Source organism: Solanum lycopersicum, chromosome 1 (genome assembly GCF_036512215.1).
Source record: "Solanum lycopersicum chromosome 1, SLM_r2.1".
In the NCBI taxonomy this organism is placed as follows: domain Eukaryota; kingdom Viridiplantae; phylum Streptophyta; class Magnoliopsida; order Solanales; family Solanaceae; genus Solanum; species Solanum lycopersicum.
The window spans coordinates 90548662-90668982 of record NC_090800.1 but is presented as its reverse complement, the minus strand read 5'-3'; the positions used below and the strand labels follow the sequence as shown (position 1 = coordinate 90668982).

The 120321-nt window shown below is 33.0% G+C and overlaps 11 protein-coding genes and 1 pseudogene across 16 annotated transcripts; 3 read left to right on the top strand and 9 right to left on the bottom strand.

The window, feature by feature from the left end:
- Positions 1-1145: 1145 nt before the first annotated feature.
- Positions 1146-9527, bottom strand: LOC101261964 (magnesium transporter MRS2-3). Its single transcript, XM_004230636.5, has 6 exons — positions 8920-9527; positions 7648-7884; positions 7371-7499; positions 6612-6772; positions 5444-5690; positions 1146-1632 (listed from the first exon to the last, which is right to left on the bottom strand). Exons 1-6 carry the CDS (start codon positions 9352-9354, stop codon positions 1345-1347), a joined length of 1497 nt encoding a protein of 498 aa, XP_004230684.1. The 5' UTR covers positions 9355-9527; the 3' UTR covers positions 1146-1344.
- Positions 9528-16998: 7471 nt separating this feature from the next.
- On the bottom strand, positions 16999-17564 carry LOC101261663 (uncharacterized). The gene has a single exon (XM_004230635.5). It carries the CDS (start codon positions 17458-17460, stop codon positions 17260-17262), a length of 201 nt encoding a protein of 66 aa, XP_004230683.1. The 5' UTR covers positions 17461-17564; the 3' UTR covers positions 16999-17259.
- Positions 17565-18685: 1121 nt separating this feature from the next.
- LOC101260770 (uncharacterized) lies at positions 18686-23017 on the bottom strand. 4 transcript variants are annotated; one of them, XR_011213614.1, is made up of 10 exons: positions 22816-23010; positions 22050-22123; positions 21425-21567; positions 21292-21338; positions 21095-21203; positions 20936-20997; positions 20668-20782; positions 19943-20049; positions 19568-19730; positions 18686-19086 (listed from the first exon to the last, which is right to left on the bottom strand). XR_011213614.1 is itself a non-coding variant. In XM_004230632.5 (9 exons), the coding sequence occupies exons 1-8, from the start codon at positions 22969-22971 to the stop codon at positions 19579-19581; spliced, it is 858 nt and encodes a 285-aa protein (XP_004230680.1). In that variant the 5' UTR covers positions 22972-23017; the 3' UTR covers positions 18686-19086; positions 19568-19578. The 4 variants fall into 4 exon arrangements, 3 of the variants coding, with proteins under 3 accessions (XP_004230680.1, XP_069149042.1, XP_010315172.1); XM_004230632.5 differs by lacking the exon at positions 19943-20049 and having other exon boundaries at positions 22816-23017; XM_069292941.1 differs by lacking the exon at positions 19943-20049 and having other exon boundaries at positions 18686-19082; positions 19564-19730.
- Positions 23018-25301: 2284 nt separating this feature from the next.
- Positions 25302-28709, bottom strand: LOC101261072 (probable serine/threonine-protein kinase PBL15). Its single transcript, XM_004230633.5, has 6 exons — positions 28273-28709; positions 27777-28060; positions 27556-27700; positions 27189-27310; positions 26945-27074; positions 25302-25864 (listed from the first exon to the last, which is right to left on the bottom strand). The coding sequence occupies exons 1-6, from the start codon at positions 28292-28294 to the stop codon at positions 25563-25565; spliced, it is 1005 nt and encodes a 334-aa protein (XP_004230681.1). The 5' UTR covers positions 28295-28709; the 3' UTR covers positions 25302-25562.
- Positions 28710-29803: 1094 nt separating this feature from the next.
- LOC101253735 (serine/threonine-protein kinase TOR-like) lies at positions 29804-41067 on the bottom strand (annotated as a pseudogene).
- Positions 30608-33709, top strand: LOC104645402 (uncharacterized). Of its 2 annotated transcripts, XR_011213613.1 has the most exons (3): positions 30608-31611; positions 31728-32535; positions 33381-33709. XR_011213613.1 is itself a non-coding variant. In XM_010316869.4 (2 exons), exons 1-2 carry the CDS (start codon positions 30998-31000, stop codon positions 31735-31737), a joined length of 624 nt encoding a protein of 207 aa, XP_010315171.1. In that variant the 5' UTR covers positions 30648-30997; the 3' UTR covers positions 31738-33709. The 2 variants fall into 2 exon arrangements, 1 of the variants encoding a protein (XP_010315171.1); XM_010316869.4 differs by having other exon boundaries at positions 30648-31611; positions 31728-33709.
- Positions 41068-43703: 2636 nt separating the features above from the next.
- Positions 43704-47460, bottom strand: LOC101260481 (probable zinc metallopeptidase EGY3, chloroplastic). The gene is made up of 6 exons (XM_004230631.5): positions 46534-47460; positions 45875-46072; positions 45184-45408; positions 44501-44739; positions 44220-44374; positions 43704-44121 (listed from the first exon to the last, which is right to left on the bottom strand). Exons 1-6 carry the CDS (start codon positions 47122-47124, stop codon positions 43766-43768), a joined length of 1764 nt encoding a protein of 587 aa, XP_004230679.1. The 5' UTR covers positions 47125-47460; the 3' UTR covers positions 43704-43765.
- A 797-nt stretch (positions 47461-48257) lies between these two features.
- LOC101260181 (protein SHORT HYPOCOTYL IN WHITE LIGHT 1) lies at positions 48258-52277 on the top strand. Its single transcript, XM_010316868.4, has 5 exons — positions 48258-48491; positions 48580-48807; positions 50438-50503; positions 51380-51573; positions 51952-52277. The coding sequence occupies exons 1-4, from the start codon at positions 48333-48335 to the stop codon at positions 51527-51529; spliced, it is 603 nt and encodes a 200-aa protein (XP_010315170.1). The 5' UTR covers positions 48258-48332; the 3' UTR covers positions 51530-51573; positions 51952-52277.
- A 3350-nt stretch (positions 52278-55627) lies between these two features.
- Positions 55628-59623, top strand: AAP1 (amino acid transporter). Its single transcript, NM_001247054.2, has 7 exons — positions 55628-55763; positions 56250-56474; positions 57502-57595; positions 57676-57890; positions 58032-58177; positions 58270-58497; positions 58984-59623. Exons 1-7 carry the CDS (start codon positions 55676-55678, stop codon positions 59407-59409), a joined length of 1422 nt encoding a protein of 473 aa, NP_001233983.2. The 5' UTR covers positions 55628-55675; the 3' UTR covers positions 59410-59623.
- Positions 59624-60289: 666 nt separating this feature from the next.
- LOC101259889 (uncharacterized) lies at positions 60290-63781 on the bottom strand. The gene is made up of 4 exons (XM_004230629.5): positions 63442-63781; positions 62373-62599; positions 61779-61886; positions 60290-60670 (listed from the first exon to the last, which is right to left on the bottom strand). Exons 1-4 carry the CDS (start codon positions 63632-63634, stop codon positions 60548-60550), a joined length of 651 nt encoding a protein of 216 aa, XP_004230677.1. The 5' UTR covers positions 63635-63781; the 3' UTR covers positions 60290-60547.
- A 989-nt stretch (positions 63782-64770) lies between these two features.
- LOC101259587 (pyruvate kinase isozyme A, chloroplastic) lies at positions 64771-68729 on the bottom strand. The gene is made up of 7 exons (XM_004230628.5): positions 67613-68729; positions 66909-66996; positions 66632-66822; positions 66118-66236; positions 65675-65918; positions 65292-65526; positions 64771-65209 (listed from the first exon to the last, which is right to left on the bottom strand). Exons 1-7 carry the CDS (start codon positions 68132-68134, stop codon positions 64881-64883), a joined length of 1728 nt encoding a protein of 575 aa, XP_004230676.1. The 5' UTR covers positions 68135-68729; the 3' UTR covers positions 64771-64880.
- A 1104-nt stretch (positions 68730-69833) lies between these two features.
- On the bottom strand, positions 69834-105188 carry LOC101259295 (serine/threonine-protein kinase TOR). Of its 2 annotated transcripts, none has more exons than XM_004230627.5 (57): positions 104823-105188; positions 103114-103452; positions 102968-103042; positions 101942-102114; positions 101749-101847; positions 100039-100198; positions 99767-99910; positions 96766-96935; positions 96475-96679; positions 96205-96399; positions 94623-94775; positions 92750-92871; positions 92560-92659; positions 92391-92486; positions 90650-90780; positions 90255-90357; positions 89990-90172; positions 89830-89922; positions 89636-89671; positions 89088-89186; positions 88897-88995; positions 88616-88778; positions 88406-88530; positions 88249-88301; positions 87548-87671; positions 87254-87439; positions 86170-86322; positions 85826-85978; positions 84554-84625; positions 84326-84460; positions 84175-84236; positions 83925-84022; positions 83393-83502; positions 83139-83312; positions 82978-83043; positions 82807-82875; positions 82602-82715; positions 82176-82316; positions 81933-82061; positions 81674-81833; positions 81332-81546; positions 80659-80865; positions 79494-79607; positions 79212-79415; positions 77712-77792; positions 76201-76275; positions 73836-73902; positions 73558-73718; positions 73230-73403; positions 73018-73146; positions 72821-72904; positions 71681-71742; positions 71535-71607; positions 71307-71441; positions 70720-70893; positions 70383-70645; positions 69834-70113 (listed from the first exon to the last, which is right to left on the bottom strand). In XM_004230627.5, the coding sequence occupies exons 1-57, from the start codon at positions 104931-104933 to the stop codon at positions 70095-70097; spliced, it is 7410 nt and encodes a 2469-aa protein (XP_004230675.1). In that variant the 5' UTR covers positions 104934-105188; the 3' UTR covers positions 69834-70094. The 2 variants fall into 2 exon arrangements, with proteins under 2 accessions (XP_004230675.1, XP_010315169.1); XM_010316867.4 differs by having other exon boundaries at positions 92560-92662; positions 104823-105164.
- Between the last annotated feature and the right edge of the window lie 15133 nt (positions 105189-120321).

The following is a 120321-nucleotide window of genomic DNA, read 5'->3' as shown; positions in this document are numbered from 1 at the left end:
TTAACTTTGATATATGGTCCTGAATTTAATTTTTTACCTTGTACTGTTCCCAATCCTCATGACAACACAATACTCTTCACCTTCCATTATTCACTTTTATTTAAAGGCCCACAGGAGGCATGTATATGGACTGTGTTTATTATATAAACATGCACAAAACTGTACTTACATCACAACCCGTACCACAAAAATACAAAAGGCTGGTAACTTAACTTGGATGTAACAGGGCATGGATCTATCTCCCTGCAAATACTTTACTGTTTTTCTCAAAGTTGCCCATACAGTTTTCCTCCAAAATGGAACTTTCATTTCCATTTTTCTTTCTGTAAAATTCACTAATACGTACCACTCACTGTCTTCCTCCTTTATACAGATTTGGGACCAGTGATCTGTCGACAAAGTAAGATCTTCACCAAAAAAGTCTAGAGGATTCAACACCAAAAATACACTCACTAAAAACATCTAACAAGGCAAAACCACACTCTAGCTGAAATCTATGGGCAAGCAAAACAACAAGTTGCCAGTCAGACAGGGAGCAATGAACTCACCCTAGAAAATATAGTGGACATCATAATATAATCTTGTGAATATCTACGACAAGCAACAACATATTCAGTGAAATCCCACAAGTGAAGCGTGGGGAGGGTAGAAAATTTAAAGAGAAGAAATAAATGGTTCAAGATACTTTTTCGTTTTCATTTTGCATGTATTATTAAGACAGAAAATGTATGACAGAGGAGGAAGGGTGTTAGTACAAAGAAATATCTTAGAAACAGCTGGCATAAGGATCATAAATTGGAAGGCAGTTACGAGGTCATGACATAAGTTAAAAGAGGACCACCAGAAACGAAAGATCAGATCTGATTACTACTATCAGATCGTTTCAGGTTTCTAAACTATAGTGGACTTGGCCTTTAAACTCTCACTGCCAACACTGCAACCTTTCATGTACATACAGCATTGAGCATCACCACACAATGTATCCACAACTCAATATAATGATGATCATTATGAACTTTATCAAAGGTGACCACCATTCAATAGAAAGGGCTTGGCCTCAGATATGGTGCTCATCTTTTCACCTTTTCAGGCTGTCACAAACTTACAAAATGTTGAATCTTGTCAAACTGTATCAGTATAACAGCTAAAATGAATTCCATCACTTGAAACCATTCATCAAAACATGGTTGAGCTAAAATATACATTTTCAAGTTCAATAATTATTTCGGAGAATCGGATACACTTGTTATATAGCACACTATAGGTCATGGTAAAATTCACTTTATCTTGTTTTTTTATCTGTCAAATTGAATTACATGTCAATATATTCACAAATCTCTCTGTTCACTCGAGCAATTGCTTGTGCTTACCCCAGGCAATTGCAACTACATATAAGAAGAGACTGCCAGTGGCACCACCACCGATTGTCCATAAGAATTCTGGCATCCCAGCTTTTTTCTCGTCGAACAGTTCAATGTTAATGTTCATACCGAAAATTCCAGCCACAACAACAAAGGCGCTAACCACAAGAGTTGCCGTTGTTAACATGACTCCCATTTGCAACAGATGGTTCTGCTTGTCATCCAGCATGATGTTGATGTAGTCTTCTGTGTCATCCACATATTCACGTAGCTGAAGAAAATTAAAACAGATTCAAAAGAGAGAGATCACAACAGTGGAACAAACTAAAGTTCAGCATCCATGTATACAAAGTAGTTAACATTGAATCTGGTTTAGGTGAAAACAAAAGACATTTATATAGCAAGTAGGTAATAGAACAACAGTTCATGTCCAAATTTGACTTGTGTGATTGAACTTCATCTCTGATAATGCTATTCCAAAATCAATGTCATTATTTGCAATTACAACCCACATGCAGTGGTTTTTATCCAACATTACTTTTCATCTATTATCTGAGCTTTGAAAAGTCAGATAAAATTAACTGAGAAAGGGAATAGCTAGAGAAAGTCAAACTAGGATGCAAAATAGAGATGACAAATAGAAGAATGCAGTGCATCATCACCTAGGTTGTATCATTAATAATGCACATGTGAAATGGTGATGCAAAATTATTCTGAAATGGTGTACTGGATGCTACAGTCATAAACCTAAATCTTTAAGGTATCTGCATAACCGAGGTCTTCTTCTTCCTCTAAATACAACAAAATTCTTTCTTGATAAACTTAATTATAACTAGGCCATGATGCAGCTTTTAGTTTATAGTTTCTTTAAATGTTAATTGATAAAGATTCACCTTTTACTTTCTGTTCCATGTGAAAACTTAGCATTGTTGCTCACACAAAGAAATTAGAATGCATAATCTTACTGATGTGATTTCTTCTTCTGGTAAATGTATCAGAATCAAATGCCATTTGATTGCTAAGGTAATTGTCTAAATTCTGAAGCTTGGTTGGTCGTCAGGTTCTTAGTTTCTCTGCAAGCTACACTTCATTAAAGATTCCATTCGAGAACATACTTCTGGCTCTATATTTAACCATTATATACTCTCTTGCGATAAGAGAGCTAGCCATACAACTGATACATATATTTTAATGTATCAACAGAAATTGATAATACTGTCCAAATCCTTCCAGAAGCAAATTTCAAGAGGTGCACAACTATGGGGACATAATTTCAAAATTAACTGTTGGTCAGCGGAGGACAAAAATATTATTAAGAACAGAACTTCACTTAATTAAAAAGTTTGGATTGGACAGACTTCAAAAAATCAACCTATCTAAAGATCTGTTCCCTGTTTTTATCAGGGCTTCACAATCACAGCCTGTATCTGTTCCTTTTTCTTAAATCCTCTTTGAAGAATTATAGCACATTTTCTTGAACATCCTTCTCTATAAATGAATAGTAGATTTGCAGCGGAGTCTCATCCTTCTAAAGCTAGGGTGACCCCATTGTGCTCCCTCTCATTCCTCACTACACCATTAAGTTTGGGAACCACTACCTTCATTTGCTCTAATACCATACCTCAACTACTTCATTTTGGAGCTAATTACAAATAACCCAAGTTGAATATGAGATGTCTGGTGGACATCATTAATTTATTTATATGATCAGAAAATTATTTTTGGATAGTGCAGATAAAGCTGTGTATCTATACATTTGCATAGATGTCTAGATGGTTTGTAGGAGATTTCTTCAACTTTGAAGCTTTCGTTTTCTCCTCTCATTCTATCCTCCAACCTCTTTCACTTTTTCTCTCTCTGGAAAACGGCCACTCTGGTGGCATGCAAATCAACTATTGCCATGAGCATCCTAGTTTAACATGAGGCTCCCTCTAATTACAAATGCCCCTCAATGGACAGGACCCAAAATTACATTAATCTCCCTACTCCTAAGTTTGGTGCGATAAAGCTAGTCTTTTTAGATGATCAGACCTATAAAGTTGGTGGAGAACAGAGACAAAAAGGACCTCAGAATTGTACAAATTTCCGCTCCACCACTACCTAACACTAAGAAAAATGTTGTATGCTTCATACACCGGGCTGCCTGGTATCAGAACCCAAATCATAGTTCTCCCAGCTCAAGAAATCAAAATAAGAGTCTCAAACCATTTGTTCTAAAATTCAAGTTCATAATAACTCTGTGAGTGTGATAATAGAGTATCTTATCCTGTTTTAAAGAAGTTGGGACATAAGAATATTCTCAATCTAACTGTTTTTCAGTTTCTTTTTCAACTTTTCATACTCTCATTATCAGGTAATATTGGATTTAAAAAGTAAGAAAATAGTGAATCCACATTCTGCCCCATGGATGAAATCACTATTATTTGGTATAAAAAAGATTAATGTTACCAATTGTACGCTTAAATGGTCATTACAATAACACAAATAAAAGAAGGGAAGGAAAATAAAAAAGCAAAAAATAATGAATAGGAGTAAAGACAAAAAACATGGATACAAATAGGAGAAGAGGAAGGTATCCCACGGAATTAGTCGAGGTGCGCACAAGTTGGCCTCGGACACCACACACCACAGTTATTAAAAGCAAAAGAAAAGGAGATGATTAGGTTTTTTGGTTCTTTAAATAAATTTTATGGTTAGATAGGAATCAAGAAAGTATGGGGAAAATCATTGTTGTCCTACCAACTACCATCAATATAAAGCCTTAAAATTCAATTCCTCTAAAAGGCACACCACACGTACAACAAAACACTCCTCATCCCAAGAGAACCATAAATGGCACTTTAGGCCCCTTATCTTTCTGCCATTTTCCTCTTTTAGTTAAGGCCCACAGGCATGTGGTTATATATCAGTGAGAGTGGACATGCACAAAAGTGTGCTTAGATCACAACCCTTATGAATCCTACACACAAAAATACAAAAGCTGGTAACTTAAGTTGGATGTAACAGGGCATGGATCTATCTCTCTGCAAAACTTTACCGTATTCTCTCAAAATGCCCATCAAATTTCCACAGTTGATCCAAAATTGCGTTAGCCGCCCTAATCCTATGTTTTGTGCGACAAAGCTAGTCGTTTTAGATGATCAGACCTATTTTCAGTCAAGCAATCATGAGTTACGCAAATAAAATTGGAATAGCAATTGTACTTTCGATTTCTGTCTACATCAATTAGTCCTAATCATTAAGTAAAATAAAACTGGGGCTTGGGGAGTAGTCCCTTCAACACTCATTTAAATTTGAATGGAAATGTAACCCGAGAGTCTTCGAATGGAAGAAAAACTCTTTTGCATAAATTTTGGAAGATTCTTGCTTTATTTTTCGTTTTATTATTTTGCTAATTTTCAGTCTAACCATGAAATTCCAATCGGCATAGGTGATTGCTGAGATGGTAGAGAGCCAAATATTTATCAAAATTCTCTACTTTTTGATAGACAAGGATTTTCCCTAGTGTGGTTATAGAGAAAATGGAATATCAATAAGTGGAAACTCAGCTAAATAAAATTTCTATAAAATCAACAGTTCAAGTAACACTTGTAGGCTTTTGATGGAAGTAGTCGAATTTTATCCTATATCCTTTCAACCTCAAAAAATGGAAGTAGTCGCATTGACATATATGCACATAATAGTACAAATACACGTCCAATAACATGATAGTTGAAGTTTTACGAACTCTTTGTCAAAAAAATTAAATAGTCTACGGGAGTTTTACCTTAGTAAATCAGCCCCTTAATTGATGCAATGATATTGGCAAGGCAATTCATGCAACTATTTAAAATGGGTCAAGCATCTAGATGAGTATTTAATGCATCAATTGTGCACCCACTAATCATTGTTAGCTACAAACAGCAAGGTTCCATCCCAAAATATGAAATAATATTAGACAACTTTTACAAGTCTAGTCCAAATTATTTTGTGTAAAGCATTCTTTTCATAGATTGCAAAATGAGTCTTATAAATGTCTTGAAGCTAAACTAACAATCTATATACTTGTCAGAGTAATTCAATTATCTAGAAAGATCACTCACAGTGTTCAGTTTATTCAATGTACCGTCAATTTGAACAAAGTATGCTTCTAGGAGCATTTCAAGCTCCTCTACATCAAGATGCTTGCTTATGGCACTCCGAGTCGTGCTAGTATGTGTCCCACGACTACCTCGGCTAAGAGCATTAGGGCCACCATACAAACGTTCCTGGTGTTGGTCAATATGTGGAGTGTCTGCATCATAACTTGTGGAACCTGCATTTGCGTCCATTGAGATTTCCACAGGAACCCTGACATATCAAATAGCTTGAATTTTAGGAATAACATAGAAACACTGATCGACATCACCGACACCTCTCAGGATTGCGCAAAAGCATTTTTAAATAGCATTTGATCAGTAGTTGTCTCAGTATCCAAGACCAGATTTGAAGAAAAGTTCATCATACTAGCATTGTTTTAACAGTCAAGAAAATCCTCCACACTAGTCACATTTTCCCAGACTCTGGGATCCATTCGGCTTGATAGAGAAGAGTTATAAGGCAGTAATATCTGCAGGGACGCTCATTCAGGGCGAGGCATGACACATTAATTCACAAGCTCAATGTGGTCAGATGTAGATGATGAAACAACATAACAAAGACAAAGACAAACACACTATAGAACCGATAGTGTATCTCTTTTTATTCTTCAGAAAATAAAGGACCAATAGCATCTCAGCAGATGGAAGTAGCATTAACAAATGTGTGCATACTTTACTCTGCTGGCACATCAGATCAACTATAAATAGTAATGAGAATAAAGGTATTGACTCTATTGGTGCTCAAAAGATTTTCTTTTTTAGCTATTCATACAATTGTGCAAAAACTCTAAAAGTAAAATGAAGCAGGGAAAGAGACTGCAGACTGGAGATCCAGATAGTGGTGAATAATTGAGATTCAGCTTCTCCAAAGATTTTTTATCATCTGTTTGAAGGGCAGAGAAGATGTGGATAAAGTAGCACTAATGGATAATATATTGTCATGACAGGCCATCCTGGCTTCTCCCAAATGCAAGTTATCTATAAATGCAACCATTTTCCAAGAAAATTTTTGAAATTAAACTGCTTAGGCTCAACATGTTGATGACAGACTAAGGGAGATCCTTCTAGTTTACAAATATAGAGGTCCTGAAACACAAGGGGGAGGATAAGACATCAGAAATATATGACATACCTATCATCCATGTTCGACTGAATAACTTCCTCATCGATGCCATCTTGTCCGCTTATAGAGGAAACAGAAGAATTTTCAAGTTGTTCCATCAGCTTGTCAGTTAAATACATCTCCGCCATATCTTCATCATCATCGAGTAGATGCTCCAGTTCATCTCTCACCTAACAATGAAGAAATGCAGATTTGAGTACCAAAAAATTTGTGGATAGCACATTTCAGAGCAATCACTCAAAAAGAAAAGGAACATAGTAGTTCATTTTGTAACCCTTTGTCTATCAAGTATTCTCTTAAGAGTAATGCTAGAGATCAATTTTGAGGCTTAGATCTACAAGCAATTTGCAGACTATAACAGCAGTGCCTCAAAACTAAACCATCTAATAGATGGTACGTGTGAAACACTTGCTAGAAAACTATATTAGTACATGTTGACCTTCTAACAGGGAAAAGTTATTTTTCTGAGTATCAGCCTTTCTAAAGATATATACACATACATAAACTTCAATGGAATCGCATTCCATAAATGAATGTCATTAATGTTGTCATTTACCATCCTAATTTTCATGCCTTGAGATTTGTGTGGAATTGTAGAAAAAGATTAAGACTGAGTAGACCGTTTCAGTGTCAAAAGCATAAAATATACCGACAAAGTTAGCATCTCAAATATTTGATCCACTGCTAGGTTTCTCATGAATTATTTAGGAAAAGTTAACCAAGACCGCTAGCGTACTGAGAGATAAAGAAACTTTATCTAATGTATACCTTCTGAACACGTCCTGTAATAGCAACCAAGCGACTTTTGATTTGACGAACACGTTCCAAGTTGAGAGTACTAATCTTTGAAGTCAGCTTATCTAAAGCAGGATGAGCTTCTTGCTCCAGTGTCCTTGCCTGCTTGAGAAAGAACCACAAAAACAAAGACCAGAAAGACGGCAAAAATGAGCAACAATACAGTGATAATTAACCAACTCAAACAGCCCAATTAAGCCCTGTAACAGTGTTTGGCACATTTGATTAAAGCAATAGAATTATGCTCCACCTCATTATCCAAGCAACTGCAAGCAGCCTCCAGACATGCCTCCAAAGCAACAAACTCAAAAGGGAGAAGCTTCGGCCCATCTCGATTCTCACCCGTTAGCTGCTTCCCATCAGACTTGTTCTCATCCATTGATTGGAAGTTTGCAGAGACGTTCGGAGGTGAAACTTCTTCAGACTGAGGCTCTTCCAGATCATACAGATTTGTCCAGTCTGCATTATTGCCACCCCCTCCAGCTTCCTTTTCACAATTACAACAGTTTTATCAGATCAATTATCACAACCCCTAGTAGTCCTCCCCCCTCCTCCCATATTAAAGCAGATATAAGTACAAAGTTAAGTTTGAAGCACAACAAGTTATCCAAATTGAGATAGGTCATACAACAATAACATACCCAGTATAGTCCCACAGGCCACAAGTGACTATACATTGACATAGGTCGTCATAAAATCTAAAATTTTAGGCATTAAACTGAAGATGCAAAAAAGAAGTCTATTTTAAACCAAAATGAGAAGGCAAAAATCGTTAAACTTGAAGCTTCTGCTAGATGGTATAAATACAAATTTCTTATTTTTTTTTTCTAAATCTAAAATAAAACAAAAAAGGGACTTTGACTCTTGGCCTGTAGTGGGTAACTGGTTTGCGGCATTAGGTATCAACACTATGGCTTTCAACATGGATCCCCCGAAATGATAGAGCAGTTGAGGCACACGTGTAACAACCTAGATCCAAAGAATCCAACTCAGGTCTAACCTTTGTAAGCAGTAGCAGACTCCGGTTGATTAGATAAAGTGTGTTTAAGTGGGCCGAAACACCACCATCATTAAGAAAAAGGTATACATATGGAGTGGAGTATAATGCAACTTTTAACAGCAGTAGCATAATCATGAAAATAGAAAACCAGTAATTTTGAACAGAGAATTTCAAACATGACAATATCCAAGAGCCTACAGAAGGTTAAACTAGCAATGTACAAACTACAAGTATAAAAGTTAAGATTCGACATTTTACAATTTCATCAACTAAATACTAAGAAGAGAAACACACATAATCGATTAAATACCCCCAAAGCATCAAAATGTGAAAAGAAGTCATTTTGAGTTGGATTGGTTATATGAATCTTCTATATCCACTCCCTCTGTTGGGTACGAAATCATTTGGATAAAATTCAGATAACTATTATCCATACATTTTATTGGGGTTGTTTACATGATCTATACCTACTAAAGCATCAGAAATTGATCATTCATCAGCATATAAAATTAAGAAAATAACCTGGGACTTGGTAGCTTGGTGATGACGCAAAATTCTCCGTTGAACCTCTTCAACAAAAGGAGCAACAGAGGGATCCCTAGCGTTGAGCAAGAGGACTTCCTGGGCGGTAATAATAGCCTTGATATGCTCCAAATTGATGACGATAGCCCGTTCACGACCCAACACAGTAGATGGATACGAGAGAAGTGGGTCCAATATGCGAAGATCACGAGCCGGAAGTCCAGTCCGCCGCATAATTGCATGTTTCCCGGCTTCCACAACTTGGGTCTGTCCAGTTGAATCCAACAGAAGCCATGAACGTACCCCGGTGGCCTTCTTTCGCATAGCAGCGCCCACGGTTACGCCGCCGGGGATGACGGTGTTGGGTCGGATTATATCGGCGTCATCGTCCGGCGACGGAACGGAAAACTTCTGCGGCGGAGTAACGCCCCTCATAATTTAATAGAATCTCCGGGATAAGCTAAATCGGTGAACAAATGGCTCAGAGAGTATCTAATTATGCTCCCAACCCGCCCAAAATTTCATGGGTTGGGCATATTTTTAGTTTGATATTAATTTTAATTTGAGTTTATTGCAGGAATTATTTTTTTAAAAAAAATTATGCGTTCAATTTTTTTTATATGTATTATGCAGTTTATAAAATTATTGTTAGGTCATTCTCATTCCATTAAAATAAATAAATTTAACATATTAATCAAACGTAAAATAATTATAATTATAATTAGTTTTTTTATACTTTCTAAATTCTAAACGAAATATAATGAAAAATATTTCAAATTAAAATAAAAGTATATACGTTAATATTATTGTAATATTTTGATTGAGTTGATAGCTCCTTACTAATTTCATGAAGAAGTTATATTTTATTTTTTTGAATTGTGGTAGATATTGTCTTAAAAATTATTTAAAATATTTTCTTAAGAAAAATTAAACAAACCTACCTCCACTAGAGAGAATACATAAGCAACAAAATTTTAATAACAAGACCAACAAATTATAAAAGAGGACAGGTATGATAGACTTATGGTTGGGATTAACTCCTTTTAATTTATAATTAAATAATATAGATTATAATAAAGTATTTGAAGAAGTATTATGAATGCATCTACTATATGTGTTTCGGGTTGCAAAATTTTAAATATTCATAATAGAACTTAGCCTAATTTGCTTTTCATATTTTTAGGTTCTGAGGAGTCGATACATTGAAATGATTAGAAGCTTTAATTTATGTTTTGGTAGAGATGAAGATGGATGTATTTATAAGTGTTTGAGGATCGATCGGTGAGTTTAATGTTATAACTAGCTAGCTAGTCACTCTAATTAATTACCCCTTTCATTATTTTTGCATCGTAATCTATTTTTTTTCTATCATATTGATATATGATATATTGTAATTGATATTTTTTGTGAGCACTTAGATTTTTTTGTTCAAACTATTACTTCCTCCGTTCGGTATTGTTTGTCATATTGTATTTTTTGAAAGTCAATTACACTAATTTTCAAAGTTAAATTAGATCACAATAATTCGATATTTTAAACAAAAAATTAGATGTTTTAAAACTATATGTATAGTACTATAAATTGCAACTTTTTACATATTAATATGATGAAAAAATACATCTTAAAATATTAATTAAAATTTTTATAACTTGACTCTAAAAATATAAATCATGACAATGAGTACATGACAAAAAGAATAAATTAATATAATTTAATTTAACTTTAAAAATTAGCGGAATTGACTTCTAAAAAAAGACAATCTGATCATTACAAGGGAATGGAAAGAGTAATTAATTAAGTTGACAACATAAAAATTCATTATACCAATAATATAATAGGATTGGTAAATATTGTTTTATAATGTCTATCAATAAAGCTCAATACTTCAAAGTTAATTTTACATATATATACTAGTATATTAATGCAATAAATATATAGTTGATCGATTATAGCTAGTAGGTTTAGTTATACTTTTGTAATTGTCAACAAAATACTTCCTATCATAATTGTCTCATGGTAATATTATAACTTAATTCTTAAAAGTGTAGTAGTTGCAAGCATAATGATGATCGCACTGTATCAAACAGTTTGGAAATGAGTTGGTATAAATCTTTTCAAAACAAACCGACTTATATTCGCTTGATATTTACATCAAATTAATAAATAAAATATCAATACTAATATATGTTTTTTTTATTAATTTTGTTGATTCTTAGGATGAATCATTTACCAAGAGAATATAGCCCCTCCCCATGTTTCTTTTCTGTTTTCATTATTCTTCTTGTTTTATAGAACTGTTCTGAAAAAACAATTTTTTTTTTACTATATCTAGCTAGTGATACGAAGATGTAGACGGACAATATATTCTATTTTCAGAACTAGTTGAAGTCGGAAGGAATACATAAAAATCACTTGTATGTCATCGGATTTTATGGAATATTGTTATTTTTCAGATTTAAAACAAGTACACATATTTAACGTATCTGTTATTGAATTGAAATTCTTGTTATATATCACAATTTTTAAAAATATTCTATTTCTAATAAAGATGTCGCATTCCCTTTTTTTTTTTTTGGAGAATTGTATATAATAGCAAACTAATAACCTAAAATAAATGGAGTAGCTACGGTTTGATTTAATTGTGCTCCATAGCAAATGTTTGTTAAAGTTTGTCAATCGCCTCTTTCCCAAAAATCTCGCTCTCCACTCTCTCATTCCGCTGTCACTCTCCCTCTGCTCGCCTCTCTCGCAATATATACAGAAGTGTATAATTGTGTTTCTGTTTTGTATAAAGCGAGAGAAAATTGTATATACACATGCAAAAAACATATATCTTCGTGCTATACACTTAATTGTACAATTTACAAATATTTTACTTCGATTCAATTGTAGACAAATGCAAATTTTATACAAATATTGCAGCGAAAAAGGCCAACGAATTATACAATTGCGAATTATACAATTGCAGTGAAATACAATTTTCTCTCGCTTTATACAACAGAAGTGTATAAATTGTGTTTCTGTTTTTGTATAAAGAGAGAGAAAAACATATATTTTCTTCCTATACACTTATAATTATACAATATACAAACACTTTACTTCAATTCAATTGTATGCAAAGCAAAAAATTTACAAATATTGCAGCGAAATAGGCAGCGAATTATACAATTGCGTGTTATACAATCGCAGTGAAATAGGCCAGTGAATTATACAATTGCAGCAAAATAGGCCAACGAATTATACAATTTAGGCCAACAAATCATACAATTGTATATGTATAGCGATGCCAACAAATTATATAATTTAGGCCAGTGAATCATACAATTTTATATGTATAGCGAATTATATAGTTACATGTTTGCTTTGGAGCATAATTATATAAACTTCAATATAGCTTACAAATATAAAAAAATTTATTTGCTGTACGTGAAAGTTACCTTTTTTTTTTAGGGCATGCATGTGGCTTAGCTCAGCCCATTACACATTATTACCCATTGGGCTCAGAACGGGACCATTACAATTATATAAGGCCGTAAAAATATTCCTGTGAGAAATACTAGAAATTATGATGAATTTCTCATTTTAAATTGTAAAAATTAAAGAAATTCCATTGTGAAGATAAGAATTATATCTTATCTCAACTAATTTATATATTTCACATGGATAACTCTGACTTATAACAGTATTTTCGAAAATGTTTTTGGGCGAGTCTCAGGGCGGGGCATATAAAAAACGCTCTAAAGCGTAAATTAAAGACGTAGATTCATAAGACGTAAGTTCTAAAATTTGAGGCGTAAGTCTTGAGTATAAAAACGTAAGTCTTGAACATAAAAACGTATGCTCGGACGTTTATAATTTATTTTTTTCACCTTTTTTGTTTTCAATCATATTTTTTATTACTAGTGTAATGATATTTCTCAAATAATAATTATAATATTTTTTTCTTCATAATTGATTATTATACTTATCTCATATAAAAATTATAAATTATTAAAAGCTTTACTTTTGCTTATTTCATTAATAGTAAAATTATAAATTTAAATATATATGAGACTATGCTCCATAGATCCATGGGACTCACGCCTTGTATCTCGGGGCTTACACTTTGCCCTGTACGTTAAAAAACGCATCGCCTCATGCCCCTACCTTTTAAAACACAAGCCTATACCCATTATAATGTCCTCAATTTCATCTATAAAATTTGAAATTCTGTAGTAGTAATTATGTTAAATAAAAAGTCCCAATCAAATTTGAGTAGATTAAAATAGATCGACTTCCTATAAATTGAGAAATAAATTGTGTAAAAACTAGTTCAATTCAAAAGTGATTTATTTTAGTTGGTAATCTCAGGTTGCGTTGTATAATTGAATTGCTAGAATTTTGATTCATTACTTCACAATTCACAATCACATTAATATATACATATTTCCAACTTTTAAAGAACTTATTTGTCTTTTATTTTATTTTAACAAAATTATTAATGAATTTTAGTTTTGTGTTAACGTTATATTTAATTTATTGACCCAATCAATGGCGTATTAAATCAAGCACTATATATATTGAGTAATTTAGATTGTTGACGACTCAATGGACAAAGTGGTGCCATAATTATTTAATGAGATATTGGAAATTGAACATGGAAAGTCAGAATTAGAAATTAATGCTACACTGAATTTTGTAGTAATATACATACATACCTATTTATGACATTGTCTATTCATCTTCACGTTGAAACGTCAATATAATCCATACCAGGCCACATTAATAATTACTATATTTTTTTGTTTATTTTTATTTATTCATTTTATTATTTGTGTGTTTTCTAAAAAATTACTATTAACACAAAATGCTTTGTATACTAAGACGATAACTTAATAATGTACTAAACTGAGTTAAGAGATGCTGTAAAAAGAGCCTCAGTTTTCCTTCTCTAACCATTTGAAGTACTCCCTTCGTCCACTTTTAATTAACTAATATATTAAGATATATTATTTTATTATATTTATATGTAAAAGAAAGATATAATTTATAATACTTTTTATATGTTTTTGAATATTTAAATTTTTATTTTAAAATATTAAATTAATATAATTTAATTTAACTTTATAAATTAATTAAATTGTTTTTAAAATGACGCAACATAACAATTAAAAATGAAAGGAAGTAATTCACAACACATGTTGTAATTCACAGCGAAAACCAAAAGTTTGGAAAGCGCCGTCTTCAAAAGTCGTAACTTTTCACTTTCATAGAAAATTTGCACAAATAAATTAATGTTTTCATAAATTCAATTGTGAAATTTTGTCAAACTAAATTACTTAAATAAATTGTATAACAATTAAAAATGAAAGGAAGTAATTCACAGCACATGTTGTAATTCACAACAAAATCAAAAGTTTGGAAAGCGCCGTTTTCAAAAGTCGTAACTTTTCACTTTCGTAGAGAATTTGCACAAATAAATTAATGTTTTCATAAAATCAATTGTGAAATTTTGTCAACTAAATTACTTAAATAAATTGTTTAAGAGAAGTGCTAAATGACCAGAAAAAGGTGGTTAAAATTTGATCAGAATAATGAAAAAGATTATTATAGCTTTTCCATTAAAAAAAAATAATTTTTTGATATTTTCAAAATAATATGAGCATTTATTATTTTAATAAGATGAATTTTCTGGATCCATGCCTTATCCTTCTTCAATTCTTTTTTTTTGGGTCATTTCACTTCTCCTTTCTCGAACGAAATAATAAAAGTATTTATTTTATGTATCTATTAAAACTTCATCAATGTAAAAAAAAATTAAAAGCACAAAGAAAATCATAGTTCCCTAAAAAAAATTCATAATTTATTTGCTTTTTAATGTCAAATTATGTATGTATATATAATTAATACATTAATTATTTTTTTGTAATATGACTCAGTTTCAAATACAGTCTCTATATTTCAAATTTAAACATTTAGACTTTATGTACTATAATAAATATACACTTACACCTCCAACTAAGTTTATCTATAACTAATTATATTAAATTATAATTATTGAATAATAAACTAAAAATATAAAAAAAAATTCTTGTGACTCTATTCTTACAAAATTAATTAGGGTCGATACTTATAAGTATAAATTTTTTATGATTTTTGTAATGTATTAATGTTTATCATATATAAAGTGTTTTGAGGTTTGCCTGATTTTATTGAAATATTTTCAAATTATACTTACAAAATTATTTAAATATGTATTTTAAATTTATTTGAACACAACTTCATAAACTTATTTAGTTATAACTCATATTAATAATAATAAATAAGTAATAGTTCACATATTATCAAGTCAACATAACATAAGGGTGCAAAACTATCACATATTCAATATGATTGTTGTTAAATAGGATCGACAGATGAAATATATGATTTTTGTAATATTGTGATATTTGCCATCTCTGAAGTGTTTCGAGTTTTGATTGTCGTTATTAATATAGTTTTATGTTACATGTTAAAATATTCAAATAAATAGCCTAAATTTATTTAAACATAGTAGTTTATAAAATTATATATTTAGACGTCATATTAATAACAAATATAAATAATGATCTATAAATTATCAAATTGACGTAATATAGAATGGATACAAGACTATAATTAAAATTAACACGTTACTCTTTGGGATTCTCAACAACATGCAATATTAGTAAAATAAATGTGGATTCTGAAATTTACAATTGAATGGTAATGATTAATATGATTCTTCACTTATTAATTAACTGTCTATACATCGTGTGCGTATTTCTTTTAAAAAATAATAATATAATTTGGGACTTAGATATTTTAAATAACTATTAATAATAATGCAATTTTCGTAGTGATGTCTTGAATTAAGAAAGTTATTTTTTATTATATAATTGTCTTAATATCAAGGTTGACTGCTCTCTTTTTAATATAATACTAACATTGATATATATAAAATAATCAAATAAGACACAGAATATTTTTTACATTTCATTACTATACCACATTGTTTGTTTATCTTTATAATAATAATATTGTGCAGATTATGTTGAATTATTATTAGGAGAAAAAAAGATTTGATATACTCCTTAATCCATGGCATGTAGCTTGGTTATGCAATGACAGACTATCACTTGCTGAAATAATACAAAATTTGATTAATTAAATTTACGTTAAATAATTAAAGACTATCTCTTAATTCCTTTTTAGGTGAAAAAACAACACTATTATTAGTCACGCAAGAGTGAATAATGAATTCCGTACGAAATTCTCTATAAACGTTTTCCGAATGATGTATGTCACGTATAGCTACTTAAATAGGCTTTAAGTATTTATACTTATATCACATTCTCAAATTACTCATTAATAACTAACATTATAATTAAATATTTAAAAGTATTTAATATTTTTTTCTATACAGAGGGTATAATCAAAACTTATTGAATTTTTGCAAATCCGTACCTAACATATTGGATTGGGATTATGAGTCCGTTTGAATAAGTAGATGATAAATTATAAGGGTTGAAATTAATCATAAGTTACAAATAAACAATTATTTAGTTGTGTTTGAATAGAAGTATTAAAACTATACTAATTAATTTATTTGATAGAAAAATAGTGATTAATAAGTTGTTCTTTTTATTTAAATGATTAAATTTTCCTTACTTTCAAAATGTAATGGTTTAAAAATAAGAAGAAAAGGAAAAACAACAAGATAAAGTCAAGAGTAAGTTAGGTGTTTTGGAATTTAAAAAATTAATAAGAAAATGTCAAATAAAAAAAAAGTAATACTAAATATAAGCTGAAAAAACTCATAAAAAAAGGATTGAGATTTTAATTCATGAACACTTAGGCATTTATTACATGAAATAGATAAATTAAAATTTGTTTATAAAACTAGTTCTTTTAAGACAATTCAAATGATGTGATTCCAATTATTCGTCGCACTCAATATATTAATTTACACGAGTTGATTAATATAAATCGCACTAGCAAAATATTCAAATTAGAAGTAATAATAAAAATTAATTGAGATTAAAAAAAAATAATAACGTAATTCCACTAAACAAAGAGATATGAACTTTAATTAGCATCCAAATTACTTATTGATCGGATAAACGTTACGAAGGAAAAAACAACCCAGTTTTTTCTCATTAAAATAAAGTAAGAAATTGAAGACCGAAACGGTTGCCATCGGAAAATGGATATCATCGCCGTCGAGGAACACAGAAACGGCCATTTTTAAAAACCTAATTTATATATATATATATATATACACACAACTTGAAACAAAGAGAAAAATTCATTTCTTTTTCAAATCTCAACTGTGGAGAAGAACTAAGTAAGACTAGTCTTGCCGGGTTTATCAGCAGCTTGAAGAGTTTTGTCGATGAGCTTACGAGCCTTTTTGCTACGGATCTCCACTCTGACGCTGGAGCTTTTGTCCATTTTGACGTAGGGTTTCTTCGATTTCTTCAACTTCCTCACCTTCGATTTTATCGATTGAACCAAACTCTCCAATTGAATCGCCATCGCCATTGTTGGAGAAGAAATGGAGGAGATAGAAAAATATTGAATGATTCACCAAATCAATCTCTCCTATTTATGGATTTTTCTGGTTCTCTATTTTGACTGGACTACCCACCCTTCTTATAAATGAATAAATAAAATTAAATGCCCCTTTGTCCTCCAATTATTACTCTCTTTTGCCACCGTGTTTCGTCAATTCTAAACTAAACAGGCTTTGATTTATTTAGGCTAAGGATAAAATTTGGGAATACATTTCAAATTAATGTATGATTAATTTTCATATATATATATATATATATGTGTTAAAATAAATAAATAAAAGTGAAAATTATTCTAGAAATAATACATAATAATCAAGAAGGAATTGATTGTTCAAAATACTTGTTTTTTTTTCCCTTGTAAGAATTAATGATGGAAATGTAAAAAGCGTTTGAAGTATAATTACAACAACTTCAAATAGTAAGTAAATGTGTTCGTATTTGATGAAGATTTTAGGTGTTATTTCTTGATATAATTGTCATCCAATTGATGGGGAAATGGGAATGCAATATGGTCAATTTTGGGTTACAAAATAAAATTCCAAATCTCGATATATGTCAGCATGTACTGAGATATGACATATCTCTTCAAAGTTAATTCAATAACAGTTAAACTCAATAATCCAATCCACTTAATACAAACTTCATTACTTGGTGGCTAGCAAATGCAATCTGATTCCTGTCACGCATTAGACAAAATACAATCAAACGAATAAAGTTGCACATGCTTATGTTGTCTGTCTACATATTTAACAAAAACATCCAAAAAGGTTCACACCTAGGAACCTTCATTCAGACATAATTGCTGACCACTCTTAAAAAAGTGAATGTCTCTAAAACACAAAATAATGAAATGACACCAATCATCACATGGCATTTACTAAATACTACTACTATAATTGCAAGTCAAAACACATGCAGAACACATTCCATCCATGGCATAGTTTTTTTAAAACTTTAAAGTTGAACCACCAAATAATTATACCATTCAGAATAAACCTCCCTCCCCTAGTTATAGTCATTCTTACAACACAACTGCAGAAAAGTCTATACTATATAGCAGACAGAACCTGATGTACACAAGAAAAAAACTATAGACAGACAACACTTTATATGTAAAACTACTACATTGACATGAGATAGAAAAATATGTATAAAGAAAAAATAATTAATAACTGCATTTTGAGGCTAAGAGATCAGGTCAATTAATTATATTATATAATACAGAAGAAAAGTTTAGACAGCAAACTGCAGAAAAGTAAGCAACAAAGACAAACTTAAAGATAAGGACTTGAATGTCATCACTCACCACTCATGTAGCAATTTGACTTTCCAAAACCGTCCAAGAGTTGGACAAAAATAATTCGTGGAATTCAATACCACCAGATTCTCACTTGAGATTAAAAAGAAAAGTCAGCTGGGCAACTTCAGAAGTATTTTGTAAAGGATGATACACTGGCCTTTCCCAAATGGAGTGAGGGTGAGGCCAGACACAAAAAAGCGAATGATTCATCATTATCCTTATCCTTCCACTTCTGAATTCCTTTAATAATGCTCTTGCCGCTTTCTTGGGGACCCCTCAGCATATGAACACTACCTAAAACAAAGTATTCATCTACATAAGTATCTATATTGGTGAGAGCATGTAAATCTGTTAATACAACTCAGCATCTTCAGCTAATGATCAACTGTTAATTCCAGAGTAAAGGGACGGGAAGAAACTTAATTGTCAGTAACCAAAGCACTAAATCAGAAATCCTGTAACTGCAATTTCGTTTTTTTTTTATGTAGCAAAGACGAGAAAGATTCACCATAGTTAGCATACTGCTCTTCCCTTTTTTATGTTTCTCTCTAAAATTTTTGGTGCCATAGGTATATACAATCATGCGGATTTAAAAAAAAAGAACCATAACCATATACTGATAGAAATCTTGAGAGATCAATTAAACCTTTATCAGTGTAAGTTGAAGATGATGGATCCACAAAAAAATGAAAGAAATCCTAACTGAAAACTTTATTGAACCCTTTCAAACAAGACCATCAAACTGAATTTGACTGAATCAATAAACATTACTTGCCTGCAAGCTTGCTAAACCTTCAATAACTCTTGGTTGTCAGACCACAACATTAATGCTGACAAAAGAGCCACTGTAGCAGTTTCAACTCGTAGACGATGTGGTCCAAGACCAACAGAAGTTGCCCCAGCCTCAAGAATCATGTTTAACTCTCTCTCCGTGAAGTCTACAATGGAGTGCGTTCACAATAATTACATACAAACGAAAAGAAAATTATAAATTAAAATAAATATCTGAATGTTGTATGTAAGATTGTCTAGTATCCGCAACCTATTCTTTGGTTTTGGTCCAAATTCTTTTATCATAATTGTTTTTCACCACTATTGAAGGACTCTTACTTCTGGATAATGAGGACAAAACAAGAGAGTCTAAACTCACTTCAGCTTGCAAAATTGGACTGGTGCACCCATAAGCGATTGTAAAAGCACCACAAAATGTGAAGCCAAATCATCACAAAACAAACTCTGCATTGTACAAAGAAATTCCTGCAGTGCGAGAAAGATAAATAGGGTTTGTGGTTAGAGTTCGGGTGGTGTATGGATGGAGAGTGTTGTTCTAGCCTAGCAAAGTGGATATTGGAGAATGGAGCAGGAGGTTGCATGGCCTGTTGAAGCAAAAGGGCTAGCATTGGCAATCTATGTTTTTCATTCAATTATTGTCTGTCTTCTTCTTTCCTTTATACTAGATTTTTCCTTTCCCCCTCCTAAGAATTTATATAGAATCAACATTATGGGTACTCTGCCAGTTTTTGGATAAAGATGAGTATTATACTAGCTTCAAAGGATTCTCCTATTACTTGAAATAGAAAAGCCTCTTTAGAAGTTAAAAGGCCAAATGAGCTTCAACACAAAAATTATCCAAAACTGGAGCTTCACATTAAAACACAGCCTAGTTTTATAAGTCATCTACCCAAAAGATGATTACTTTTACTAAAAATGTTCGGGCATATATGTTCCTTACACTTGTCATCAGGATTCTGGACAATGGACTTCTTCAGATAATCAAATAATTGACTTATGACCAACAAAAATAACATCAGCATAAAGGCACAAAATCTTGGGCATAGACCGGAAGATGAGGAAAAGCTGCAGAAAGATACTAACCTCCTTCCGGTCCAATTATCATCAGTCCAGTTGATTCTTTTTTGATGGAACTTAGAGCACTAAATACTGGTTTAGCTTCTGCCGTGGCAATAAACGAAAGCTTTGAATTTTTAACCTTGAGCATAAGTGGCACCACAAAACAAAGAAAAGAAAAATGAGTAAGTTCTGCAAAGAGAATGACCCACAAATAGTCTTAAGGATCTCCTATATGCTGTTCGCTTTGAAAAAGATTTCACTTTGTGGGAGGAAATTAGAAAAACCAACTTACAAGGGGTAAAAGTCCACCAATTTTTATAGGAGGATTTAGAACCATTTCATGCAACCGTTGGCCTAAAACAAAATGCTGTTAATGTCAAAACATAACACAAGCACCCACAAAGAAAATTAGTGCACAAAATAAATTTTGTATCAGAGTGGAAAAGCTTACATTGTTTAGCTGCAGCAAGATTGACACGTTGTAATCTATCTACACGATTTTCTGATATTGAAGGAGACCGGTCCGTCAATAAGGGAGTCACACTACAGGCTCCTAGCTCCTGTGTCCATCGAACAAAGAGAGTGAACAAAAAAGTTGCTGAAAGCTTCAGGAGAGACACAATATTCACATGGGCAATTCATACATACTGTACATTTCTCCACAAGCCAATCGGCCCGGCCTCCCTTCAGAGTACCTAAATTGCAGGAATTTACTGCACATTATGCAAGGCAGAGAAATGATCTATAGACAACACCAGTAACCATGCTCATAATCACTCACCGAATGCAGCATAGACATGCCACTGTGTGTTATGTGGAGATACTGACTTTGGATTCTCGAGAGCCACAATATCCAATCCATTCTGATCAATGTTCTGTATACAGCCTTCAACTAATCCTCCTTTTCCATCAAATAGTTCTACCCTTGCAAATTGGGCATCATGAATAGGTAAAATTAACTCAGTACCATTGTTAAAGGATTATATAGAACCCCAGGCACCAACTATGTTTCTTATTCTAGGACAACCCTTTTGGCTTATGTTAAGACGGAAATCAACAACTACTTGTTGAAAATCATATCCTTCATAGAATTGACAGATCTAAAATCTATATTACGAAAATCCAAAGTGGACAACCAGATTGAGAACAGGGGAAGCCGGAAAGGGAATACAAAACGCTTCTAAAAGATAATAGGAAGTTGGCGAATTGAAGGTCATTCACATTCCTTATTCAAAATAAAGCAGCAATTGTAATGACACTTTTAAACAAGCCATTCTCATAGTTTGCAACTTGCATACTTAAACTATGCACATAATTGCAACTTGCATACTTTTAAACAAGCCATTCTCTAGGACACATAATTGTATATCACTGTTAAACATCCAAGATATGTTGTGAGGCAATACCTATCATGAATTCTCAACCTCAAGACCCTAGTCATGTGCCAAAATTCATCACCTTTGACACGAACAACGCCATCCTGCATTCTCAAAAGCCATAAAGACACCATAGCTTAGCCTCTTAAATCATCTGGTCCGAATACAATAAAAATAATGCTACAGAAAAAAAAAAGAGGATACAACTACCCTCAAGTCTAAACTAGTTGGGGTCGGGTATAAGATCCTCATTATCCACTCCGCTCTATCTTAGACTCATTTGATTTCAAATTACCTATGTTAACTTCAGATAGCCGGCATTCATTATGATAAAGACAGTTATAACATCAAGAATCCTACACTAGAAGAATTTCAGTTTATCGTTTGACAACCGGCAACTGAAGCGCATGAAAGTTCGAATGTTTCTTGCAGAAGCAATTGGTAGTACATAATACAAACCTAACCCTGTTGTTTTCTCAATAAAATCAAGACCCCATTATTTAAAAACGGACAATCCTTGGAAGGATACAGACATGGCTTAGACGATAAATCAAGAACCCCATTCTTTTTTCAATAACCGGCTTTCAGTAATGATAAAGACAGTTGTAACATCAAGAACCCTTCCCTAGCAAGAATTTCAGTTAATCGGTTGACAACAGTCAAATTACAAGCAAGAAAGTTGGAAATGTTTGTTGCAGAATCAATTAACAAACCCTGTTCTTTTCTCAATAAAATCTAAGACCCCATTCTTGAGAAAAGAAAAACAGTAGGAGTGAGAGAAGAAAATGGACATTGCCTTGGAAGGAGGAAGCTTATCGGAGTAGAATCGGGGAAGACCACCACGAGACTGGTTAGAAGAAGAAGATGATGAGAATGCCCGCAAACTGTTTGTTGTTTGACGTGAACGAGACAACAGATTGACTAGCCAAGGACTTGAAACAGAGGCTTGCATTTTAGTCGAGCGCAATAAAATCTCTGCGCGGGTGGCTGCCTACCTTTATATTCGTTTTGTCCTGATTATAACACAATAACTTAAAACGGAGGATTATTTTTCTTTTTTTACAATAATTTATTAATTTTAATTTTTTCAACATGACATGTTTAAAATTAAAGAGCAACTTTTATATATAGCAAATAAAAAATTCATATTTGTATGTTATAGCAAAGTTTGCATAATTGCGCTTTGTAGCAAACATAGAAACTGTACAATTCGTTATACATACATATACATAAAACGAATTGTATTATTATAAGTGTATAGAACGATTATATACAATTTGAATTTGTATAAAATGAGAAAGAGAGAAAGACAAAAGAGACTTGACAATGAATATACATTTGAATCGAATTGTATAAAACGAGGAAGAGAGAAATTAGATACAATTTGAAAATTGTATAAAATGAGAAAAAGAGAAAGACAAAAGAAACTAGGCAGTGGAGTATTTTTATTGTATAATTATAAGTGCATAGGACGAAAACATATGTACTTGCATAAGTATATACAATTTTCTCACGCATTATACAAACAGAAACACAATTTATACATTTCGCTTCTGTTTGTATAAGTGAGAAAGGCGAGGGTGCGAGTGGGATTTGAGAGAGTGGCGAGCGAGATCTGGAAGAGGGGAGAGAGGGGAACAAAAATATATGTATTTATACAATTTTCTTTGTTTTATACAATTAGAAACACTTTTTATACACTTGTGTTTGTATAAAAAGTGAGGAAGCGAGCGAGAGATTGGAGGAGAGTGGCGAGCGAGATATTTGGGAGAGAGGCGCTTGACAATTTTTTGCAAACGTTTGCTATGGGCACAATTAAATCAAACCCTAGCTACTCCATTTATTTATTTATTTATTTATTTATTTTTTTTTTAAGGTTTGAACCCAAGTTGATGAGGTGGTAGACCTTCTTTTTGTCAATTGGGCTATTTATTTTAGGTTATTAGTTTGCTATTATATACAATTTTCCCAAAATTAAAGGTGTAAAATAGGCGGGTTGGGTTGAAATTGAAAATACTATAATGGATCGAGTAGGAATCGGATTGAGTCTTGACCCGCCCAAGTTTACTTTGGGCTCAAATGGGTTGGGCTCAAATGCGCTAAAAAACGGGTTGGATCTTGAACCCATAATTTGACCCGATTAATTTCAATAATTTAACATATTGATAATTAACTTTTATAATCACAATTTGAATTTCCCTAAAAAAATTGTTAAAAAAGTAACAAATTGATAGATAAACCCCAAAAGATGTTAAATATATAATAATTTATACTTTTAAATATAGAAACATACCTAAATAAAAAATTTAAAAAAGGGGTGAAATTGGAGATTGAATTGGGCCCAATTGAGAATTCTCCTCAAGTGGATTAAGCTTGAATGAGTTGAGATTGAACCCAATTCAAAATTATCTTGAGCCCAACCCTTAAAATGTTGGACGGATTGAGCTGGTTATATATGTTTCGGTTCATTTTGACACCTCTATTTAAAATCAAGTATCTTAGTACATTTTAACATAACATTAATTTAAAATCATGCATTTTAATATATTTAACATAACAACTACAAAATTAAAAATTTTTCTTTTATCTTGTTAAATTTCATGCAAAGGACTAGAATATTTCTGTGAATGGAATCATTTGAGTTTTTAAATCTCAAGTGCTAAAACCATTATACGTGGTTTTAACAAGCTTACAAAGAAGTTTTACAATGAGGTTATTATTGCATTTAAAACTCAAAGTATGTATCATATAATAAATGATGATTTGAGCATATTATCTGTTGATAGTTCTGAACCTTTTTTTTTATATATATATATTCATGCCATTTTTAATAACGACTTAGATAGTCATTTAAAAAGAAGAAAGAATATATTATTTTGCCATTCTTATTCTCCATAAATAATACAAGTGTTTCACCACTAATTAATACTACTGAATATTGTATGTAAGAAAGATTGTCTAGTATCCGCAAAGCTTTTCTTTAGTTTAGGTTTCAAATTAATCCTTGTTATAATAATCGTTATTCACAACTCTTGAAGGACACTTTCATGGACAAAATAAGAGGGTCTAAACCCAATGTTTTTGTTGGACACCATGAGTTTGAGAACAAAATATAAAGGTTAAAACTAGTCAAGCGATATATCTGACAAGGTTAATATGATCCAAGAAAAAAAGAGAGTAAGTTGTCATGCCATCAAAGTATAATAATATATCTTTCCTCTTTCTCCTACACTTTCAAGATACCCTTGGTTAATGCATCTCGAATGTTAAATGAAACGAATACAATTGAACTTTTCTCTTTATTGTCAAGCCATCACATATCGACAAAACAATATACTATAGTACTATACTACACCCCATTTCTCCAAAATCTTTCACTTGATTAAATGATAAGTAATTTTTATATTTAAATATATACTAAAATAATCTTTTCTTCCTATACTCACGTATGTTTTTCCACAAACTGTGACAACAAAATCCACTAAACTCAACGGAAATAAAACCCAACTATCAAGTATGCACATTAATTTCTTCACCATGGTCCTACACAACATGTAAATTCTCTAGACAAGCAACAACTTCTTTCATATTTGGTCGTTTCTTTGGTCGATCTTCTACACAACGTTTAGCAAGTTCTGTTATTGCAACTGCATCAAGATGACCAAAACCTGGATCACCCACAAAACTTTGGTGGACAAGTGAACATCCGGGCTTGAACTCCTTCAAGGCCCATAAATCAAGTACCTCATTATCTACGGGGTTTCCTTTCTCAACAACTTTTTTGCTTATAAAGTTTAAGAGCAAAACACCAAACGCAAAAACATCAGACTTGACACTGAATGTATCTGCAAAGTATTTGACAAAGTACAAACATGGTTATCGGGTAACGAAAAGAAGCTTAAGCAGGACAGATAAAATTAATAACAATCTTAGAGTCTTGACTTCTCAAGTTAAGTGGCACATGATTTTTTATTTTATTTTTGGAAATGCAAAAGAATGAAACACATCAAAAATTACAAGAATAAAATGAAACCACAAATGAAAAGGGAACATAAAAAAATAGAAATCAACAAAAAAATCTATATAAATATATAAACAATACTTTAATAAGCTCTCCCCATCTACACATCTGCAAATTATATCACACCAGACCAACCATAACTATTATTGTTTTGTGAAACCCAAAGGGTATATTTATTTACAGTGGAGAGGAAAGGAATGGAAGAAAAGAGAGTGGGAAGGATGATTCATTTGAAACACAACAATAACAATATACCCGGTTTAATCCCACAAGTGAGGTCGTCTACGGAAGGTAGGATATATGTTGACTATACCCCCTCCTCCCCATACCTTTGTGGGGTAAAGAGGTTTCCAATAAACACACTACACATGAACACATTACCAAAAAGGCTAGAACGAAAAAAAAAAAATAACGGCAACAAACTAGCAAGGTAGACGACCAATGAAGCATTCATTTCAAACACAAAACTACACAAATCATTAGCCTCTTTTCCTTCTATTTTTTTCTACATCCCCTCATTTCAAACATAACGTCAGCTTCTATTAAAACGAACACAAGGAAATTGAGGAGAACAACTCAAAGAAAACTACTGAGAAATGTCTCAAAAAAAAAAAACTCTCAAGGACATAAAATTGTGAGCACCTCTAAAGAAAATATTACTTTCAGTATCATGTGACAATGAAATAACACTATTTTTTTCTTTCTTTTATGGAAGTGTTCTCAGCACCAACTTATGCTTTCCTCCACTGATCCATCGGATACTTCTCTACCCGCAATCCCGCGCATAGATACCGAATAGCGGGTAGCACTCTGTCCACCATATCATTTGATGCAACAATAAAAGTAACACTAATTCGCTAGAGTTCTATTTAACGGAAACAAAAGAAGAGAACTCGAGTCGTACCAGTACCACATTGAAATATGTATGAATCGATGTAGCCATATGGAGCACATCTCATATCTGATTCATTGATTGTATTACCGAGAACTCCTCCAACAATCAAACCCAACTCAAACATAATTGGCGTGAAATCCTAGAGAGATGAAACGCAAAACATCTTCAGGCACTCAAATTACTGAAATACAAACATAATAGAATCTTGACAACCAAGAATATTGAACAACAAAATGAAATTGCAATATTGTACCTGGTCAAGCACAATGTGATATGGAGCAAAGTTGCGAATGAGGTATTTCCTATCATGCAGATAATTAAGCAAGCGAGCTAATGTAAGGGCTGTCCTAACTCTCAGCATCCAATTGAAGTCAGCTGAAAAGTAATAGGAATGTCAACTGTGTCTCCTATGAATTCTTGGATAAGGAGATTCACTGCATGTCATGTCTCCTCCCCACATTTGTATTCTGGTAATAATATAGCTACTTTGCCCTATTAATGACTAGAGTTTCTTTGCTCAAAAGACTCACTATTGCCTTGGTTTGAGCCCAAATATAGCTATAGCAAACGTACTTAACAGCAGCAAAATAGATAAAAGATGAGTAAAGATAGAAGCACACCTCGAGTAATTAAGTTCTCCAAAATATCATGTGGATTTAGATCATAAACAATACCCAAGGTCTCTTCCTCTTCACAATATCCAATCACTTTCACTAAATTGGGATTGCCCTTAATCCTTGGAGCTTGCAAAAATTTCAATTCATACTACGGAAGCATAAACGAAGAAAAGAGTCAGATAAGGTAAGGAAGGAAGACTATGAGCTTGCACGTACACACAAACCTCGAATCTTTCCAGTCTGTCGTCGCCTGTATATCGAAATATCCATTTATCAATACCTATAATCTTGACAGCGACATCCTTGCTAATATCATCAATGACCATCTTCCCACGATAGAGCTTTCCTAAGTTGGTGACTCCAACAAGATTTTCCGGAGAAAATTGGGCTGTAAATCGACTTAGGTCCTGGGATGTGAGTTTATGAAGTTCATCTTTCACGGGAAAATCCTCCTCCTCCTCCTCATCAACTGGGCCTTTCTTTCGTATGCAAGGCAGATTGATGCATCCTGGAAAAAACAAGTGAGAAAGAAGAAACAAATACACTATGTATTCAGTATCAAAAAATCCCATTTTTGAATTTCTGCCTCCATACACAATCAAAATAAAAATAAAATTGCAAACAATCAAAATAAATAGAAATGTAATTCTATATACAGGAAAACCCTAGAAAAGCAAATAGATAATTTGAGATAACTACATAGAGATGGAAGATACCCACCAGCAAAACACCGGCGAAACATGATTCTTGAAACAATGGCAATCACGGGAGAGACGGACTTCACCGACAATGGATGGGAATCAAATTCTTTTTCTTTTTTTTTTTTATTTAGAAAAGATATTAGGAAATATATTGGGCTTGTTTTACGCCGGATCGTTATTTATTTTGTATATAGAGATTTAATTTGATAAGAATGGAGTATTTGGTTTGGTGAGTATCGTGTTTCGATCGAGAAAAGAAATTGGATAATGTTAATTAAAAGCAGATTATTTTTGTCGATTTGGTTTTTCATTCAATAGGTGATTAGTTTGTAGGCATTGACCATTCAAATAATTTCATTTTAACAAAATAAATTAAAGTATATAATATATTTGACACTATTCTTAAAAAACAAAATTAACAAAAATCTCTTCTCGAATACATCATTACTCTCTCTCAAATACGTCATATCACTCTTGTTCATCAAATAATGTATCATTCACAATAGAAATTAGATAAGTTTTACATAATTTTGCCACCCCTAGTTGATCCTAACATGTCCAGTTGAAGCAAGAAGAGAATATATTGGGCAAGTACTAAGCCCAAGGAGGCAGAAATGGGCCTAAATTAATTATTTAACCAAGCTTGTTGTGCCTTTCAGTACTACTGAATAGCATAAGGGAGTTGATGTTACCAAGTTATTTTCACTATCAAAAAATTCTTCTATTGCGATATGTACAATACAAAACAATTTTTTCATATTATTAATCCAATCTTATCAGTAGACATCTTATATCACAGATCTCTTTTGCCTTGTTTAGTAGTCTAACTGTAACAACAATACTTTGAACACCAATAATGCTTGACATCTTTAAAGCTTGTGCAGCCTATAGTACTAATTTTAGATTAACAGGAAAAAAATGAGCCGCAATTAAAAAAGGACAACAGAATGCAACACTCAACGGTACCATGACTCCTTCAACTGAACCCCCAAGCGTTGCTGAGCATATGTTAATATTCCAACAGCTGCCTGAAGATGTCAAGCATGATTAAGTTTAATCACCAGAAAGTCAGTATGAAACATAAGTAAGCAGCAACAAACAACTAAGAAATCAAGACCTCATGTTGATGTAATTGATTATTTATATGGATTAGAGCTTCAACTACAGCAACAGGATTCGCATACCTCCTATTTGAAAGTGCGCCTTCAGATTCCGTTTCCTTGTAGTGTAGGGCCTTTGCAAATGCTCGACACTGAGAGGAAGAGATCATTATGGATACTACTTAAGCAGAAGGTATATATCCATCAACTGCACAATGTTAGAATAAACCCACCTTCTCCACTAGGACACCCAGCAGACGGATATCTATAGGAAGGGGCATCTCTCATCATGTTCCATAAACTCCGCCTGGAAAATACAATTAGCCAAATTGAAATAAAAATTATAGTGCTGCGGCTTACAGAGGAGAGGACAGATTACTGTAATGGAATCATCATCTGGAAACTTAATCATGCTTGACATCTTTAAAGCTAGTGAGTGCAGCCTATAGTACTAATTTTAGATTAACAAGAAAAAACAAGCTGCAATTGAAACAGTAAAACAGAATGCAACAATTAGCAGTAATGTGACTCCTTTAACTGAACCCCCAAGCTGATGAGCATATGTTGATATTCCAATAGCTGCCTGAAGATGCCAAGCATAGATTAGTTAATCACCAGAAAGTCAGAAACATAAGTAAGCTGCAACAAACAACTAAGAAATCAAGACCTCATGTTGATGTAATTGATTATTTATTTGGATTAGAGCTTCAACTACAGCAACAGGATTTGCATCCCTCCTATTTGAAACTGTAAGCATGAAGCATGCATCCCCAGAATACTTCGCAAGCATAGTTGATTGAAACCTGAAGCAGTTCTCTCTCCCTTGCACCCCTTTGTGGTTGAAGAAGCTCTCTATATGAAGAGGAATCCTCACTATTCACAACAGGAGGCACATGTGCACTGGCAAGTGTGGACATTTGCGGAACTCCATTGAAATTGAAAAGACGCCAATTTACAAGTGGGTCATGAACAAAGGCCTGATAAGAAAAAAAAGAAGACAGAAGAATGAAATAAGCTGATAAATTAATTCAGTAACTAAAACATTTACATCATTACAAGACAAATGACAAACTCCTCATTCAGAGCAACCTAAACATATATTCAAGGAATGAAACCAAGCATCTCAATCTGATGAAAGGCGTTCCTCTTTTCACTGTGAGTTCAATTTGCTGTAACAGTTACTTACTAGCCTTATAAGGTTTTCAATTGTTCAACATGGCAATTTAAGGACCAATAGATTCTAATTTTTCAATCATACAAGTCATTCCAACTCCAGTTGGATCCAAATCTACTCATTAGATAGATAGCATAGTCGTTATGAATCAACCTCGGCCCGACAGGAACTTTGACGTCACCAAATCAGTTATTGGGTTAAAAAGGTTGATTTGGGATCCAGGCCCAATTAGCAACTAATTTAAAAGGAAGAGAAGTTAGAAAGAGAGGTTAAGCATATTACGAAGAAACCGTGTGTTCCTCTATCTCTTTCTAGAATCTAACTTTCCATCTCCATTCTTATCTTTATCTTTAGTTACTTGTTATTTCGGTATTTCACTTTGTAATTTGATTATCAATGAATATGATTTTTATGTATTTGTATTGAGAATTCGAGTTCGTTTCATTGGTGCTTTCATCCAGAGGTCTTCAATGGAGGACCAAATATCTCGAACAATTGAAGATTCAATTAATGTCATGAAGGATACTTGGTCGAAGGATCTCGCCGAAATTCGTTCACTATTACAAGAGTTCGTTGGAATCCTTCCAACGAGTAAACCAAGTCCGGTGGAATTTCAACGATTCTGTGGCCAGAATCCAGAGTTATGGATTTCTCAGGCTGAACGCTATTTTGAGTTCCATGAGATTACAGAAAACCACAAGTTACATCTCGCATCGTGCTATCTCGACGGGGCAGCTTTACAGTGGTATCAGTGGCTTTTCGAGAACAAACAATTGGTAGATTGGAAACATTTTGTTGAGAAAGTGTTGATTCGCTTTCGTAAATGTCATCTCAAATTGCACGCATATAGTTTATCCAATCTCCAACAGTGGAGAAATATAACCAATTCAGCGTTGCTTAAAAGCTGTGAAGAGAAATCTGAACAAAAAAGTAAAATTGGTGCGCACAAGGTGTTTGACAAAAGATTAACTAGCAACTGTCCCACAGACACTCCAATTGAAAGGGCTGGTGAAGAATCTCCAAGTATGGATAGTATCTCAGTCGAATTGTTCAATGGACATCCCCAAGGAGAATCTTCAGGGAGGTACGTTAATGCAACTCATATTGACCGCGACTCTAATGAATCACAAATTCATAAAATTAATGTAACACCCCGTAGCCAAAACAGACTAAAAATCAGTTTTTCATAAAAATTTGCAGGTGCAACTGACGTGACCATCGACGGACCGTAGCCTGACCCACGGTCCGTCCTGCACAACCGTCGATGGAATCAGAAACTCCCAAACATCTCAGCCCAGGAAAATTGGTTAAGTGTTGGTCGACGGACGGACTTACAGTCTGTTGGTCAGACTACGGTCCGTAGTCCATGACCGTCGATCAAGACCCCCTTCACCCACTCTCTGACAAGAGCCACGGATGTCCAACATGGTCCGTAGATGGACCCACGGTCCGTAGGTCTGACCGTAAGATGGAATTAGCAGACAGTTATGGGAGAAGTGCAGTTGGGTCAACTTCAAGTGGTCATAACTCTTAGCACAAAATAAATTAGGTGTCCCATGACCTACCCACAGATAAATAATTGAATTATCTTTCCATAGCCACCGACCTTACTAAAACCAAACCTCTGATTAAAAAGTTATGCCCGTTTTAGTAAAGGCTTGTCGAACAGGCCCAACTGACGGACCAACCGATGGGGCGTGGATCCACCTACGGACCGTCTGTCCTAGCTGTAGGTTGGTCCGACAACAACTTTCTCAGGGGTCTTTTGAACCTTTTCCACTTCGTTTAAACCCTAATATACGTCGTTTTGACCCTAAATTATCAGATTTTAGTCAGTTTAAGCCTAGAAACATAATTAAAACATATCTAAGTCAAATCATTAAATCAAAACATAGAAAATTAGAAGCAAGAGAGGAAAAAAACCCAAGAATCCTAGTTCAAGAACGCCACAAGCTCCAGCAGTTCCAGCCCCGAAACTTAAGTATTTTTCCATGGATTTCATCACCAGGTATGTGGGATTTCATTAGTGGGTTCCTTTCACCCATTGGGTCCCTAGTTTTCAGTCAGTTTTTGATTCTCTTATCATGATTAAACCTAGGGTTTTAGAACTTTGATAGAACTTCATGATTTAGTTAAATATATGTTCCGAATCAGATTATCATGTTATTACTCAGATTATCGCATGAATTTCAGAACCCTAGCTTTGTATTTCTTTAGTTCTTGAATTACACATGCTAGGTCAGATATTTCAGTTATGCAGATATACATGCTTCAATTTTTAATGCATCATTATCAAATTAAATGTTGCATTCTCAGTTTGCATGTTTAGTTTTGAGCTATCCAGTATTTATAGAAACTCAAACATAATCAGTTAATTTACATAATTCATTGGGAGTAGCATAATACCGAGTTGGACTATGGTTTAGCGTACCCCAATAGTCCCAGAACTACTAGCCAAGTAGGTTGTAAGTCCCCTATGTGGGCAATCAGTTTAGTGATCACGCTAGCATGCCTTTATACCTTTGGCAGGGTATATTGCGTCCTCTCGATGGGGCGTATACATCGGACTCCACATTTAGCTCATGTGATTTTATTATCGGTTATTAGTAGCTCCCACAGATCAGTCAGACTCTCTGCATTGACCATCTATCAATATATTCAGTATTCAGTTTCAGCATGTTATGAATTGGTCATTGCATTCAGTTAGCACAAAAATTCAATATATTATGTTCAGTTTATTATACTTGTTTTAGTGCTTGTTCAGTTATGTTTTATTTCAGCTTTACTCTATCCTACATGCTCAGTACCTTCAAGTACTGACGCATACGTACGCTACATCTTCTCGTGATGTAGGTTCAGGTTCTTAGCATCCAGATCTCGCATAGATCGATTTCCGATCTCCAGTTCAGCAGATTCAGTGGTGATCAATCCTCATTCTCCGAGGACAACAGTAATGAGTGTCATTTCAGTCATTAGTTATTTAGATTCAGTTTTTGCTAGATTTAGCTGGGGCTTGTCCCAGTATTTCTAGTCCAGTTTAAAGACGCTTATTTAAGACAGTTAGTTTCAGCTTAGTATTGAGTTAGTAACTTCATTGTATTAAACTCATCAGTCTTCATATTATATCAGTTTTAACATATGGATATTCCCCATCTTTTCATAATAAATAATGATTTAGCTTCCGCATCAGTTTATTATATTTAGTATGCTCATGATCATGCCAACAAGGTTAGCTTGGAATCACTTGTGGTCCTAGGTTCCGTATTCGCGTCTCGGGGTAGCTCGGGGCGTGACAATTAAAACCTTGGAAGGTGTAATTCATGCGGATGAAGCGATGCTAGATATGGAGTTGAAAAATCTTACGGCAAGAAGAAAGTGATGAAAGTGCTCTACTGGTGGTGAGTGTAAGACATATTGCTTTTTCAATGAAATTTTACAGTCTTTGCAAGGGACGTCCACCATAGTTGTGGACGAGTTCAGAGAAATCCTTAAGACATCGACTTGTCAAATTGCTAATACTTTCATTGATCAATGTCTTTTAACTCAATTTCAAATCAACCTTGGTGTGACTACCTTCATTGTCCATGTTCATTGAATTTCATCAGACTTTGGTGTATGGGATCCCGGAATTAGTTACGAGTACCTGGTTCTAACACGTTTTAATAAGAACATAGAGACACATGCATTGTTTGAAGAAATTAGAAAAGCGAGAAGTTGTTTACTTGTGAATTTGTATGTTAGTAAAACAGTTGAAACGAAAAGTGATGTTGTGGATATTAGCAACATATTACTGCAGGCAAATAAAAGTCACACTAATGATTCATCAGTTGAAGGATCAAATTGTATGTGGTTTTGCTTGCATCCAACAACGCATGACTTGACAGAACGTTTGAGTTGTTATTTCACTATTACAAGTGAACAAAAATTGTCCATTGGGTTCTCTGTTGGTTATAGATATGATGAATCCAAAAGTCTTTCAATTGCAGAGATTGTAGACTTGTTAGTCCTAGATACAAGTTTTGATTTTAAACATAAAGATTATGTGGTCTACTTCAAGAAGACATTTGTTTGGCCAGATGTATTCTGTAATGTTCTTGGCTTGGTTGAGCAAATGATTGTTCCTAGGATTGGTTTTAGAAATTTTAAATCTTTCTCTCAGTCGGTTCATTTTAACAATGATCCAATTCGAGTCGATATGGAAGTGCTTGTTATTCCAGGTTCTTCATCACTTCTACGAATTTGTTACATGCCTCCGGAAAGTATCATCGAGAACCTGCAGATGCCACTGCCTTCTATACTTTATCACATGGCCAGGAGTTGACACAAAACATGTGTTTTGGTGTTGAGCTATTTTGAGAAATTGTTTTATGAGAATGCTCTATTTCCATCGTTAGTTTATCTCTATTCAAACCTTGAGGACAAGGTTCTAATTGAGGACGGGAGTATTGTTATGAATCAACCTCGGCCAGACCGGAACTTTGACGTCACCAAATCAGTTATTGGGTTAAAAAGGTTGATTTGGGATCCAGGCCCAATTAGCAACTAATTTAAAAGGAAGAGAAGTTAGAAAGAGAGGTTAAGCATATTATGAAGAAACTGTATGTTCCTCTATCTCTTTCTAGAATCTAACTTCCCATCACCATTCTTATCTTTATCTTTATTTACTTGTTATTTCGGTATTTCACTTTGTAATTGGATTATCAATGAATATGATGTTTATGTATTTGTATTGAGAATTCGAGTTCGTTTCATTGATGCTCTTCAGAAGATAGCATTGTCGAGATTCAAGATCATTTTGGATTTGAAAACAGTCCATTAGTGTACACAACAAAAGAGTTCGATACAGACCGATCAATATTCACGCCATTATGACCCCATACTGTAGCTAGAGAAAAGTATTTTAAATGGTAGACAGTAATGCCAAAATTTACCTCCATCATAGCCATAACACTATCTTTATGCAGTCGAAGAACTTGCATTACATTCTCACATGTTGACCGGAAATTTCCCTCTATACCACTGACCTCCATTACTTTTACAAGCATCCTAGTGAGACGAAACAGAACCTATACAAAAAAGTTTGTTAAACTAGCTATTAGTTTCTTTGAAGGAAAAACATAAAATTTCTGGTAAACCATTTTTTAACGTAATAATTTACCTTCTCTGGAAACTTCTCCCTGCTTCAAAACAATCTCCAAAATCAATATGCAGAATCTTCCCACTGCATGACAAATATAAATATATCATAACTTTTGTCATCAGCAAGAAAATGCAATCACAGAGTACACTGGTACCTATATCGGTGAAGCATGAGGTTACTAGGATGTCGATCGCCCAAACCAAGTAAGTATCCAACCTGGAGAAAGTCAACCCAAAATCAACAGATGTACGCAAGAGAAGCAGCTAAAAAAGAAAGTATCTCCTTTTTCTGAGTTTTACTATTCTCTCTTCCCGATTTGTAAGACACCAGTTCCATTTTAAGACGCTGGAAAAATGTATTGAAAGCCATTCCATCATTAATACTATTATTAAGGCTTCACATGCCAATAATATGAACTCTGATACTATGTGTTCCTTTATTGAACTAACTCAACGCCACCTATTTAAATTTCTCTGTCACCATTACTAACATAATAAAGAAGTCAGGTGACATTTTAAGTTTTTGACCTACTGAATGACATCACATAAAATAGGCTGAATGCTCTTATTGCTAAAACAGTATCTCCTCGGGTCAAACTAAGTCAAGAAATTAGTGAGCCTGACTAAGTACAGAAGCAACTTTTTGTGCCAAACATTGGTCAGAAAGCTAACTATTGCTCCTCTGAATTAAGCATTTTAAGATACAGAAATACAACACATATTAGTCATGCCCTAGCTGCAAAAAGTTCAGGTTCTAAGCTTCTGACATGCCTAATTCAAATGGCTGTAAAAATTATGATCATGCACAGGAAGATCATATCATCAAAGAGAGTTGCACCATATAAATGAGCTTATATAAAAGCAAAACTTGTGTGATTACTCTGGGTACTCCTTGTCATGTATAGTTTCCGTCAAATCCAAATACTTACAAGCGGAATTTCATAACACTAAGTGGGTTTCTCATATATATACTTATATATATATAGAGAGAGAGGGGTAGTTTCTGATATATGACTAGAAGCCTCCAAAGACATTCTTCTCTCAAATGAGAAAGGGAAAAGAAGAAAAAGAAAGGTTGTGCACTGTTAGTTTACTTGATAGTATTATATAAAGCCTGTAAACACAACCCAACAGACTTACTTTTCCTATATCAAACTCTCTTTTTTTTTTTTAATTTAGAAAAGATATTAGGAAATATATTGGGTTTGTTTTACGCAGGAACGTTATTTATTTTGTATATGGATTTATTTGGTTTGGTGAGTATCGTGTTTCGGTTAAGAAAAGAAATTAGATAATTTAATCAAAAGTAGATTATTTTTGTCGATTTGAGTTTTTCATTCAATGGGCAATTGATTTGTAGGTACTGACCGTTCAAAGAATTTCATTTTAACGAAATAAATTAAATTATATGATATATTTGACACTTCATTCTTAATTTTTTTTAATAAAAATCTGTTCTCGAATACATCACTATTCTCTCTCACATATATCATATCACTCTTATTTATTAAATAGTGTATCATTTACAATAGAATTTAGGTAAGTTTTACATAATTTTGCCACCCCTGAGTTGATCCTAACATGTCCGGTGGTCGCCATTTCCAGTTGAAGTCCGAGTGTACTCAGCCCAAGGAGGCAGAAATGGCCTAATTAACCAAAGATGGCATAAGGGAGTTGATTTTACCAAGTTATTTCCACTATCAAAAACTTCTTCCATTGCATAACAATTTTTTCATATTTTTAAGGGTACCTATAACAATGCAATTGGAACTAGAGCATTTTCGAAATAAGCATTTAAACTGTCATTTGGTTGGAGAACTAGAGTTCATTTTCAAGATAGCAAAATCATTCTCAACAATTGTTATAGTTTTCTTAGGGATAACTGAAGAGACTTGCGGCACAAAATTGAGAAGAAACAGAAAAGTAGGGTCAAACAAGGCAATATAACTGAGGTATGGTTTAATGTAAAGCAATCCCATGAGAAACTTGATTTAATTGGCATAAGGTTCTCAATTTCCTGTGCTTAATGCCAGATTCTACCGTTGGAATTCTGCCCCCCAAATTCATCTTAAAAACAGATTTATTCTATATATTTCTTTTCAGAATTATAGCAGTTACGTTTGGTGAAGCAAATAAAATAATGACACAATATTTTATCTCGGAAAATCCCAACTCACAAGGATAAAAACCACGACCTACACCTCTGTAGGATTTAACACCACTTTATTAAACTTCAAGTCTCAACAAAAGATTACAGAGCTATGTAACATAAGGAATTATAAACTCTAATTCCTAGAGAAATTATAAACTCTAATTTCTAGCTAAGAAATTATAAACTTTAATTTCTAGCTACCCAAAGACATAAAATTCCCCGGTTTTATATCTTTTAATGTTCTTCGAGTTCTACAACTTGTCAAACAAATTCTACTAACAAAACTCAGATAATAAACAAGATTCTTAAAAATAATCTTACAATTTATCCTCACAAATTGGCAACACTCTCAATAAGTCTCAAAACTCTCTCAAACCTCTTGATTGTGTTTTGACCTTCTATGTGCGCAATTTTTTCTGATGAAAATAGCTCACTATTTATAAATCAGAACTTCAACTAAGCCTTGTAGAATTCAATTTGTATTTCCCATCTCCAAATCCTTGTTGACTTCTACTTGATATTGTTTCAACGAAATACTACATATCAATTTCAACAAATCTTCGATGAACTCAACTTTACAACTTCTGCTTAAATAAGTAATAAGCAGACTTTCCTTGTTTAATAAGAAAACATAATGTCCTCAAATAAATAAGAAAGCACACTTACCTTATTTAAATAAGAAAACATATTTCCTTAAATAGATTTCTGCGTTGTTGAATTTGTACTAAGCCGCCAATTCAAACTTTTGTCTTCGCCACAACCGTTTCTTCGTTCTTGCTAAACTATGTCACCTCAAGCTATTTCCTTAAACAAGTTTGCTGAAAACCTGTTGACAACAGAATTGTTGAATCGTTGGACCACATTTTTACTACCTGTTCTTCTTATTTGTTACCAAAGTCAAAACAATGAGATTTAAAGTGTGTTTGGTACGAAGGAAAACATTTTCTGAAAATTGTTTTCTAATTTTTTCATATTTGGTTGGAACAAAAGTTTTGGAAAATATTTTCCGAATCAACTTATTTTCCTCAAAATTAAAGAAAATGACTTCCCTTCAAAAATTAAAGAAAATATTTTTCAAAATTCTCCTCCAATTTCAAATTACATTTTCTTTTTGGGAAAAACATCAATTTATTTTTAAAAAAAATCAATTTCAAAATTTTATTTTTACATATATGTAATTTTTTTATAAAGGTTGACACCCTCAACCTAGTGTAGCTACGTCCATGTATATGATCACTTTTAGATCATTATTAAAAGAATAATTAATTTGTAATTTTTTTAAAGTTGAACCGATTCAGAATCAACTTCAACCATGCAAATTTGAGTTGAAATTGCAACTTTGCATCTCATAATTTAAACATATTTGAACTTGAACTTTGAGCGAACGATAACAAATATTACCATGCAGATCTAAGTTTGAAATTGCAATTTCAAATTTCATAATTTAAACTTGTTTGAACTTGGACTTTAATAGACATGACGGAGCTAAAAATTTTAGTATGCAGATCAGAGTTGAAATTGCAACTTTGAATTTCATATCTATTAGTATTTATAGCAAGTATATAAGTTAACTTGATAGTTCAGACTTATTAATTATAAGGTAACTTCCTTGATGTGCTAATTGAGAAAAAAAACCATTTGTAGTTTGTTAGGTCCTTTTAACCCAACCAACATGTTACAAGTGTCTTTTACGTTTTCAGACTCAATTTAAGCTTAATAATATATTTTCTCCGTTTCAAAAAGATTAGTTTAGTTTGACTCGGAACGGAGTTTAAGAAAAGAGAATTTTTTTTTTTAATCTTGTGGTTCTAATTTAAAGGTATGTCAAATGTATCAATATACTCTTAATCTTGTGGTTTTAAACATGTTATGTAGAAAGTTAAAGTTAAAGTGTTACCAAAAAAAGTTATTTTTTTTAAACAGACTAAAAAAGAAATAAGGATCATTTTTTAAAGGGAAGAAATATCAAAACTAACATACGTTGCTCTTTCTAGATTATCCATCAAACGTTTTAATTTTATATTTATATGCATGTGTAATCAACAAGTTATTGAATCAAACCTAAATGGACTATTAACTATATATAATATATCTAGAGTATACTAAAGTAATGAATTAAACAACCAGTAATATAGAATACCAAATAGGCCTTTATACTGTTTAAGACATGATGAAGTAGTAGACATCACGAGACAACATAATAATTAACACTACTTCCATTTTGGTTTAAGATTCTGAGTCCCTTAATACAAAAGTCTATTTTATACTGGTTAAAAATATATATACTTTATCTCATCTTGACTAACAACACTTATTCTACCTCTTATATATCGTGATATCTTCACAACTCGTCACATCTTAATCCATCCATAAGAAAAAACTCATTACTAATAACTTACTAGGTGCATGACTATAATAACATAATCTGCCCCATCACTATTTCCCTTTCATAATTCTCTATACCTTTGAATACTTTCTCTAACTTAGGGCACTGTCACTACTACAACTCATGATCTCTAATTCATATTATCTTTTTGGGTAAAAATAAAGATACTTTCTCATAAGAATCTCAGGTGAAACGACGAGTATTACTCACTTTTTGCTCAAATGCATAATTCATATGAATACAATCGAATTTTAATATATGACTGTGAATATTGAATGGAAAAAATACCTTTTCTGATTTAAAAAAAACGAAAACTTCTTGAAGACACAAATTAAATAAGCGCGCACATATATATATATATATATATACACTATAAGAATTAATAACATATATATAACTAAATTTTGGGACGGAACTAGTAATTTTAATGAATTGATAAATCTAGATAGATCAAATTTTTTAAAAAAAAGGAAGAATAAAACTATATATTGAAGAGATGAAATTAAAAAAATAATAATAATTAAGGTTGCTTATGTCTCTGGGTATATATATAATCAAGATGAGCCTCTAATGTTCTTCTCATCAAACATTCTTCTTCTCCACCAGGGCCTTCACATCTATCCTCCACATCTTCTTTCATTGCTGCCTTATCCTGTAATCACATAATTAACATTTAAAATCAATGGCGAAGCCAGAAATTTTTAATTAAAATAGGAAGAAAATTAATAAATAAATAAATATACCTTAGTATGCTCCATCGGAGTAACATCGCGATAAGGCGCACGCACTGGACGGGAAGAAGCGCAAGTTAGCGCGAGAAAGAGGAGGAATGCTATCATACAAAAGGTGTTAAGTTTAGCCATATTGCTTAGTTGAGTTTTTTGGGGACGATGATGGATATATAGAGTGAGGGAACCAAGAAAGTGAAGGGACAAATGTTCTGTATTTAAAGAGAGAGATCTAGATACTGTAAATTTAGAAATTTCTAAATATAATAATCCTATAATTATCTTTTTTGAAAAAAAAAGAGAAAATTACGGAGGAATGAGCGAAATTCTAAGAAAAAGGATAACCAAATACAAAATTGTATTTGTTAGAAAATATTTTAATGTGTGACGATCTTAGTAAATACATATATAAATTTAATTAAATTTTAAAATAAATATTAAAAATCGAATAAAAAATAAAATAAAATAAAAAGAACTAGTGGATGTGGATGTTTGATGAAAACTTGTATCGAGAAGTAAATAGACGTGTGGTCAATGAAGAATGAAGCACGGAGTTGACCTTTTCCACAACCCGACATTTAGTGTACGTCAATTTCTATTTTTTGGTCATCCGACTAGTAACGATTAATTTATGTGATATATTTTTTTAAAAAAAATTTACTTATTTAAGTAGACACGGAGTAAAATCAAGGTGCGTACTTTGATTACTATTGGATTAAATTCATATAATAAAAGTAAGAATCATATATGTTAGAACCAAATATACACATAATTATTTAAGCTAAAATGATTAGAATATATATTACGAGATTTTTTTATTTGTTCTTTTGTTTTTTTATGTACGTTATGGCGTTTCATTTAATATAAATTCAGTATATATCCACTTTTGAAAAAATATTTTATTGGAATTTTTATATAATCAGAATTTTAATTTAAGATGGAACAATAGTATATGTCATCACAACGTATAGGGAAAGGCGAGTAGATAGGAAATGGTGAATTGAAGAGAGAGTGATGGAGAAAAAAAGATAATAATCAATATGGGTGGTGAAAAGGAAAGTATACATATAAATTTTAGATGTTATGTCGTGGATAGAATTTTTTTTCTCTTAATCAAAATTTTTAAATTAAAACAGATCAGCGCACAAAGTGATTTATCATGCTTAAACATATTTTTATATAAAAATTCTTAACGAATTATATGAGATAATTCTAAAATAATTAAATTTCAATATAAATATTAAAAATTAAAAATAAAATAAAATAATTTATTTTTGATGGACTATATATGGCAGGACTGCATGAGTAGTAATAATTAAAGTTTAAAATTTAGGCACGCTCCACAATGCACACATAATTATATCATCACTTACGATTAATTCTACCAGTTGACCAAGGACCACAGGACGTAGCTTACGTACATAAAAAAAAAATATCTACTACAATTAAAACTAAAACTATATATATATATATATATATATATATATATATTTATTTATTTATTTATTTTTCCGTGTTGCACCAAGAAAATGGTACCGTTCATTTTAGTTTGGCCTTATCTCCATCGGTGACTTCCTAAATTGACATTAATTTTTATTGTAATATCTTAACTAAATTTTATTTATTTTAAATATTTCATGTCATGTCTTGTTATATGATTTTAACACTTATTACTAATATGACATTAGGAGCTGCTGCGCTCTTTCTTGAATTGATTCATCTAAAATAACAATTTGTTAGGCATGTGAAATCTTTGTTAAGAAAATGAATATTAAACTAGCTTAACCATAAAAGCTAACTTCACGTATTTGTTCAATATCAGTTAGTTAAAACTATATAAAGCATTAATAATTTTTCCCCTCAACCAACATATATAGGACACTTGACAAAGGTTTAGTACAAAATGATGAAATTGCATAATTATATGTGGACCAAATTAGTGAGTGTAATGCGCTCAATATCAGCGCGTCGTGAAAGAAGGGGGTTGCAAAGTCACGATTCGTGTTGTTGCAAAGAAAGAAGGACAGTGAAAAAACTTGAAAAAGACGATGGATGGAGAGGGGTGGAGACGACGATGTGGGTTGGGAGGGGGTTGGGGTAGGATGGGCAAAGGTGTAGAAAACGTTGGTGTCTAATATTATTTGATTTGACATACACCTTGTATATTAAAATGACACAATGCAGTATAACATTAAGCGTCTAAAATAAACAAAACTTAGTTATAATATTTAAGTAAAAATATAATGTTAATTTTAGGATGCCACTGATATGTTGAGCCTTTTAGTTTTCTCTACAGCATCATTATAAGCAGGCCAGTAGGTTACATCCTTTTTCAACATTACATCAATGAAGCATCTTTTTGTATTTCTTTTTCATGTTTGGATTTAAACTTTAAAACAGAAAAGTAAGAACAAAAACAAACAACAAAACAGGAAAATAGTAAAAACAAATTATTTTGTTTTTTTATTAATTATCATTGCCTAGGTTAATAGGATAATTTTTAGCTTTGGCATTTATTAGATGCCGTTAATATGCCAATATATCATGTATGTTATAGCATTAATGCTAAGAACGTTGTCCCAATCATTCTACATGTATGCTAGCTGGATTAGCATTCACCATAATCATCATAATTCATAATGATCCATCAATCAACCATCTTCATTGCTTTTTTTTTCTACATGACTTTTATTATGGTTTATATTAAGAAAAAAAAAGAAGAAAAAATGCAGCTATACATTCAATATATAGTAAAGAGAAAACACCTGATCTTAACAAACAAAAAAACAGGACTTTATCATACATTTGGTATAAGTAAACAGTAATTCATAAATTACAGAGTACCGCGGAAGTATGGATCACCAAAAAATGAAGTGGAGAATGTACCACCAAGGTTAGGGAAAAGTGTTAGGAAACACATCAAGAAGAGTACACAACCCCAAGCAAACCTCTGATTTCCAAGTGGGGTGATCTCGTCTTGTGCTGGTACTTCCTCTCCCCCGCGGAAGAAGGTTGCAAACAGTCCCCAGGCCAGACATAGCACGCTTCCACTTAACCCACCTATACCAAGCAACAGGGAAGTCGCGAAAGATAATAATGTAGCTGTGCTTCTGCCAAACATAGCTTGTGCAATGCGCCCACCTTCTAGTCTTCCACATGGTAACAGGTTTAAAGATGTAACAACCATACCTGCAAAAGAAGCGATGACCAAAATGTTATGGTGCCAATTCATTCTCAACATTCATGCTTTTGAGCTCAAACAATAAATTACTGAAAGAGAAACTCACCTAAAAGTCCAGCAAAAGCAAGGGGATCAACAGGAACTCCCACACCTTCAACAGCATAAGGCAGCACATTCCCAAGATCATCAGTATATGGTCCAACAACGTATTGGATGAAGGAGAACAACGGATTGTTATAAAAGAACTGAGGTCTTATGTACCTGAAAAAAGAAGAGAGGACAATAAGCAGAAGTATCATAGAAAAGACTGCAGAAGAAACAGGACAATCAAATTAATAAAAGAGACAAGTATCGATATCTTGAAAATTTCTCATATTAATGACTTACATTGCGTTGTCGCCTCCATTAAAGCTTCCATCAGCCACGAAAGCAGCAACTGCAAGTATTAGTGATGTCAAGTATGCACTTGCTGTACGAGCAACCGGAATATCGAATAGAGCCTTTTTATTTGGCAGCAAGGACTCATAGTTATTCATAACACCCAGGCACCCAGTCCAATTGGACGGAACAAGAAAAGATGGACTAAGTTTAACACCATAGCGTGCAGCAGTTACTCTTGTGGTTACCTGCCATGCATCAAGAAACATAGCAATAATTAAGCAAGACACAGACATCAAGTGGTAAGTTGCATCGATTTCAGATCTGTGTAATTAGCCATTTTTGTAATAAACCAGTTTTTCATATTCAGCACATAAATCTCTATAATATCAAAATTCTGAACTTACTCGCAACACATCATGGCTATCCAATAGTACGAAACACAGCACATAACTTACACTTTATGCTTGAGTGTTATCTAAAGGTCAAAAGTATGTTGATCCTTAGTTGTACCAATAGCTGAAATGGGACTTCAGTAGAAAAAATCATTTACATGGCAAAAAGAGTTTCTAAGAAACCAAATATTACAAACCTCTGACATAAACAAAAAAGCAAACTTGAGATTTGATCTAAAGTTTTCATGAGATTTAGCAATCAACTCACACAATTTAATGGAGAAATACAATGCATACCTCTGAAACTCCCAAAATGGTCAAGAAGCCTCCAAAAAGAGGTACAACGTTAGCCAAGTAATCATCAATCGTAGCATCAGGCTTAAGGAAGAAACCACTGGTCAAAGCTATAGTGCCAAAAGTTGTTACGGCCAAAGATATAGCACTGATGTAGCCCCACGGAGTACTTAATTTGGTTGATTCAAATTCAAGATCCATCTCTGACTTGGGTTGTACCACACAAGCCTGAAGACGAAGAAAAGCACATCAACGATATTTGTCATTTACACAGTAATCAAATGGAATATTTACTAAAAACATCTGAAGTGACACAAGTTAGTCTTTTGCCCCACACAAATAAATGAATCTCATGTGGCTATCAAAGATCATATACTGTGAATAAATGGAATTAATTAGGAGATTCATTACAAAGGCTTATTCTTCTTACACATCAACTACACCTTTTCTTTTTCATTTTTCTGGACTCCATTAGGTTGAGTTCTTTTCTAGATCACTGTACTTCCTGCTAAAGTGAATTTTAGAGTTACATATACTAAAATAGTTGCAAATTCCGGCTGATAGATTCACAGCTTCCTTAAACCAAGTAACAAACATCCTCAACTAACCATAATGTAGTCCATTCACAGAAGACTTAAGCTAATAGTGCATGATGAAACAGTCATAATTATCTTTTTAAACATCTAAAGCATACCTGCTTTACAATATCATTTGTCTTTTCCTCCATAAACCACAAGACCACCTCCCGTCCAGCAGCCTCTGATAACTTCTTCTCCAATTTGGGTATTACTTCATCAATAGGCCTCCTCAAGTTCCCTATAAAAATTCCCCCGTCTCCAAATCTCCTCACATCAGTCGCGAAGAATGTATCAAAGCCAAAGCAATTCCTTAGCTGCCAAAGAAGATTTATACAAACATGAAGATACACATAGAATAAATCTCCAAGACAATCATGTAGCTATTGACAAGTACAAACATTACGGCAGAGTAGACTAACCATGTATACAAGCACAATTAGTTCTCACTGAATAAGCAGCTCTTAAGTTCATTGAATTATATTGGAACCGAGGCTATCGAAAACAACTTTTCTATCTCAAGGGTAAGGTTTGCCAACATCATACCCCACCCAAGCCTCACTTGGGACCTCACTTATGACTTATGGGATTACAGAGTATGTTGTTATAGTTATTATACTGATTCTATACAACTGCTTAACATGAATACATATGCAAAAAGTGTTTCAAAAATTAGGCGCCGCACCAACTCTGAAATAACTGACTTTAAAATTTGGATTTGCCTCTAGTATAAGGTCCGAAGAAAAGAATAGACTACACCATTTAAACAGAAAATTACCTTATTAAGATCAAGAGCTACAAAAGCTTCCTCTGCTTTTTCCAACCTCTCTTTCTCTTTGGACAAACTGACACGAACCAAATTTTTAAAGAAGCCCACAAGTGGGTTGCTAGTGGTTTCACTATCAAGCTCTTTCAGCTTTCTATCAGCTCTCTTTTTCTCAAGTTTAATAGCAGCCTCAATTGAGGGATTCCCCATAAACTTCTTGAATTCCTCATCTGTCTTCCAATCCATTTCTTGTTGTTTCTCCCTCTCTATCCTCTCAGACTCAGTCTCATGCTGAGGACCACTCTCACTCTCTTGAATATGGGCATCATTCTTTGGAGAATCATTTTCTTCTGAAGCTACAGCCACAGAAGAAGAAGATGAGGGTTCATCTTCTTCGGCAGCTTTAACATAAAAATTCAATCTTTTTTTGTAAGGAACATAAAGATTCAATCTTTTTGGGTTGTACGAGGAAAACGGGAAGAGGGTATTTCGGCAAATTGGGTTCTTGGAAATTGAAGAAATAGGAGGTAAGTAATGGGGCCTCCTGTTTTTGAGGGACCAAGAAGAAGAAGATGAAGATGAAGTAGCAGAAAGAGTTGCCATGTGGATGCGATGAAAAATACTCTAAACTGAAATTGGTTTCTTGGAAATTGAAAAACATTATGGAATCCATTTAAGGAAGAGAAGATTTCGAGTGGAATGTGAAAGAGAGACGTCTAGAAAGTTGGAGAACAAGTACAGGTGCACTGTGTTCTACAGAAAGTGACAATGAAATTGAAATATTGAAACCCCACAGTTATATTTTTGGATAATCAGAAAATTTGTGGTGTAGTGAGATTGGATTACATATTGTTCTTGATATAATATAAGTCCAAACAAATTTGAGCTCAGTCACATCAACATTCGGATAAGAGGACAAGTGTTTTACAAATCGAAAATAACTTTTCTACTTTTTCCCAAAACATATAATAAGGTTTGCATATCTTCTTTTGTAACGTCTTATGGATGACTTGGTTCAGCTTATTCAGGTTTAGGTTAGTTATTGACTCGATTTTTTATTAGCTCAATTTTGTTTTAATTTATTAATCTAGTTAATGTTTAATTCACATTGATTTTTGAAAATTTTTATTAAAATATTATTACAATATTTTTTTATTATTTTATATATTATATATAGTTATAATAAAAAAAATAAATAGTTCTATTAGGTATTAAAAATTTATAAAATAACAAATATAGAACTATTAAAACTTAGTAAAAATTAGATCGGTTGGATTTGAATTTATGACTTGTTTCTAACCCATTATGATCCGGCCATTTTAGCACAAACAAATTTAGATTGAATTTGGTTTTGATTCATTTATTATCTCGATCCATTTTAATCCGTGCATATTTGACCCAACCCCAATTGCACCCCTGTACATTGTAAACACATATTCCTTTTTGTAAGTGTATACTCCTCTGTCCACTTTTATTTGTCATGTTGAGGTTTTGAAAAGTCAATTTGACTAATTTTCAAAGTTAAATTAGATTATATTGATTTGATATTTTACGCAAAAAATTTAAACATTCAAAAACTATATAAAAATTACTATAAATAACAAATATAATATATATTAATATGATGAAAAAATATATTTCAAAATTACTTCTATAAATAGAAAATATGACAAATAATACCATCTTTTACTGTATCTGGTAATGCGACCATTAAAAATGAAAATAGATTTTATTTTTTTAAAAAAAAGGGTGGCAGCAGAGTGATCTTGTGTTTTTTTAGATGCTCAAGCATTGAGCTGCTACGCATTTTGATGGAGTCCACCACTAAATCTCTTCACTTTTCCCTATACAAATTTTACCACTCCAACTCCACAAGCCCTCTTCCCCAATTCAACCATCTTCATTTCAAATTCCCTCCCATTTCCACTTTTCGCCTTCAAGCTTCGAGACGCATTTCCAATTTTTCTCAGGTAAAAATATTCCTTCCTTGCTATAAGTTTTTAAAATTTAAATTGATGTTATTAGTGCTTATTTCGGACTTGGATTTGATTTTCTTAGGATGGTGATGATTTGATCGGCGATTCTCGAAATTGGAGCCGTCATCGAGGCTCAGGCAACATAGTAACCGGAGATCCTGATGAAGATGAAGACGATGAAGACGAAGAAGAGGAAGATCGAAGTTTGGATCTACTCGTTAAATTTATACAGAACGTTTTCAAGAAGCTCTCTCGAAAAGCTAGAAAAGCTGTTCGCTCCGTGTTGCCTGATTCAATTTCTAGTCAATTGGTATTCTTCTGTTTAAATCTCATTATATAACGGTTTAGTTTAACAAAATCAAGTGTTTTTTTTTATTAATAGAATGATAACTCTGATATTGAAATTGACCTCACTCATATATATAAATCAACCAACTATGTTTCTGGCTTAAAATTATTCATGGTCGACTATAGACATTTAAGTTCGTATTGTTGAGATATATCATATTTCTTTTAGCATATCCAAACGGAATGAACCTTGTTTTGTTGCAAAGAAGGAAAACTAATGGATTACATGTGCTTGCTTGGACCTGTGACGTTGGGAGGGGGAAATAATGAAGGAAAACAAAGACATAGCAGCAAGATGATTACCTACTTCACTAATCATGTATGGTGTTTAAAGTATCTGTGAGCCTTTCTTTCCCCCCGGTGAAGGATGATTTGATTCGGTAACTTGTAATCAAAGTTACTTTCTTTTTAGTCCACCTACACTGAAATTATAGGTTTTCTATTATTTGCTTTCTTGGATGTAATGATTTCCATTCTCCACTATGGATAGGACTTCTTTTCCTTTCATTATAAATCTTGATAACATCAAGGATAAAACAACCTATACCCAAGGAAGTTTAGCCTGTGAAGACCGATGCATCTTTAAAGGCATATCATTAAAAATGGCAGCAAAAGGGTACTACATGTTCTATGGATCTCAATGACTCAAAAGATGTAAGATCTCAGGGATTCTGCTTGGAATTTACATCACATAGAGTGCCGTTATGAATCCATTTGGAATAAAACCCAAGATTCGTATGACCAACTGTAACTAACATGAAAAGGCCTCCTTTTACTACGTCAGAATTACAATGTTAACTCTTCTTTTTAGCCTGATCAATGCTCAAAGTGTGAATGCTTGCTCTTTTTAGGAAATTCAGATAATATAATTGTAGTTTTGATAATATAAGGAAGTTGTCTTGATTATTCTTGGAGACCGGTACCATTATTCTTTTGTTTTTTTAAACATCTCTCTGTTGTACTTTTGGTTCTCGTTTATTTGGATCCCAGTTTCTATATGTTATATAAGTATAACTCAATACGAAGTAGACCACCTGTTTTTGTACCGTGTATCAGCCATATCCCTCTCCATTGAAGACAAGATGATTAGCTCTCAGTAGATTAGAATTGACGAGCAAGAAAATGAGGGAACATTGCTTCAGAATTAAAAAAAAAGACTATAATAGAGAACTTTAAACTTCTCTTGATGAAAATGGATGAAGTGGAATGAGCACCCCTGCATGTTTAGCTAACATATCCTGCAACACTGACTCCCCCAGTCAGACAGTCTCTATGCGAGGAGTTTTATATTCCTTATTTAATAATTCGTTATGCAAGCTCACAATGCAATTTTTTCATTTTAAATTTTCATTCTCAGCTCAAGGGTTTATTAGTCTCTCAATTTGAACTGAAGAATTTATTAGCTTCTTATTCATGGATTTTTGTTTTTATATTCCCATTTTGCAATGTTTGAGAGAGTTAACCCCAAGCTTCATTCTCTATTCTGATTTCCCGATGAGTATTTCGACCTTTGTATGACTATCTAGAGTTGCACATGTGGTTCCCACATTGGCTGGTTTTTAAGTTAGTAACATGAGTTTTACTGGATGTAGGTGTCATTTTCTGTAAACGGAGTTATAATTTTGACATTTTTGTGGCTATCAAAGGCAGTTCTTGAGGTAAGTCTTTCACTTATTTTCTGTGATAAGGTGATATGTGGTACTTTACTACTTAACGTACTTACTATTCTAATCTGTCCGTTTACGAAACACGTTTAGGGGACATGTCAGGCTCAATTAATGCATTGAGCTCTTCTAAATTTTGAATGATTCAGCTTTTTTACTCTTTCAAGTTGAATGAATCTTGTGCTCGCTGCATTATACATACTTCCTCCGTCCCAATTTATGTGATACTCTTTCCTTTTCTTAAGTCCCAAAAAGAATGACATCTTTCTATTTTTAGTAACAATTTGATTTTAAACTTCACCTTTTATCCTTAATGAAATAATTTACGGCCAAAGAAAGTTCTCAAAAATTGTTTTAAACCACAAATTTCAAAAGTCATTTTTCCTTAAACTTCATGCCCATGCCCAGTCAAGCATGTTTTGCATAAATTGGGATGGAGGGAGTATATGGTTTTGTACCAGAAGCAGACAGATTATGAGAAAAGATTTAACTTATATGTACTGCCAATAGCATCATAATACGGTTTAGAAGACTCAAGTTGTATTGCTTATTATAACATAAAATCTTGGGCTCATTATTGTGTCTATCGTCCGAGGAATGCTTTAAACCCAAAATTTGTGTTACTTCATCTTATCCTCGGCAGCATGAGAAAATTTTTAATTGTTAGACCTATTTATCGTTACTACTCAGTTTTCACTTCAACATTTTCTGCAGTGTAGATCCCTGTCTTTGTTGATTGATCAATTATACAGTTCTCTCTGTTAGTTGATTCTGTTTAGCAATTAGTATGAAATGAGTGTGCCCCATCTCATCCTGGATTACTCCTCTTAGCAGTTAACAATCCCTTACTATGGTCTTTATCGTTTCCAGGTATTTTGCACCCTTGGGAGTGTACTTTTTGCTAGTATCTTACTTATTCGAGGAGTATGGACAGGCATATCATACTTACAAAATAATGGCAACCTTAGAACAGATGATGATGATGGTCGTGCATGGAGTGGAATGCAACCTACAAGTTAACTGGCTGGACAATGAGATCCCATAGTATTATTCCTGCATAACTGGTAAGTAGCTCATGGAGATAACAAGAAGTTGAGGAACTACAATGTCCAATAATGGCTACTCTGATTTTATTCGAAAAGAAATTTCCTAATACAATAATTGGGTTAAGGCCATTTGAATGAAATCCCACAAGGTCAAAGCTGGATAATTTGTCCTGTTTTAGGTCTATACGGACTGTGTTTGTAACTAGGACGTCAACTTCACTTGACAAAATTTAAACATGGAGCACCAAACCAGAGAAATGTAGCATACTTGTTTACTTGGTCACCATACATATTTATTTTGCTTATGATGTGCCCATAAGGACTTTGATCACGTCCAGTAAACACTAGCACTGCTTGCCATGTTATGTTTTAGATATATTTTTGGTCAACTTGCAGAAAGCAGAGGAACATCGAGGCTGTAATCACAATTGACAATGAGATGGCCTTGCTGGTTCCGACTCCATCAGTGTGATTGATTCTACAGAAAACATTTGACATCAATCGACACTGATGGAGTACCATTTATAGCAATTACTATGTAAATCTGCAATATGTAAAAAAAAAAAAAAAGGAAAAATGTCTTTTACTCTTAAATAATTAATGATTTTAGCGATACTTTTTATTTAGTACCATTTATAGCAATTACTATGTTAAATCTGCAATATGTATTAAAACTGAATTATGTATGCAATATATATGTATTACAACTGTTTTTAAAAATATATTACGCTTGTTTGGTAAGAAATTGACACATTGTATTATAAGTGTATTAAAATGTGTGATAAATGTATTAATATAACTTGTATTATATTATATGTGAATAATAAATTATTTTTTGAAATATGAAATAAAATTATATTATAAATGTATTAAAAGTGAAAAAAAAATGTTATTGTTATAATGGTAAATATTTTTTATTTGTAGTATATATATACATGTAAGTTTCCCAAAAAAGAAAGAATTTTCCCAATTTGTAAGTTGTAAGAATTGGATCAATATTGGTCCAAGGCCCATAGCCCATTTGATCTGCCCTAACTCGAGCTATAAGGCCGAAGGTTTCATCCTTTTTTGATGGGCTTAAATAGAAAGTTATTAGGACCAAAAGATAATGGAGGTTGTTAAATCAGAAAAAAGAGAGGATTTTTTTTTTTGTAAAATAAAGACAAAACTATACAATTACTAATATAACTTACAACAACACTAATTAATATAATAATAAGATTTTAATTAAGGGTTCGTTTGGATGTGCGATAGACGATGAGAATATGTATAATATTCTTTAATGGAAATTATGTATAAATATTTCTCATGATATTTAGGGGAACTCGTTTAATGCAATTAACATAAGATAAAACATTATATTAATTTGATTATAGGAAACTTGCCTTCCGAAATGAGATTTAAGTTTTAAAACCAAAAGCAATTTCCAATATTACCCTAAATTTAAGCTTCATTTGAGAGAGTGTTGTACAAGTTAAGTTAAAAGCACTTTTCAACATTACAATTAAAATAAGTAACTGTTTATGCCGAAAGCAGTTAATAACAAATACACAGCGCTATCTAAGGGACATGTCCTTGATCAACTCTAAATAAATAATACTGTTATAAAGAGATTTGACAGCGAAAAAAAAGAGGGAGGGTGGAATACACGATCTTTAAAGTGCATGGCAGGATTTTATGCTGTTTCTTATCCTTTAATTTTTCTTTCAGGTCATATTATTACCTTTTTAAATGAATTTATAAGTTATAACTACATAAGAATATCTTTTCTAATTGGAAATATTCTAAATTAAAACTACATGCGCAAGTCACTTTTATATTTTAAAAAAATAAAGAACATGTATAAGAAAAGATAATTACAAAAAATAAATTAAACTGAGCTTCTTTGTTGTTTCTCCTTCACTTGTGCTGTAATTTAAAATAAAGTTTAAATTTAGAGATGCACATTTGTCGGTGGATATGATTCTAATTAAGACACATTGCTTGTGTTTTAAGGTATGTATGCTTTAGACTTAATTTCTCTTATTTGCACCATTTAAGGAGACATCCCTAACATGAAGGAAATATTGGATAAAAAAGAAAAATTCGATAGATATTGATTGTTTCATACTATTATAATCATAATAAATTAATATTTGTCATTTTCTCCGTTTATTTTGGCTTGTATATATTGAATTTTATATGTTCATTAAAAAGTAATAATTGATATGAGTATTTTATTATAATACTTATATCAATTGGTGTTTAGTTTTACTGAAAAATGATTTGGGAAATAAGAAATTAATGGTAAGACTAAAACACGAAAGAATAGTAATTATTTTTGTTGATATGTTAAAAATGACAATTAAAGTAAAAATCTATTTTTTGAAATAGTATATAAGTAAAAAGTGAACGGAGGGACTATTAGGTCTTTGAACTATGATTTGAGAATAAGTTTTTGATGATACAAATAAAATATAAAAAAGATAATTATCTTTTTTTAAAAAAAATTGAACTAAGCAAAAGTGAACAGAAAGATTGCTTCATTTTTGCCTTTGCGCATGTAGTACAGTTACTTTAAATAAATTAACACAATCTAGTTATAAAAGTAATTATAGATTCTAATTATCAATAAGTTTTATAACAATAAATTATAGAGTAGCATCCATGAATAATATATTCTTGAATTTGTTAATTAAAACAGTGGCAAAGCATCTTAATTAAGAACAAGAACTTTGGTTAGTGCTTAATCCGCATTTTGGATGGTTCTTAATAATCTTTAAATTTTGACCGTTGTCCTTGTATATCAGGATAAATAGTCAAATAATATATAAATAAATACTATATATTATTTTGATTTTTGAAGAGTAATATCTTAAGGGCTATATTTACACTACTTCTAAAAATAGCTGAATATGTCAATGATTTCTTAAAAATTTATTTATAGTTTATTTGATCAAATATGTAAAATCAATTTATTTTGAAAAGTATTTTTCAAAAATATATTTGTTTGACTAACCAAATTTTTTTTAAAAACTTTTGGAGACCAAAAATCTGATCAAACACCTCAGTTTTTTGAAATAAACCTTTTGTAGAAAAAAAATAAAAACTTTTAGTCTCCGAAAAAGTTTTTTAGATACTCGAACTCTTTTAATTAGATAATCAAACGTATGATAAAATGGTTTACTAGACATTTCCAAACTAATTTATGATTTTCTTATACGTATTCAAAATCATTTATTAGGTAGATAAAACAAATAAAGTATATCTCCTCATTTAATTATACACGTCAGTCACCGTTAATCAGCCCCTATTCAATTATCTTTAGACTATTTCACAAATAATTTTTTTTTTTTTGAAAAAGGCCTAAAATATTCATAAATATGTGAATTGATATAAAATTATTTTTATTCTATTTTTGGAATCTAAAATACCTTTACATATACCTTTTGACTCTATTATGCCCTCATCTTTATCTCATTAAATCATAAAACTTTTATTAGCTTTTTAAGATGTATTTTTTCATCATATTAATATGCAAAAAATTATAATTTATAGTATTTTTTTTATAATTTTAAAATATATATTTTTTTGGTTTAAAATATCGAATTAAGATGATCCAATTTACCTTTAAAAATTTATCAAATTAACTTTCGATAAGCACAAAATGACAAATAATTCTGAACGGAGGAAGTATCAATTTTATGACTTAAAATACTTCAAAATTTTATAGGAAAGCTTGAAGGGAAAAAAATAATACTCACGTCATAATTCCAATTTATTACATCTCTACAAAATATAATCATTTATTACTTCATCGGTGGTAACTTAAAATTTCAATAAGTTTATCTTTGACTATAAATTTTAATATATATCTTTTCATTTATTAATTCTATAACTTAAAATACTTCAGAGTTTGTGAAGATTTAATATCTAAATTAACAATCAAAGATAAAATGTTTGACTTTTAAAAAAATTTAATTTATATCACATAAATTAAGACAGATCAAACCGGATAGAATCTTTTTAGTGTATGAGTTGTCAGTTCAATACTCTCTCTCTATAAATATATAGCTATTGTCTTTGTCCACTTATCAAATTTTCTACTACTTAGCGTTAAAAGAAAAAAAGAGAGTAGAAAATGGAGGGGAGTTTTAATGTCTCTATGGGTAGTGGAGCCATTGATGATTCTTCCAAGTTTGATGATGATGGAAGACCCAAAAGAACTGGTTTGTATATATATATACACAATTTTATTTTTATTTTTTTACAAATTTTTTTTTTTTTTATAACTAATCTCTATTCTTGGAATTTCTAAAGTCAGTTTTTTTTTTTTGTACATGCATTCATGAAAAATTCCCTTATAAGGGGAATCTTCAATCACATAAAAGAAGAAAAAAGGATTAGGAATTTTTTTTTTTGAAAAAAAAAGTAACTAAAAGGGTGTTTGAATTCTTTCTCATCTGTCTAAACCTTGTTGATTAGTAGCGTTAAATCGATTTGCATATATACAAGTTGATTCAGTTATCACATGATTATGTTTTTCTAAAAATAGAAAAGAATTTGACTATGTTAATTCTAAATTCTCATCTGATACAACAATTATTGGATACTTATGGTTAGTGGTTATAACATATAGTGGATTATAGTGCATGTATAGGAGTTGATCTGGACATCATCGTTATTGTTATGATTTTAATTTTTGAAATTTGTAGGAACGGTGTTGACTACAAGTGCTCATATAATAACAGCAGTGATAGGTTCAGGAGTGTTATCTTTGGCATGGGCTACAGCCCAATTGGGATGGATAGCAGGACCAGTTGCACTCATTGCTTTCTCAGCCATAACATGGTTTGCTTCTATCCTCCTTGCCGATTGCTATCGCGCCCCCGATGGCTCTCGTAGCTACACCTATATGGATGCTGTTCGAGCCCATCTAGGTACACATACATATATATATATTGACAGTATAAATTAATTAGGATGGTTGGTATTGTTTTCATTTCCAACACATCATAAATCTTATGTTTGAACGTATTTAATTTTTGTGTGTTGATGTGTTACATTTAAGTTTGAGATGCACATTTATCGAGGTAAAAAGTTTTTAATTCATACGTGGATATACATTTTCGAGTTGAACTATTCGTGATTCATGTAAAATATTCATTGATTATTATTTGTTTGAGTTTAAACATCAATGGTTTGATCTTATTTAAGTTAGATTTGTAACGGTTTGACAATATATTTGTAGGTCAAGTTGAATTGATTGTAGTCAATGGTACAATGTCACGTGGTCATATTTGCACAAAATCTAATAATTTGAAGTGTTAAATAAATAAGAGGATTTATAAAGACTTCATAAGCAAGATATGATAAAATAAGTGGTGTGTTCTTTAGATGAAGTGGATTTATAAAGTCACATCATTAGAGTGAAAGTAGGCATCGTAGTTTTATCAAAAATAGTTTTTTATCACATAAAAATTAAGATAACATTAATATATAAGTATTTTATTCTTTTTATATTCCACTAGTTGAACCACACTGAATATATTGTTGCGGTTAAACTGATTCGTGTGAAAACATGTAATTCAGTTCACACCTTGGAGGGTAATTTAAGAATGGAACATATAGCTGTGTACCATTGTCAATTTCCCAGGAGGAGAAGGGGGTTGTTGGTTGTGAATCATTAATGACTATTCAATATTCTTTATATAAAAGCCAAACCTTTTTTTTGTTTTTGTTGGAACATTTCATTAATGATTTACTTACCTTCTTTCATTATCTTTCCCTCTTTATTTTGCCACCTCAACTCTCTTGAGTTTTGACGGTTTCAATTTACGTGATAAAATTTTGAATTAACATGAAAAAATAAGCGTGGATGGGGAAATAAATTTTTTGAAATTTATATTTTTAAACGTGTCATAATATTTACGCGGTAAAATTTTAATATATTTTGTATGAATGCAGGAGGAAGGAAAGTCCAGCTTTGTGGATTAGCTCAATATAGTAACCTTTTTGGTGTTACCATTGGATATGCAATCACCACATCCATAAGCATGGTGTAAGATATTTGATTTGTGTATTACATTTTTTTGTTTAATCCTAATTCCTAATGATTAATTCTGTATGTTTATTTATCAGGGCAATTAAAAGATCTAACTGCTTTCATAGGAAAGGTCATGATGCTGGTTGTCATGAGTCAAACAATCCCTTCATAATTATCTTTGGGGTTATGCAAATCCTTCTATCCCAAATCCCAAATTTTCACAAGCTTTCATTCCTTTCCATCATTGCTGCTGCCATGTCCTTTGCTTATTCTTTCATTGGACTTGGTCTATCCATTGCCAAGATTGCAAGTTAGTTTACTTTTTCCACATACCTTTTACTTACCTTTTTAGTGTGTTTGTTATGAAATCGAAAATGTTTTCGATTATACCATACACACATGTTTTTTTTTTCTTCTTTACCTAATGGTTTTGTAATTTGATGTGTTAAAGAGGATGGAGTAAGTGCAAATACAAGCTTAACAGGGACAATAGTTGGAAAAGATGTATCAAGCAGAGACAAGATGTGGAACACCTTCTCTGCTCTTGGAGATATTGCCTTTGCCTATGCTTTCTCTATTGTTCTTATTGAAATTCAGGCAAAACAACCTTTCTTTTACTAACTTCAGTTTGTTAAACTTTTCAACTACACTTAAATCTTAACATGTTTTTGGCAACTCAACTTCAACAGGACACTTTGAAATCCCATCCACCAGAAAATAAGTCCATGAAGAAAGCTACATTCACTGGTATCTCTGTGTCAACAATATTTTACTTACTCTGTGGACTTCTAGGGTATGCTGCATTTGGAAACAAAGCGCCTGGAAACTTTCTAACAGGATTTGGATTCTATGAACCTTTCTGGCTTATTGATTTCGCTAATGTATGCATCGTGATTCATCTCGTTGGAGCTTACCAGGTAACATCGAACATCACAAACACGTTCCCTAGTAGGTTTTTATTTTTTGAAGACCGTAGTGTCCAGACCAGCTTTTGCTGGCCTCGACTAATTCCACAGTGATACCTATCACTTCCTACTAGAAACACACATAGTGTTTCTGTCTCCACTGGAATTTAAACCGAGACCTCATGGCTCTCAATCAGTTAACTGACTACTAGGCCACACTCCTTTGGATGCCTGTTCATAGTAGTTTCTTGTCCAATAATGGCGGGTATCTGGAGTAGCTTATCAACACAACGACTATTCCACGGGCACCTTTCACCTCAAAGTACAACCACCAAGTAATTCTATCTACTATGGCTTAGGCTAATGTTCTGTCATAGTCTTCATCCAACTTCATTGGCTACCAGGTCATAACCTTGGGTGCACACATCTAGTGTTTCACATAACAGATCAATTTTATAAATCTCAATGGCAAAGTTCAGTTTGATAATATGTTTGCAGGTGTTCTGTCAACCTATATTTGGATTTGTAGAGGGTTGGAGCAGACAGAAATGGCCAGAAAGTAAATTCATAACAAAAGAATACATGATTAACCTTTCACACTTGGGGTTGTTCAATTTCAATTTTTACAGGCTGGTGTGGAGAACTTTATATGTGGTATTCACAACCATATTAGCCATGTTATTCCCATTCTTCAACGATTTCGTCGGTTTTATTGGAGCAGCCTCATTTTGGCCACTCACTGTCTATTTCCCTATTCAGATGTACATAGCACAAGCCAAGATACCTAAATATTCATTTACCTGGATTTGGTTGAATATATTGAGTTTTGTGTGCCTGATCATCTCACTTCTTGCTGCTGCTGGATCTGTTAGAGGCCTTATAAAATCTCTCCAGGAATTCGAGCCCTTCCAATCTCGGTCTTGAGGTTCCTGTGGCTAATGTGTAGAGAATAAGAAAGGAAGACAAGCACCTCTCCTAAAGCCCCCTTCCCCCTCCAACTTTCCTTTTCTTTTAGTGATGACATACAGAATGGTTTGCCTTCACTAACCTAAGGCATACATATTTCATTATCATGTATTGTAAGACTAATTTCCTAGATTTGGTGTTGCAAAATTGCTATAGGCATAAACCTTTACAATCTTTAAGACTCATTTCCTAGATTTCGTGTTGCAGAATTTCTGTGGTTTTCATACAATTACTACTTATCAAAAAAAAGTTGCTATAGGTTTCACTTAAATCTAATGATATGAAGTTCATGCTTTATTGCACAGGTACAATTATGTATGTATAGGTATGATAATGATATATTAAACTACTTTACTCTTGGTCCTATTTGAGAGAAGTATCATTAAAGGATTCATATGAACACCTTGAGTTGACTTAAGATTTTCTAAACTAAAATATCATTTGGATGCTCATTTGAAGTACTTCTCTATCATTTGCTAGAAGGATTTGAAATCTATTAAACAGTAAAGTTGACATTAATACTACAATTGTGACATTACGAGTTCAAGTTCCATCTAGTACATAGAATCACTAACATCATTGAAGCATATTGGATGAAAAAGGCAACATAAGCAGCTGGACCACTGGTTGTGCAAACAATCCAGAGCTCAAAGTTGCTAGAGAAGTATCACAATTCACAAGTTGTAATATCACTCCTTTTTCTAAAATGGATCAGCTTGAAACTAACAATATTTAATGTCACATTCTGATGAGACCTATTTCAAGATCTAACTCTGGGAGGGGGGAGAAAAATACCAACTGAGTCTCTCACATAATAAGATGCTTGACTTCTAAAGAATTTCTGGGTACTTCCCATCGAAGGGATTAGGATCAATATAAAGAATATACAGTATAGGTTACAGAATGGGAAATCTTATCTCTTGCACATTTTTACAAATTTTACAGTCATAGAAATAAGATTTCTCAGTCAACATAAGTATCTTCTAGCTATCATGGCAATGTCAAACTAGAAAATAATAAGGAAAATATATTCAGGATAAGCAATGGAAACCTTCAAGACATTTGAACAGTATAACTTCATGAAATAAGCAGCAACTCAATTTAGACGTGGAGCTGTCTGTGATATCCTCTCTTCTTCGAGTAGCACATAAGGGTCAACATATGGTGGTGGATCTGTCGATCTGTTGGTCGCGTAATGCACAAAAGAAGGTCCAAAATACTGCCGAGAGAGAAGAAAACAATCAATGGTGAATTAAGAACATAAATTAACTAGCGACTAGTATCATACATCCAAAAAAACATATGAAACACGTGAATTACTGGGCTAATACTACCACCAAAACAAATAACACCTGAGGTATATTTAACTCGTCACATGTTTCATTGGAAATGTTTTACTCATCTTTAGCTTTTTCTCTACTTTCCTGGAGGTCCATATTATGATCATTTGTCAGCCAAATTCAATAAACAGAGACTCTTATAAGCTTAACATTGCATTCAATGAGAACAATTTGTTAAAATTGGTTTTGCCACATTTTGCTGGATCTTTAATTGTTATACTAAGAACAATCAAAATAACTCAATGCAGTTATGGTCTCTTTCACACACCATTAGATAAGTCATGATAGTTGCAATCTTTTTATTTTCTTATCTGATGTGGTAACCCTGTCCGCTGGACTCCCCTTACTCAGGCGCCCAACCATAGCCATTTCCCACTTATCTCTGTAGTGACTCAACCCTCCAAACATAAGGTTGCAGATCAAAGAATATTTGTTTTATGAAGTAAATATTGATGGCATCAAGTAGATGCAGAAGTTACAAAAGAAAGTACAACAGAAAGAAAACTGAGTTAACTCTAATACATGAGAGGATTTTCTAGGATCAGGGAGCTAACAAAGTTCAAAAAATTGTCATGAGAATCTAAGGAGACATATTGTGCCAGTTAAACAGATACATTAGGGTGCTAAGGAAGTTCAAAAAATTGTCATGAAAAACCAAGGACAAAGGGTCTTTACCAGTTACCACTAGGCTAGCTATCCCTCGTAACATGATGGCTACAGCAAGAAGCAGATAACACCAGTAATTTCCTAATTTCAACATTTAATTCAACATAAGCTGCAAGTTCGTAAAAGAGGGATACACCCTTTTCCTCCAAAAATCTAGGAAGCTCAATATCATGTGAACTATACATGGCTGTGCTTAAAGAAAGGTTCTTTTTCCTTTGTTGGGTTATGGAGAAGTCATTCCAGAACAAGACAAGAAGTTCAACAAACTTACTTAAGCAAGAAGGTAAAATGAACAAATTAACTAATTAGAAAATCACTTACCAGGTATAAACCCAAGAAAGCTGCAATAGTTACAAGGATCAACGGCCAAAAAGCCAAAAAGAATGTTCCACCAAGAGTAAGCAAAATTTTTGCCCGTGGAATCAAACCCTGCAAATATATCACATAAAGACGTATGCTTATTAGTTACAGACCCATATAGTGTCGATATAAATTATGTGAAACCAAAAAATATGTAAAATAATATAGCCAATGACTCTTTGAAAATCTTTCATAAGATTTCTGTTTGAACAGTTATTTACACAACTGGACTCCTGTCCTAAAATAGAAGTCATACTTTACCTTCAGTAAGTAATACTTCTCAGTCCTTCCTACTCCATTAAAGAGCAAGTTATACTTCTCAATATACCTTTTTCTCTATTTTATTATACAAAACACAAAGTCAAGAAATGGTAACAACTAATATAATTATTTGTTTCTTTTAAAAACCGTGCAAAGTCAAAATGGAAGATAAATTTAAGGTGGACGGAGAGACTCATAACGTATCAGGTCAAGAACCAATTGCACGACTCTATTCTTGTACCTGGACATTTAGAACCAAAATCCAAATAATGTATAAGGAGGAAACCTGCCCACCTCAAGGCCTTCACTATTCAGTGCCATAGACTGTTCCCTTTGATTAGTCAAATTTCTTTCAGAATCTGTTGACAGTGCATTTCTGCGGTAGAAGCCTCCATCTTCTTCCCTAGATTTTGTCTCCTCGTCTTCTTTGATGTTTGTGTTTGTCTCCTCAAGCAATGAAGTTGGATTCATGCCACGTCTTCTCAACTCTTTCATAAACAATGACTCTGGTGGTTCTTCACCTGTGAGAACCAACATTGGGTTTGAGCTCTTTACAAAAAGAAGAATATATTCAAGTAAAATCCACAAGAACTCTAAGACGGTGTGAAATTGAAAGCTTCCAGATAGTTCGAGCAATTGGCCTATGGTCATGACGCAAGTCAATCCAGTCATTCAACCGTCACCAGTCACATTCAGAAGTATTGTGTAATGAAAAGCCAGAGTTGCTGGAACTTCAAAGATACATTTTTCAAGGGATTGAAGCTTCATCTATAAATGTACTTGGCAGCAGAAGCTAAATTTCTCAATCACTAAGGAATTTACTAATGAAGGATAGCCCACCAGATAGCCAGTCCAGTACCTGAAATACTTCAAATACTAATCCTTTTTCTTGATTGTCACAGACTGTACGTGCAATCGATTGAATCTTGTCCAGGGTCACCTCTCCTTCCTCAATCAAGTAACTGATATTCATTTTTAACTAATCAGAACTTGTTACCAATAATTCAACCTTTCTCATTCTCAAAGCCTGGTGCTTAACTATCACTTAAAGAAATTAATAAGTTTTCCCTCTAGCATGCTGACAGAGCTAGTTTGATGGAAAAACACACTGTTTATACTTGGTTAAAATCATCTTTTTTAATGTTTATATGGTAGAATCCCTTCACTTTCGTATGTTTTACTTTTTTATATTCTCATTCACATATTGAAAATCTTGACTGCCACAGAGTGATGCAACAGGTAACTAACATACATTATCTCCAAGAATGAACCAAGAAAATTGAAATTCAAACAGCAAAAACGATGAAATCAAATATAACTAAAAAAAGACCAACTTTTTGAAAAAAGTATAATAAAAGATTACCATTACTCTGATTTTCGTTGTCTTGAATTCTACAACTAACCCTAAACTTTGTATCAACAAATGTCTTCAAGATTGGATTTTTCCTTTGATATCTCACACCCAAAATCCTTCTTTGTACTATAGTGGAAAAACGACTAGAATTAGATTGAGAAAATGATGAGAATGGAGACTTCAATAACTGTAAAGATGCCATTTTTCAATGATCAAATTTGCTAAAATTCAAGAAGCTTCATTTAGTTAAACGGCGGCAGTATTACTGTTTCTCACTCCACCGGTGTACCTTACAATTTTTTGACAATGATTTGGCAAATTTGTAGCCATAAATATTCAGCCGAGCATCGATCATGTGTGTCGCCGTCCAACATATTTACTTACGCTAGCACCTAGCCAACCAATCACTTTTTTATTTTTCCTAAAAAAATAATATTTGGCCTATTTTCTCATATTCATTTTTGTCCATTTTAGTTGATTCAAGAATGTTTTTTTTCCTTAATTGATATTTAAAAAAATTATATTTAAAATTAATAAGTAAAGTGAAACTATATCTATTAAAATAGTGAACGAGTAAAAGTGAACAAAGGCTTAGATTTCAAATGAATCAAATGATTTGCTTTTAGTAGCTGCAAATAGGCATAATAATTAAAAGAGTTTAACAATCACAATCATAATTCATATATTTATTTTCCTAAAAAGATTGAATATACAAATCTATTTTTAGAGAAGAATATTCTAAAGTGGCTTTTGGGTTTGTCTAGAAGATTAATTAGAGCCGTCAATAATCAACAATAGCAATTCGATTGATTCTTGCACGATTAAAATATAATTGAATGTTCGAACTTATTATCCATATTCAAAAGTTTTGAGCTAAGGCTGGTTGAAAATAGTTTCTCTATTCGATAAAAATAAAACTTTTATACATGTACTTTTTTTTAAATACCTCATCTCTGTGGTTTGTTGCTGTATATACTTGTCAACACTGAAATATTTTATCTATATTATGATAATTATTCGACACGAATTAAAATAAATTCAAATTAATCAATGAATAACAAAAAGGAAGAGATAAAGTTTATCCCTTAGGCTTGTTATTCCATGACTGTACTAAACAAACAAAATGAATCAATGGATTGGAGAAGGAAGAATCCATATTCTTTTTGCACAAATTGACACGTGAAGTATATAAATGGCCAGTACATGTGACCTCACAAGTTGGATTGTCTTGACTTTTTGGTCTCTTCCACAATAAACCTAATCAAATTCAATTAAAAATTGGCTCATCTTCATATGGAATGTTTATAAAGAAAAATCTTTAAAGTAAAAACCAAAAACTAAACAGAAAAGAATATGGCATACAACAAAAGTAGGTGTTCTCAAAATAGTAAAAGGAGTTTCTGTTCCAAACATACAAGAAACCGTAATGCAACAATATCTAAGATATCCTATGTTATGGTCATAACCTGAATGGACTGGAAAATTGTTCTGGCAGTAGAAATTGGAATGATATCTGATACCACCAAAATAGCATCATCCTTCTTTATCATCCCCTTTGCTTTTATAAGTTCGACTGTTTTCTTAACGTTTCCTTCCATGTCGTCTGAAAGGTCAGTGAGAAGGGGAGTAACTCCCCATTGCAAATTGAGAGCCATCTGTGTGCTGTTGTCGTTTGTGAAGGCAAATATTGGAGGGTTTGGACGATTGCGTGAGAGAAGAGATGCCATCTTCCCATGCCTTGTGTACACAAATATAGCATCCACCCCTAGGTTGTCAGCTGGAGTATGTAACAGGAAATTGGTTAAGATCGAAGACAAACAGGTCGTTGTATACATTAAGTACATAAAAAGGGGAAGTACCCATTTCCACTGCACAATGGCAGATTTGCTCAGCAATTTGATCTGGTAAAGATGCTCCAAGTTTGCGCTGATGCAATAAAGTTTGCCTGCTCTCTTCGCGACATGATTGTTCCATTCGGGTGCTAGTTGTACGCAAGACAGAAAGAGCCTTCATTCCATATGATCCAATGGCTGACTCACCAGATAACATTAATGCATCAGCATACTGTCGTACCACTTCAGAAACATCTGCAACCTATCACATAAAAAGTCTTATGATTATTGAAGGCTAGATTAGCTAGTACTTGTCAAACTAGAATCTACCCAAAAGAGATATGGTCTAGTAAAATTTTGTCAAAAGACAGAAAATGAAAAAGGAATCACGAGGAAAGAAAGATTAGTACCTCTGCTCTAGTTGGAGTGGGGTATTCGACCATTGACTCTAGAAGTTGAGAGGCCACGATAACGGGCTTGTTGAGCTGCCTGCAAACATAAGTAATATCTTTCTGAACAGATGGAATCTGTTCAAGTGGAATCTCAACTCCTAGATCTCCCCTTGCTATCATAATCCCATCGGAAGCCTCAACAATCTCTTCCAACCTTCGGAGAGACTCTAGGCTCTCTATCTTTGCCAACACTTTTATTGCCCTGCGATCAAATTCAGAAGGATTTATGCAAAATACACTTCGAACCTACGTGAAAAGTCAGAGTAACGAGCCGGAGCAATGTTAACCAATGATAAGGAATGCAGCTATTAGTGGACCAAAATTATGCATTTTAGGGAAGGACTGAAATGGATATAATTGTTGAAGTTAAAAAATAATCTTTGCTCACAAACTTTACTTACTTGGAGGATGTAGTTGAGAGGTAGTCCCTCAGATGTGTTATTGGCTCCGCGTCTTTTACAAATGAAACTGCAATGAAATCGATATCTTCAGATATTCCAAATACAATGTCTGACCAATCCTGTGGATCATGAAGTGCGCATCAGCAAGATTAGAAATTCATATTGCAGATATAATTCTTGATAGGGAAGTTACAACATTATGGTTCCACTGGGTTAGATCATAACAAGTGCATCAGAAAGGTAAGAGATTCATTTTATCAACAAAAAGAAAAGGATAAAAGGTTCGAGATTCAGTTTCTTTACAACATTCACACCATAGATATAAACCTCAATAGTTCAACAAAAATGTAAAAATTGTGATAACTGGCCATTTATGCCTATCAGTTATTGGATCATTTATGTCATTTCAAACACTCAGTCAGAGTATGTTGAAGATAGACTGCCCCGTTTAAGCTAAATTCGAGCATATTTTTTTCTTTTCGATGAGTAAAACTCAAGCAACAAATTTACTGACCTTTGTTGATAAAGTCGGGAGATCATAATCTCTTCCTAAAAGCTTTCCATCTCTCCAAAAACTCAACTTAGCTCTAGGCAGAAGTAGACCGGGGTCTGTGCACTTGCAGCGCAAACCATTACCAACTTTCTCTATAACTTCAAAAGTTGCCATTCCTCCGTCAATGACAATTTCATCACCAGAATTGACACCTAAATAGGAGAAAGAGAATTCAACCTCAATCTAACCTTTTACAACCAAAACAGGTGACAATTTTTTTTTTAATCAATGAGATTACCTTCAGAAAAACCTTCATAATTTGCTTGAATTGTAAATGGACGAGAACCTTCAAACTTCTCTGTAGTAAAGTACCAGATTGAATCCTCCTAATGAACCACATGGACAGAATTCAAGTTAGACTATAAAGTTCAACTTTTCAACAACATTGGGTTAATTTCACGTACACAATATAACAATAAAGTCACAGATAAATATTTTTAGTTAAAATATAGTACAGAATTCCTCAAGATCAAATTTCGACTCGAGAACAAAAAGTTGACCACTTAAAACTCTGTGACTATTCCATATTTTATTAAACAAAATACAACAAAAAACATTTCAGTGAAGCAAAAAAGGAAAGGAAACAGCCATTACACAGTGCTGGAAATTTGACCTTCCAGTTTTGCTGCCATGTGATCAGGAGAGGTCACGAGTTCGAGCCTCTTGAGAGGAAAAGCAGCGTAAGGCTGAGTACAACAGACCCTTGTGGTCCACCCCTTCCCCAGACCCCACACATAGAGCAAGCTTAGTGCATCGGGGCTATCCTTTTAGTCTTTTGAGCAAGACCTTACTATGGGTAAAGTTTAATCACATTAATGTGACAAAAAATCAATTTTTTTTTTACTTTTCTCTTACCTAGGATAATAATTCAAACAGCATATGTAAAATTAACCCAACAACATAATGCAAGCAAAAAGGGCTCTAAAGAATTTGGTTGATTACCTCTGCTTTGACAGAAGATGAAGAGCCATGGTCAACTTGTATTTGATTCCCCTCTGTATCAATCATAACTGATACACAATAACCTTTTTCTTGATTCAACTTCTTAATCTTTCTAATAACATCTTGATGCCACTCCCTTGAGTTATGACACATATTTAGCCTAGCCACATTCATACCTGCAATAGCCAATTTCTCCAACTCATCTATAGAAGAACAAGCTGGTCCAATTGTACACACAAGCTTTGTCTTCCTTAACCCCAAAAATCCATTTTCTTTAAGCTCCCTTTCTGACACAACATCAAAGCCTAAAGACCCTTCTTTCAATTCACCTGAACTTTGAATTTTCTCAACTTGCATCACTGCTCTGACTGCAGTTCTTAATTTTCTGACATCCAAGTTTTTAACATGAGAAAAACTAAATCTTGTACTTGAAGAAAGTGGAACACCAAATACCCTTTTCTCAAATTTATCAGTTAACTTAATCTTAGTCCCCATCAAAGCTAAATCTCCCACTACTGCCATCTTTACAAAGAAAACCAAAACCCCAAATTCCCTTATCAAAGTTAATCCCACAAAAAGAAAGCTTTTTTAGAAAAGATCAAAACTTGTTGACAAAATCATAAGCTATTAACTATAGAAAACTCCGCCAAGACTTTGTTACATATATTTTTTTTACTATGTGTGGAGTTTTCAATGTACAAGGAGGAGAATAATAAGTATATGCTTCTGTTAAAGAAGGGGTTTTTAGTTGGGAAAAAACAGTAAAACCCTAGTAGCAGAGGGGTCCAATGTCTGTAGGGACAGTTGAGATGTCTATAAAGTTGTTTGAAACAGATGAAAAGGGCGCTACAAATAGGTAATAGTTGGCCTAACTTAACGGTCTATTAATATTGGCCAATCTCAGCCAGCCAAACTTTAGGGCAATTTAATAAATGTGTTATATTTCAACAGAGAGAAAACAACTTTTGTTTTTTTTTTGGGTTAAATTGGGATCGTGTTATTTATACATATAGTCGATTTTGAGGTTACCATTTAAATCATATATATAGTGCATTAAAATTTTTAGGTATACTCACTTTCATAGCAACTTTAGACATGTGAAGTGCATTCAGTCATTAAATTTAAATTAGGTTTTAGCACAATTTATAATAAGATGTTTAACTTCTTCAGCTCTTTTCTGTTTTATTGATGTTAGGACTTAAGAGTCGTTTGGTTTGAATTCAAATTATGATAGATAAATTATTTTTTATTGAGTGTTTGTTTTGTTATATTCAAAAAAAAATAAATTTATGAACAATTTATTTATTTACTTACAAAAATGTGAATGTAAAAAATGGGATAACAAAAGAGTTAATAGAGACGTTTTTTTCATTTACTTATTTTAGCCCGGGATAAATAATCCTGAGATTACTATACCAACCAAGGAAAGGGATAAACTTATCTCGATACTAATTATTACTCCCGAATTAAGTTATTCCGAAGTTGCCAATCAAACAACAAAGTAAGTAGTCCTATAATTTAATCCTAGGACTATATTGTATTATCCTTCACGCCAAACTGACCCCTCGGGATATTATAAATGGCCTTTTCGGAGCATTTTAAGAATAAGTACTCCTAGAGACTGGATGATTAACAAAAATGTATTAAACTATATTATCATAACTACAATAATGATAAATTTAATAATGGTCAATAATTGTGAAATATTCTAAACACAAATTCATATTTTATTTGCCAGCACCGAGCATATATACATTATTAAAATTCTTGAGGTATATACTTTACCAACCCATAAAGAAATTAACAAGTGTGCATGCGCGAATTGTTATTAAAATAAAATCCAACCAATGATGCGACCCAAAACAAGGTTTAACTTAAGTCCGCCACCTTAAACTCAAGATTAAATGTACTTAATATAACCAGGATCCAGACTCCGGCCTAGTGGGAAAGGTCACAAGTGAAGTAGATGCACGTCGCAAGTTTAAACCCTGCTATAGACGGAACAAAAACATGGTATTTAAGTGGAGAAGGGTAAAGGAAATCGGGCTCGTCCTATCAGCCTTACTGTAGAACAAAATCTTGCTCCGAAGAAAATGAGACACAACCCAATTACATCATGAAGTTCGTCGATCCATCAGACTAGGGGACTGGAGAGAAACTATTTCATTCATCAACAACTAGGATCAAGAATACTTGAAGGCTTTAGATGCAGACAACCAACTTTATCCTCTTCACAAGGGTTCATTTCACTATGTAAATAGCTGTACAGAATAAATATTCACCATTCTCAGACTCTAACCAGTCTTATTGTTGGAGCTAGATTACATGCTGCCGATACGCTACCTTGCTTAATACAACAACTGGCTACCACAAACTTAGGACTTTACATAAAACCTAAGTTCTGTACATGCTGGACTTCTTCCAAGAACTTCTACAAAGGATCAAACACTGTACAAATATACAGATAATTATCACCCTTAACCTACCAAAATGGACACCACCTGAAATAAAAAACAAGGAAACCATGTATTAGTCCAAAGAGCAAAATACACAATATTTTTACACTACAGTTAAAATTCTAATTCATCAAAAGCACCACCTTTTACCAGATTCAGGACTAACACATCTTTACATCAAATTTCACCAAAAACATCAAGAGTTAAAATTTTAGACATTCAAGCACCAAATATGCAAGTCAACAGACTTTAATAGCTTAACCAAATGAACAAGCAAAAGTAAAACCAAGGAGCAATGGGAATCTTGATCTTACCCAACATAATTTTGGCAAAGATTTTCATGAGACATTGCTTGCTGAATAAGTTTTTGGACTTGTAATTTCACTGATAAACCATGATCAGCTTCACGCGTCTCTCCAGAAATCAACGTACTGTGATCCAGTGGATGCTGTAGAGAGCTTGAAGATGCAGAGGTAGCAGCAAAATCACGTCCAGTGAGTTTATTACTCATTCGAGCCATGACAGCCACAGCACGTTCATTTAGAACTTCATTGGCATCACCTAATTGATTGACCGCCTGGAAAAAGAAATAGAACTGTAAGCATGAAGCATGCATCACCAGAATACTTCGCAAGCATAATTGATTGAAACCTGAAGCAGTTCTCTCTCCCTTGCACCCCTTTGTGGTTGAAGAAGCTCTCTATCTGAAGAGGAATCCTCACTATTCACAACAGGAGGCACATGTGCACTGGCAAGTGTGGACATTTGCGGAACTTCATTGAAATTGAAAAGACGCCAATTTATAAGTGGGTCATGAACAAAGGCCTGACAAGAAAAGAAGACAGAAGAATGAAATAAGCTGATAAATTAATTCTGTAATTAAAACATTTACATCATATCTTCAAGGAATGAAACCAAGCATCTCAGACTGATGAGAAGCGTTCCTCTTTTTACTGTGAGTTCAATTTGCTGTGACAGTTATTTACTAGCCTTATAAGGTTTTCAATTGTTTAACATGGCAATTTAAGGACCAATATATTCTAATTTTTCAATCATATAAGTCATTCCAACTCCAGTTGGATCCAAATCTACTCATTAGATAGCATAGTGCTCTTCAGAAGATAGCATTGTCGAGATTCAAGATCATTTTGGATTTGAAAACAGTCCATTAGTGTACACAACAAAAGAGTTCACGCTAGAGATATGTATTTTAAATGGTAAGACAGTGATGACTTTACCTCCATCATAGCCATAACACTATCTTTATGCAGTCGGAGAACTTGCATTACATTCTCACATGTTGACCGGAAATTTCCCTCTATACCACTGACCTCCATTGCTTTTACAAGCATCCTAGTGAGGCGAAACGGAACCTATACAAAAAAGTTTGTTAAAATAGCTATTAGTTTCTTTGAAGGAAGAACATACAATTTCTGGTAAACCATTTTTTTAACGTAATAATTTACCTTCTCTGGAAACTTCTCCCTATTCATTGAAGCTTCAAAACAATCTCCAAAATCAATATGCAGAATCTTCCCACTGCATGACAAATATAAATATATCATAACTTTTGTTATCAGCAAGAAAATGTAATCACAGAGTACACTGGTACCTAAATCGGTGAAGCATGAGGTTACTAGGATGTCGATCGCCCAAACCAAGTAAGTATCCAACCTGGAGAAAGTCAACCCAAAATCAACAGATGTACGCAAGAGAAGCAGCTAAAAAATAAAGTATCTCCTTTTTCTGAGTTTTACTATTCTCTCTTCCCGATTTGTAAGACATCAGTTCCATTTTAGACGCTGGAAAAATGTTTTTTGAAAGCCATTCCATCATTAATATTATTATTAAGGCTTCACATGCCAATAATATGAACTCTGATGCAATGTGTTCCTATATTGAACTAACTTAACGCCACCTATTTAAATTTCTCTGTCACCATTACTAACATAATAAAGAAGTCAGGTGACATTTTAAGTTTTTGTCCTACTGAATGACATCACATAAAATAGGCCGAATGCTCTTTATGCGAAAACATTATCTCTTCGGGTCAAACTAAGTCAAGAAACTAGTGAGCCTGACCAAGTACAGAAGCAACTTTTTGTGCCAAACATTGGTCAGGAAACTAACTATTGCTCAGCATTTTAAGATACAGAGATACAACACATATTAGTCACGCCCTAGCTGCAAAAAATTCAGGTTACTAAGCTTCTGACATGCCTAATTCAAAAAAAATTCTGATTATGCACAGGAAGATCATATCATCAAAGAGAGTTGCACCATAAAATGAGCTTATATGAAAGCAAAACTTGTGTGATTACTCTGGGTACTCCTTGTCATGTATAGTTTCCGTCAAATCCAAATACCTTGCAAGTGGAATTTCATAACACTAAGTGGGTTTCTCATATATCTATAAAGAGAGAGAGAGAGAGAGAGTTTCTGACATATAACTAGAAGCCTCCAAAGACATTCTCCTCTCGAATGAGAAGGGGAAAAGAAGAAAAAGAAAGGCTGTGCAATGTTAGTTTACTTGATAGTATTATATAAAGGCTGTAAACACAACTCAACAGACTTACATTTCCTATATTTCTATAAAGAATAAAAACAGGTTACTGCTCATATAGCACACCCACCCCACAAGATGCATTAGATAACAGAGCAAATAAACAAATCAGAGAACATTGTTCTCGTCCAAACCTGAACAGAGAATAAGCTTCGAGAGAGGTTCTGAAGTAATACAAGGAACACATACCATGCTCATGACAGCCAAACTTCTTGTATAATTTGTTCTTCTGTCCAGCCAGACCTCAGAAGTGCGACTCTTTAACCAAAGAACCTATATGACCCAAAATAAATACCTTCAGACAAGCAATGAGCAGAAAGATTTTGCTAATATTTATCTACCAGGGATGTTATTTCAATTGGCAGAAAGTCTCATATAATACACACCCTTGATAAGTCATTCCCTTCTGTATTTTGCAGTGCATATTCAAACACCTCCACCTTAGCAATAAGTGGCAAATTATCATAATCCGGTGCAAAACTCAGCATCAATTTATGCTCTTGATTTAGGGTGATCTGTAAAATTGGAAGAATATACAACAATTAGAAAGAAATACTAGTTTCTTTCAAGCATAAAAAAGGTATTATGCTGAACAAACCTTCCGAGCATCCCTATATTCTCGAATAAGTTGGTGCAAGGTGTCACAATTTGGAACCCATTCTATCAGTCCACTATTAGGGGACAATGGAATGACATCATATCGTTGAATTGATAAATCTTTCTCTGCAGTCTTTCTCGAGTTCTCCAGCAAAGTATTAACCAGACCAAACAACTGGTGCATAGTAACAACACAGCGTATCTTTTAGTTCGAGGTTGAAGGAAGAGATGAAATAAAGCCTCACCAAATACTTAATAAACAGAGGTAGCAGAATCCCTGGAACCCACTTGCCTTTACAAAGCATAATTATATACCAGCAATTGCTAACCTGCATGACACGTTCATCTTGGCGTAAATCTTCATGCCCTTTGAGCAAGAAAGCATAGTCTTTTCCATCACTCCCATGGATTGTCAATTTACGAGGTCGTTGTTTGGATGTAATTACAACAAGTTGGGGTGCAAATGATGCAATTGTCACCACTGGTGTATCTGAGATGGCAAGTTTGAAGTTTGATAGAACAAAACATATCAATACAAACGCACAAAACTGGCTTAAGTAGTCGCTTAACCATGTTCGGGTGATAAGTTCAAACAACATAAGTATACCTGCTCGATAAGTTCCAGGAACAGCTAGCTCTAAATCTCGACATTCTAGCAACTCGGGGGAAACGGACTGGCATAAAAAAGTAAAATAATGTTATTTATGAATGTGAGAAATATAGGAAAAGAATATTATTGAATTGTGTATCTACATAATTAGATAGAGCCTATTTACACACACTAAACACAATCCTTTACCAAATAGGGAACTAAATACTATTCCCTATTCCTATTCCAACACTGCCCTCAAGTTGGTGCATACAAATCATATGTACCTATCTTGTTACAAATGTAATTAATACGAGGACCAATGAGGAATTTGTTGACATATCTGCAACTTGACCACTCCAGTTCACAAAATTGCCAGTCACTCTCAATGTGCTTAAAGTCTTGTCATGAAATACTGAATTTGATGCATGATGTCATCATGTCAATCAATCTCAATGTATTTGGTCTTCTGAAGAAATACTGGATTTGATACAGAATGTTGATAAAACACAGTGTGATCTACTATGTTGAACTTCTCAAACCAAGTTCAAGAAGACTGTTTCAAACCATAGAATGAACTGTGCAATCGACATACAAAGGCTACTAGACTCTTCCTAAGCAACAAAACCAGGTGGTTGCTTCATATAGACTAATTCACCGTGCAGCGGTTGCCACGAAGTGCTCAAAATTTGTGGTATAAAATATATGAATCGTATTGAAATCAATAGATGAGTCGAACTTGGATATGGAACAAGAAAGTCCGAAAAAATGGTCAGAACTTGCTCATGCATCAGAGTGTTAGAATTGATGGCGAAAAGTGGTCATAATATGAGTGTTGAGGATATAATCAAATAATAAAAGTATGCTCTCTCTAACAGCTTAAGCTTTTAGATGAGATGGTCACACACTGGAGAGGTCCTGCGATCGAATCTCACCGCCACCTAAAATTAAAAAAAGAATTTTCACGTGCTTGACCATGAAAAAGTATCAGACTCACACGTGCGGGTGTGTTTTGAGAATATAATTAAATAATAAAAGTGTGATCTCTCTAACAGTTTAAGCTTTTAGATGAGATTGAGATGGTTACACACTTCAACAATAAGAAAAAAGTTTATAGGGTATGGTCGAAATGATGACATGACCTTATTGAGAAAGATAATTATAAGGGTAGGGTCAGAATGATGGCCCAACCCAACTGAAAATAGAAATTATATAGGTAGGGTCGAAATAATTGCACAACCCTAGGCAAATCAGATTTGAGGAGTCACCAGAAAAATGAAACTATGGAAATCAAACCTGAAGAGTTACCAAAAAGAATACGCTGTTATGCAACTCGGATATGAGAAAGTAGTTTAGAAAAATCCACGATACTATGCAAAATAAATATGAAAAGTAGTCCGAAGAGATACTCGGTTCTACATAAATCAGATATGAAAAAAAAGTAACCATCGAAAAAATGACACGATGCCACACAAATTAAATATGAAAAAGTAATCACCGAAAAAGTGGCACAGTGCTACGCAGTCACGTGAAAGATGGCACGATGCTACAAAAATTAGATATAAGAAAGTAGTCACTGGAATGATGGCACGGTGCTAAAAAAATTAAATATGTTAAATAGTTACCGAAAGAATCACACGATACTAGACAAATTAAATTAAAAAAATAGTCACCGAAAAGATGGTACGGTGCTACACAAATTAGATACAAGAAAAGTCACATGAATGATGGCACGGTGCGACACAAATTAGATATAAAAAAAATAGTCATATGAAAGATACACGATGACCAACTTTTGCCAACATAATCATTGGCCAGACGGGCGGCACACATGGTAGCTACCCGTCGACAGCGGAAGCTCTTTGATTCTCTACCAAGATCGTAAAGGCTGTGATACCATGTGAGAAATATTGAAAAAGAATATTATTGAATAGTGTATCTACATTATAACATAGAGACCCTATGTAAAGATACTACAATACAATCATTTACCAAGTAGGTAACTAAGAGGGTGTTTGGCCTGGCTTAAAAGTTGGTCAAACCTACTCTTAAGTTGATTTTTGACTTTTGAAAGTGTTCGACAAATATAAAATAACTTAAAATAAATCAAAAAATGACTTAAAATAAGCCAGAAAGTGTTTGGCAAGGTTAAAAATAACTTAAATAAGTTTTAAAATCAAGAAGCGGGTCCCCGCTACTTATAATTTTTTTACTTAAAAGTCATCTCAGTTTGACTTTTTATTGACGTGAAAGCTAATTTTTTTAAACCAATTTAAACGGGCTGTAAATAATATTCCTGTTCTAAGCAGGATTATTCCACTTCTAAGAATGAATACGATGCAGAGACATTGATACCAATAACAAAACATAACATGCCGCTTACCTGTAAATCCAGCGTAGTGAGTGTTTGAAGCTGCTTATCTATCCGCCTGAATACATGGTAATAGAGATCCCAAGCCTACCAAAATGAAGATTTGACTAGTCAAATACTGGGCTGTCAACTATAGAAGTTTCCAGGAGACTTAACAGTACTTTTGTCAAAAGGAAAGAAAAATAAGTAGTTTCCAGTAGACTTAACAGTATTTTTGTCCAAAAAAAGAAGGAAGTAATTTCCAGTAGACTTATCAAAAAATAAAAAGTAGAAAACTGAAAGTCACAAGTAGAATTCGACTGGCAGAGTAAGGGATGTCAAAAAAAATATGAAGATACGAAAAGTCTGTTGTCCACATGGAGTATCCCTAAACAGGTCTGAACGAAAGTTTCTTGCGAACATTGGTCTAGGATGGGTAATCAAGCTATTTAATGCTATACTTAAAATGGTAGGATGCTTGATGTGTGGAGAAAAAGAAAGATTATCCTGATTCCAATTTATAATGAAGGAGATATTTGAAGTTGTATGATTATCATGGCATTAAGTTTGTGAGTCATATAAGCAATGGGAAAGAGTGGTAGATACAAAAGCCCTTTCTTGGTGTGAAGCTCTTTCTGTTTTGAGAAAAGCCAACGACTTAAAAGCCCCTCCCAAATTCCACCTCCCTCTATCCCCTTTTCAACTCTCTCCCACCCCTAGAACTCAGGATAACCGAAGTCTATACCCCAGTTCCCATTCTTCACCCTTTCTTCACACAAATTGTGACCCCATCCATATCAGCCATGTTACATTGAACATCAATTTATGTCCGCGTGTCTTCCAACTTCTTGAAGAAATTTAACCACAGGTGTGCCAAACTCCAGTGTTATTGATGGGCAGTAGTCCTCCCATTTCCTTCCATCGATACACCAAATTGACTCGTACCAACATTCCAGCATCAAAAACTCCTCTTCACTATCCATCAAGAATAAAGGGCTTTTTCTTCATTAGAAAATAAGAGGGAAATTTGAAGTCTCCTAACTGCAAGACATTCAGCTTTGAGGACAACATCCTATTATTCACCAAATGAGACAAAAAAAAATCCATTCAGGCATGTTCTGAAGAAGGTTTTTCTCCTGCTGAGTGTGTGGTGAAAATGCGGAAGGTGGCTCCTTTCTGATGTCTACTCTTCTACATCTTTCTTCTAGTTCCACAAATTGCCATTTCAAAACGTCTTAGGATGTTTGTAATTTAAGAATCAGAAATTCTAGAGACAAGTAAGAACATCTCTCTCTAAGCCAATTTATAGCTAGCAGAAAGGACCTCTCATAGCAATAAAGATCACAATTAGTTTCCTATAATAAAATTGTGAAGTGCACATCATCCAAATTACTAAGACGACAGGAATCTTGAAAAAACTTTTGGATACTTGGCACCGCCATTCATCACGTAGAAAATGCAAAATACCAAAATCACAGTTAAATAAGTAAAAGAGGGAAACAACGAGAGAGACAGTCAAGTGGAATTCAAGTTCAAAAGGGTACCTGTATTAATTCAGCATCTTTTCCTGTTCTCCGATACTTCATACAGCATTCATAGGCCTCCAACAACTCAATACGGTATGCCTGAAAAAGTAATGTTTCTATCCATCAGTTTAATCAAAATTGCAACTATAGGCAGACCAAGTTGTTAAGCCACACTATGAAAGTGTGGGCTTACATGGGAGAGAGTGGTGGAGTTTAGAATGAGGAGGGTTGTGTCTACTGCTGAGAACGCGTTCAAAATTCATGTAAGGATGATTTACTAAAGAAGCCTTTCATCCTAAGTTGCTCGGACTCGCGTGCTGATGTCCAATACTAGTGTGGATCTAGAGGTTGGATCCTTCACGATCTAATTTTTAAGATTCGGGGATATGGATCCATGTATGGATACGGGTGCGGAGATTCGCCTAAGAATAATTAAAATATCTAAAAATAGATTATAAATCCTAAATTATACGATATTTTGTGGAGAACTTGATGAGAATCCTAGAAGGAGATTAAGGAAAAAGGGTGACATAGAAATTTCTACATAAAAAGTATTTCATTTTCTTCATTTTCATCTTAGCTTTTGAATTGATTATAGAAATCATCCCAATTGACTTTAGTCAAAATACCATAATTGCTTGACCAAATGGGACATGGACCCCACAGCCACGTCGTGTCGACACGGGTCCGAAAGTGAAGAGTCCAAGCAACTTGCCTTTCATCTATTTCGTGCACCTCGACTAATTCCACGGGGTACATACTACACCTCCCACCCGCAACAGCGGTAACTCTGTCCACCAAGGCTAGAATAGACGGGAAGAAATCACCTAGTGTTTTTGTCTCTGGTGCGAATTAAACTTGAGACCTCATGGTACTCAGCCCACATCATTGACCAATAAGCCACACCCTTTGGCTTCTTTTTTTTTTTTTTGGGGGGGGGGGGGGGAGTTAAGTTGTTTTAGTGGCTGGAGAGGGCTTTAGATGAAGAAGAGTTAAGGGAAGCGGAGGACAAAGGCTTTCGGACTGAATGGTTTCAGTTTAACTTTCTCCCAACAGTGTTGGAGGACAGTTAAAGATGAGTTGATGGAGATTATTGCGCAATTCCAAAAATCTGGGGAATTTGAGAAAAGTCTTAATGCTAAATATATAACCATTGTGCCAAAGAAAGTGGAGCAATGAATTATAAGGGATTTTACACCTATTAGTCTGGTGGGAAGCATGTACAAGACTATAGTGGATTATTTGTTGTTGTTGTAGTCAATCCATCATTAAATAATAAGTACTCCCAATTAGTTAATGAAGTCCAAGAATAATTGATACCCAGGTAATGGTACGAAGATACCATACACAAAATCTAGCCCGAAGTAGTACAGGCAGTCAAACACATATCATAACATAAACATAACCACCCAAGCCCAGTATAAAAATAAATGGAAGGGCATGAAGAATCTACCAGACATTGTCAAAGTATCTTTGTCAAGAAAGAGCAAAAGCACATATTTTATTAGGAGCATTAACCTGGATGAATGCTTTCTCCTTCATAGTAGTATTATTCCGCATCGCTCCTTCCTCAAGCATTTCATGCAGAGGCTCTAACACCTTCAGCATGCCCTCAATGTTGTGTTCACCAAAATACAGACGACTGGCCTCTTCCAATGCCTCATGCCACATTTCATGCCAAAGTATTGCAACCCTGATAAGCTCCTTTGAGACAAGTTGGGCCTTCGAAATCAAGCAAATGTCAGAATGATAACTTAAAAGAAATTAACAAACAATCAGACTAAACAAGTTCCACTTCACCTGATCAACGAGTACGCCACTATGCTGCCTAACTTTATCAACCACCTCTTGAGCTGCAGCTCTGCGCAAATTGCTAATCGACTTACATGCCACAAGAAGTGGATACATAAGAGCCTGCAGATAAGGTCCACAATATATTAGAATTTTGAAAAAGCTAGTATATAAAGGCAGCCACAAGCAGAGAGAGACATACAATAATCTCACTTGCTCAGAACACGAAACAAAGTCCTTTAGTATCTGACAACTAAAATAACTTATAAGCACATGCCACGATACTTTGTTCCTAAAGGCTAAAACAAATGGTATGATTACCCTCTAAGGCTTTCTGATTTCACTTATTTTCGGTTAAGTTCTGTTAACAATGTACTCCCAGCATTCATTTATTTGCATGTGCAAGTGGATGTCCATCTTGACACCTCTCCCAGATACAACAGATAAACAAAACACCTATCAATATAGTAAGACTGCACATTGTTGTGTTTGTCCTAGTACATCCACATAGACATTTTATATCAACTAGGTTACTACACATAGAAACCTCTTGTGGGAAGAGAATGTCATCCCCTCTGTTTAGATTCATTTTCACTTATAATATATCTTGATTACGCTTATAAAGCTTCATGAATAGTGTCAACATGTAGTTGGCTACATATTACATGAACTTACCCTAGGGGACTAAGAAACGACACACATGACTATCTTGAAGAGAATAGAACTGCAGTAGCCTAAGATGACAACACCACCTCCTCAATCCCAAACTGATTAGGGTTGGTGGTATGAACTGAACAGGTCATAATTTTCAAAAAAATAAATTACAGCGGAATGTCCAGGCACTCTTCACATGTTTCATTCAACTGATAATGCTAACTACTTGACTATCTGTAGATTTGTAGATAATGACTGACAGCTCAGCCATGAATCTTTTATAGCAGGTCTTCCTATTTAACAGTTTAAGAATGGTCTGTATATTGGCTTATAAGGAGGTCAGATATCAAACAGATTAACCCAATAACAGTAAATAGAAACACGAGCAATTCACAATTAGGTGTTAAAAGAGAAGTTTAGAGGGACAAAGTGCAGGGGAAAGTGAATGTCGTGTGAAAACAGTGACGACTAGATAGCAAAATCATAGTTCTTATTTTTTATTAAAAGAAAAAGCAAAAACCTGTGGATGACTCTGTCCAATTCGAACTAACAAGGACTGTATCAGTTCTCTGACAGCATGGTTATTTGAATGTATCCGTGCGATAATCTGAGGTAAAACAACCAACCATGTGTTGATGTTAACATGTGTGAATCCTTTCTGTAATGCCATTTGGACCTCAGAAGTAGCTCCATGGTTGAACCACAAAGTAAGAAGACGAAGAATATCCTGAAACCCAGAAACATAACCATAAATAAAGTAAATCAATAATATAATGGAAGTCAATGGTGATCAATAGTGAATCTAACAGGGTTGCTGGATAACCAGGTAAATATGACAACGCTGAAAATTAAATTCAACAAATACATAAATTCAGTTAGGAGTATTGAGTTTCATCAGATAAACAGATATTTTCATCTTGACAAACACGTGCAAAGATGCAAAATGAATTGGTTAGAAAAATATATTTTTGTAGAGTATGTGGAACATGTTTAAAAGACACGTGAGCTTATAATATAGCAAGAAACCAGCTAGAAAAGGGACACCATGTCACAGCAAGGATACTAAATGCTAAGCAACCAGTAAGCTCAATAAGAAAGACATTAAGCGACAAGGACAAACCAGTGACACCTCAACATCACACCAGGTAGTCTTTTAACAACTGAATTAAATTAGCTGTAGATTCAGATATAACCTGTAAACTATCATCAACACCCTTAGCATGTGCTCCGCAAGCTATAGAGTGAAAATAACCAGTTACGGCAGCAACAACAAACTGTGCAGCAATATTTGCAAAACCTCTTAGAGTGTAATGAGACATCACTGCTGTATTGAAAAGTGCCCAAGTATGCCATGCTTTTCCCCACTTCGTTGCACAGTGAGTAGCATTTCTAAATGCACTAAGGATTTCTGACAAGGTCAATATGATCCAAGAAACAGTCGTTAGAAGTAACATCATCAAGCTGTCACACCATCAAGTATAAAGCCTCACTATCTTTTCTTTTGAGAGGGAAAGTGGAGTGTCTTCACATTTTACCTTGTATAGAATCATCATCCAAACCAGGAGAAAGTGCCCACTTCCAAGTGCCGAGTCTGAGGTATATACGAGCAACAAGTGGCGCACCAGAAGAAGCAACTAATGCATTCTGCATTACTGGTTGCAGAGTAGCTGTTCTCGAGAGGTCCATAGCAAGGTCCTTCAATATCAAAATTAAATGACAGCGCATGAAGAAGCATGAACATGATATTTACTTCTTGTGATACGTAATGTGATCGTAATTTTACAAGTGCAATACCTGCAACCTAGCAAAGGCTTCCTTTCGCTTATGATCCTCACCAAGTGACCATTGGTACTTTAAGTATGCTAGCATCACCTGAGGGGGGCCGTGATACCGCACAGTTGCAGGAGTCGTTTCAGGATCAAACTGTAGGATAAAAAGGAGTCATAAACATGCAGTCTCACAAGTAGATCTATTAAAAAAAAGATATAACACAAGGCAACACACGCTTTTATCCACAACCCAGGGTAAATTACTGACCTGTAAGAGTTTAATCAACGTAGATCTCGCTTGGCTAATTCTGCCATTTTTCCGGCAGAGTGATGCAAACTTGATCCATGTTTCTATATCTTCTGTAGGAGGCAATACAAGTGCCCTCACAGCTAAAAGTGCTTGCCAGACCTGCAAAAAATAAGAATATGTTGCAGATAATAGAGGCAGAATGCTCAGAAAAATGATCTGCCAAAGGAATAAGAACTTATAACTCAGAGAGAGAGCATGGAATCACATAAAGACAGGAAAAAGGACCAGCCAGAGAGTTTTTGTAGGACACCATGAGTTTGAGAATAAATACGAAGGCCATAACTAGTCACCCAAGCTCAAGCATTTCCGGATTGAAAACATCAAAAATTCATGATTGGACAACCAATATGCAACTCACTCACTGAAGGAAGTTATGAAGTTTACCTCGACATTTCTTTTTGCACCCTTTATGCGCTCATTCCACATATTGCGAACAAGGGCTCTTCTTCCTTCAGCAACAGGGTTTCCCGTAGGAGGAAGAGTACAGTACTCAATGACCTAATTAGAATGAGATGAAAATAGATTCTCAGATCATTAAAAATCACAAAAAAAAAATCACCTAATAGAAAAGGCAAAAAACATATATCACCTCTTCTAATTCAGAAAGCTGTTGAACGCGAACCATGTTGCTGTAAGCACGTTCATAGCTCTCAAGAACCTAGATGAATTAACAAAGAATTGTGCTATAAAATCCTGTATAAGTCATCAAATGAGTATAAAAATGGAGGAGATGAGGAGATAATGAGATGAAGAAACAAACCAGTGCAGCAAGCTCGGTTGCCAAACATTTCCTTGCTCTTTCAACATATTCACGTGCTTCGTCGTACTGATGGAAGAAGGGGTGCAAGTACAAAGATTACACTAGAGCAGAGCACGTCACAACATCAAAACAAATGAACGAGTAAAAAATGGACGGACTACCTTCCCTCGACGAACTAGAAGAACGGCCCTATAAAAGGTGCCATTACTACTTCCATCACCGCTGGAAGCAGTATTTCCCAAGACTCGGAGTTTGGTTTCATCACCATCATCAAGCCGAGAAACATATTCTGCCATCTGATCCCACTCACCCATGTTCCAGGCAGCATTAGCAGCCTAAAATAGTCCAAAACATGCATTCACTATGATTATCCAAATAACAAAAGCTATCAGATATTACATATAAGTTGACAAACCATTGGTGCCATTTCCAGTCGAGCTGCTGGCTCAGCTGGCGTCCAGTATTCCTTACAAAGATTGTTAAGCTCCTCCCACCGAGCTAGAGCAGCAAGGCATCGCATACGTCCTTAAGGAAACACAAAGAAGGATATAGATCGTCATCATCAGAATAAAGAGCATACAAGACGAATAAAATTCACTTCTTCAACATGAACCAGATGCATAACACAACCCAATTCCACAGGCCAACTAGCATTCATTTAAGCCACCAAGCAATTTAAGAACAAGCGACGAAACAAATTTCACTGAAAGAATGAATTCAATTACCACTTGGAACCGTTACAGTATTACATCAGGTGGTTAGAGGGGGTCAATCAATTTCCTTTACTCCTTTTTTCAGAGAATGAAACTCAAAAGTGAAGGTCACTACTCTTTGAAGGAAAACTCGGATCTAGCATATGATCTATCACTAGGATCAAATATCTTCAGTAGTTCTGCAAGTAGAATTCGTAGACCAGATTATGCAGTAACTGTTCCAATAATACAAACCTAGAGTAGCATCCAAACAAAGATGTGGACTCGAAGCTTGTGACGCCTTGGCAGTGTATGCTTTAAGAGCATCATCCCAGCGTTGCAACTTCTCATACCTTAAAAATCAACAAATAGCAATGACATTAGTGAAGGAGAAGATACATTTGAGACCATCATTTCACGTTAAAGCTTGTGCAGCCTATAGTAACTAACTAAAGAATGAGCTGCCATTAAAACAGTCACAACAGAAGGTAACAATCAACAGTACCATGACTCTTTCAACTGAACCCCCAAATGCTGCTGAGCATATGTTAATATTCCAACAGCTGCCTGAAGATGTCAAGCATGATTAAGTTTAATCACCAGGAAGTCAGTATGAAACATATATAAGCTACGACAAACAACTAAGAAATCACGACCTCATATTGATGTAATTGATTATTTATATGGATTAGAGCTTCAACAACAGCAACAGGATTTGCATCCCTCCTATTTGAAAGTGCGCCTTCAAATTCCATTTCCTTGTAGTGTAGGGCCTTTGCAAATGCTCGACACTGAGAGGAAGAGCTCATTATGGATACTAGTTAACTAATAACAGCAGACGGTATATTTACCAATCAACTGCACAATGTGTTAAAAAAAACCACCTTCTCCGCTAGAGCACCCAGCAGACGGATATCTATAGGAAGGGGTCTCTCATCATGTTCCATAAACTCCGCCTGGAAAGTACAATTAGCCAAACTAAAATAAAAATGATAGTACTGCAGCTTTACTGATAAAAAATTTAGCACTGCAGCTTTACAGAGGACAGATTACTATCTTACGATGCAACTCCATATCTATTGAGCAATCATTTCCAAAAAACATTGGCAATCACCCCAGTAAAGAATATGAGAGTTTTGATAAGAAAGAAAATCAGAAACAGTTGGTTCCCTCTAATTTGACTACACCCATACTAATCATCCACTTGATATCATCCTTTCTAGGATGATCACTTTATTGCTAGTTAATTCCATCCTTGGTCTATATGTTCTCCTAAGTCTCAACTCTTTTTTAGAAAGGTAGCAGCTCTCCTTAGCCCTTAGTATTCACTTTTGAGTCACTTCACTAGAACATCACTTATTCCCACAATTCCTTTCACGCGTTGAAATGCCCAAAACACAGCTTCATACTTGTCCTAGAGGAACTAATGTCATAAACCAAAAAATATGTCAATAGCGACTGTATTTTGTACCAAGCGCTCTCTTCGCCCAAACAACCTCCACGGACCTTTACAGCATTTTTTTCAAAAAAAAGTATGAACCTTATTGCAAGTAGATTTCCTCTCAGATACAAATCAACAAACTTTCAGCCTATAAAACCCTAAAAGAGGCCCACAAGTATGATCCAATATCAAGTTCTAGGAACAAACACAACTTTTAGAGCTTAGGCTACCCCTCTATCAACATTAAGCACCGCAAAAGGAAACAACTAGAATTTATCGCATGCATCAGGTAAAACCACAGCACAATCCAGATAATGATTCCATATAATTCTCTACCCCCCCCCCTTTCCCCCCCAAAAAAGAACATGGTAAATCATAACTCAAAGACTACGAGATCTAACTACTACCATTATGATTTAATGTGTGCGCTGTAAATCTCTGAGCACTTCTACTCTTTCTAGGAACATCACAATTACAGGAAAAAGGGAGGGAATATCTTGTTAAGGTAATTATTCTGGAGATCCTATATTCAAACAGTCTGAACATGTAAGGGGACAGTCAATCTTCTTGTATACATAAGTTGATTCTCCTACAATCCTGTATATGAAGAAACATGTAATACCTCTATTTTGAACTCAAATTTCAATAACACCGTCATTTCGTGAGAATATCTATGGATCAATATCTTCAAAATTGAAGAACGTGATAGACTAACCAAGTTCAGAAGTGTAGCAAGAATTTCAGGTGGGATATTTGGAGAAGAAAACGCCATTTCTAAACTCCGTACGAGCTGCCTTTGACTGGCCTCGTTAAGTTGTGACCAGCAACTAACAAAACCTGCAGCAAACAGCTCCCGCCCAACAAAAGGCTGCAAAAGTTCAACATTAGAAAAAAAGAAAGACAACTAGAAGCACTTCTATATTTCTGGAATTTCCTCTTTTTAGAAAGTCTTTTAGCTTTTGTTTTTTTCTTAAGAACAATGAAAAAGAGGTTTTCTATTTATTTATTTTTGAGATAAAAGGTATCTGATGAGGAAGAGGATGTTGAAGAGGGTAATACCTGTAGTTGAGCCAGTCTTGCACATGTTCTTAATGCTGGACTAGGTGATTCTTTCAAAAGTTCAATGCTGAAATGTCTCATCCACTCTGCCCAATCCTCTTTAGTACTCCGTTGAGAAGCCTCACCAGCGGTACGCAATCTGCCATCATTGACCTACATAAATGTATTTTAGAGTCTATATTCCCAATTCAACATCGTCAAAATTTGAAGAAAAGTAACAGAAAAATTATTCAAATAGAAGGGAGAAATAGAAACAAAAATTCAATAATTCCTGCTACAACTCAAAGTACAGGCCGACCTTCATATTAAAATTCTGCTTTCTTGGGATACCTAAGGAATCCCTTTTTTTTTCCTTGCTTTACGAAAAATTAGTGAAATATCATTAAAATAAATCAAGATGTTAACAAAACATCTAACTTTTAAGGAACTTCTAGAATTTCAGATACCATCAGAACAAATGTGACTCCTTTCAGCCGAAATACACAAAATACAAGCAGGCATCATATCCAGATGTTCTTCTTGGCTTTATCAACTTTCCAAGCACCCCATGATTCATAGACATCTCTAACATTATATGGCATAGACCATTTCAGCACAAAGAGTAATTTCTATTTTCTTTTCTTTTTTGGGGATCATCAATATGTCCCCAAACCCTTTTATTTTCTTCTGCTAAATAAGAATTATCTCCCATGTTAGTAAGGAAAAGACAAGGGGAAGTAACTTTATTCCAACAAGTAAATGAGTTTCATAACCCTTCATGTCAGCATTTTCAGCTCCTTCAAAATTGGATAGACAAGAGGGAATATAAATCTTCTTCCCCAACAACATATCAAATAACTAATCTGCTACTTATTGCAAAGAGCTATGAACAATTACTTCCCCTCTTCTTCTTCTTCTTCTTTTTTTTTTGGGGTGGGGTGGGGGTGGGGTTCTTTCGTTTTGGGTGATGGTGCTATTATAGTTAGTTATGACTTATGAGAGTGCTAAACGACTGAAGGTAGTCAGAAAGGATTTCATCCCTACCATCAAGTACAACAATTTTAAGTCCCAGTGTATCACAAACAAAAGAAGACTAAAAAATTACCTGATGGTTTCTGAGCTGCTTCTGCATGTCGGTCCCAACCTCATAGAGGTCACTCTCTCCATCACTTAAAGGATCACTGATGACCTCAACCGGCAGCCGCCGATTTAATCTCTGAGCTGTGGTGCTCCCAAAAATCAGTGGCTCGCGTTTTTCCACTCGTCCCTGGATCTCTTCAAATTCCTTGTGCTGTATATGAAAAATTAATCGTATCAATAACAAATCCCCAGCAGTATAACTTTAAGCCTTTATAATGTTATAGTAGTGACAGGGAGAACCCCAAAAATCAATGCAGACCTGCAGCCTATGTTTAACCATAAGCTTATGAATAGAAGGAATAAAAATGGTGAAGTCCTCTCCAAGAGCATGAGCTAGGCAACAAAGTGCATCAATAGCATCTTTCCTGAGCTCTTCTTTGTTTCTGTGAATGGAAGGGAGCACCCACAATTTATCAACACAAACTTGAAGAAAGTATTGCAGAAATCACGTAGTACAAAGCTTTTATCAAGTCCAAATTCACAGTTCAGTCTGCTTTAGATTAAAATAGAAAGGATAAGGTCAAAAACGATGAGATAAAATCAACTGAGTTTTGGAAAACAGCAGCTGGCAATTGTTCGTGACATAAGGAAAGGAGTTGCATTCAAAATGAAGTTTAGACAGACATGAGAAAAATTCTTGCAATATTGACTGAAATTGGAACACTAATAAAATGATTTAAATTTTTAATGTTTGCTTCACAATTTTCCAGCCATTTGTGACAAATTACTGGATGACCTTCAGTAAAAGGAATCAGAAGCTACAATTAGTGTACACTACAAAGTAATAAATCAAAGTTTAAGGTTCACTTCTATATAAGTATGCGAGTGTAGATACAAATGGGTGAGAACAACATCAAAACCCACAAACAGTATATCTCATTTCATTTGTTATCTATTGATTCTAAGAAAATAAGTTTCATATATTATCAGTGATATTAATGTGAGGGAGACAAATCAAACCCGTCCAAGACAAGCTTCAAGTGATGCACGAGCGATGATATGTGTCCAGTAACCTGCAAAATGGAAATGAAGAGAAAAGGAAAAGGAATTAGGAAATCAGGCAATCAAATGGAAACAATGAAACTTAGAAGCACTTCCTTAGTCCCTTAACACCAACCTGCACACAAGGTATCAATCTTGTAAGAGTTCTGATTGCACCACGTCTTACTTCTACTGAAGCGTCCACTTTAAACAACCGAATAAGTGCAGGAAAAAGAAGATGCATATGCTCATCTAATGTCCCTGCACATTAAGGTGAGACAACTACCATCAACATCAAAGTGATACTAACCAAGGGATGGACCAGAAACAACCAAGGAAGACTAACCACCAAAAACTTCAAGGGTGTGGAGAATAGGAATAACATATGTGTAGTCATTAAACCTCTCCGCATCAGTAAGAACTTGAATACAACAGGGAAGTATATCAGGAAGATACTTTCTGAATTCATCGTTGAGTGCCAAGCAAAGTTGCTCAACGAGATGCAGAATCTAAAACAACAAAAGAAAACGACCAGTAAGATCATTAACCAAAGCATCTGATTATAATGCCCTACACCAAATATATGAGCAGTATATTAATACCAACTGAAACTACTACTATTCTTACAGGAGCAATGTGGACAGGTCTGTTCGCAGCAGGCAAGCTGAACGATGACCACAATTCTGAAATCAGAGAGAGCAACTCTGGCAGATATTTACGGATGTGCTACAAACAAAAAAATCATTCAACAGACCTTAAGAAAATAACAAATCCAAAAGAACAAGAAGACTGACAATATAATTAAAAGGAAATATTACCTGTCGTGCAATAGATACCAAGGTTCCAAGTTTCCATGTTATAAATTCCTTTAGACCATCCTCACATATGCGTACAATGTGAAAGAGATCAGGTAAAACCTACAGAAATATAAAAGATGCAATCATAAAATTAGCATCTCTGATATAATCATCCACAACTAATGTTTGGAAAAAGAAGGTTATACCAATTACAAGCAACAAAATTCACTATGTTCTGCTCAAATTTTCAACTTCCCCGTGTCATTAGTTGGTTGTCCCCTACTTTTATAAGTTAAAAAGTAAAGATCTGACATATTTATTCAGGTTATTTTTCTCTTTCACCTTTGCTCTGTAAAAGGGTGCAAAAATGGGAGGGTTTGCCGGGCATGGACAGCCAGGTGAACTTTTTTGTGACATGCTAAAGAACCACATTTAATGAAACACCAGGGGAAGGATGAACTCACATTTTCAAACATAAACATCCAGCCAAATTGATAAAGTAAACTATACGATGGAATGCGAGCAACAATTCACGTATATATCCTCGTTAGGTGAGATAGTGGACTAACCTTAGGCAAATAAGGGACACACCCGAGGCCCATTGACTATACATGCAAAAGTCAGAAGACAAAAACAAATAAGTGTCCCAGGACTACCAATGTCAAAAGAAGAAACAGGCAATGCAGGATAATAATAACAGAATCCTGCTTAAGAAACAGTTATAAAACAATGAGAAATGAGGTGCCCAACTGAGTCTCCAGACCTTGAAAATAAACATAAGAGATCCAACTACTTTCTGGTGGTAACTTGACAGAGATGGATCCCTGAGAATCCGCATGAGTGAGTTGATAGCAACCTGCAGCAGTAGAAGCCAATTAGGAAATCCATAAAAGGAAACAATAAGTTGAAGGTTTAAGTCTCACAGTGGAATAATAATCCTCAGATGTTGCAAAGGATGGCCAGAGATCCGTAGGCAATTCATCCATGGATCTTATATGTTGACCAGGATCACCAGTCACCCGTGTAACTTCACCATGGGATCCAGGTAAGCTTTGCTGATTGCGCTTGTGCACATGGGGATCTAAAGCACCCATGATGCCGAGAACCTGCAAAATTCATCCTCAATGAACTTAAGTACTGACTAATCCAAAGAAAACATATATATTGGACCAACAGGATTACAGTTACCTTCAAAACCTCTCTTCTTGTTGACCAAGCCAGTTCACCATTGAGCAGTTTCAAGAGCAAACCAAGCAACTGAGGATACTCATTGTATGGAGTAATGACATATCTACGAACAGTACAAACAGCAAATTTGTCAAACAAGATTTTGAATAAATTAAAGCTAAATTAATGCACCGGAGCCATGAATAGTGTGGTGAAGGATACCGGCAAAAATGATAAATTTGAAAATACAGATGGCACACCACAGTCCAAAGAAAATAAGAAGTAAGTATGCCGCACAAACAAAACAATATTAGAAATAATCCCCAATTGTAGATTGTCTAGGAACCAAAACAAACAGTAAGAAAATGACTGATTGCAAAGGAATGATGAAATCAAAGGTTGAACAGACCACTCACCCTGTACTCTGTACAACTTGACCAAGTGTTGAAACAGCCACTTCACGTTTGGTAACAGCAGCCCCATCCAATAGAGCTTCAACAATTAATGGCATAAGTTCTGAAATATACTGTCGCATGGCAAAGCCACCCTGAGGAAAGTATAAGAGAGACAAAAAACGAGAATCATGATTCTCAACTATCCACAAGAACTATCTAGATGCATAAAGACAACAGCTGATCATCTTTAGATCTTATAATGCTAAATCAAAATATCTGATACAGAGAGCTGCAAGAATTTGGAGTGACGAGCTTCCATTGATATTATTCAAGCTGCAACAAAATTCTTGACTATAACAAAAACAGATGGCATACAAAAGACACCAAGATGCAGATGAAAGATCACACGGAAAGGCCAAACTATAAAGATCAAGAAACACTATATTTGTCTCAATTTGTTTGGCACAGTTTGAATGAATGCTGACACACACGGTTCAAAAAAGAAGCAGGTATAGTTTTTGACACATAAGATAGTTGTGCTTTAATGCCAAAAAATTTTGGTAGACCAACTAATTTCCTTTTTTATTTAGTACATATAGTCCCATCACAACACATTCTTTTAATGTAGTGGGACATACAAGCCAGGTCATAGGAAAAATGGAGGTGTAGAAATTAGCTAGTTTCTAAATATATAGAACTACCGATCTTTCAAGGAGGTCAAAAAGAAAGTGCCAAACAAACAGGGACAGAGGGTATTATCATTTACAGGCATTAATTCCACCAGGACTACAGATAGATTCAGGTGCAAGTTGACTTAAGCCCCTTACTGTTTTTTCAATTGAAAATGGAGACAATTTGGGGTACAAGTAGCTCTAATGCGACAAAGAGGTCAACAGCAAGGAAAATTAGGAAAAATGGAAACAGCCTATCCACAACAGGCTTAATCCAGCATTAGTCAGTTCCTAGAACTCTTTACTAAGTGAGAGAGGCTGAGAAAATAAAAGGAGACATAAAGGTGAATTAAAAAACAGAGGATCATATCGTGTCTTCAAAAAAGTTAATCTTGAGACAAAGTTTAAGCTCAACACATACAAGAACTGGAAAAGAACTGTGAAGCAGTTTTTTCCAGCTTTTTTATGAGAGAATTGTTAAGCACCTTAAAATAGGAAGCTTTCACTTAATAATCGAGTCAGATATGAAACTATTATAATAACTAAAATAGTTATCTCTGCACACAAACTAGAACAACTAGCAAGCTGAAAGAAATACAATATAATTAACAGACTCAACTAAAAGAAGGTCAAACACCAACAAAGTTAAATGCAATTAGATGTAAATCTTAGCTCACAGTGATTGGGATTATATAAGAAAAGATTAGGATAAATAAGCCCAAATTGAGAAAAGATAATATCTAAAGGAATTCCTGAATTATATCACTACCATGTGATGATAGAAATGCAGAAGAAAAATAATCTGGACATCTGCCCCAACAGGAAACACGCCTATCAAAGAGTTGAAGTTAATTTATTTACAAAATCAATTCTGGTATTGCCCCTAACCTGTTCGCATCCCTGTCAGGGGAGAACTAATCCTCTTTTTCTACGATAACTTCATTTACAGTGTCATTTAAAAGAGCATTTTACAGTATTAAATTAGTAAGGAGCCAGGGGAAGAAACAGTACACAATAGAAACACACTAAGCATCTCTAGACAGTGCTGCATGAGAGATTACGGTGATTATCATTATGAAGAGGCTACATACCACTCTTGCGAGATCTCCAACAGTCACTAGGACTCCACTAATAATGCCACTATTTGCATTGACCCCTGTGCCCTCACAGAGTTTTGCGACAAGAGCCTGAAATAAATGGTATTAACAAAAGCAAAAGGGAAGAAAAATGGCACAGTACATATAAGTATAAATTCTGGACCTTGTGTATAGGAGAAACGTATGGAAGAACTAAGCGTTCACAATTGCGAATCAAGCAACCCAATAACTTTGCACTCTCTTCTTTACACTTATTGTCTGCACTGCTAACAGGGTAAGATATGTAAACATAACAACCTTCAAGCAGACCAAAAAGGAAGTACTCTTTCCACTATCAAAGACCATATGAAAACCTTTGTTCTAGGTAAGTCAACAGCTGAATAAGATGGCGACGAAGGGCTGGTAGAACATATGCTGGATTCTTTTCAGATAATCTGCCAGCTAGTGAAATTGCATACTCACGAACTTCAAAATCCTGGAAATACAAATAAAAAACATAAGCATAGTAAGGGTGCATGGTTTAAGGAGAAGGAGACAAGGCAGTACATGTTCTAACTCCTAATAAAAACACATAAAAGTATGCATTTTGCTGCATCAACAATTAAAAAAAGAATCAGATATTCAAAAAATAAACAGGCTGGACTTTTTCGCAGCTTTAGAAGTTAGGCTATTAGAATATTTTCCTCTATGTTTATGCTTCTTAGCCAAAAATTACTCCTTGAGGTGTTTTGGCCTGCTTGCTCGCACCTAGAACATTCCACCAGGTTACAGGGTACCTGATACCTCCCATCAACACAAGTTCTGGATAACTCTGACCACCAGGCCTTAGGGCAGATTGGAAAAGGAGAAAATCACCTTGTAGCATTTTTTGTCTCGCAAGTCCATGATGTCCAAGGTTTTCACCTAATTCATTGACCGTTTAGCCACACCTTTGGGTGCAAAATTATTCCTTGAAATTTGCACATACACAATGCCCATCTAGACTCCAAAAATTTAATTAATAGATGTGACCCCCCTTCTGGTTAAATGGAAACCTTTCATCTCCACCAGTTAAAATTATGTTACTTTACTCTCTCCTTTTTTCTTTTTTTTTCAAAAAGGAACAATATAGGGCTTAAGGTTTAGGGTTGGTTGCTCTCATCTCACTCTCCTTATTCCTTTTTTTTTCACGAAGTAAAGTAATTTCATTAAATATAGGAAATCTCCCGTATACAATAAGTATAACAACATAAAGTAGAGAACCTGCACAATAATATGGTTCTTTACAAATTGTGCCAGATCCTCCGTACAGATAAGGAGAGTCACTGTTGCTCTCTCTCACTTTATACTCTCCTCCTAAGATGTTTGTCACACAATATTTAACTAAAGGTAATAATACCAAATTTTTACCATGCCTACAAACATGACGATTTAATAGACAAAACTAACAAGGGAGTCAAGAAGCACTCTAAAGATTATAAGTGTTAGAATATATGCACAACAAGTTTAGTTCTTTCTTAGAAAAGAATGTAAAATGAGACTAGAAGAGGATGCAAGCAATTCAGATATCTAAACAAAGATCTAATTCAAACAAGGACTTTAGTTGCTCTTTAGTCCGCACTTCTACAATGACTTCCAAAACAAGGCCTTCAATTAGCTCAGTCAGTTAATTTTGTTGACACTTTTCTCATTGTTAAAACCCAAGAAACCAAAAAAATAGATACAATTAACTCAAGTAGCAAAAATATGCATTTTATATGCTTCCTATAAAAAATCCATCTTCCATCTTCTAACGAAAAATGTCTAAAGGAAAGTACACCACTAGAATACTTCCTCTTCAACTACATAAAGTTCAAAAGAAAGAAGAGAGCAAACATATAGGATTCTTCTGGAAAGAGAACATGGAAGATTTTGACTGAGAAAGCTTGCAATATTAATAACGGTTGCAAAATGAACGGCTGAGTTTATAAGACCGCGCACTAGTTTATCCATAAGTACTTAAGACCATGGATGTTACTCCCCTTGCTTTCTCCAAATCAATAAATTAAATGACCATGAGAAAGTGAACTTTCTCTCCACTTTGGCATTTTAATCTTTTTTTCTATTTTGGGAACTAAACAAGGATCTAGATTGTTTTATCCAAGTACTGAGACATATAACACTAGCGTCATCTAAGTAGACATTTACAACACATTGAAGAGATTGTCATGACTCATGAATAACTACAAAAGCACGTAAATTAAGTACCTCATCATTTAAAGTGGCAAATATAGCTGTCAAACTATCAGCCTGAGCCAGAAACTCGTCGAATCCTCCATCCGCATAAAGGGAGGAAAATATAGAATGCCGAACAGTAACATCAGCATCAGCAACAGCGGCAATGAGAAGTTTTTGCACAATCTGTATAAAAGTAATTCAGTTAAAAAGGAATCATAACTCACCATGTAAAATGCAGAAACAAAAACCTTCATATTCATAATGTCGAGAAGTACTTATCAACCAAGTGGAAAAGGCACCTTAGCATGAGAAGCTGCTAAGTTTTGATGACAGTTTTCTGGAGATTTATTTCTGCGACAAAATTTTTAATCACTAAGGATATAAGATTACCTAGTGAGATGACCTCAATAACCAGTTGATAATAGAAGTTTTGGACTTTTGGCCATACCAACAGTGCTGGAAATTTTTAGTTTCATCACCACGCTGTGGGCCACATTAAATATGAGACCACAAACACGTACAACGAACTAATAAGTTACACTACAAAAATACATCATAAAAAGAGAAATAATATGGTACAATCCAGGAACTTGAGAGACTCCACCACAAAGCACATGCCCACATATCTCAGACTTCACGGTTAACTACTTTGAATTGAAATAAGATATAGAGGACTTTTGGAGATTATAATAGTCTCAAAAGGACTCAATTTGATCTATTGAACTCAGTTCTCTCAAAGGTTTAGTACTAAACAACCTTCTAGGCCAAACAAAGAAAAAGCCTTGGCGTTTGATGCACAAAGCTATCTAGTTTCTTCTTCTTTTTTTCCTGAAATTCCAACCCTCGAAGATCCTTTTTAAATCACTCGAGCAGTTTAGTAAGAAAGTGCATAAAAAGAAAGGAGTACCGACAGATTACTGTCAATTCCCCTTGCCTAAACCACATTGTAATCCTATTGTGACAAAGTATAGAGTGTAATGTAAATTGAAATAACATGTAGCCAAAAAAAAGCTTTGATTTCGAGAAGTTAACAGAAATATGTTACAAACTATGAAAAAGAATATAAACATATGACACTGGAAAATGCTTGATCCAGTAATGGGCTCAAGAAAGAGACAAAAGGAGTAATAAAATGGTTTATAACATACTATAGAAATACTACTGACCAATTAAAACAATTCAGGAGATTTTTCGGAATGGAGGAAGTATTTAACATGTGCAAACTTGGGACCTTTTTTTGAAACTGATAACTTTACAAACTTGGGACTTGGTCGACCAATGAAAAGAAAGTAGGAAAATTTGTGGGATGACAAGAGTAAGCAACATATGCTAAACTTGGGATCCAGTCCAACAACTAAAAGCTTAATCTCAATAGCATCCAAAAATCAATGCACCAAGCCACCAACAAAATATTTTCTTGGTGTGTCGGTGAAAAAAAAAACAGAGATACCTGCAACCTCTTCAAGAGGATAAACCATCTGAGAGATTAATCCTTAATACAAATATTAGGACAAGGGTGCTTTTTACAGGCACATATTTGAGTAATCAGATAATTACTAATTGATAAACCAGTGATATATATAATACCAAGAGACACTTTTCAGAAGCAAACCTCTTCAACAAGTCGACGTCGCTTTCCACTAGCGCGATTGATTCTACTAGGACTAAACTGGGTAGAAGACATAGCCAAAAAAGAATTTGCTATTAGTTTGCAGCAACAAAGCGCAGCATCCTTCCGTGTAGCTCCATCCTCATCTTCTAAATATACAACAACAGACTCCCTTGCAAACTCAAGAAGATCATGGCCCTGTAACCCCAAATGCACTATCAAACTGAACTGTCAAGAAAGGAAATAATGTGCACAAAAATATAGACGACAAACCTTGAAATTAAAACGAGCAAGAGTTTGCAAAGAAAGTTGAACTAACGCAGAACCACTCAGTTCTGGTACTTGAGGGGTAACTGTAGCAAGATGCCCTCGACTCAAAGCAGCTGATTGTCTTGACATTGCATGATGAGATCTTGAAAGGATCGCTGATATACATTCAAGCAGCCGATTCTGAATGGTCGGCAACAAAGGTGGAATGCTGAGACAGAAAATACACATGTTACACTTGAGCAACACCATACAAAAGAACCAGTCCATGAAAGTTCTGTCAAACTCAGGGAGAACCTTTCGGTTAGTAAATCCAACGAATCCACCAGTGTTACGGAAAGCCCAGCAGAAAACATAGGATCCAAGAGACCACGAACATGAGGCTCCATGGTTGGTCCCATTGCTTTAGCAATATTTCCAACACATGCTAGAGCCTCAAGTGAGGGTCTGCCTCTACGGGGAGCGATCTGAGAGAAACAATTTCACCTGTCAGGATTATTGCTTTACGCATATACATGTTACAGAAAGAACCTACAACACAAATGTGGAATGCTGCAAAACAGAAAATACATATGTTACCCTTGAGCAACACCACACAAGAAACAGTTCGTGAAAATTCTGCTCCAACTCAGAGAGAACCTTTCAGTTATTTATAACTTCTTTTTATATAATCCACACAGAAAAAATAACTTCCCCATAAAAGAACTGGAAACAGTACCGCAAGTACATCTGCAAGATCAAGAAGTCTGGAGGAATGGAAGCTTTGCCTTATAAGCGAACCGGTTAAGTCATCCACTTCGTTTATTTAAACCTATGATTCTATCCAATCTCACTTGTTTCATTAAGATATCTGAATGCGCATACAAATATTTAGATGTATATTTAAGATTTAGAGATCTAAATATGAATACAAATCTAATTATTAAGATGTTACATTAAGATCAGAATGTTAAATAAATTGTTAAGACAGTTTTTTTTTCAACATTTGGAAGTACAAAAAATAATTAATACAAAATTCAAATAAAATACTAAATTGATCTAATATTATATCAATAAAATATTTTAAAATTTGTATATGACAATTGATGGTGGTAATGATTAACGATGGTGGTTTGTGGGTAGTATCATATGGTATAGTGGTTGGTGGTAGTAGTTAACCGTGGATGGAGGTGGCGACTGATAATTAGAAGTGGAGTGATATCGATAGCTAACGGCGGTGAATGATGATGGTAGCTAGGTTGAAATGGTAGTTGTGGCTGGTGGGTGAAAGTAGATTGAGTCTGTCATCTTTGTTCTTAATGACAATAATCATTCAAACCCATTAAGTGGTTGTAAAATAAGAAAAACAAATGCACTAAATGATTAATATTCAGGCCTTAAAAACAAGACTTCATGAGATCTTAATGATTAAGGTTAAGTGCAAATAATGAGACCTTACTTCTGATCGTATAGTAGAATCTGAGGATACAAAAATAACATCCCAAATTCAAATATCAAAGAACTCTGGGGACTGTATACATGGGTTTACTTTCTTAACTTCTTGTACCTTACTCCAATTCCGGCAAACTCACTTCATCGGAATCGCCTTTTCTTCTTATCCTGTAAATCTTCCTCTTATATATCTTGCCGGAAGGAGAATAGAATCTATTTCAGATTATGGGGGAAAATCTTATGACCTAACAGAACCAAATCAACATCTGGAATCTGGTATTAAATGGTGGAGAGTGACAGTCTCATATGAGAAGGATGACCTTAAGCAGAGGAGCTCTGGTGTGGTTTGTGCGGAAGATTAAAGGAGGCTTCAGATCCGTCCACATGCATTTATTGCTCTTTAAAGTTCAATAAATATTGTGTTTTCTGGAAGAATGATGACCGATTTGGATTCTTCAGCAACTGCAATGATCGAAATAAATATGCAATATTTATAGTCATCAAAATAAATATTGCATATTTATTTCAATCTTTGCAGTTACTGAAGAATACAAATTGGTCATCATTCTTCCAGAAAACACATTTAATGAAGCTTAATAGAGACTAATTAGAAAATTGAAAAATTTATTAATACGCAACTGGAGAAAAAAATTCAATTACAACAAATAATGATGAGTGTAACTGGGGAGAAAGAGGCGAGGGGAGTTACAAAGATGTGATACACAAGAACAAATGAGCAGAACTTGAACATCCTAACAAAACAGATCGAGCAGCAAAAGAAGTTATCGTGACAGAGATCCTCCGAGAAGAAGCCTGGTAGGCAGTTTTCCGGGATGCGACGAGATCCCCACTCGCAACGATGTCAGAAGTTGGATTTGAAATACTTGGAAAGGTATCTATAACCTTTTCTTTATAAGGTAACATTTGTATTGATTCCAATGGAAAAAAACATGAAGGCTAAAATTACAAGCTACATCTAGGTTTGGTTAGCAAAAGTATAAAATATATAGGGACTCTAAAAATTGACACGAATGGTTAATCAGAACAATTGGGTCAGAAGTTCCAGAATAGGCAATCACTCAAGGGAGGAATTACAGATACGTCACTTGTTGTATGCAGATGATACTGTTATGTTTTGTGAGGCTAAGGCAGGACAACTTAGCTACATCGGAGTGGTGTTAGTAGTCTTTTAGGTTGTTTCTTTCTAGCTATCAACAGGTGGAAGAGTAGTACTTTCCTAGTAAAAGAAGTACCACAAATATAGAGTTCAGCTAACATTCTAGGGTGCAGAATTGAGAATTTCCTAACTACTTATCTAGGCATGCCACTGAGTAATAGTCATAGAGAGTTGGAAATTTGGGAATGGATTGTGGAAAAACATAGAGGAAACTAGACAATTAGAAAGCTCAGAATATATATCTTCGTGGTGGCCTGGCAGGATTACTATCAAATTGGTCCTGGATTCTTTACCAACTTATGTAATGTCTGTGTTCCCCATTCCTTCTAGGGTGGAAGAAAGACTAGATAAATTGGAAGATAATACCATCATTTATATGGTGGTTAATTTGGAAAAAGACACAATAGACATTTTGGGATATTACCAATCCTGTTCAGACAGTCAAAGACAACTGTTTCAATACATTATACTTTTGGTGTAAAGAAGGTGTAGTAGTAGATGAACGGCGAGTAGATTTTATAGGTACTTTTGTGAGTATTTAGCTTTTCCTTCTTCCGTTTTTACTCTTCCTTGTTTAATTTTTGGGCACATCTTTTGAAGGTTGCTAGCATAGCCTTAATGCTGAGGAATACAATATTGCCTTTATCAACAACAAAAAACAGTACATCTGCAATGACATATATAACATACCGCATCACGCAAGTGAGAGGTTATTGTCGGCAAATAGTTGATAAGTTCACCATCCAGAGCACCTGCCATCTCCCCCAGAGCAATGAACCCACTGGCACGTTCTGCAGGTATTTTGAGGACATGAAGTATATGATTCATGCATATCTGTAGAAGTAAAATCAACAAACTTGAGGTTACAGTAGTCAGCATTGAAGATGAAAACCTCATTCATCTTGAATTTCCAGTTAGTAAAAGCAGATTAAATCACTAAAATGAAGTTGAAAGTCACAAACCGTTAAATAGTTAGTCACAAATCGATCACGCAGGAAATGGGCAATTCGAGGAAGTAATGAAGTTATGCTGAGGCGAACTAGGCGATCTCGGTGCTCCAGGTATCTTAGAACAATTTCAGCAACCTCCCTGTATCTTGACATCATGAACTCCCCTGTGTTCCTACACATTTTGATGATTAATTAGCTCTTATCATATACAAGCAGAGATAATAGTGGGTCCAATTCCCATGGCATGTGATGTGAGCATATTACATTATTCTTTGTGAAGGAGACAAAGAAAAAACACATAAACGTGCGAAACTAACGTAGTCATGGAACATTTAGCATAACTACATACATGGCAATATAGCAAAGAGAAACTGTCCTCCAATAGCTAGCAGAGGTACCTCGATCACCACCTCTTCATGCAGCTATCCATCACTATGAACCTTCCCTTCACCCCACTAGCACCTCAGAACAGGCAAACTGCTCTGTCACAAACTAACAACTATCCTAGAATCTTTTTGACTTGGAAAGTTTTACCTCTTCCCAAAAGTATTTTCAAAACATTGTGTGGTTGGTTATGCATTGGAATGATTTTTTGTTAGTTTATAAAGATGAGTTTTCAAGTTTGAAATCAGTGAATGTTTTTTTCAACTCATTGAACTCCAACTTTTTGCAAGTGAGATATACGTCCAAATACAACTTCAACTTCAAAGACTATTTTTAAAGTTCCAATCAAATGTATATACAATCGCCTACTCAACCACTCAGTACCTACATCTGATATCTCATGCTAACTACTGTTCCCAAGATCTTGCAAGATTAAGAGTAACACTAGCTAAGAAGTAACACAAACTCTAAAGAGAAAAGACACTCCCGTTACTTTGAAGTTCTATATTCTTTAAACTTATTCCTTCTTTTTATTTCTGATAAGTAGAATTTTGGAACTAGTCATGGTGGACAAGTTTACGGCCTTTCATAGTACTGAAAGGAAGAACACTAACTCGCGCCTGTTCTGAAGGGCATTATACCCACGGCCCACCATACTGAAATTGCTAGAAGTATGAATAGTATTTGCAACAAAGTAACAAGACAATATCTTTAAAAACTTGACCACATAATCCAAGCTCAATAGAGGATGCTGTCAATATACACCATCGACTAGCGAAAACTGATAAAAGAGATACCAGTGAATGCAAAAAGAAATATCTTCTACAAATGACTGAAACCCCCAGGTAGCCCCACAGATATAATCAAACTATAGATCACGAATGCATTCTAGATTCAATTGCTAATAAGAACAAGTAGGTAGTAGACACCTTTTGGTATATGGTTTGTATCTGGGAGTTCTTTCCCTCATTATAGGTGGTAGACATTTTCACCCGAAACACACATGTAATGTCATCAGCCTTAAGGTACTTAAGTCCTCACGATATAACCAGAGATTTTAAGCTAGCATTCACCCATAGATTTGGTCTAAATTTGGAAAAATTATCTTCAAAAAAAATTTGAAGTTCTGTGTTTAGGGACTTCCATTTACAGAACTAAAATTATTATCAAGCAAAATGCATGTCCAAAAATCACAACTTCAAAATCTCTAGCCAAAACAGGAGATAGTATCCAGTTTCTCAGACATTCAGCAGATCACAGCAATTTAACACAGCAAAAGAGACTGTGAAATACTTTCCTACAATGAAATAAATAATGTAATGCAATTTTATAGCAAACCTTAGCAACTCCCCGACTGCGAGAAGAGATCCATGTATACTATGAACAGGCGCATTTCTCCCCAATCCATCTTGGGTAGCCTCAAACATTCGATAATACCTGTTGGAACCGATTTAAGAGTAGATGCCTTGGATCAAGATATTTGTGACTGATACATTCTTTTAGAAGGGAGGAGAGAGAAGTAGGCATATACCACTGAACACGCCATCGTGTCTCACGCTTTTCAATAACACGAAGGCAGGCACGCAATGCCTCAACAGCCTTCTCCCGGACAGCCAATGTTGGATCCCTCAAAGCAACCCAAATAGCATCCACAAACTCCGGCACGTGAACATTGAAGACGGTTGAAGCATTTTCTGCCATTTCCTAAATTTTAAAGATAAGAGATTGAAATGGGGACAGCATCAACAAGTACATAGCTCATATATGGAATTGGGAATTCAATATGCTATGTAGTGGATGATACGGAGGGAGAACTGAGAATTGTTGTGGTTGTGGGGTGGGGGGGTGGGGGGGGGGGGGGGGAATCAGTTAGGCTGAAATATAGATTTGCTATTAGGGAAACATGAAAATCTAAAATCGAAATCATGTGAATGACACATGCTTGACATAGTTGGTTCATATTTTTAATAAATTAATTTACCTACCAACAAATAAAGATAGAATTTGGGGAGGCCTGGACTATTAAGAAACTCCAAACTACCGATTAGACACTTGAGAATTAATGGGTGGTCTGCTGTTTCAATTTAACAGTTGGATATGATTGAATTATGTAGAAATAATGACTTCTTCAGTAACTATATTACTAAGATTAAAAATCTCTGAAGTAGCAGGAAATATATTTTTAAAAAAAATTGAAAGTAGCAGCAAAATATTTGGCTAGAAATACATTCAGTTATTCATTAGAACAGAATTTCATTTAAATAACCTACTCTTCAGCAAAGTACATATGTATTTGAGTATTGACATCATTACCTTCCCAATTGATCAACATTATTTGTCTATTGTTTACTAATTTGGATGCCATGTGTTAGAAAAAAAAACACTAGTTAACCTTTAGGATACAATTCTAATAATTTTGAGAAATTCTAGCTGTCAAGTCTTATAGCATCTATAATTTAAATCAAAGTTTTCTCATCATGTAAGGATGAAAGAAATAAAACCTAGCTTTAAAGTTTCCTCTTATACAACAAATCATGAAGAAACATGTTAATTATACCTTCAATATTAAGACAGCAGCAAAGCGACGATACTCAATTCTTTCACCACGGAGCCATTCTAATGCAACTTTTACCTGAAAATATGACAGAATTGAGATCCTGATGTCAGACAATCAAGTCTCTGAAGTATCACAATGTTACACACCTGACGTTCCACTTCATCTGCAGTCATTGCACCACCAGATCTAGCTAGGTGACCAAGAACTTTACTAGCAAGGACCAAGATTTCAGGATCACGCTTTGTTTCAAAAGCAACGCGCATGTAGTTGGAGAATTTTGCCACTTTTGATGCATTTTCGCTGATGGTGACATCTATTAGCTCGTCAATAGCCCTCAATGCTCCCAGGTTTTCAGAAACTTCATTACTATCAAGAGATGTGGTAACGCGTTCATATAGATGATCCATAAAACGAGCAAAAGCTTCTCCACTAAGATCACGAGCTTCTTCCTCTACAAGCCGCCTCAAAGTCAATGCAGCCCCATCCTACCAGAGAGAATAAAATGAGATTTCTGGCATGGTTAAAAAGCAACTCAAGTATTTAAAAGAGAACTTTAGAAGAGGGAACAGGGAAGAATGGAAGAAGCAAAGAGAGAGCATCCAATAGCATTCAAACTCAAACAGCAAAAACAGCAACATTCACGCAAAAACAGAATGTTATATGATTAAGACAGAAACCCACGTCAAAAGGCTGCTCTGCCAACCCTTCAATAGAAAGAAAAACAAAAGAAAAATAACAGGAAAAGTGGATGAAAACACACAAAAACAAAACTTGGTACTCACATGATTATTTAAACCAAAAAGTTCTCTAACATGATTGATATAAATTTAAATCCAGGACCTATCCATCTCTCTTGATTGATGGAGGGGAAGTAAGTAAGCATAATTAACAAGAAGCATATAAGAGGAATCTTGTATACAGAACAGTGAAGTGTCACTTCTATGTCGTGTCATGATACCAAACTGCATTTTAAAAAAACATATATAAACACATAATAATAATAAAAGATGTGTTAGATAAAAATAGCCATCCTCTGATCCACCTCACTTTCCTTCTACGGCTGAAACAGAATTAAGACTTTAGGAGTATATATACTGGTCTTCTTCCACTCAATTCAATAAAAATAGATGTGCCCAAAAGTAAAGTGTATCGCTCTGCTTTCTTTCTATTTCAATCTCTTTTTTCTATGTACAATGTTTCAGATAACTGTATCCAAGACTTCCTATTAAATTTAGGAAGGAAAATTCAGGAAAAGAACTCAAGACGAATGCTTCCTTTTAAATTGGGGAAGGAAAATCAAGAAAAGAACCCTTTACAAAAAAAAAATCAAGAAAAGAACCCAAAGATGAATGTTTCAGATAACTGTATCCAAGACTTCCTGTTAAATTGAGGAAAGAAAATCAAGAAAATAACTCTTTATCAAAAAAATCAAGAAAAGAACTCAAGATATACCAAAAACTAAAATCTCTGTCTTATGTACTTCTTTAATTTCCCTCAGTCCTAAGACAATAAAAATCATGGCTCCACTTCCTCACCAATTCAACGAATGTAACAGCACAGCACCAAAAGAAAGAAAAGAACTCTTTATCCAAGACTTGCTGTTAAAATTGAGAAAGGAAAAATCAAGAAAAGAACTTTTTATCAAAAAAATCATGAAATCAACTCAAGATGTACCAAGAACTAAAATCTTGAACGGTCCTCAACTCCTAAGACAATCAAAATCATGTCTTGTTCTTCCACTCCCTCACCAATTCAACAAATGGCTAAACAACAACATCAAGATTCCCTTTACTGTTCCAACTCCACAATTTTAAACAATACAAAATTGAACGAAAGAGAAGAAAAATCAAAGAACCTTAGGATTGCCTCTGGTACATAAGTCAGCAAGAACTCTATTAAGAGCATCGATATTTCCGGCACCGGTGGTTGCAACTGGATAACGGATCGCCTGAACGGTGGCAGCCATGTTTTTAACTCTCTACAACATACACGCAGAACAAAAACCTAACTCGATCAAAAGAACATTTTTTTTGTGTGATTCACTATGTACAAGAGAAATTGTAGACACGCATTTGTATTTGTAATTGTAAAAGAGAGAGAGACAGTGAGCTTCAGGAGAAAGAAGAAGCCCTCTTTAACGTTAAAAAGGAAAAAACCCTTTCGCCTATGCTTTGCCCACTGTGATTTTATTACAACTGGGTATTGGGCTTGTGGGAGCAACACTAATATACTCCTTTGTTTACTCTTTTCTTGTTTTTTTTCAATCAATATATTTAATAATAATATCAATTTTCATAAAACGAAATTATTAAATAATTAAATGCAGAAAATATATTAATTGAAATTTGTAAAAAAATTTCGAACATTATACATTATATATTTATTAATGATATTTTAATAAAAGAAAAAAATATATATGTTAATAGATTCATCACAAATCATGTGAGTGCAGTAAGTTTATCGTTTTCAATAAAAATATTTAATAATTATATCTATTTTCATAAAATTAAATTATTAAATAATTAAACGCAGAAAAAATATTAATTGATATTTGTAATTTTTTTTTAATATTATACATTATATATTTATTAATGATAATTTAATAGAAGAAGAAAAATTTACATGAAAAAAAATATATGTTAACAGATTCATCACAAATCATGTGAGTGCAGTAAGTTTATCGTTTTCTATAATTACGAAAATAAAAGATTCTCTTTATGGTAATAGTCACGTGAAAATGACGTTACTGATTAATGCGGATGAATAAATTTTGTCAGGGAGAATCACACGAGATAAAATTGACAAATACATGAGAAAAAGAACGTGATAATGTTGTGTCATTTAGTAAGCTGAGGTAATGTTAGATAAGTGGATAGAAAATATTCGCACGAAAATGATCAATTGATAGATACTTTATTATAAGTCACGTGGAAAATGAACGTATTGATTAATGAAGATGAAAAAAAAAACCAGGATATTCACACGAGAAAAATTATACTAACAGCTAGGCAATTACAAATAACGTGATAGTGATATATTATTTAAATAACATGATATCATAAATCATGTGTGTGTCAGTCAGTTTGTCGTTTTTTAAAATTATGAGTATATAAAAAATTCTCTTTATGGTAAGTAGTTACGTTAACATGACGTTACTGATTAATGCGGATGAATAAATTTTGTCAGTGAGAATCACACAAGATAAAATTAACAGATACATGATAAAAAATAACGTGCTAATGTTGTGTCGTTTAGTAAGCTGAGATAATGTTAGATAAGTGGATAGAAAATATTCGCACGAAAATGATCAATTGTCACATACTTTATTATAAGTCACATGAAAAATGAAAGTATTGGTTAATGAAAATGAAAAAAAACCGGGGTATTCATACGGGAAAAATCATCCTAACAGCTAGGCAAGTCCGAATAATGTGATAGTGATGTATTGTTTAAATAACACGATATCATAAATCATGTGAGTGTCAGTCAGTTTGTCGTTTTTTATAATTATGGGTATAAAAAAAGATTCTCTTTATGGTAAGTAGTTATGTGAAAATGACGTTGCTGATTAATGCGGATGAATAAGTTTTGTCAGTGAGAATCATACGAGATAAAATTGACACGCACATAATAAAAAATAACGTGCTAATGTCATGTCGTTTAGTAAGCTTAGATAATGTTAGATAAGTGGATAGAAAATATTCGCACGAAAATGATCAATTATCATAGACTTTATTATAAGTCACATGAAAAATGAATGTATTGGTTAATGAAAATGAAAAAAAAATCGGGGTATTACGAGATAAACATACTAACAGCTAGGCAATTACGAAAAATGTGATAGTGATGTATCTTTTAAATAACACGATATCACAAATCATGTGAGTGTCAGTCAGTTTGTCGATTTTTATAATTATGGGTATAAAATAAGATTCTCTTTATGGTAAGTAGTTACGTGAAAATGACGGTACTGATTAATGCGGATGAATAAATTTTGTCATGGAGAATCACACGAGACAAAATTGACAGATACATGATAAAAAATAACGTGTTGATGTTGTGTCATTTAGTAAGCTGAGGCAATGTTAGATAAGTGGATTATAAATATTAGCACCAAAATGATCAATTGTCAGATACTTTATTATAAGTCATATGGAAAATGAACGTATTGATTAATGAAAATGTAAAAGAAAACTGGGTATTAAGATGAGAAAAATCATACTAACAGCTAGGCAATTACGAATAACGTGATAATGATGTATCGTTTAAATAACACGATATTACAAATCATGTTACTGTCAATCATTTTGTCGTTTTTTATAATTAGGGGTATAAAAAAATTCTTTTTATGGTAAGTAGTTACGTGAAAATGACGTTACTGATTAATGCGGATGAATAAATTTTGTTCGTGAGAATCACACGAGATAAAATTAACAGATACATGATAAAAAATAACGTGCTAATGTTGTGTCGTTTAGTAAGTTGCGATAATGTTAGATAAGTTTATAGAAAATATTTGCACAAAAATGATCAATTGCTAGATACTTTATTATAAGTCACATGAAAAATGAACGTATTGATTAATAAAATAATAAAAAAATAATCGGGGTATCCACACGAGAAAAATCATACTAACAGCTAGGCAATTACGAATAACGTGATAGTGATGTATCGTTTAAATAACACGATATCACAAATCATGTGAGTTGTCAGTCAGTTTGTCATTTTTTATAATTATGGGTATAAAAAAAATTCTCTTTATGGGAAGTAGTTACGTGAAAAAAACGGTACTAATTAATGCGGATAAATAAATTTTGTCAAGGAGAATCATACGAGATAAATTTGACAGATACATGATAAAAAAATAACGTGCTAATGTTGTATCATTTAGTAAGCTGAGGCAGTGTTAGATAAGTGGATAGAAAATAGTCGCACGAAAATGATCAATTGCTAGATACTTTATTATAAGTCACATGGGAAATGAGCGTATTGGTTAATGAAAATAAAATAAAAAAATAATCGAGATATTAACACGAGAAAAATCATACTAACAGCTAGGCAATTACGAATAACATGATAGTGATGTATCGTTAAATAACACATTATCCCAAATCATGTGAGTTTCAGCAAGTTTGTCTTTTTTTATAATTACGGGTATAAAAAAGATTCTCTTTATGGTAAGTAGTTATGTGAAAATGACGATACTGATTAATAAGGATGAATAAATTTTGTTAGGGAGAATCACACGAGATAAAATTGACAGATACATGATAAAAAATAACGTGCTAATGTTGTGTCGTTTAGTAAGTTGAGATAATGTTAGATAAGTGGATAGAAAATATTCGCACGAATGATCAATTGCCAGATACTTTATTATAAGTCACATGAAAAATAAACGTATTGGTTAATGAAAATGAAAAAAATTTAATCGCGGTATTCACACGAGATCATACTAACAACTAGGCAGTTATGAATAACGTTATAGTGATGTATCATTTAAATAACATGATATCACAAAACCTGTGAGTGTTAGTCAGTTTGTCATTTTTTTTTATAATTATGGGTATAAAAAAGATTCTCTTTATGGTAAGTAGTTACGTGAAAATGACAGTACTGATTAATGCGGATGTATAAATTTGATCAGTTAGAATCACAAGAGATAAAATTGACAGTTACATGATAAAAAATAACGTGTTGATGTTGTGTCGTTTAGTAAGCTGAGGTATTGTTAGATAAGTGGAAAGAAAATATTCGCACGAAAAGGATCAATTGTCAGATACACTTTTTTACAAGTCACATGAAAATGAACGTATTGGTTAATAAAAATGAAAAAAGAATTAATCGGGATATTCACACGAGAAAAATCATACTAACAGCTAAGCAATTACGAATAACGTAATAGTGATGTATTGTTTAAATAAGTGGATAATATTTGACAAGTGCAAAAAGAGTACATGTTCACACGAAAAAAATCAATCGTGACACAGTCTATCATAAGTCACGTGAAAATGAATGTATTAATTAATTAGATCGGGTTATATTTCATTGGGGAAAAATATTCACACAAGAAGGATTTGTCGCCATATAATTTATCACGAAACATGTGATAACGAATGTGTTGTTTGATATTTCAGGTGTAAAAAAACACAAAAAATATATATTGATGAATAAGCTATTATGAGTCACGCGATAATGAATATGTATTGTTAATTAAATGTGAGGTGATATTTGATACATCCTTCATCACTTTTATTTTTCACTTACAGTTTTTTTTAAATCACTTTTGACATATCAAGAAAAGACAAATAAAACTTCACATTTTACCATCAACTTAAATAATTATTTTCTAAATCATTTTTCAAAATATCATTTAATCGAGAATAATTTGGTAAAGTACCTAGAATAATAATTATTTTTTTAATGAATATATCAAGTCAAATTGTAACAAATAAAAATATATATAGTGAATAAATACGAGAAAAATACTACTAAAAAAAAGTCACCTAGTAAGTTATTATTAGTCAAGTAATGATAAATGTGTCATTTAATTAGGGAGGGTTGAGTTAATTAGAATATGTGTAAATTAATTTGATTAAAATGGCTAAATAGAGTTTAATTATTCTAAAATTTAATTTATATCTGATATTTTAAAATTCAATTTCATCATATGAAAAGTCATGTCTTCTTTTAAAAACGCAAAAATAAATTTCAATCTTTATTTACACTATTATAAATTCAATCCTATGCATAATTTATGTTTTTATTTAGTTGTTTTCATTTCACTGAATAAATATTATTGTTATTACTATTGGTGTATGCTTTTAAATTTTATAATGTTAATTTAAATATGTTCATAATATAATAAAATATCTTTTAAACTATAATTAAGTAAACTCAACTATTATTAAATAGAAGAAAAAATTATTTTATTTTACATAATTCAATAGAAAATGGTCACCTAATAAGTTATTATTAGTCAAGTAATAATAAATATGTCATAACGAGGATAGGATTGAATTAAATAGAATATGTGTCATTTAGTTCGATTAAAATGCCTAATTTAAAACTTGATCATCAAAAAATTTAATTTGTATGTCATATTTTAATTCATTTTTATCATATGAAAAGTCACTTTTTTCAAGAGTAAAAAATAAAAGAATCTTGTTCACACTACTATAAATCCATCCGTGTACATGACTTCTATTCTTTTCTTTTATTTTAGTTGTCTTTTATTTCATTTCATGAGTCAAATTATAAAAAAATTTGATTAATATTTTATGATATATTTTTTTCATCATATTAATATATAAAAAATTGCAATTTATAGTATTTTTCATATAGTTTTAAAATATCTAATTTTTTTGTTTAAAATATCGAATTAATGTGATCTAATTTAACTATAAAAATTAGTCAAATTGACTTTCAAAAAACGCAACACGACAAACAATTCCAAACGGAGGGAGTAATAAAATGTCTTGTAAATCTATTAATAAACCCAAATATTAATTGAAGATTAAAAAAAAGTTATTTTACATAATTCCTAAGAAAAATTAATCTTTAAAATGAAAGTGAAAGAACTAATTTAATAACCTGATTTTGATTATAATTTAAAATTGAAACTTCTTACACCACATTAGAAATTTTTACAATAGATTTTTTTTCTATAAAAATCGAAAGAACTATAACCAAGATATTAAATTGTTTGTTATTTAAAATATGTCGTTCGATATGCAGGTGGAAAAAAGAAAAACACAAAAAAAAAAATATCAATGGATAAGCAATTATTAGTCACGCGATAATGAATATGTATAGTTAATTTAGTGTGCGGTGATATTTGATCCTCACTTCGTTCACTTTCACTTATTTCTAAAACAAATTTTATAGTAGAAAAGAAAATATTTACATACAAAGAAAATATATAGTAACAGATAGATATCACAAATCACGTGAGCGTTAATTTGTCGCTTTTTATAATATAGATATTTTACGGATATAAAAAAAAATTCTCTATATGGTAAGTTTTTAAGTGGAAATTAATTGTACTGATTAATGCAGATGAATAAATCTAATCAAGGAGAATCACACGAGATAAGATTGAAAGTTACATGATAAAAAATGACGTGCTGATATTGTGTGTTTAGTAAGGTGAGGAAATATGGATAAGTGGATAGAAAATATTCGCACGAAAATGATAAATTGCCAGATAATTTATTATAAGTCACGTTAAAATGAACGTATTTGTTAATGAAAATGAAAAAAAATTAATCAGGGTATTCACACGAGAAAAATCATATTAGCAGCTAGGCAATTTTGTATAACGTGATAGTGATGTGTCGTTTAAATAGGTGGATAATATTTCAAGAGCAACAAAAATACGTGCTCACACGAAAAAGATCAGTCGTTGCACAGTCTATCATATGTCACGTAAAAATGAATGTCTTGTTTAATAAGATATTGTTATATATCATTGGAGAAAAATATCCACAAGATAAATATTTGTCGTCATATAATTCATCATGAAACATGTGATAATAAAAGTGTTGTTCGATATGTCAGGTGGAAAAAAAGAAAAACACACAAAAAATATATATCGATGGATAAGCAATTATTAGTCGCGATAATAAATATGTGTCATTAATTAAGTGTGGGGTGGCATTTGATCCTTCCTTTGTTCATTTTTACTTATCACTTCTTCTTAAAACAAATTTCATTTAAGAAAAGAAAATATTTATATGAAAAAACATATATAGTAACAGACAGATATCATAAATTATGTGAGCGTCAATTTGTCTTTTTTATAATATTAATATTTTACGGGTATAAAATAGATTCTCTATATGGTAAGTTGTTACATGGAAATGATTGTATAGATTAGTGCAAATAAATAAATTTTGTCAGAAAAAATCACACGAGATAAAATTGACAGTTACATGAACAAAAATAACGTGCTGATATTGTGTCGTTTAGTAAGGTGAGGTAATTTTAGGTAAGTGGATAGAAAATATTCGCACGAAAATGATCAATTGCCAGATAATTTTTTATAAGTCACGTGGAAATGAACGTATTGGTTGATGCAAATAAAAAAAAAATTAATCGAGATATTCACACGAGAAAAATCATATTAACAGCTAGGCAATTACAAATAACGTGATAGTGATGTGTCGTTTAAATAGGTGAATAATATTTGACAAGTGCGAAAAATACGTACTCGCACGAAAAAGATCAATCGTCACATAGCTTATCATAAGTCACGCGAAAATGAATGTGTTATTTAATAAGATATGATTATATTTCATTGGAGAAAAATTATCCACAAGAGAGAGGAAAAATACTCACACAAAAAATTAATAAGGTAGGGTTATATTTTTGTGGAAAAATATTTACACGATAAATATTTATTGCCAGATAATCTACCATAAATTTTGTGATAATGAGTGTGTCATTAATTGAGATTAGGGTGACGATATTTATGAGGTGGTAAACAAATCTTCGTAAAAATAAGTTATTTCAAGTCACACGATAAAGAATATATGTTGTTATTGAGTGTCAGGTGATGATAAATTAGAGAAAAATATTCACGTAAAAAATCGTCACCATATAAGTTAGCATTAATCCAGTAATAATAAATGTATCTTTTAACATGGGTTAATTAGAATATGTGTCATTTAATTAGATTAAGATGACTAATTAAAAACTAAATTGTCCTCAAATTTAATTCGTATATGATATTTTTGAACCTACTTTATCATTGAAAAAGTCATCTCTTTTCTTTTTTGATTTTAGATGTCTTCATTCCGCTGGATACATGTTTTTTTTTAAAAAATACTTTTTAATCCTATGATGTTAATATAAATATGCTTATGATATTATAAAATGTCTTTAAATCTAGAAGGCAAACATGATAAAATTATTTGATTTTTCATAATTCGTGAAAGATATTGACATTTATAAACGAAAGTGAAAGAGCTGGATTGATATGTTGATTTTGAATTTTTATTAGAAGTTAGGTTAAAATATATTATGTGACATTAAAATTCTTAACAATTTTATCGTTCACCATTAATTTTTGTAAGAGATAAAATCACATAAAAAGATTCATCACTAAATAAATTATTATTAATTAGATAAGTTATTATTATTCACATAAATAATTATATCCATTATAATTTTATTATAATGCAAAAAGGTGTGATTGTGAATAATTATTTTATTACAGTAGGGGCATTTGAGAGATATTCGAAAAGATTCTCTGTTGGGTGAGTTGTCATTTGATAATGACTGTATTAATTAAAGAAACTGAAAAATATTAATCGAGGGATTCACACGAGAAAAAAATATGCTAACATCTAGGTCACCATGAATACATGATGATGATATATCATTTAGTAAGGTGAGACTAATATTTGCCAAGTGAAAGAAATATTCATGCGAAAAAGATCAATCGCTAAATAATTTATCATAAATCACGTGAAAATGAAGATTATTGATAAATAAAAATGAAAAAAATTAACAAGAGGATTCACGCGAGAAAAAGAGATTGACATCTAAATAATTACAAATAACATGATAATGATATGTCATTTAACGAGATGAAATAATATTCAACAAGAGGAAAAAGCTACTCACATCAAATAAATTAATCGCCATAAATCACATGAGAATTAATATGTTGTTTGATGAGGTAGGACCATATTTTAGTGGGAAAAAAATATTCACACGAGAAAAATTTGTTGTCAAATAATCTATCATGAATTATGTAGTGAATAATTAAAAAGGAAAAATTACATGAATCAATACATTTTTAAAAATAATTATTGATTTTAGCGATATTTTTTGTTTATTACCATTTATAGCAATATTGTGATAAATATGTAATATGTACTAAAAGTGAATTATGTATGTGATATATTTGAATTATAATTATTTTTGAAATATATTATGTTTATTTGGTAAAAAATTGTCACATTGTATTATAACTGTATTAAAATGTGTGATAAATGTATTATTCATCATTAAAACTTGTATTATAAATGAATTAAAAGTGGTCAAGTGAAAAAAAAATGCTATTGCTATAAATGATAAATATTTTTTTATTATAGTATATTTATGTAAGTTTCCCAATAAATTATGCAAAAATAAACTACAGAGAAAAACACATGCGAGAAGTATGTAATATACATGTTAAAATATTACATAAAAAATTGTGCAAAGTTGGTGCCAACAAATACAAATATACAAAATAAAAAAGTTTCAAAAGAATTAAAAAGTAAAATGTTCATATGATCCCTACGTAATTAATTTTATTGCCTAATAAGTTAATTATAAATCACGTGATAATAAGTGTTCGTTTAATTAAATTGAAATAATGTTTGATAAGTTGAAGAAAAATATCCACCTAAAAAAAGTCTATCACAAAGTAAGCTATCACAAGTCTCACATGTCACCAAATATATACATGAAAAAATATATATGTTGACTGACAGATAACACAAATTATGTGAGTGTATATTTATCGTTTTTTATAATGCTGATATTTGACAGACATAAAAAGAAAAATTCCGTATGATAAGTTGTCACATAAAAATAATTAGATTAATTAATACAGATGAATAAATTTAGTCACAAAAAATCACATCAGATAAAATTGATAGTTACGTGTTTAAGGATAACGTGATGATGTTGTGTCATTTAGTAAGGAGGATAATGTTAGATAAATGAAAAGAAAATATTTACACGAGAGAATCAATTGCCAGATAATTTTTCATAAATCATGTGAAAATGAACGTATTGGTTAATAAAAATGAAATAATTGATCGAGGTATTCGCATGCGAAAAATATAATTGACATCTAGACAAATACGAATAACGTGATAATGATATGTCATTTAAATAGGTGGATAATATTTGACAAGTGCAAAAAGAGTACATACTCACACGAAAAAGATCAATTGTCACATAACCTATCATATGTCACATGAAAATGAATATATTGTTTAATAAGGTAGGGTTATATTTCATTGGAGAAAAATATCCACACGAGAAAGGTTTTTCGCCATATAATTTATCACGAAACATGTGATAATCAATGTGCTGTTTGATATATCAGATGGAAAAAAAAGACAAAAAATATATATCGCTAGATAAGCTAATATGAGTCACCCGATAATGAATATGTTTCATTAGTTGAGTGTGGGTTGATATTTGATATTCCCTCGTTCACTTTTAGTTGTCACTTTATTTCTAAATGGATTTTTATTTTTACTTATCACTTTTGACATATCAAGAAAAGACAAATAAAAAATCATATTTTGCCATCAGCTTAAATACTTATTTTTGAAATTATTTTTCAAAATATCATTTTTTTGAGAATAACTCGATAAAATGCTTATATCAATAATTTTTTTTTGATAGATATATCAAATATAATTATAACAAGTAAAAGTAAATATAGAGAATAAATGTGAAGAAAATACTACTCACTCAAAAAAAATGATCACTTAATAAGTCATTACTAGTCAAGTAATAATAAATGTGTTATTAATGAGCGTTAGATTGAATTAATTAGAACATGTGTCATTTAATTAGATTAAAATAATTAATTTAAAAAAGAGTTATCTTAAAATTTACATGGTAGATACCATCTATTTTTATTTATAAAAAGAAAATACCAAAGAACTAAAATGCAGAATTTTTTTTTTTGTAATTTTGCCTAAAATTTTTCAAAGATATTATATATTATATATTTATTATGATATTTTAATAGATAAAAAGAAAATATTTATTATCGATAGATAAGATATTACAAATCATGTCATGTATATTTATCGTTTTTTATTTTGTTGATATTTTGATAGATATAAAAAAAACTATATCAGATAAGTTATCACGTGAAATGATCGTATTGATTAATATAGATGCACAAATTTTGTCGAGGAAGTCACATGAGATAAAACTGACAATTACGTGATCAAAAGTAACGTGCTGACAATGTGTCATTTAGTAATATTTATTAATGATATTTTGATAGATGGAAAGAAAAATATTTACATAAAAACAATATATTGACATGCAGACATTACAGATCATATGAGTGTGTATTCGTCATTTACTTATTGTACTAGTATTTGATAAATATAAGATGAAAATGGTTATATTGGTTGCAAATGAACAAATTTTATCGAAAAAGTCATAGGAAACAAAACTGACAGTTACGTGATTAAGAATAACGTGCTAACAATGTGTCATTTAGTAATATTTATTGGTGATATGTTGATGGATGAAAAGAAAATATTTTCATGAAAAAAATTATATATTAACAGAAAGGATATTATAGATCATGTAAGTGTGAATTTGTCATTTATTTATTATACTGATATTTAGCAGATATAAAAAATATTATGTCCGATAAGTTATCACGTGAAAATTATTGTACTGATTATGCCGATGAACAAATTTTGTCGAGGAAATCACGAGAGGTAAAATTTACAGTTATGTGATCAAGAATAACGTGTTGATAATGCGTTGTTTAGTAATATTTATTACTGATATTTTGCTATATATAAAAAAATATTTTCATGGAAAAAAGTATTAATCATGTGAGTGTGTATTTCTCGTTTATTTAATGTATTGATATTTGACAGATATAAGAAAAGATTCTGTCAGATAAGTTGTTACATGAATATGGTTGTATTGGTTAATATAGATGACCAGATTTTGTCGAGAAAGTTATACGAGATAAAACTGACAGTTTGTGATTAAGAATAACGTGATGACATTGTGTTGTTTTGTAATATTTATTAATGATATTTTGGTAGATGAAAAGAAAATATTTACATGAAATTTTTTTTGACAGACATGACACTACATATCATGTGAGTGAGTATTTATTGTTTATTTACTATACTGATATTTGACAGATTTAAGAAAAGATTATGTCAGAAAAGTCATCACGTAAAAATGGTTGAATAAATTTTATTGGAAAAGTCACACGAGATAAAATTGTCAATAACGTGATCAGGAATAACATGTTGTCAATCTGTCGTTTAGTAATATTTATTAATGATATTTTGATAGATTAGAATATTTACATGAAAAAAAAATATTGATTGATAAGATATTACATATTTATCATTTATTTACTGTACTAGTATTTGACAGACATAATAAAAGATTTTGTCAAATAAGTTATCACATGAAAATGGTTGTATTGGTTAATGCATATTAACAATTTTTTTTGAGGAAGTCACTGGAAATAAAACTGACAGTTACATGATCAAGAATAACGTACTGACAATGTGTCATTTAGTAATATTTATTTATGATGTGTTGATAAATAAAAAAAATTATATATTGACATGTGATTGTGTATTGATCGTTTATTTACTGTACATATATTTGATAGATATAAGAATATTATGTGAGATAAGTTTTCACGTGAAATTAGTTGTATTGATTAATGTTGATGGACAAATTTTGTCAAAGAAGTCACACAAATAAAATTGACAGTTACATGATCAAGAATAACGTGCTGACGATGTGTCGTTTAGTAATATTTATTAATGATATTTTGATAGATGAAAAGAAAGTATTTACATGAAAAAAATACATTGATCATGTGAGTGTTTATTTGTTGTTTATATACTGTATTGATATTTGACAGACATACGAAAAGATTCCATCATATAAGTTGTCACGTGAATATTGTTGTATTTGTTAATGCAGATGAACAAATTTTGTCGAGAAAATCACACGAGATAAAACCAACAATTACGTGATCAAGAATAACCCGATGACAATGTGTTGTTTAGTAATATTTATTAATAATATTTTGATAGATTAAAAGAAGATATTTACATGCAAAAATATATATTGACAGATAGGATATTACATATCGTATGAGTGTGTATTGTTGTTTATTTACTGTACTGATATTTGACAAGTTGTCACGTGAAAATAATTGTATTGGTTAATGCACATTAATAAATTTTGCTAGAAAAGTCTCACAAGATAAAACTGACAGTTACGTGCTAAAAAATAATGTGATGATAATGTGACGTTTAGTAATATTTATTAATGATATTTTGATAGATGAAAAGAAAATATTTCATGAAAAAGAAATATATTGGCAGACAAGATATTACATATCACGCGAGTCTATATTTGTCGTTTATTTACTGTACTGATATTAGACATATATAAAAAAAAAGATTATGTTAGATAAGTTGTCACGTGAAAATGATTGTATTGGTTAATGCAAATGATTTTTTTTTTTATCAAAAATGTCACATGAGATGAAACTGACAGTAGCGTAGTAAAAAATAACATGATAATAATGTGACGTTTAGTAAAGTGGGGTAATAATAGATAAGTGGAAAGAAAATATTCACCTGAAAAGGACCAGTACCAAATAATTTAGCATAAGTCACGTGGAAATGAACATATTGGTTAATGAAAATAAATATTTTTTATCGAGGGATTTGCACGAGAAAAAAAATATTGATAGCTAAGTAATTACGAATCACGTGATAATGATATGTCGCTTAATAAGGTGAGTAATATTAGACAAGTACAAAAAAAAGTACGTACTTACACCAAAAAGATCGATCTTCAGACAATCTATCATAAGTTACTTGAAAATGAATGTGTTGTTTAATAAGGTAGGGTAATATTTTCATTAGAGAAAAATATTCACACGAGAAAAATTTATCTCCATATAATTTATCGTAATGAATGAGTCATATAATGATATTAGAGTTATATTTGTCAGGTAAAAAAAAGTTTCACACAAAGAAAATATTTCGCCAAATAAGCAATTATGAGTTACACGACAGTGAATATGTGTTACTAATTGATTGTGGGTGATATTTAATATTTCATCCGTTCACTTTTATTTGTCACTAATTTTTAAAATATATTTTATTTTTTGACTTGACACTTTATCATATTTTACCCTTAGCATTAAGTACATATTTTCCAAATCTTTTTTTAGGACAATCATCATTTAATGATAATAACTTGATTGAAATATTTATATAAATAATTATTTTTTTATGAGAATCAATATATATATATATATATATATATATAAAAGGATCATAGAGGAGCTGATGTGGCACCTCTCTATGGCCTCCATTTCAATTTCTTTTTTTCCTCCTTTTTTTATTTATTATTTTTTATTTCTTTTCATTTAATAATTTGCTTATTAATTAAAAAATTCATTCATATTTATTATTATAATTATACCTAATAAGTTACAACAAAACCTCCATCTATTTACATTCCTTACTTAAGTAATATGTCTCTTCAACTTATTTTTAATTATTCTTATGATTTACACAAACTATAAATTACAACTATTTATGTTCAATGATCATTCTCATTTTCTCATTTTTTCTTTTTATTAGTATAGTTTTTTCCTCTTTTACATTTTTTTTTCATATTTTTCATCAATCATGTACTTAATAAGTTCACCATATGATTTTCATATTGATAAAGATCATAGATATATTCTTGAAGATTCATCAAATTGATGTTTGCATTAGTTTGGTACAAGTTTATGAAAATATAGAAGGAATCATAATTATTTCAAGATTCATCAAGAAGATGGTCATATTAGTTAAAAAGTTTGAATGACTTCCAAATATTTTGAAGATTAATTAATTCATGTATTGTTTTGATTATATTATTTTTTATTAGATATATAATTTCATGTTATTCAATAAAAATTAAATTATGAAACTCTACTGTTGTTGTTGTTGTTGAATGAAGATGAAAAGTTATACAATTTTATTTTTATGTAATTTTTTCATCAAGTTTTAATTAATATTTCAATTTTTGTTACAATTGAAAAATATAATATTGCACATGATACATTTCTTATAGCTATTATATATTGATGTCCCTAAAAAATATATCATGTAGTTTATCATATTAAAAAATAGTCATAGACTAAACAAAAAATAAATTAATCTTTTTTTAGTACTTTTAAAAAATTTAATGAATAAATAAATTATTTAATGAAAAGAATGAAGAAAAAAATTCCCCTTAGTCATATTAATTATACTAAAACTAAAAAGTGTAATTTATTTAACTTCTCTTAATTATTGAAAATGAGATACATAAAAAAAGTGATGTGACATTTATCTTCTCTTTTTTGACCTTTTTTCTTATTTAAATTAATTAATTTTTTGTAAAAGTAGTTTACTCAATTAATTAAAAATAATTTTTATTAATAAAGGAATATTTACAACAAAAACTTTTCACATACTACTTTATTAGGAGTAAATAATAATCATCCATAACTCACATCTTTCTAATTTCCAATCATTATAGATTAATTTTCCACTTTCTTTTCC

Bases quoted from the DNA above. Each gene is read 5' to 3' on its own strand.
- LOC101261663 (XM_004230635.5), bottom strand. From the start codon at position 17,460: ATGGCGATGGCGATTCAATTGGAGAGTTTGGTTCAATCGATAAAATCG.
- LOC104645402 (XM_010316869.4), top strand. From the start codon at position 30,998: ATGGAGGACCAAATATCTCGAACAATTGAAGATTCAATTAATGTCATG.
- LOC101259587 (XM_004230628.5), bottom strand. From the start codon at position 68,134: ATGGCAGTAGTGGGAGATTTAGCTTTGATGGGGACTAAGATTAAGTTA. The intron at 66,237-66,631 runs GTCAGTAAATTT...CATGATCCACAG, and splicing joins TCCCGACTTTATCAACAAAG to GATTGGTCAGACATTGTATT. The intron at 65,919-66,117 runs GTAAGTAAAGTT...ATTTGATCGCAG, and splicing joins CTCTCAACTACATCCTCCAA to GGCAATAAAAGTGTTGGCAA.
- LOC101259889 (XM_004230629.5), bottom strand. From the start codon at position 63,634: ATGGCATCTTTACAGTTATTGAAGTCTCCATTCTCATCATTTTCTCAA. The intron at 61,887-62,372 runs GTGGGCAGGTTT...ATATATTTGCAG, and splicing joins TGAATAGTGAAGGCCTTGAG to GGTTTGATTCCACGGGCAAA. The intron at 60,671-61,778 runs GTAAGTGATTTT...CTCTCTCGGCAG, and splicing joins CTTTCTTGGGTTTATACCTG to TATTTTGGACCTTCTTTTGT.
- AAP1 (NM_001247054.2), top strand. From the start codon at position 55,676: ATGGAGGGGAGTTTTAATGTCTCTATGGGTAGTGGAGCCATTGATGAT. The intron at 57,596-57,675 runs GTAAGATATTTG...TTTATTTATCAG, and splicing joins ACCACATCCATAAGCATGGT to GGCAATTAAAAGATCTAACT. The intron at 58,178-58,269 runs GCAAAACAACCT...CAACTTCAACAG, and splicing joins TTGTTCTTATTGAAATTCAG to GACACTTTGAAATCCCATCC.
- LOC101259295 (XM_010316867.4), bottom strand. From the start codon at position 104,933: ATGGCTGCCACCGTTCAGGCGATCCGTTATCCAGTTGCAACCACCGGT. The intron at 83,503-83,924 runs GTTTGTATTATT...TGTTTCCTTAAG, and splicing joins TTGTTTGGATGCTACTCTAG to GACGTATGCGATGCCTTGCT. The intron at 81,834-81,932 runs GTATTGCACTTG...TTGATATTGAAG, and splicing joins AAGCCTTTGCTAGGTTGCAG to GACCTTGCTATGGACCTCTC.
- LOC101260770 (XM_004230632.5), bottom strand. From the start codon at position 22,971: ATGCAAGCCTCTGTTTCAAGTCCTTGGCTAGTCAATCTGTTGTCTCGT. The intron at 21,568-22,049 runs GTATTGCCTCAC...CCAATTTGCAAG, and splicing joins AGGTTGAGAATTCATGATAG to GGTAGAACTATTTGATGGAA. The intron at 20,998-21,094 runs GTAAGCTTTTCC...ATTTTGTTTTAG, and splicing joins TCTTGCTGCAGCTAAACAAT to GCCAACGGTTGCATGAAATG.
- LOC101261964 (XM_004230636.5), bottom strand. From the start codon at position 9,354: ATGAGGGGCGTTACTCCGCCGCAGAAGTTTTCCGTTCCGTCGCCGGAC. The intron at 7,500-7,647 runs GTGGAGCATAAT...TTTCTCAAGCAG, and splicing joins GCAGTTGCTTGGATAATGAG to GCAAGGACACTGGAGCAAGA. The intron at 6,773-7,370 runs GTATACATTAGA...CTTCATTGTTAG, and splicing joins TTACAGGACGTGTTCAGAAG to GTGAGAGATGAACTGGAGCA.
- LOC101261072 (XM_004230633.5), bottom strand. From the start codon at position 28,294: ATGTTTCGCCGGTGTTTTGCTG. The intron at 28,061-28,272 runs GTGGGTATCTTC...TGTTTTTTCCAG, and splicing joins GTTTCGCCGGTGTTTTGCTG to GATGCATCAATCTGCCTTGC. The intron at 27,311-27,555 runs GTGTGCTTCTAT...ATTACTTTTCAG, and splicing joins GGAGAACTTAATTACTCGAG to CTGACTTCAATTGGATGCTG.
- LOC101260181 (XM_010316868.4), top strand. From the start codon at position 48,333: ATGGAGTCCACCACTAAATCTCTTCACTTTTCCCTATACAAATTTTAC. The intron at 48,492-48,579 runs GTAAAAATATTC...TGATTTTCTTAG, and splicing joins GCATTTCCAATTTTTCTCAG to GATGGTGATGATTTGATCGG. The intron at 50,504-51,379 runs GTAAGTCTTTCA...TATCGTTTCCAG, and splicing joins TATCAAAGGCAGTTCTTGAG to GTATTTTGCACCCTTGGGAG.
- LOC101260481 (XM_004230631.5), bottom strand. From the start codon at position 47,124: ATGGCAACTCTTTCTGCTACTTCATCTTCATCTTCTTCTTCTTGGTCC. The intron at 45,409-45,874 runs GTATGCTTTAGA...CTTCGTCTTCAG, and splicing joins CAAATGATATTGTAAAGCAG to GCTTGTGTGGTACAACCCAA. The intron at 44,740-45,183 runs GTATGCATTGTA...GATGCATGGCAG, and splicing joins CCATTTTGGGAGTTTCAGAG to GTAACCACAAGAGTAACTGC.